General features: G+C 40.0%; 6 protein-coding genes across 26 annotated transcripts in view; 4 read left to right on the top strand and 2 right to left on the bottom strand.

Moving 5' to 3' along the window:
• Positions 1–9036, top strand: part of pde4ba (phosphodiesterase 4B, cAMP-specific a) — a 197060-nt gene extending 188024 nt beyond the window's left edge. For all 3 annotated transcript variants that reach the window (XM_061034965.1, XM_061034966.1, XM_061034967.1), the window contains 8 exons: positions 1–72; positions 2921–3195; positions 3304–3468; positions 3976–4075; positions 4229–4383; positions 4494–4616; positions 5163–5345; positions 5450–9036. The exon at positions 1–72 is cut by the window's left edge and continues 22 nt beyond it. In XM_061034965.1, the coding sequence (XP_060890948.1) occupies positions 1–72; positions 2921–3195; positions 3304–3468; positions 3976–4075; positions 4229–4383; positions 4494–4616; positions 5163–5345; positions 5450–5890 (1514 nt within the window). In that variant the 3' untranslated portion in view covers positions 5891–9036. The remainder of the gene's footprint in view (positions 73–2920; positions 3196–3303; positions 3469–3975; positions 4076–4228; positions 4384–4493; positions 4617–5162; positions 5346–5449) is intronic.
• Positions 9037–34943: 25907 nt separating this feature from the next.
• On the top strand, positions 34944–98558 carry sgip1a (SH3GL interacting endocytic adaptor 1a). 10 transcript variants are annotated; one of them, XM_061034580.1, is made up of 26 exons: positions 34944–35162; positions 35967–36011; positions 66734–66797; positions 67489–67513; positions 67645–67665; positions 68977–69039; positions 69479–69542; positions 70493–70671; positions 74799–74810; positions 76784–76805; positions 76916–77006; positions 77983–78071; positions 79811–79891; positions 80470–80544; positions 80750–81541; positions 82895–83016; positions 83210–83363; positions 84456–84515; positions 87497–87556; positions 88990–89101; positions 90253–90408; positions 91682–91817; positions 91962–92164; positions 93433–93497; positions 94508–94672; positions 94800–98558. In XM_061034580.1, exons 2-26 carry the CDS (start codon positions 36002–36004, stop codon positions 94820–94822), a joined length of 2844 nt encoding a protein of 947 aa, XP_060890563.1. In that variant the 5' UTR covers positions 34944–35162; positions 35967–36001; the 3' UTR covers positions 94823–98558. The 10 variants fall into 10 exon arrangements, with proteins under 10 accessions (XP_060890563.1, XP_060890564.1, XP_060890568.1 ...); XM_061034579.1 differs by lacking the exon at positions 34944–35162 and having other exon boundaries at positions 35539–36011; XM_061034581.1 differs by lacking the exons at positions 34944–35162; positions 74799–74810 and having other exon boundaries at positions 35536–36011.
• A 628-nt stretch (positions 98559–99186) lies between these two features.
• On the bottom strand, positions 99187–102152 carry insl5a (insulin-like 5a). Its single transcript, XM_061034590.1, has 2 exons — positions 101859–102152; positions 99187–100011 (listed from the first exon to the last, which is right to left on the bottom strand). The coding sequence occupies exons 1-2, from the start codon at positions 102031–102033 to the stop codon at positions 99869–99871; spliced, it is 318 nt and encodes a 105-aa protein (XP_060890573.1). The 5' UTR covers positions 102034–102152; the 3' UTR covers positions 99187–99868.
• Positions 102153–109352: 7200 nt separating this feature from the next.
• Positions 109353–113257, top strand: pars2 (prolyl-tRNA synthetase 2, mitochondrial). Of its 2 annotated transcripts, none has more exons than XM_061034578.1 (4): positions 109353–109508; positions 110484–110826; positions 111770–112015; positions 112100–113257. In XM_061034578.1, exons 2-4 carry the CDS (start codon positions 110497–110499, stop codon positions 112979–112981), a joined length of 1458 nt encoding a protein of 485 aa, XP_060890561.1. In that variant the 5' UTR covers positions 109353–109508; positions 110484–110496; the 3' UTR covers positions 112982–113257. The 2 variants fall into 2 exon arrangements, with proteins under 2 accessions (XP_060890561.1, XP_060890560.1); XM_061034577.1 differs by having other exon boundaries at positions 110481–110826.
• Positions 113258–114218: 961 nt separating this feature from the next.
• Positions 114219–138698, top strand: ttc4 (tetratricopeptide repeat domain 4). Of its 7 annotated transcripts, none has more exons than XR_009672689.1 (11): positions 114219–114462; positions 114626–114743; positions 117823–117984; positions 118111–118188; positions 118583–118707; positions 118803–118889; positions 119762–120003; positions 120183–120267; positions 120598–120680; positions 120974–121139; positions 131858–132073. XR_009672689.1 is itself a non-coding variant. In XM_061034572.1 (11 exons), the coding sequence occupies exons 1-10, from the start codon at positions 114389–114391 to the stop codon at positions 121071–121073; spliced, it is 1191 nt and encodes a 396-aa protein (XP_060890555.1). In that variant the 5' UTR covers positions 114219–114388; the 3' UTR covers positions 121074–121081; positions 138554–138698. The 7 variants fall into 7 exon arrangements, 4 of the variants coding, with proteins under 4 accessions (XP_060890555.1, XP_060890557.1, XP_060890554.1 ...); XR_009672649.1 differs by having other exon boundaries at positions 114219–114499; positions 131858–132072; XM_061034572.1 differs by lacking the exon at positions 131858–132073 and adding an exon at positions 138554–138698 and having other exon boundaries at positions 114219–114499; positions 120974–121081.
• Positions 123102–143778, bottom strand: LOC132971491 (placenta-specific gene 8 protein-like). 3 transcript variants are annotated; one of them, XR_009672720.1, is made up of 6 exons: positions 143725–143778; positions 139568–139669; positions 139273–139460; positions 138969–139158; positions 133197–133214; positions 123102–123179 (listed from the first exon to the last, which is right to left on the bottom strand). XR_009672720.1 is itself a non-coding variant. In XM_061034575.1 (4 exons), exons 1-4 carry the CDS (start codon positions 133857–133859, stop codon positions 123139–123141), a joined length of 483 nt encoding a protein of 160 aa, XP_060890558.1. In that variant the 5' UTR covers positions 133860–134000; the 3' UTR covers positions 123102–123138. The 3 variants fall into 3 exon arrangements, 2 of the variants coding, with proteins under 2 accessions (XP_060890558.1, XP_060890559.1); XM_061034575.1 differs by lacking the exons at positions 138969–139158; positions 139273–139460; positions 139568–139669; positions 143725–143778 and adding exons at positions 133498–133685; positions 133793–134000 and having other exon boundaries at positions 133197–133383; XM_061034576.1 differs by lacking the exons at positions 123102–123179; positions 138969–139158; positions 139273–139460; positions 139568–139669; positions 143725–143778 and adding exons at positions 133498–133685; positions 133793–133998 and having other exon boundaries at positions 133078–133383.
• Positions 143779–144179: the final 401 nt, after the last annotated feature.

Raw genomic sequence — 144179 nt, 5'->3', positions numbered from 1 at the left:
AGTTGACGCACCTATCGGAGATGAGTCGGTCTGGAAATCAAGTTTCAGAATTCATCTCCAACACCTTCCTAGGTAAATGAAAGTCTTGTGAACATGCACTCAAAAAAAAAAATCACAGCACATAATTCACCACTTTTTCAAAATAAAGCACCACAGGCTTTACACAAAACAAACAAACAAATATGCATTGGTCAACACATAAACCCTGCTATTCTGTCTTGCTGCAATGTTTTTTCTGAGGGTTCAGTGTGTTAGAAGATGTTTAGCCGTGCAAGTTGCTCTGGCAGGTTCTTCTGTGGGGGCGTACCATAAAGCACTGCGCCATTTAGCTTTTGTTTTTGGAGGGTCATAGCGCTTAAAAATGGCCGTCCAATGCAAGTAAACAATCATCCTTTAAAAAAGTTTATTACAGAAAGCGCATAAGGTGGCTGGTCACTTTAAAAGGAGACTTTTATTACTTTTATTATTATTTATATTTATTATTATTTTATTTTATTAACTAAATATATATGCAATTCTATTGTCTTCTCAAACATTTTCACAGATTCTTTTAGTTTCTGATACAAAAACACAATACAGTCACGGTCAGGTTTTAAAATGTGTGATTTAATAAGTTTGATATTTCTAGGAAAGGACCGACGTGAGAATGAGTTAAAATGTGATATAAATGGAGAAATAAAAATGAAAAAGGGTGAAAGACAGAACGGCCATTGATGCTGTTTAGAGTATTTATAGAATCTTCCGATCGATTGGTCATCCTGATCCGGTGTAGGGTTGTCAGTGGATCCTCACCGCCTGATCTTAATGAGCAGGAGGCTGGGGTGAGGAGAGATAGAGAAGAAGCAAAAAGGGCGAGGGAGGGAGTTTGACTGCAGTGGAGGAGAAAGCCGAGGTACGGAGGAACCCCCCTTTTGCTGAGCCGGGCAGATCGGGTGACTCATCACCGCCTTAATGCATCTTCGTCAGCAGGGACACCTTGTTGTTGTTGTCTCTCTACGTCTCCTTGCCACCTCCGTCTCTGACCTGAGAAGCCCGGCGGAGGTTTGATAAAGAAATGAGAATGACCCTGCTGAACGGAAAAACACAGAAAATCAATGAAGAAGAACTGGAAAAAAATAGCTGAAGCTTCAGATCTTGTTTGGCTCAGTTGACCAGTAGACTGTTGACATTTTTTCCTGTTGTATGCCAATTTAAAAAAAGATTAGTTTAAAGACCACAGCTTTATTTTACCTTATTTTATTGTAAACAAGCTATAATACAGACATCCCAAAGTGAAGCATCAAAGGCATTTCCAGACCAGATTTTCTGACCTACCAGTTTGGATTTTTTTAGACTGCAACATGCTGCCAGTCCACGTGTCTCCCCCCCCCCCCCCCCCCCCCCCCTCGCCACAGCTGTCCTGACTGCATAATTCTGTCATAATTCCCTTTGATCGGCCAGCAGCACAGAAACACCTAGCTTAGGGGATATACTACAGAGGAAAAAAGCCTCCACACCTTCCCTGATGCATCTGCGTCTCTGACTAGAGAGCATGTCGAGGAAGGATGAAAAGGATGAGAATGAAAAATCTAAATAAACGTGGGAGGTGAGAGAGGAGAGAGGAGGGAGGCGGGAGAGAGATTTCTAATTCTTCTGCGCAAATCAGGTTTCTAAAAACCTGCAAAGGAAAGAGGGAGGAAAACTACAAGAGGGGACTACCCACACACCAGCAACTATTCACCACTGCACTGTTTCATGTTTAGTCATGTAAATATTAGTCTTTTCTTATTAAGTTTATTGTTGATATTTAATGTTGTACCTGTACATAAGAGAGAGCACAGTTCACCAAAGTTAAACTCCTGGTGTGTGTAATAAATCTGATTCTGATTCTGCAGAGCAAACTGAAACAGAGAGACTTTGTGTAGTCCGGAGTAGACCTCTACCTTAGCAGGACGATAGGAATGAACTTGTCTGATTACAGCAGTGGTGATAATGATGGCTTGAAATAAATTAGAGGGCGATATATTGCCGTTTCCCCACGCAGCACATGTCTGAGAGCGCTTAATCGCCCATTCTCGTTTACCACTGGAGGAACGAGACGTCGAGGAAAAACAGAGGAAACAGTGCAAGAAGAGAGGGAGAGAGAGAGAGAGAGAGAGAGGGGGGAGTGCATGCAAGTGATTATTTGAATTAAAGCTGGTAATTGAATAACCCTCCACAGGGGAAGGCCTGATAGGCCGGCGATGAGCTGAGTGCGGGGACTCACATACATGCCGATAGCTGGTCCCTGCTGGGTTTCATACACTTCTTCTTTATTTGATTTTTTGGTTATTTCAAGAAACTCGGCCTAGTTTTCAGTTTTTATAGTGAGAAGAGAAATTCTAGTAGTTTTCCTTGCGTTCCTGTTTTTTTTTCCGACTTGTTTGCAGCCGGACCGACTGTGTTTGAACAGACCTACTGAACACATAAATCCCGATCTATACTGGGTGATTTGATAAAGCGGTGAAAGATGCAGCAGCTTATTGAATGACCGACTTTATAGAGCAGCCTTAACTGTGCTGGAGCCTCAGTCTCTCAGTCTGTCAATGGACTGACCTACAAGACTGAAAGGAACAGAAGATGAGACTCCCGCTGAGATGCAGCTGAGAAAGAAAGTGCTGCAGGAGGGGAGGGGGGGTGAACAGTGGGGCCTCAGAGAGAGCCTGCAGGTGGAGGACAGCGGTGTGAATGGAGGGAGAAATGATGAATGAGTACGTTTTTAAGTCACTCTCACATCATTTAAGCAGCTGCAGGTGTGCACCTTCTCAGGCAGCCTACCACGTACTCTGATCCCTGAATAATTTAGGAATTTTGAAACCACATCTCCTCACAACATCAAACCTTTTCCACAATTAAAAAAAAAGAAAAATCCTCAAAACATATCTCCCTTTCCCTCCCTCAGACAAGCAGAACGATGTGGAGATCCCGTCGCCGACGTCCAAGACGCGAGAGAAGAAGAAGCAGCAGCTGATGACACAGATCAGCGGGGTCAAGAAGATCTCCCACGGGCCCTCGCTCTCCAGCAGCAGCGTCTCGCGCTTCGGCGTCAAGACCGACAAGGAGGAGCTGCTGTCCAAGGAGTTGGAGGACCTCAACAAGTGGGGCCTGAACATCTTCACCGTCTCCGAGTACTCGCACAACCGGCCTCTCACCTGCATCATGTACGCCATCTTCCAGGTACGACAACGTCATCGAGGAAATCTTCTGCTGTCTTTCTATAACATTTCTGATTTCTACCAAACATATTCTCACCTGTTCCCATCCCTACCTTCTTTGTCTGTCCAGGAGCGAGACCTGTTGAAGACATTTAAGATCCCAATGGATACATTTGTGGCCTACATGATGACGTTGGAAGATCACTACCATTCAGATGTGGCCTACCACAACAGCCTGCACGCTGCTGATGTAGCCCAATCCACGCACATCCTCCTCTCCACTCCGGCCCTGGATGTAAGTCACACTCTGAAGTACTCGGTTGTATCTCACTTCTCAACGGTAATAGAGGAAAACTAAATTAGAGCAGTGAGTTCTTACATCATCCCGTGTGCCACTTTCTTGGCTCGCCAACATATCCTTCCATTCAGTCATCTTTTCCCTGCTCTCTCTGCTCACATCACTTTACTCCTTCATTTTCCTCCACGCCTGCTTTGTTAGAATTTTCCTGCATGCTCTTCTTAGGTAAGAGTTACAGCTGGAAAGAAACAGTCAGGTCAGAACGCCCCGCTCTTTCATCTGCTGAAGCTAGCAGACGGTGTTGCACTATTTTGGAGTTAGAGATGATTTGGAGAGGAATGGCTAGTTTATTAGTTTTGTTCAAGCAAGCGTGACAGACACAGAAACACGTTTGAAAACCATTTTCAAGTAAATCTTGTCCAGAAAACTGCCTCGTATCACCCTGTGTCTCTTTTATCTTCAGCGTTAGTTAAATGTTTCCCTTCCTTTCTTTCTCTCTTCCAGGCCGTCTTCACAGATCTCGAGATCCTCGCAGCCATCTTTGCTGCAGCTATCCATGATGTTGACCATCCTGGAGTATCAAACCAATTTCTTATTAATACCAGTAAGTCAAAAAAACAGGAGACATTTTTATTTAAATGCATTGTTTCCGTTTAAAAAAGAAAAGAATACACATTGGTGCTTTTGGAAACCTAAGCAGGAGCAGTCATGGTATTTGGCAAAAGTATTCAAATGTCTTTTTTTAACTTGTTTCCAGACTCGGAGCTGGCGTTGATGTACAACGATGAGTCCGTGCTGGAGAACCATCACCTGGCTGTAGGATTTAAACTGCTGCAGGAAGACAACTGTGATATCTTCCAGAACCTCACCAAAAAACAGAGACAGTCCCTGCGCAAGATGGTCATTGACATGGTAAGATAGACTAAGCCTTATTTATTTTTTATATATTATTCTGTCGTCTGGACTCAAATCCAAATCTTTCTGGAATCTGAGCATGGTGGGTTCTTTTGTGTGTTCATTAGGTTTTGGCCACTGACATGTCCAAACACATGAGTCTGCTGGCTGATCTGAAGACCATGGTGGAGACAAAGAAGGTGACGAGCTCTGGAGTGCTGCTGCTGGACAATTACACCGACAGGATACAGGTAGGGGTCTTTTGTTTTTTTTTTTACAAAAAGAAAGAAAAATGTCATCACTTGTAAAATGAGAAATACCACCAACACACAGACTGTGTGTTTTGTAATGTTCCAGTCTTTAAGCTCTCTTTGACTTGCTTTTAAATAGCTCAAATCAATAGTCAGCGCTGCTGGAGGTTACTCAGCCGATGGTCATTACTTGGCGTCTTACAAAGCTGACCTCTGCTCCTCCTGTCACTCCTCTTCTCACTCCATTCATCTTCCTTTAAAGGTTAACTGACTCTGAACACATTGAGTCTAATCATTTTCCAGGACTTATTCTTTATTAGACGACCTCTTTTTAATGAAAAACACAGAAGAATAAAGCTGAAATACAGATATGATTGTATTGTTAAAGGATGTTAAGAGGCTTGTTTTTGTTTTTTCTTCAAATGATGAAAGATTCTTTAAAACAAATGTTGAGTATAAGAAAAAATAAAGTATGGACATTTTTGGAGGTAAAAAGAGTCGAGGTAATAAAGACGTGTACTTATTGCCATTGTGTCTTTTTGATAGGTGCTGAGGAACATGGTGCACTGTGCTGACCTGAGTAACCCCACCAAGTCCCTGGAGCTGTATCGTCAGTGGACTGATCGGATAATGGAGGAGTTCTTCCACCAGGGAGACCGAGAGAGGGAGAGGGGGATGGAGATCAGCCCTATGTGTGATAAACACACAGCTTCAGTGGAGAAGAGCCAGGTAGGCAACCGGAAACACAGGAACTCAATTAAGGATATAAAGAGATTAAAACATGTTCAATGTGTAGTTCTGCTTCTGAGTTTTTCCTCTTATTCCTTCCCCAGGTGGGTTTCATAGATTACATCGTTCACCCTCTGTGGGAGACCTGGGCTGATCTGGTTCACCCCGATGCCCAGGACATCCTGGACACACTGGAGGACAACAGGAACTGGTACCAGAGCATGATCCCCCAGAGCCCCTCCCCGCCCTTCTACGACCAGGGAACGCACGGGGGGAACACGGGCGGTCAAGGAGGTGGAGAGAAATTCCAGTTTGAGCTGACCCTAGAGGAGGAGGACTTGGACGGAATAGAGAAAGATGGAGATGATGAGGAGGAGGAGGAGGAGGAAGAAGAAGAGGAGGAAGAAGAAGAGGAGGATAGTTTAGGAGATTCTCGTTCCCCTCCTCTGGACTATTTGGACGGTCAGGATCAGGAGGAAGACAGCAACATGATGGAGCCGGCAATAGAGATTGTGACGCACGAGGCATCGCCAACAGACACATAGGGGCTTCCATCATCGCGCTCACCAAATGGTGATTTGGAAGCTTTTTGAAGAGGGGGAGATCCTCTTGCAGCTGTGCTTTTTAGAAAAGCCCACAGGCAAGGGCTTTAGTTTTCGTCCCGCAAAGGGGGGCGTCTTGCACTTGGGTGTTTGAAGCCAGCGGACAGTTTGAGCGGAGCGGCTTCAGAGTTCTCAGGAAATAACGGCTGCGAACATTTTAGTCTTGATGATGGACGGGCAAGACTGAGGGTGGAACTTGAAGGATTTCGGCCAGTTGGGAGAAAAGGTTCCTTTTTCTTTTTCTGGACTGGCATTAAAAGGACAGAAATCGACACTACTGAGAGAAGTTTTGTACCTTAAGACTTTTTTTTTTTTTACATTCAAAGATCTAGAAGTAGCATAGAGTAAGATCTACTGATGGAGACACATTTGTATAGAAGAGAAAGTGTTTACTTTTTTCCTGTACCATTTGTCAAAGGACTTTTGTGTGCCTTTTTTTACTATTGTCTTTATAATAGTTTTTTATTTATTGAACACTCTAGTATGTCTGTGACTTTTTTTTTTTTTTTTTTCTATCTGAAAGAGCAAAATCTTTTTGTATGTTAAAAAGAGAACAGTCTTCCATGTATTGGGCAATAGAGAAATCCAAACAAACGTCAACAAACAAACTCATCAACATAGGGAAACAGGAACACCAACATCTGACCAACACTCATCTTTTTATCTCGTTTGATTTCCGATCTGAGCACAATGTTTTCTTTGGAATTCGGACGCTTATGTTGCATGTTGAGTTTGTTACTGTCACTGATGCATCGCCTATTTTCATACTCCCATCTTTTCTACTTTTCTTTCAAATGGTCTGCAGATTATTTGGGATTCCACACCAAACAAGACTTTGAATGCTAAAATACTCAAATTTTGAAATCCTACGCTTGCAACTATATGGTGTAAAAATACATGATTTATGAAAAACAGTCTTTCATTTTTGCATCAAATTGTTGTTTTCAAGGTGTGAAATAGACGCACAGGTCCTGTTAAAACCAAAACTCCCACTAAAGAGCCACCAAAGTTCTTCTGATTATCAGTCTCTGAGGGACAAAATGCACACCAGAGATGAATCTATTTTTAGCCCACATGTATGCTGCAGTCTTAATAATCATGTTAGTAAGAGCGGGCCTTAACCCTAGACTGGGTCTGATGTAACGCCCCCCCCCCCTCCGGCCCCTCTGCAATCAGGCCCATATGATTAAAGGTGCACATACAGCTGCCTGTCTGAAAGGCGCTCTCAGACCCTCATCAGCGCCACTATTCACGTGGTTTACAAACCCCTCTGGGCTCCACAGACACGACCCCAAAAACAATCAGGCCAGCTATTTCTTCCTCACCATTAAAAAAAATCCCTCAAGGGCAGCGGCTGCTCATTGACGTCAATTGATTTTTTTTTTTTTTAAATCCCTCCCCCTTCACTGTATCAGGTTTCCAGGACAGTGGGATTATTAGGATTTGGCAGAGATGGAATTGCTTGGATTCAGCGTGGCAGACTTTACCCTGATGGGAGAGAAAGGAATAATTAGGTGCTCTATTTTTAAAACATTCAAAGAAATCGCTCCTGAAGCGTTTGGGAATATGGTTTAAAAATGGTTTGCAGACTATACATTCCTGCTCCTGTTTATGGATGTTCTTAATACATCTATCAATCTGTTCATTTTCATAATGGTTTACTGATAAACTCAAAGGTACTTCATCTAATTTCACTCCAGCATGAGTAAGTGTGCAGTACGTGTGAATGGATGTGTGTGTGTGTGTGTGTGTGTGTGTGTGTGTGTGTGTGTGTGTGTGTGTGTGTGTGTGTGTGTGTGTGTGTGTTTGTAATCAGGCCTCACCCCCCCCCCCCCCCCCCCCCCCCCATCACTCCACACCTTTGTCTCTACTGTTTGTTGCTAGGAGCTCAAGTTGGTCCTTTTTGCTGTTTATAACAGTGTGTATTTATTCTCTACTTTAAGCTTTGTATATAAGAAATACTGGTTCAGTGTAAAATCTATTTTAATTTATATGCACTTGCATTACCTGGAAGTGGTGGTGTCTAATGTGTAGAAGGCTCCAGATTAGAGTCTTTTTTATACATGTATTATGTTTTTATATAAATATATATAAATATATCTAAGTATATATTCGCACAATGTTTTGAGTACCCAGCAGAGCAGAAGCTAAAGAGACATGTTGCTGCTGTCAAATGAAAATGTTGTAACTCCAAAGAAGAAAATTAAACATAGAATCCTCTTTTAACTCTTTATTCAGCGTATTGTGCAAAGATATGAAACTTTTGCATCACTTTGGATTCTTAAAAACCAGATCAAGCATCATTTTATATTTCTTAAAACCTCAATTAGACAAAGACTTTGAATTCCCTATTTTGATCATGAAGTATTTTGTGTTTGTGCTTGGACACAAATCAATTTGAGTTATTTTGAAGCTACGACGTTTTTACCTGACAGCAGCAAATTGGAAACCCAGAGGCGACATAGAGGACATGTTAAACTGTGTAGGATAAAGGATACATAAAAGCTAGCTATGACAGCTCGACGCTTGGTATCAAGAACACAATCAGCTCATTTTCTCTCTAAGCTTTTCCATCCAGCATTTGAATGCAGATTGCTGATATGAGAAACAGGTTCAACTGACAAACAGGAAGCGATTGACTCCTTTTACACTTGACGCACTTCATGTAAAAGTAGATAACACGGGGAGCGTATTGGTAGCATGCTTCAATACTCCCTGCACTGATGTGAATCGTTCTGAATTAACAACAAAACATGATCTTATGTAACCTGATTGTGCTCATGTGTGAACTCTCTCTGACCAAACTTGTTAGCAGTTTTGAGATTCAGATGTGTCAGTATTGACATTGTTTTTCTATGTTGGAGCTTTTTTTGGTCCTAGTTGTGTCCAAATGGTTAGCCAGGTTTAGCACTATCTGCATGAGAGATGGGTTTTTTTTATTGTCAATAATATGTTCCAAGTCCGCCAGTTGTTGGCAGGAGGGTTATTCAATGTTTCACACAATGTATGGTATTATATTGTATATTGTGTTCAAAAATAAATCTGAAATACTTTTTCTATTAAGTGATTAAAAGAAAAGCATGAATATATTCCGTCTGTTTTTGCTGTTTTTTTTCCCTTTAAAGGTTTTATGTGATTTTTTGATCCAGCAGATGTCGCCCTTGAGCACCAGCATGAAACCAAAACAACTCGCGGTGCATTGTTGTGTTAGCATGCTAATGCTAGTGATCTTTATTATGCTCGTATCTTCACACTGCATGTAAATTTACCTGAAATGAGCGTGATCTAGAAACACAGTTAAGCAGTGAGTACAGTATGTTATTCTTCTTTTCTCTAGTCCCTCAATTAAACAACTTTTATTCGCGAGGGGAGGAGTCAGCCGGCCGTCCAGGCGATGTAAACAAAGTGAAGATAGGACTCTGAAAACATCACAGACAGTGGGACTCGGGTGTTACACCCATTGTAGACAGTCATGACTCACAGAGTTATTTTCAGAGGAGATACTTGATTTATATATTTAAGTGTTAAAAATCACATAAAGACTTTAAGTTCCCTCAGTTGATCAACTTGATCTTAATAAAATGTGACAGCCACTAAAGGTCAGCTAACAGTTCAGCTCATTCTGTACCTCTAAGCTCAGGACCGTTCTGAAAATTGAAAAAAAAAAAATTTCATGTGGTCTATAAGTATATTTACACTATTACTGTTAATTCCCTTTAATGTCACTCTGTTGCAGCAGTAAATAGACTTCTCTCTTTAATGTGCTAAGATGCAAAAACAAACACACACATATATACAGTGCTCATCTTCCTACATGTTGATATACACACACACACACCGAGGCAACAGATGCCTATAGGCACACATAAGACTTTGGCACTTCAAGTTATTCATCAGTTAAAACACTTTTAGCAGCTGGATGCATTCATGGTAATAGAGATGCAAATCTCTGTTGCACTGGACCGATCAATGTAATCATTGATAACCGCTCTGACATGAGGAGGAGGCGGGGCCCTTTGGTCAGTGATCCTGGCTGCCTGGCTCGGGGGGGTCAGCCTCACAGTGGAACAAGTTGAAGTCCAGTATTCAATCTACATTGTTTCAGTCAAGAATTACCGTTACCCAACTTTTATCAAACCACCAACATGGCTGGTATGTTGAACACATTCCAGCATGTGGGTGGCTAATTACCAACTCTAATACATAATGATTTTGTACTCAGACCACTATTAGAGAACAAACCATATGATGTATATTTGTAGACCAACCCGGGAGTAGCATCTCCATGGCGTCTTACGAGAATCCTCCTCTGGGATGTTTTCATTGGATTTTGGATCATTACAGAAAATAATCTCTGTGTTAAACACACGTTTCTGAAGCGTAGGCGTTTTGTTCAGCAGGATAATCTTCACAGATGAACGCCATCTTTATGATGTTTGAAGCGTTAATGCGGCCGACAGAAGTAGAAAGCTAACGTCATGCTACAAGCTAACTACACCACGATCGGATGATTGTGACGTCACTAGCGTTCAGCTTCAGACGATCTCCGATAAACTAATCCACGTAGCTTAATAAATAGTTTACTAACATAATATTCACCTTAACCTAAAGATTAAACCTACAGGAGACATCTCCGACTAGTGAGAGAGTTCCCGCCCTCTGTGTCCGGCGTGATGACGTTTAATGTCCCAGACGACCACTGTAGTCACATTTAGCCGCTTGTTAGCAACCGCCTTTTTAAAGACGAGTAAAAACTTCAAACTTCACAAGTGGAGGTATTACCTAACGTAGTTTATGTGGTCTAACAAAACACCAACATCTCTTCAGCTTGTGTTAACCACAGACCTTATTTCAGGCTTCTAACCACAAACACATTCAAAATCCCCGTTGACTTTTAGACGTTAGACCCCATGGCGCTCAAATGCTAACTTACTTCAGGGTTTTAGGACTCATTCCTGTGGCGCTCTATTAGAGAATAGCATATTTATATGTTTTTTTCCATATTAAATTTCCAATCTGTGTCTACGGTAAGTATGAGTATTTGGTTTTCCAGGGATAAATTAAGAGAGTCGTTCAACCTCGGTAAATGTATCTGAATGCTCTGTAGTCATGACTATAAACCCCCCAGTCCTGTTCCTTTTCAGAGCCCCCTGTAGTGACTCCCCGCTGACATTAACTGGATTATTCCGGCAGTAAATTTGTTTTATTTGCTACATAATGAAGTCGGTTCATTTAAAACGTGGAAACGTACACACAGAAGCCTGATGAAGCAGTATTTCCAGGAATGTTCTGTAAGCCTGTCATTTTCCACACAGGACTGCTTGACTGGAGGGTTTTTAGGCTTTAGTGGAACACACCGTTAGGCAATTAGTAAATTGTTTTTTGTTTTGTTTATTGCAACAATGGGGCTTGTTTCGTTCAGTGCTCACAGCCTTACGTCACTGCCAGTGTTTAAACAGAGCATGGCCGGTTCTAGGCAGGGGCCAACAGGGGCCAGTGGTCCCCCCTGTGGCCACCCCTCCAAAAGGAAGAGCCCCCAACACATACACAGTATTTGACTCGACAACCGGACAATCTATATTAAATACTGTTACTGAAACAAATATAAATCATGGTATTTTATGTTGTGGTATTTAAAGTCTTTATATGTGATTTTTCACACTTAAATATAATATAAATCAAGTTTATCCTCTGAAAATAACTCTGTGAGTCATGACTGTCTACAATGGGTGTAACACCCGAGTCCCACTGTCTGTGATGTTTTCAGAGTTTTCAGAGTCCTATCTTCAGTTTGTTTACATCGCCCGGACGGCCGGCTGACTCCTCCCCCTCGTGTATAAAAGTTGTTTAATTGAGGGAGTAGAGAAAAGAAGAATAACATACTGTACTCACTGCTTAACTGTGTTTCTAGATCACGCTCATTTCAGGTAAATTTACATGCAGTGTGAAGATACGAGCAGAATAAAGATCGCTAGCATTAGCATGCTAACACAACAATGCACCGCGAGTTGTTTTGGTTTCATGCTGGTGCTCAAGGGCGACATCTGCTGGATCAAAAAATCACATGTAAAGTATTTAAAGATGTGCTGTATTATTTGGCATAATATATACTTTTTTTTTAAAGCGATCATCTTTGTCTGTTTTTTTTTGTCTATTTTTCCTGGGTTTAATGTTCCACTCTGACAAAACAACTGGCCCCAGTTTGGCCCCCTCAGTAAAAGTGGTCTGAAACAGAGTACGTGTCATTTGGTAAGAGCAAATGAGTATTTTAGAAATATATTTTGTTTTGGGTTCATTCTCCAATAATCCATTAGGAGGATATTTTCAAACTTGTGACAGTGAAAGAATTACTGAAACCTGATCTGAAAACGTCACAACATTGGTAAGAGGCTTGTGTAATCCCCGTCCATGACCCTTCATATTTCATTTCACTGTGACCTCCGATAAGAGCTCTAACACCGTCTGCCCTTCTGTCCACTCCACACTTGTTTTAAAAAAGAATCATGAATTCATGAAGTGCCATCTTCATCTTTGAGCTCCTGATGAATTTTCATAAGGTCTTCTCTCCTCTTATTTCCTTCCTCCTTATGACCCACTCTCCAATCTCCCGGTGTGGGAGTCTGGGCTCGCCTCTCCTCTGACATAACCTAGTGAAGCAGGAGATTTGATTTGATGGAACTGCGTGCGTACACATGACGAGCGATGGTGAAAGATGGTGGAAAGAGGGAAGGGAAAGACTGGTAGATGGGACAGGTGGCGTCCCCTGTTGTTCCTTTTACACGGGCATGTATAGGCCCACTGGGACGACTACGTAATCTAATAAAGCTAAAAACAGAGCAAAGCATTTCCCAACAGTCCAGGAAAATGACACCACTTAACTATCCCCCCACCCCCCACCCTGAGGGATATATTCAGACAAAATTAGGAAATTGTTCGCTTCTGTGATAATTGCAAATTGGCTCAAGGCTTTTACAATTCCCTGATGAATCCTCTGAATGAATGAGAGACTCATTCAGAGAAGAGAGAAAGAAGAAGAGGAGGAGGAGGATGGTGTCTGTGTTTCACACTTCCTTTTAGTCTCATTCAAGCAAAACAAAAATCTGCCAGCGTGGAGAGAGAAATATTTGACCTGTATCAAACACAAACTGGAGTACGTGCGATGATCAACCTCGGCTCAACTGGTTTGAAACCTGCAGTGCAGAACTTCTGGCAGAGACAGCCGTTACACAAACAACCGTCTACGCACTGATGACGTACACCTACAGCGTCAGAGATAGTTACAAAATGACTGAGAATGTGACCGTTTCAAGACCATTATTCATAATTTAGGGAACTACTCTAAATATTTGACAAATACCAAACTGTCCCAGAGAGATCATGGAACATCGGCATCAGGCTCCTAGTCTCTTCCCCTCTTCTAGCACTCTTGCATTTCTCCTCTCTGCTGATCTCCTTTTTTTTTTTTTGGCCGTAATCCCTTCTCCAAACACCCAGTTTTCTTTTTTTTAACTAGAGCATCAGAAAGTTTTCCTCTGATGCCAGGTTTCATAGTCGTAAGCTTTGCATTTCTATCAGATGCTGTGGCCTCTTCTGTTTGCTCCCCCCTCCTGCTCTAGCTTACCTGACAGCTCAAGAATGTTCCCATGACAACGGAATTAAAAACTTTGCTATAATACAAAATACAGAGATGCTTAGCGTTGAGTTCAAATTTGAATATTATGTGTTTTTCTAAATGTCAAAGTGAATTACTCATGCTTTAAGATGAATTATACATTTGCAGTAAATTCCTTGGTCATGCATTTGCATAAAAAGGGACAGTGCAAAAAATAAATAATACATTTCCACTTGTTTTTAGGTTTACAGTTTTGACTCCAGCAGTATCTACACTTAAACAAAAGTGACATTTTAGCTAATCCATTTCACAGACAAACTAGGTATTTTGCATTTGAACTGTTTTGTGGAACCTGAAAAGCCTCGGAGTGTCATGTATATGATAGGATCCATAAAGTTACCTCGTGTCATGTTTTCTTTTTTACTTATTTATTTAGTATTTTTGTCTCTTCCTGTTTTATTGCACACACACACCACACATTCCAATCTGCACATTGCACTTTGACACCCTGGACACTTTACACTGTTTACATTACTCTATATTTTATATTTTGTACATTGAAATATATTTTTTTTAATTTTTACATTATATTCTATTTTACTGGACCCTGGACACTTTACACACTGACACTTTACAGTGTTTACATTACTCTATATTTTATATTTTGTACATTCAAATAATTCTTTTTTTATTTTTTACATTATATTCTATTTTACTGTATTTATGTGTGTTAGTAATTTGAGTGTTTATTGCACGGCCTTGCGGAACAGTCCTTACATTTCACTGCACATCTGTATGAGCATGTGACAAATACAAATCTTGAATCTTGAATCTTTATTTTGTACTTCCCCTTGTCTCTGTCTTTCAGATCCTGCTCCTCAGGTTTTCCTGCCCTGATTGTGCTCACCTGTGTGTCGTTATCCCCTGATTGTCTGTGTGTATAGATCCCTGTGTTTCCTCCCTCATGTGTGTTCCTGTGTGTCACCTTGTTCCAGCATTTTTACCTCTAGTAGACTTATAGTGATTTTTTGACCGTGCCTGCCTTACCGTTTTGCCTTTTGCCTGCTCCCTTTGGATTTGTTTGCCTTCCTGTGTACCGACCTGGACTGTTATTAAACTCTGAACTCAGACATGTGTGAGTCTGCTTTTGAGTCCCTGTCTCTCTATCTGGTTCTGATAGATGATGATAGTGTTGTAGTCAAGACTAACCGAAACAAAGACATACCCGAGATCAGAGTGCTCGGAGACTGAGACAAGATCGAGACATTTAGGGATCAAGACCGAGTCCAGACCAACACAGAGGCAGGGAGAGACCTAGACAAGACCAAGACCATAAATGTCACAGAAAATCATCATCTTGTGTCCGCATTGGGCGTGTCACTCACTTAGACTGTAACAACAAGAAGGTTTCAGATGTAGGATAAATCAAACTACAAATGAATTGAAGTTTTTTGTTCTTGTAGAAATGGGTCGTTCTCCTTCTAATCACAGTAATGATGGTGAAAAATAACCTTTCAGTTGGGGTCTTCATTTAAAATCCAAAGTACGCCCAGTCTGAGACCGAGACAAGACTGAGTATAGAAACGCCTGGGGTCGCTGGTGGCGCAGTGGTTAGTGCGCCCGTCCCATGTGTGGAGGCTGTAGTCCTCCAGGTGGGCGGCCCGGCCTCGAATCCCACCTGTGGCTCCTTTCCCGCATGTCATTCCCTACTCTCTCTCTCTCCCTGATTGTATACTCTATCCACTGTCCTATCTCTCCATTAAAGGCCCAAAAAGCCCAAAAATAAATCTTTAAAAAAAAAGAAACGCTTTAAATTCCGAGACAAGACCTTCAAAAAAAAAGTGGTCCAATTTCGAGTACTACAACACTAGTATATGAAACGTGAAAAAACGTGTCCCTATCAACATTTGTAATCAGCACAGTCATCAATTACATCCCATAGAAGGGATTAAACTATCTGTGTTTCAGTGTAACACTGATTACTAAACACACAAATAGCCACAAATAAATCAACATGATTTACAAATTAACCAACAACAGTGAACCCCCCCCCCCCATCACCCCCACCAAACACGACACTGACGCACACACACACACACACACACACACAGGGTCGATCCCTCTCAACTCTGTCTAACTTTGTCGTTATAAAACATCTTATCACAGATCCAATCCCTGTAATGAGGTGCAATCATGGGTGTCAACATAAACGTCATTACATAAGACTCTGTGCGTCAATTGAACTGCATTTAATTTCCCCCAGATGGCAATGATGGTGATTATTAGAGCTGTGAGCAGAATGACAGCTCAGCATGGTCTCAGAGTCTGGAAGTGAACACAGCATGTAAGAGAATGCAAACTGTACACACTTCAATAAAAAAAGAAGAGTTTGTGTATTTAGGCTGCAAAAAGGGAACATTTGATCATCCAGTCTTTCAAGTGAGAAAAGCTAATTGGTAAATTCAATCAGGTGGACTAGAGGGACCTGTTCATGGAGACTTGACATGTCTAGTGCTGCTTGTATAGCTCGGTGCAGAGTGGACAGAAGCCAGATCAGACAGTACAATCAATCCCAGATCTGTCTCTAGGGTCAGCTAAACTCAACTGCTTACACATATTTAAACCACAAAGGGTTAAATACCTTCCCTTAAAGGCAAATGATGTGGCTCCTGCTTTTTGCGTCACTGTGGTTTTTATAGCTGGCTTTATGGCCGGTTGGGTCATACATTGCTGTTGTTGCTCTCAGAGGAATCTGCTGTTCAAAGTGTCTTAGGAGGAAATAGATTTTTTGATTTGCATGAGGGGTTTGTCAAGCTGACCGTCCAATCTGAAAACATTTGATTGAATGAATGTACATGTCCTTGAACAAGCAAAGCTGTTTGATGCAAAACGTAAAAAATCTAATAAATAAACTCATGAAATGAGACTGAACAAACATCTGAACGTATGACTGTATCTACAGTGATTTTCAGGGAAAAGGCCACACGATGCCCCTCGAGCCCCCTGAGGCTGAATAAATCCTGCAAAGCCATTAAATCTGTCTCGTGATGGATACACTCGAGCCAATTAGAGGAGAGATGATGAAGTGAGTGAGGGTGGCAGCCTGTTAGGAGATCGTCTGTGAGTTCTCACTGTGCCTGACAGAGCAGAGAGAGAACAGGTGGAAACTGCTCGTGATGTTTTTGGGGACATAAGGTTCCACTTTAAGGATCGCACAGAGCTGTGGCAACGTGTGCTAAGAAGACATTCAGAGGTGCTCAGAGACATGTGGACAAAAAGTCTCACACAAGCCGCAGTAAATCCAAGAATGCACGGGATCAAATGAAGGTAATGCTCTCCCTTTTTAGGAACTGTCTGACGTAAATAAAGTACAGTTACAGTTTGAACACAAAAAACATATTAAGAATGAGTATCCCAAAGTCTGATATATTAAAAATATCAAAAAACTATACCGTACAGAGCCAGACAAATTCTCAAATATTACTTATTCTGGTTCTTTTTCTCAAGCCAAAATGCCCCAAAAAAGTTTGTTTTTTGGTGATTTTTGTGAATAAAAAGTTAAATTAAACCAGATAAATGCAACATCTTCTAATTTTCATCGATCCAAATTTGAATCAAACAATTGTAAGAGAACAGGTGGAGCGACTTGTTTCTTCATGAACATGACAAATAGCCTTGTGACTTTAGGCATTAACAATTTCTAACGATGTTCATAGTTGTGTTTAGACAACATGACCAACCACGTGATTCTAACTTCTAATGAAACAACAGCTCACTGTCTTGAGATGCCTGTAATTCACTGTCCAGGGTGCACGGCAGGTGAAGCCCCTAAAAGTAAACAATCAGCCACACATCTGCTCTTTAAAGTCTTTAAATGTGACGTTTCACACTTAAATATAATATAAATCAAGTATCTCCTCTGAAAATAACTCTGTGAGTCATGACTGTCTACAATGGGTGTAACACCTGAGTCCCACTGTCTGTGATGCTTTCAGAGTTTTCAGAGTCCTATCTTCACTTTGTTTACATCGCCCGGACGGCCGGCTGACTCCTCCCCTCGTGTATAAAAGTTGTTTAATTGAGGGACTAGAGAAAAGAAGAATAACATACTGTACTCACTGCTTAACTGTGTTTCTAGATCACGCTCATTTCAGGTAAATTTACATGCAGTGTGAAGATACGAGCATAATAAAGATCGCTAGCATTAGCATGCTAACACAACAATGCACCGCAAGTTGTTTTGGTTTCATGCTGGTGCTCAAGGGCGACATCTGCTGGATCAAAAAATCACATATAAAGCCTTTAACGTCCATATATGTTGCTAGCAGCATTAACAAGCACCAGGGCGAGGTGTTGTTGATTTACTCTTTTCTAATCTGAGATAGAGTGTCTGCCTCGAGCGTCATGCCAGAGTATCTGTGACGACAGCAGCATCGCCTCTGGCCGATACTTTGTTTACATGCAGGGGACACACAAACTCTGCAAAGCCCAGTGGTCAGTTCTCTGAATACTGATGGTGATATCAGATGGACTTTTAAAGTAGATAAGTCATGCAAACCAGAAAACCTGTCTGTTTGCATCAAAGAACACAGAAGAGACAGCACGATGTGTTTCATCTGACATCACACATCGCAGATGGTAAAACGCTGTATAGAAATATGATATATTATTCCTAGTGGGCTTCTATGCAAGTTAACTTGAATATGTGTCCGAGTTGTTGCACGTCCAGTCAGAGCGATGCGGTCAACACAGCAGATGCCCGAGGTGACAGAGCTTCTGCTGTGGCTGCTCCCAATCTGTGGAACAGTCTGTTAATGTAAGAACTGCTCAGTCCATCAACAACTTCACCACTTCACTTCAAACTCACCTCTTTGCTCTTTGGCTTTTAATACAATTTGACATTTTGACATTTTTTATTCATGCTCCTATTTATTGTGTTTTTATTGTGTTTCATTCTATATGTTATTATATTTGTTGTTTTTTTACTTTGTGTTTTTGTAAAGCACTTTGGTCAATCAGGGTTGTTTTAAATGTGCTATAGAAATACAGATTGATTGATTATTGATTGATTGATTGAACTTGTTCAACATAATATTAATATAATATTAACTTGAAATCCCACTCTGATGATAGCAGAAGAAGAAGAAAAAGATATACTTTGTTGTTACACATGCTGCATGCACAAACAGGATCTTATGGACATGCAGTGATGGAGAGATGTCAGAGTGAGGGTTCAGACCACAGCGAGCGCTCCTGAGCTGGTGGGGTACAGTATGTCTGTACGGCATATTATGCTGCTTTGGACTGTGTTTTCAGTCATGGTCACAAACTTGTGTTCTACATGAGATAAGAGCAGTGAAGGTGTCATTAACGCTCCCCTGGATTGACGACTTCAATTAAAAGTACTTAAACCAGCTTTATCCGAAATGAGTTAGTTGAAGAGGCTGCAGTGCTCGACCTATAGGTTCAATAAATCAAAACTTCTCATGATGTAAAGAGACAAACCTGAAGACTCATTTCAAACCTGCTACACAGAAAGAGTCGGGGAAGACGACCTCCCATAACTCAATAAAGAAAGTGTGTTTTTCCCACAGTGTGAGACATTTCATATCAGTTTCTGTTTCCCTTTTTCTCTGCTTCTTCCTCAGCTGTGTCACTGAGCCCCCTTTTGGTAATCTTCTTTTAAACTTTAGAAATCTTGTATTGCTCTCACGCACTCTTAACAAATCCTGAATGTCTGCAGCACATGGGAACAGTTGTGCAGCTCGCGTGAGAGCTTGTGTAATGACACATGTGTGTCACTCGTTGTTCCCCCCCGCTTCACCATTCCTTCCCGTAATCTCATGCACTACAGAGCAGTTATAGTTAATGACACACAGGGCAGCTACGGGGCTTGAACCCGGGTCATCTCGTCGAAAACATACACTGAACATGGACGACCCCAGTGTCACAGATAATATGTAGAATGTTTTTTTTAAAGTTTTACATGAGAGAAAATAGGATGTTTTTACCAGCAGCATTACCCCGGAGACGGATGGGAACACAAGTTTGTCCAAGAGGAGGAAAAAAATCTATGTGACAAAGAAATGATCGTTGGATCTGTGAAGGAAAAAGGCACTAGTGACCCCCCTGTCTCTGTGTAAGGGGGTCAGTGTGGATGTTGTTGAGGACTACAAGTTCTTAGGAGTGTACTTGGATTAAAAAAAAGAACACTGAGACCATCTACGAGAGCCTTAGCTGCCTCTACTCCCCGAGGAGGCTGAGGCCCTTTAACACGTGCAGGACGATGTTTTATGAGTCAGACGGAGGGGGGCTGATACCACCAGACTAAACAAACTGATCTGTAAGGCCAGTCATGTTGTGGACCTGGACACTCTGACTGTGTTTATCAAAGAGCCTATAGAGCCTCCTCGAGGGAGAAAATCATGTCAATCCCAGCAATAAAATATAAAGACTTAAAGACTTTATATGTGATTTTGTTGATCCAGCAGATGTCGCCCCCTTGAGCACCAGCATGAAACCAAAACAACGCGCGCTGCATTGTTGTGTTAGCATGCTAATGCTAGCGCTCTTTATAATGCTCGTATCTTCACACTGCATGTAAATTTACCTGAAATGAGCGTGATCTAGAAACACAGTTAAGCAGTGAGTACAGTATGTTATTCTTCTTTTCTCTAGTCCCTCAATTAAACAACTTTTATACACGAGGGGAGGAGTCAGGAGTCAGGACTCAGTCAGTCTGAGTGGAAAGAAAAGATAAAACTTGAACTCAGAATTGAAGGTAGGAATATTGAGCGACCTTAACTGTCCCTGGTTTACAGCCGATGTTACCAAAACAAATTGATCAGGGTGTGCTCACACACACATGCATGTGTGTGTGTGTGTGTGTGTGTGTGAGTGAGTGAGTGAGTGAGTACACGTGCAGACAGAGGGAGAATACAGGCACAAGAGGGAGGGGCAGACAGAAGATAGACTGAATTGAGTTTTATTTTTCTTTCACATCTTATCACAGGCACCGGCAGGTCTTCCTGCTGTCATGTGGTTGCCATAGCAACTGTGCCAGACTTGAATACTGAGAGAAATTTTCTAGACTTTTTTGTCTGAGTGATTACTCCACTTTTACATGCACGACAAAGACTTGAGAGTAGGGCTGCTCGATTATGGCAACAAACACAATTATTATTTTTAAAAGATTACTCATCGATTTAACAACATCAACATCACATGAATTTATCATTATAAACACTTTTAACACTTTAACATTCATGGGAATACAAAATCATAACCATAGTTGAAATTTTAACTCGATTAATTGTCCATAGCATTAAGAATTGTAAGGCAGGTGTGTGTGTGTGTTTTGTTTATATTTACATATATCACATAATGTAAATAAAATGAGATAACAAAAAGTTGGAACCACTGCTTAATTAATTAGATCAGTTATTGATCTGTAAAGACTTGAGTTATCAATTATAAGACTCAATTTTGTTTGTGTAAAACTTCATATAATGTTGGTGAATGATATATCATCCCATATGTGAAGATGTGTTGAGAGTTTTAGGAAGCCTACGAGACCTTTAGCTAGACAAGACATGCAATTTCTAAACATTTTCATTTGTAATGAGATAATATTTAATACATAATGTCAAATAAAATACCCCTAATATGGATATTTTTCCAAATGAGTGAATTATGTCTGAACTACAGGCGGTAAAAGAGAGCAGATAGTTTGAGCAGGTCCTCTCCTCTCCCTCTGCGCACACACACAAAGATACAAACACAAACAGCCTGGATGCATGCCTGACTTCATTCACCTGCAGTCAGACCACACGCCCTTCACAAAAGAAAATAATCTAAATGCTGGCAGAGGAAGAAGAGGATCACCACTCGGATCAGGTACAGTCTTCATGCTGCACGAAAAGTTTGGTTTAACCTGTAACAAACATTTAGAAAATCAGATCCGGGGGGGGGACGCGGATTGTTTCTGTTATGCAACAACAGTATGCACGCCGAAATGTTGTGGTTTGCCGGAGGAAATTACTTTCCTGGACTTTTTTGATTGATTAGGATTATCAAGCAACAAACTGAATGAGCGACAGCTGAGGAATATTAATCCATATCACAAAGTCTAATCATGGGATTTTAACCCCAGGCCAGCCGTGGTTTATTGATTAATATCTGTAAATTTTGAATTATTGAATCACCAGCAAAACAGACATCTTTAACATTTACTATAAGGTGCAGCTGTTCATTTTGGGTATATTGTTTTAAGTGTGGCTACAGGTAGTTTGTGCCAGAGACTACGGTAGCAGGAAGTAACTCATCGTGCTAATTTTAGACTAAAATGTTTTAAACTATTTTAAAAAGTAAAAAAAAATATTCAATTATCATTCTGTGTTTAAATAAAAAATATTAAGTAGCATTTAAGTCGATACATTGATCCCAACAAAAAAAAAAGTTTTTTGTTGTTGTTGCGTCGTACAGGTTGAACAAGGAGACGTTTGCATTGTCACTTCCGGTCGACATCTTTCATTCTCCGTGTAAAACAATTGTGAGATTTTTAAAACAGATTTTTCTAACGAATTGCTTCTGGTCAAAATGTCATTTTAATCAGCAGATAAGTGGACAAACGAAAGAGTTTTCAAATTAGTGGTAAGTGCTGTATCTATCTTTGAGAAGTAAATCAGAAGTTAACAAAGTCTTGTTTGATCAATGCAACAGTTTTAACGGTTTGCTACAACTTTGCAAAATCTTAAATTTCCCTTCAGGCATTGAAGGAATGATGTTTTTTTATTCTGAGTAAGAATCCTAAGCTCTAAGGAAAAGTTACAAATTCATGGGTTCATAAAAGAAAGACCCAAAGCTATAGCCGACACATATATAGAATTATACCTGTATATGATAATTTCACAGCTTCTTATTAAATATTGAGCATATTTTGGCACTGGCAGTATTCTGTTCTATGTTTTGCTCCAGATATGAAATAACATTGATTTGAAAAGCAGGAAGACTAGAACTGTTGGCTAACAAAGCCTGAGTACAGTAAATGTTACTGGTGTGTTTTCATGATCCAGATACATTCAGTTTGCACATTAAACTGAGATCTGAGATTTAAAGACTAGACTTGTTGTGGATGAGGCTTTGCAGTGTGAACAGAAGAAACAGGAAGAAATGTGCAGCATTAGATCTGTTGTTCTGTCTGAAGTTTTGTTTAAATAAGAGCTAACATTGCTTTTGAGGATACAAAACATTATAGTGTTGACTCAGTGATGTCTAGTGTCCGAGGGCCTGGAAACTCATGGAACCTGGAACAATACTATAAAAGCTAAAGCAATGGATTAAATCTGCAGCTAGTTAAAGTTTATGACACCATGTTGTGAAAGCAGTGGCTGGAGTAACAAATAGAGAGAGGAGATGGAGACACATGACTGATCTGCTTTTGTCCCAAGTTCTTGTGTTTTGGCTTCAGTGTACCCTAGCCAATTAATTCAATTTGATAGACCATCTCTCTGCAACATGAGTTGTGGCACAAGTGAAGTATAATAACCATTTGAGTGAGAAAAGAAATCAGTTTCTGAGTTTGTTTTGTAAGAACTGAGGTGATGATGCCTTAGGGAGTAGGACTGTCGAGGTGAAGGGATTTCCACAGCAGTGGTCCAGGGTTGCTCAATAGACAGCAGACAGCGCTTGGTTCTCAAGGTAAGCACCGTCACAGCATCAAGTTATCACCAGAATCACATCCTATTAAGACTTTTGCCTCCACAAAGTCACAAGACAGTTCTTTAAAAAAAACAACCTGTCCTTATGTTCTGTAGCCAAATCGTACTGTACAGGTTTAAAAAAAACAAACAAAACAAAAAACGTCTTGGTTGTCACTCTTGCTGCCATGACGGTGCTTTATTTCATCACCAGGCCCTGTGCAGTGTCTGCTGCTCAGGAGAATTGGAAAAAGTATCAGAGGACCCACTTTGCAGGTGTTGCAGGTGCAGCCTGAGTGACGTCAGCCATCTGTTACTGCACGGGGCTCTGGAAGCTCATCAGCAGCTGTCGCCGTGATGGAAATCCTGTCTCAGTTTAACTTTCAGTCAACCTAACGACAGGCTGAGAGCTGGAGCTGAGGCGGGTTTTAAGCCTCTATACGAACCGTTACACCGCGCCCACCTGTCAATCCTGTCAGCTACACGCCTAACTATAGATAACACGTATTGTTTTCAAAATCCCCCAACATCCACTTTGTATCAGTGGTTACTATCTAGAATACTAGATATTCATTACTGCAGCCTATTCAGGACAATGTTTGTTCACTATGTAGTGGCAAATTAAAAGGTTGTTTGAAATTGTATTGATGTTAACTCTTAAATCATGCACTCTTTGAGAAAATACGAGACAGCTCATACTTTAATCAGAAATTAAAGGACAAGATCACAAATCATTAAGTGTTTCTATGAACAATAGTTTTTTGCACGTGATAAATTTTGGCGTGATTTGTATAGCTTTTTATGTATGTAAGGTTCAAAGTATCTTAAGTTAATTGGAAAATAAAGCTACAGCAGTCCTATAAGAACAATAGAACAAAGTTAGTGTTCCTGTGAATATGTACTCTTGACTGTTTTCTGACTTAAACATGTGAATCTATTCTTCTAGACAACAGCAGAGCATATTTAGCATGCTTAGATATTAAATGTAGTTCTGGACTTGTGAGTATCAGCAGCAGCTGTGATATCCCAGAGGTTCTACTGCACGTGTGAGAGTGAAAGCATGGGGAGTTCAAGTAGAGTTTCATGATTTGTGGGAAAAGCTGTAGGGGGGAGGGAGGATTGCCCAGATTGACAGTAATGTTTGGGAAATTAGGTTTCAGTTTTAGATGGACCTTGGCTGGGAAATTTACCCTGGGAAAATTTCTGATCTGTTTCCTGTGTTGAGCTGTGAAAACCCTGAAGTGAAGCAGGCAATGGATTCTGGGCTGTGGCCATGATGACAGCTCTGTATCGGTGTATTGCACTGGCCTAGTCCAGACACTTGGCTATGTGTTGAAACATGCAGTGTTGTGCAAGTTCAGATTTACCCCCATCCCTTCTCGTAATCATCATTCACACACAAGTTTTACCCAAATTAAGGCAATAAATTAACATGTATACTAGAAGAATCTGCGGAAGTCACATACACAGCCATTCTAAAATGCCAACTGTACAGCAGGAATGTCTTTATTGCCACATACTCTTTGGGCTATGAAGTATTTTTTTAACTCATCCTTTTTGACAATATTAAGGCTAATAGTTATTCATAAAATAGGGCGTGGCTGATCCGACCAGTGATTGTTTCAGATAAAATTTAAGGACTCTCAGGTCCCAAGAAATGTTAAACTTTGAGTTTCAAACATTTAACATTCATTTGTATTGATGTCAAACATTCAGGAGTTATTATGCCCCTGTGTGGTTGGTAGGAAACATGCAGGCAGTGATATTTAACATGCAAGATATACATCAAATATTTGACTTATTTTAAACCAACTTAACTTGATTTAAGTATTTAATATATAAGAAATATGACTAATGCATAAATGTGTCTATCATATTTAATGAGTAAAAGTCATAAACACATCAGCTTTTGTCAGGAACATTACACGGTGCATTGTGTTACCCTCCTCTGTATTATTTCTCAGAATCTCCCCTGAATGTTTGAGCACACAGAAAATAGATAAAGAAGCACAAACGTGTCCTCAGCCGACTTGCATGGTTAATACAACAAGTGTTGTTGCTGTTTCAGGGAGAGGGTGAGTCATTCATGCTGCTTTTCCAATTGATTGTTCATGGGGAAGCCTCACAGTATGTTCTAGTGAGGAGGAGCAAACAAAGTATTTCCCGCATTCTTGGGAAACACCAACCATTTGGCCAGCCTCATTCCATCAGTTGTAATGTTTATTTATTCATACAGAGCGTATCTGTTTTGATATAGCCACACACACTCTCAATATATATTTATTTTATATAAAACATGTTTAATACTTTGTGTGTGTTTTGCAGATCACGTGTAGCAGCAGCTTGCTAAAAGAACACCGAACATCGCTTAATCAGCTGATACCGGAATTGGATTTTTCATATCAAGGTAGGTGTGGTTTGACAAAGGATATCAATTGTGTGTGTTTAAAAATTACATTAGAGGTTTTATATTGTAGTTGTTGACACATCTTGTGTTTGTTTGGTCAGATTTTTTACTCATGGTGCCGCTGTAGATGGCATGAGTCCAAAAAAACAAATGTAAACTTAATGAAGGAAAATACTAAATGTTAGTTATTCCAATCCATTTAATGATAAACAACAAAATGTATCCAGCAACTCGTATCAAACCTTTTCAGTGTCTGCTCATATACCATGGTGTTTCCATGTTCTTAACCAAGGTCAACCAGGTCAAAAACCAACGACCTCCTTCCCTGTGCAAAATCCACACCAACAGCCCAAAACAATGATAAACAACAACAAAATATCAATGGATGGTTCAAACAGTCGTGGTGTGTCTTTAAGCATTACGGCTGCTCATTCTGAGGCAAAGAGTTCAGCAGACTGATGTGGGTTTTGGTGAGCTGTTTGTATGTGGATGACGAGCTCTCTGTTAGGAAAAGAAGAGGAGAACATAAACTTTATTATTGAACACTCGTAAAATGGTGTGAAATATTTTGGCAATAATTAAGAGAAAGCAAGGAATGGAGTATAAAAGTCATATAGTTCATGTAGTTAGAAGGCCTGATAACACTATGACAACTTTTCCCTCTTATATCATGACTTTGAGTCTGCCTCCTGACCTACTATATTATGTCACAGGCAGGTTTGGTGTTCTCGCTACCCTGAAGTGATGTCAGGAAGAGCAGATCTTAAACTCCTATTTTAAGAAGCCTCATGAATTATGGGTGAAGGATTAAATGCGTCATTGGGAGGCAGATCTGGGCTCCTACCAGCACGTCACAGCACACACACACACACACACACACACACACACACACACACACACACACACACACACACACACACACACACACACAGGGACAGTACTCACACTCATGCACACACATAACCTATATTAATAACATTCTCGTGGGTGTCCAGCCAACTTAAGAAATTATCCACAAGCAAGTGTAGGCACATTTTTCTCAATTTCTTTTTAAAATCTGAAATTAGTTCAATTATATTGTCTCTGAATATTCTGCCACAGATTTTCTGATTCTCACCTTAGCCACAGATCGAGCAGTAATTTAGTACAACGTCTTCTTTATCAGGGTCGTTCCTCAGTTAAAAAAGAGTCACGATTTCTGGGGCGCTGGTGGCACAGTGGTTAGTGCGCGCGCCGCATGTATGGAGGCTGTCGTCTCAAGCGGGCGGCCCGGGTTCACATCCCACCTGTGGCTTCTTTCCCGCATGTCATTCCCCACTCTCTCTCTCTCTGATTTCCGACTCTATCCACTGTCCTATCTCTCCATTAAAGGCACAAAAAGCCCAAAAATAAATCTTAAAAAAAATAAAAATAAAAAAAAGAGTCACGATTTCTAAAATAAATCTATATCAGGTTTAAACTTATAGATCTTGATATTAGCTTTCACTTTGAACTATTTGTAAAAACATAACTCATGCCTGTTCTATTTCTGTTGTATTTAAAATACCCCTTTAAATTCCCTGCAGTGAACTCATGTGGCTCCATTCTGTCATCTCTGCCTGGCGTTCCAAGCAAAGGCTGGTTCTCTTGGGAGCAGCCGAAAAACTTCTCCACTGTTTATAGATGTAAGCTGATTGTATAGCAAGTTTGGGCTCTGTTTATTTAGGCTGGGCCCTTGTGTGGAAATGGTAATTGGTTTGAGTAACAGGAACTTATTGGACCCACGTTGACATCCTGAAGACCATTAGGGAGACCACAAACCAAACCAGTCCACTATCAGAGGGATGAGCTCATCTTTTTCCATACCCAGCTATGAGGCTTTAGGGGAGAATTTGGGGGTTTTCAGAAGGGCTTGTAACAGGGTACCGTAGACGCTGGCTTTGGTTTTAGGTCAGTGAATCCAAGCTGATGGTATTTGTTATTAAATTGGTGCTTCAGGGCAGCAGGGACACAGTGGGATATGCAGTCGTACAAAACTGTAATTTAAAGTTGTGAGTCTCTGAAGTGGATTTTTGATCTTGGCCTTTGCTTGGCTGATGCAATGTTTGACCAAATATCCTACACTATTACCTCCTATGTTAGCCGTAGCACTTACTAACTAGCAGTTTGACCACTGACTGGTGGCGTCAATGGCACCTAAATAAAACATGTAAGTACTATTTTAGGGACCTATTATTATTTGATGATGTGAAAATCCGTAAATAAATTGTGGAATAATTAATAAATTAGAAAAAACTCTGGATCAGCTGTAGAATGTGAAAAACCAAGAGTTTTTACCAAAATATGGAAATCCATTCTATATTCTACAATTCATTAAGCAGACGCTTTTATCCAAAGTGATATACATTAGGGAGTAAGTACAACACAAGCAAGGATCTAGGAAGGAGGAAACAACATCAGTAAGTGCAAACTAACAGCTTTAAGTCTGATTGGACACACAGGTGCTGACAGGAAGTGCACGTAGGAAAAGCACAAAATCGACAGCTGTTCTTGAGAGCTCTAATCAGCATCAAAACCATCCTAAATATCATAGACCTCCGCAACATTTTAGAATTTATTTATTAGGTCTTGGCCCAGTAAGGAGATCTAGTAAATAATAATAGATGGTAAATATATAGTGTCAGAAGATGCACTGAGTTGTAGTCAGCTCGTGGTTCAGTATGTCATTTATGTGCAATGAAATAGACCCAAAAAATGCATTTCGTCCCGTGGGGGGGTTTTCTGTTCGTCCCAAACACATTTTCTATCGTCCCCGGGACGCCGTTAGTCTGGAGCCCTGAAGTGAGGTGGTGTATATGGAGTTTAGAGTGTCTTCCAAGACAATCTGAAACCAAAGAGCCATCTTGAGGTTTATGTATTTAAAGTAATGACTCAATATGAATACCTCCAAGCAGCATTAGACAAAACAAACAAAATTCACCTCTGAGCTGACAGTCAGCCTCCTCAGCATCATCACGTAATTAGGCAGTCGGTGCTAATTACACAGAAAACATTTCTTCTTAACGAAGTGTGTATGTGTTTCTTTGGACGTGTATGCCCACACCCCCGCCCCAGGCAGGGCAGCAAGTGGGGGGTAATGATGTAGAACAGTGCATCTCTCTGGCAGAGAGGCACGTAGGCACTAGACATGGCACCCTGCCATTACCACGCCTTATCACCCTGCATGTCTTCCCCCTGCCGCTGAGTGGAGGGTGAGTTGTTTTGGTTTGACTGCATTCACCGCTGCCTAATCGGATGGTGGATGTTTGTCTTCTGTTCACATTAAACGAGTGCAGCCTAATCATCGTCCCTCATCGGGGCACTTTGGGGGGTTGGCAGAAATCATGCAGGGCGGAGGCTTGCAGGGATGTTGCCCAAGCAGTGTGCAGGAAATGGCATGAGGCCTTGGTACGCTCGACGTGACAGTTGCAAGGAAGTCCATAATAGGAGATAAAGTTAACTATGAAGCATCATGTTGGCTCTGTGATCACAAAGGCCGAGCATAGTGCACTCATTTCTGCTCAATTAGACAGTTTAAAGTAAAAAGTGACACAACAAATGAAGAGCATGAATTAATAGATTGACTTTTCTAGCTGTGAAGCTGTTGGAATCATATGATTGGATAGCTCTTTCTGTTAGCTTGGTTCACATCAATGTGTTGTATGGTCACATGCCACTGGGCTTCCCCTGCTCTTCAGTGCCCTGCTACTGTAGCAATGAATTAGTGTCACCATCCTACTCACCTCAGTAAGCATGGCAAGAGAGAGGACCTCATTGAATTGGTTTAACTTTGATATTCTTCTTACATGTATCATTTGAATAAATGCTTTTATTGAACTCATCCTATGTATGGACCTTTGTCATCCTGTCTGTGTAATGCCCATGAGTCGATGGCACGTAAACGATTTAATGAGTAATTGTTGAAATCTTGAAAATATCAATCTGAAAAATGTACATTCTACATTCCAAAAGGTCACCATGGTGTTTACAGGTGTTGAAACATGTTGTTGCAGGTGCCAAAGAGGAGCACAGTATGTGCAAGTTTGCTATTTTGTTCCATGAGATAATCGAGGATGGAACTAGAACACATTTGATTAATGATCAGCCACTCAGGGACTCTGAGAGGCAACACTTTTCTTCATCCTCTACTCCCAGCGGTTCTTTTCTTGCCAGATGACAACAGCAGTCAGCTGCTTTTCCTTCTTCTCTGTATTCGTATAGTAACAGTGATGACCTTTTTAAGTTATAATTTTTATCTGGTTTGGATTTTAGTTTGACAGATTACCAACAGATGCTGAGAGGTCTTACTGAAAATATACTTGCAATACTGCCCCCTACAGGCAAAAAGCATTAAGCAAAGGTGGAGAAAAATGGGTCAGAGGGAAAGAGGTGGTAGGTAGGTGGGCATATTGGAAGATTATTTTTCTTATGAACCTACTGTATTTGAAACCTCTTCCCCTGTTTCTGCCATCTCATGTATATATGTGCCAAATAAAAAAGAGCATTTTTGTGAAATATATTTTTTCTGATAGTATTTGCTGTCTATTTTAATGCAATGGAGACTGCTTTAATCTTAGAGTGATGGGTGAGAGGGTGCAGAAAGCGCTTGTTACTGGTGTCACAGTAGTAGTCAAGCTTGCAGTTATGCTTATTTATTATATCCAACCTGAGCCACCAAAAATGGTCTGTTCGAGCACTCAGATTGGTTTTGCATTGAACCAGTTAAAATGAATAAAACGAATAATGAGGAACCTGGTAATTCAAAAATACATATTTTCCATATCTAATCATTTTCTCTGTGTGTAAATAACCCATATGCATGTTTTATATGATACTACCGATCCCCATTCCAACTGCCCCTGTAGCGTCTCAGGAGCAGCGTTGCAATTGAATCTAAAAATGGAAGTGTTAGTACAGTAAAGTGCACCACAGGGAAGTAAACAGCAGATGGCGCCAAGAGCAAGCGTTTTTGGGGCTTGTTAGGAAGTGCATTTTTAATCCAGATAACTAGCTTGCATTGCTGAATGTCATTTTTGTTTGTCCTCTGCCTTACTTCCTAATAACTGCATTTACTAAAGGTTAACTATGACTTTGGGTTTTTTTGTGCCATAAGTGCAAACTCTGTGAATAGGGTTCTTCCTAAATGGAGATTAGTAAACTTCAGTAGTAAAAATACAAAAGAAATCACCAGAGGTCCAATGAATAATTGATTAATCGATAACAAATGAATGACCATTTATTTGACTGATCAAAACTCAGTTTCAGTAAATTTAAAAAAGAACTAACAAGACATTCAATGTCACCATTTGGGTCTTTAGGGAAATCTAATCCACACGTCTCACCATTTCCAGATATTTTTTATTTAAGAACAAATTGACTTTGTGATTTTCTGTATTCAATTTATATAGCTGGTTTAAGAAAGGTAAATACCATATAAAAAAATATCTCAAATCATTAACCTGCATATGTAGTTTCTTAAATATTTCTGTTCTGTTCAGCTGCAGAACTTGTACATGAAAACAATTCAAATGTGACTTTACTGCAGTAAAGGATGTGTTGACCTTCACAGCCCGACTTGCCTGAACTCATAGACCACACTGCCACATTACTATTCTCAGCAGGTTGTGTTCCTGTGGGATGGTCTGCATGTCTTTGTCCGCTGGCAGTGGTCAAATATTTTTACGCGCACCAGCCCACAATACATTCACATTCTCTATAACAGTTCAGTGTGGAAGAAATTCCTGATTCCTCCTCGTTCTTGTCTCCTTTTCTCTTCCAGCAAATAATCTTTGTCTTCGGTTTGTCGTCTCCCTTCTCATCCCCTCTGTCTGGCTGGGGGAGCACAAGGAGGTCCATGGAAGGAGCTGTAAATGGCTGAGGAGCTGTGTACTGGCTGGTTTCGCATCATTGCAGGTACAGTTGGTAAAAACCCCTTTTCTTGACCTTTCAGTATAGAACATCACTCCCTCAGAGTCGGCAGTGAGAACCTGGATTTAATGCATTCCTAAAAAATCAGGGATATATAGGTTGTCTTTGTTTTTTTCAATGTTTTATATTTTCCGGGTATTGTTCTAAAGGATCGCATGCATGTGGTGAAAAATGTGGTGTGTGTCTTGTTTTGAGTGTGTGAGCTGTAGAAAAAGTGTGTGTGGGCTGAGTTCATCAATAACATCACATTTTCTTTACCGTGTTGGTATGTTATTGCCATATCGTGTAGGCATGACAGTTAGCACGCTTACATGCATTAACGAGTGCAGTATGTGCATATTCACTCTGCGTGTCTGCAGAGAAGGTGCATCAGGAACACTCAGGTTCTGTCCTTTTAAAGAGAAAATCAAAGGGAGGCAGACATGAGTTGTGAGGGAGAAAGAAGTAGATATTCCCGTGGCGTTCAAACACTAATCTTTCATTTTAAAGATGCATTCAGATCAGTCGCAAAGCCAAACTTAGGAAAACTGCTCATCCAGATAAAAATGTCACCACTTACTGATCTGTTACAATAAATGAGATGTGTTTGTCTTTATTCAGGCTGCTCCCGTCCACTGCAGCTCCAAAACAGATCTTATAGGGCATTAGGCTTTATTTAGCAAATCCCCGCCCCTTCCTCCTCCCTTATTTCTCACACACACACACACACACACACACACACACACACACACACACACACACACACACACACACACACACACACACACACACACACACACACACACACACACACACACTAGCTGGCATGGCAGCTCAATCACTACACATGTCACTTTATTTGTCAAAGTGAATAGCTTGATACCCGCTTGTTGCCACGGTAATTTGATGATATAACAGTAAATGAGACAAATGCCACAATATTTCTCGCCTCCTTAACACCGGTGAACTTCTACATGATTCTCATTGAACACTAGGTGGCAGTGCAGGAGAAGATGCTAGTTGTGTCGCATCCAACTAACACATAAGGAGTGAGGCAAGTCAAAAACAGGAGAGTTAATGATAAGATGATGAGACTATAGATGTAGAGAGAACATAATATGTTATATGTAAACACAAGTAAATGAAGGCAGAAAACAAATAAACACGGACAGAGGGCATGCAAGTCACTCAAAACAGCTTTGGAGGGATGGGGTGGTTGCAAGGGGGAAGGGGATTAAAGCATGACCGCTCTCTTTGGGAGCATCTGCAGGGTGTTAAAACAGAAGAGCTGGGTGAGAAAACACAGAGGCATGAAAGGAGGGAGGAGGCAAGTGACAGATTGAGCCACACAGAGGCAGCTTGACCAAAATAACAGGGTGAAAAAAAACAGGCGAAAAGGGAGAAATCTGTAAATTTAAAGAGGAGAGTTGACAAATGAGAGCGGAAGAAAATTAGATTTTGGAGGGAGGGGGCCATCATCACATGGGATTAAGAGTGAGTTGGGAGGATTCATTGGGCATGGAGAGGCACGCAGCTGGTTTCTTTTGAAGCGTGACTGAAGATAGAGAAATAGATTGAGAGAGTTAGAGATGCTTATTTGTCTCTCCAGTGGATTTGAGTTGCCACATTGTTTCTTATAAACACAGAGTATACAGAATTCAAATGTGAATATTTCATAATACAAATATTCTCTGTGACAACTAATGCACCTCACAGTCTAATGTTCAAAATGTTTGATCAGAGTACTACAGGTAAGTGCTCTTGGTATGTTTGAGTAAAGATTGATCTTTCTAGGCTAGCGTCATATTATTCTGAAATAATCCGGTATTGTTGAAGAGGAAAAGAGGCATTGATATATTTCCTTGGGAACATGTTACTTTAGGAAAACCCTGTAAACTATGAGGTCTGCAGTCTCTGACTTACCAATATGTAATACACTAAAGACTTCCTAGTTAAAAAAAACTGTTTCTTAAAACAACTAAGAAGTGTATGGACATTTGTGCAACATAGAACATTTTCTTTTTATAATAATAATAATAACTTTATTTCTATAGCACCTTTTAAAAACACAGGTTTACAAAGTGCTTTGACAAACAGCAAAAACAGAATTAATTCAAAAAAGGTCTTATCACTGTGTAATTGTTAACAGACTAACAGTATACTGTATTATTTGATGTGATTTCTTCTTCTAAAGATTGCAATTGTACTTTTGTACATTATTTCTCTCTGATGTTATTTTGTTTATTTGACCATACAAAATGGACTAAATACATAGAATGTAAACAAAAGTAAACTCAAAACAAAAAAGTATATGTTAAAGGCTTTATATGCGATTTGTTGATCCAGTAGATGTCGCCCTTGAGCACCAGCATGAAACCAAAACAACTGGTGCTGCATTGTTGTGTTAGCATGCTAATGCTAGCGATCTTTATTATGCTCGTATCTTCACACTGCATGTAAATTTACCTGAAATGAGCGTGATCTAGAAACACAGTTAAGCAGTGAGTACAGTATGTTATTCTTCTTTTCTCTAGTCCCTCAATTAAACAACTTTTATACGTGAGGGGAGGAGTCAGCCGGCCGTCCAGGCGATGTAAACAAAGTGAAGATAGGACTCTGAAAACTCTGAAAACATCACAGACAGTGGGACTCGAGTGTTACACCCATTGTAGACAGTCATGACTCACAGAGTTATTTTCAGAGGATATACTTGATTTATATTATATTTAAGTGTGAAAAATCACATATAAAGACTTTAAATAATATTATATTTAAAAAACTTGAAAATTAAACATCTTTGTTATCTCTTCTTCCTCTTGACTTACTTCATGAGAAACATCACTATTATCCATTTAAAAAAAACTATTTTGACTACAATGATCACCACACCTCCTACTAGTTAAACTGCACTCAAATGGCTTGCTGCATTAATTCCAGTTTTATATTCCGATATGATTTTTTTCCCCCAAATTTCACTTTTCGTTGTTCTTGTTTTCTCTGTTTTCCTAATTGTTAGTCTCCTCTGCTCCTGTGTTGTGCACATAAACATCCACCTCCTCTCTGCCTCTAGTTCTCTCCCCCCCTTTCTTAGAAAATTAATCAACACACACACCAAAACATAAGTGCACACCCCTCTCGGGGGCTGTTGTGTCATCATTGAGCCTTCGTTGGTTGTGGTTGTAGCTGATCGATCCTCGTCTCTGTACACTTAGAAAGCACCGACACAAAATAAGACAGAGGCTGAAAGAGAGAGAGAGAGAGAAGGAGAAAGGTGGGGGGGAAAGGAGGAGAGAAAGAGAGAGAGGGCCGAGTGAAACCACACCTTATTGCAAGAGGGGCGGGACACAAACAGGGGCACACAGGCAGCTACTACAGGATTAGTCACTGTGCAGGAGGCTGCAGGGAAAGCATTTTTATTTTTCTGTTATTATTGTGTGTGTGTGTGTGTGTGTTTGTGTGTTTGTCCTGAACATGGGTTGTCACTTGAATCACAACTGCATGCTACTTTGTCTGCGAGCAAATAATTGATGTCATTCACCGCTGGGCAGGTTCTGAACACTGCACTGACATAAGGTAGGATGAAGGAGAGGGGCTGCATGTGGTGTGTGTGTGTGTGTGTGTGTGTGTGTGTGTGTGTGTGTGTGTTTAGAATATTTGTATTTACTCTGTACATGTCTTTTGGCATCTATGTGCACCTATTTGGATATGTAAACACACCTCTGTGTATTTAGTGTAAGCGTAGGATTATTTGTCAAGCAAGAGAGGTTACTAATGTAGCCTTCTCTTGGGCCATGGTGTCAGGAGACTCGAGCTGTATAAGCCATGTGACTCCACAAAGAGCTGCTCGGATTGGCTGAGGCCATCTCTGACCTCAGCAAGCTGCCTCCGCCCCTACTCAACACTCCCACCCACCCCCTTACTAAGCACACATACACACACACACACAACCCTCCCTCTCTGTCATTCTCTCCGCCTCTCTGCCTCTCTCTACCCTGCTTCTGTTATTTATTTTTTTCCTCCTCCAGTTAGATTCTCCCCCCTCCTCTCAGCATCCTCGGCTGTAGGTTAGAGCCGCAGTAGCAGCAGCAGCAGCATCCATGGCTTAAGCCCTAGCTCTGATCGGCAGCTAGCCCGGCCAGGCCCCTACCCCTCCTCTCTCCTCTTTTCTGTCTCTCTATCTCTCTGTCTCTGTTTTTCTTCTCCCTTCTGGGATAGTTGACAAGCATCGTCTGGGATCGTTTGAGGCTCTCACAGTTAGCCAGGGCGTTAGCCACATGCACACGGCTGCTCTGCTGCCCATCAATTCTACTGTATCTCTCTGGTAACCAGGGGCTTCTTTTCCTCTCCCCCTCCCACCACCTCCTGCTTTCATTTCAGGCTCCTTGGAGATAGAGGAATGCAAATCTGCAACCATGATGGAAGGTAAGCTGTTTTTCTTTAATTATGATATTGTCCTGTGGCTGTATTTTTTAGGGGTAATCCCCCTTTATGTCCTTGTCCTACAACGCTTCATCTGCTAGGCAGCGTGTATGTCTATATGTGTTTGGGACATTCAAATGTCATAAGCTGCCCTGCTATTTTAAGAGCATACATTCCAGTGACTTGCATGTTATTCTTAGGAAAGGGGGCACAGCCACTGAATGTCTTCCTCTGAGGCACAATAGCAAGGCTAATTGAACTGTTTGTACCTTTTGTCACTAAAGTGTGTTTGTGCGTGTGTGCGCAAATGTCTGAGTACCCCCCCCCCCTCCCAACCCCCCCATTTCCCGCTTCCCCATCGTAAAGGATTATTTGGATTTATTGTGCAAGAAGGCTTATGTGCCCAGCTGGCTCACTAGTATGAATTCTCTTTGTATGGTGTTCTCTAAAAAACATGCACACTCACACACACACACACACACACACACACACACGGATAAATCCTCGCAGCGCTGTGTGACTCTGCTCACACTTCATGGCCATTTTACTCAGCGTGTGGATTGTGTGTCTGTAGTGGTAGCATGCGTACACACCCATGGTTGGACATATCTATCTATTTTGGGATGCGTGTTGAGAGGACAGAGGGAATTGATGACTGTTTATTTGTTTCATGTCCCTTTAACTGATGACATCATCAGAGGGGGAAGGCCAGTGATGGAGGGATGAATCCCTACAGCTCTGCAGCTGGCAACACGAAAGCCTCCATCCATCCGTCTGTTTCACATGACAACTCTTTATTTCTTACCTCTCATCATGTCTGTCATCGTATATTAAAAACTACTGTCCATTTGTTTATCCAGGACTGCCTAGATACGTTGACTTTAATGTCATTTTTATTAACCTTGAGTTATGTAAGCTCTCACAAGCAACAATAAATAGGCAATGTATTGTGGCAGTGAACATGTGGAAACAGGGATCCGCCATTTTTGCTCGCGCCCCTGCGGGTGATGTTCATGGTTATTTTTTCGTCACGGTTCCAAAAAAAATGTCAGTGATGTTTTCATTCAAGCCTGTTTGTTCCAGTTCATTTAGAAACTGAACAACATGTCAGTATGTCTGTTGACCAGGAAGAATCCCATTAGCTACCTGTCTACTGTCGTTGTGCTTGTGCATGTTTGTTTGTCTATCAGTGTTTTTTTAAAGGAATTGTATTCATGCTGCCCTGCGTGCTTGTTGGTTGGCTATCAGAGAGGTTGTTCATAGAAGGAGTAGAAAGGTCATTGAGTGGACTTGATGGGGTTTGCTGAAACCTCTCAAATTGGAGTGACAGATCTCAGATAGTTGGTACTTTCTTGCATTTTTGGACCTTTAAACCAGTGATAACACTTGCCATGTATTATTCTTTGTCCTAAACCACATTTGGTGTGTCGTCTGTTGCTGGCTCTACTTTGCTGGTTGCATTTGAAAATGTAGCAGTGAAAATACAATATCCACTATGTCTGTTTCTTTTTTAAATCAGACTTTTATTTTTGACTGTGCTCCATCTTTAGGTTTATTGCTACATGCCCATGCAAGTTTAATAAAAGTCTGTGTGATTACTCGCTAGCTGCGTGTCTTCAAGATGAGTTTTTAACAGTTGAATTGGTTCATGCATCAATAATGACTCCTCCCAAACGTTTGATAACTCTTTATCGAACTGCAGTGAGCGAGTATCATGGAAAAGGCAACAGTCTGTTTGTCAGTCTGGAGTAGTTTGTAACAATCAGTGTGTGTCAGATACACGATTACACAAATGACACACTGCTGCAGTATAGGTTATCATTTAGAAGAAAGCTAAACATGTTATGCACAATGTTATCTATTTAGCTTGTGCCAACTCTGCAAGCAAACATGCAAAACCGATCTTCTCTCCATGAAATAATAACGGACTAATCATAGCCGTAACAGTGTCCCTTCAGTATTTGGTGAATTAATTTGTGTTTTCCTGAACGTTAAGCGAATCTTCTGTACTTTTCTGATTATGAATAATCGTGGTGTTTCTTTTGTTTTGAATGGATATCAAAGGGTTGTGTATGTAATCTCTACCCTCTTTGTTTGGTTAGATACAGCAGAATAAACATTTTATCAAATGTTTTAACAGTTACAGAACTAATTGATACAAAAATAGATTTATAGTTAATAATTCTCAAAGTTAACTTCAAGGGTAAGATATTCAGGATCTATCTATTGCTCCCCCCCCCCTCATGTGTGCCGTCCTGTCATCGACTCCATTTGTCACGAGCCAAAGTGTTAGGTAACAGACGCGAAAGAGAAAAAAAGAACTGTCTGCAAACTGCTTCTCTCACATTAGCATGGCTAGCTCAGGCTTAGCATGGACTGTGTGGGGGCAGGATTACAGTCAGGTGTTAAAATTGGATGCTAATCCTTGTTAGCTCTGCTTTTTAAAGCCCCATGCCATGGCCAGCATGGTTGTCCCTGGATAACTCAGAGGGTAGAAAACATGGGGCAATAACTTCACTTCAGGTCGAACAGAGGGGAGCAGGCAGTTAATGGTTTGTGTTGGTAATCTTCATGACGACTATTTTATTTCAAGAAACAGCAAACTGGCTTAAAGCAGGTTGAGCTAAATATAACTATGTGACCTCCAAATGATGACTCCAAATTGTTAAATTTCCTTCAGTAAAGTCAAAAGATCTAACCTTGGATGTACTTTGGCTTAACAGAATTTATCATAAACATTTTCTAGGAATTTCCTGGACGTCCTGCAAGTGGGATTACTTCATTAGGGTGTTGGTGCATGCTTTCCTGTACTCACGAGAGCCTGAACATGTGTGTCGCTTACTCAACTCTTTTTCTACATAATCATCGGGTGGGTTTCCTGATCCAATTGGACTTAGAGGGGTGGAGTTGTTGTAGGATGCTTAGCAACCCTCAGGACAAAGATGAAGTTAAATTGATTCAAATTCAAATTCAAGACTCAAATCTGACAGAATCTGAGGTTGACATTTTTTGTTTGATGGGTTCGTTCTTTATCTATCCGACACTTACACAGACTTCCATTGATTGATTGATAGTGAGACAATTTGCTGTTCATATTTCTGGTCCCCAGAAGAAGAATCTTTAAGTATTAAATAACCCTCTTACACCTATGCTCTAATACAGCCATCCAATCTTTCATCTTAATCTAAAAAAGCTTAATACCCTGACATTGTCAAGTTTTCCCTGGAGCTTCAACAACTTCTTTTCTATATTCAGGCCAAATTGTAAACTTTGAAAACACAAAAATTCTCAAACTGTTCCACCCAATGGGAAAACCCTCTTGAATTTAATGAGCCTATGGCATTTCCTGTAGCTCCATGTTATGAAAGTGAACATCATTGTCCCAGCACTGATAAAGCTCTTAGAAAAGCAGATTCTGTTTGTTGTTCTCTGGTATGTTGACAGAGTGTTGTTGACTCAATCCAACACATTTGTGGGTTGTTATGAACACTGCAATGCTTCAGACTTGTAGTCTGGTTAATCCTAGTTAGGAATCAGACTGTCACAGGGAGGCCCAGTACTTAAAGCTTGCCAGGCTGGTAAACTTAAACCCCTTGACTGGAATGCTGCAGAGTAGAGGGCAGAGAGGACGCAAGGCCATATGGTGGACTTTACCTCATTCCTCTAATAAATGGTTAATTACCTGACTACACATGATCACTACATTTTATTATAATGATATAAAACCTGATTGTATACACAAATATATATAATCATATTGTTTCTTTTGTAAAGTAGTTCTATGTTCCCTGACTATTTCTGTCAAAGCATATGGGTTATGTCCACTTACCCAGCTTTTCAGAAGCACCCCAGCATTAAAAAGAATGGTCTCTTTTAGTTTGATTTTAAGGAAAGTAATATGATATTGTTCCTGAAACCCTTTTTTAATTAGTGTTTGTTCTATATTGGTCCTGTGTTAGCACTTGGACTTTACTGGACTTTACATTACTGTCTACTCGCCGTTATATTGTATAGTTTCTGCTTATAATATGTCTACACTCATGCACTTTAACTTATGCCAATACTGTCCATTTATGACTCTGTTTTTGCACATTTACATTCAATATTCCATATTTAATCTTCATATTCCCGACTAGTAATGCTAAGTTAAATCCTGGTTGTATATATTCACATTCTTAGTTTTGATATCTTTTAGTACTTATTTACTTTGTATTTAATATTAGATTGTGTTTTTTGCTCATATTGTGTGTTTGGGTAACCTGCTGCTGTAACGCCACAATTTCCCATTTTGGGATCAATAAAGTAATTCTATTCTATTCTATTCTATTCTATTATCATTTAAGTCACGACAGGATTACGTTCCTAGAGGAGATAGAAAGAATAAGATAGGTAGATATTCATTACGCTGACTGCTTGAAGCGTGGTGTTCAAGTACAAGTTGGTCAGGGCCCGACGGCATCAGCAAGATAACTGAGGTTTGAGGTCATAGCCATCTATTCCAATGTTTCTCTTTCAGAGTCTGAGCTGCTTCAGGGAGACTTGTAACACAAATGTGATAACAGTAGCTTGTTAGCGATGATGTAATGGCACTATAATCCTATATGGATTCATTATAGTGGAAGTTGTGTTCAGCTATATCATTGCATTTTACAAACATGGAATGACACACACACTCACTCACAATGACATTTTATTACCAAATGAAATCACTTTGAGAAGTATCAGTGACTTTGAATATAGTAGCACATTTCTGATTGCTCTCTCAGCAAGGCTCTGCAGCCATATGGTTTCCAGGGTAACTACCATGAGGCTGACTCATGACTGTTTCGCACTGAGTTTGGCAGAGGCTCCCAACTGCAAATATCTGATTACATTTCTAAATAACATGTTGTATCACTGTGAGCAGAGAAATGTAAAGGATGGTGTACCAATGTCTATCCATGACATTCAAAACATTTCACACTGAACAGGTTTCCTCTGAAGGTTTTTATTTGCAGAGATTGCTTCACTGCTCTTTGTTACTGACCCAAATGAGTAATTCAATGTCTCGCCATTGGCCTTAAGACATGAAGTATGTGGGCTGATGCATTGGAAACCGACATCAGTGGACTTGCAAAAAAAAAACGTTATGATGGTTTACGAAACAAAGCAAAACAGCTTCTGTGGATGTGAAATCCCGGATATTCTCTGGATTTGTGCATTATGCTCCATCCTGAGTCATAGACTGAGTCTCATGTTTCTCCCGTTATTCTAATGCCGTTCTACATAAAAAGATGTCTTCTTACTTGTAAACAAGTCTTAGGTTGTTGTCCCTTTAGTAGAGATTAATAAGAGATTTTAGTGTAGTCACAAGACAAACAGATCAAGTAATGAATGCTACATGGATGTTGCCAGCTTTTCAGGAAATGCCTGCAGTGAGGCACAGTGGGAGTGGCATGTCTGTGCCTTAATAACATGCAATTACATGACATGGTAACTGTGTTTATTGACATGTGGCCTAAAAGAAGGCCATTTCAGAGGCAATATTTTCTCAATTAGAAAGTGAGAAAATTAGTTGGTGTGTGAAGGGGGGGGGGGGGGGTACCTGCAGATTAATGGGTCTAATAGTTGTTGTTTTTTGCACGTCTCTTCAATCATCAAGTGCATGTTTCTTTATTGCGTTTTCTTCACAGCGGTGTCAGACAAAGAGGAAAGCTCATTGTTGAATGTGTCGCAGTAGAATGGAACTATTGTGAGTGTGCTTGACAATAAGGTTGAGAGAGAACCAAATGAACTTTCCCACAACAAAGACACGCAGGGACAGAGACTCAGGAGAGAAAGAGCAGGAAGGATAAGCAGTCAAAATGAATCTACTGTTTCTTGCTACACTCCTTCCTGACACCATATTCATTCATTCATTCATTCATTCTTCACACACAACATCCTCCTAACAGGCTTTCCAAACTTCATATTTGCACAGTCACACCCACTCAAACGCACACATACACATGGACAAGCTTATGTAATCATGCAAAGGATCCAGCACCAGATAAACAGAGATGCTGGTGTAATCCTGTGGCAGCTGGGTGGGTGGGGGGGGGGGGGGGGGGGGGGGTGGGGGGAGATGAGGTGATCTTACTGCATATTCAAACTGTTTCCCTGAATAACAGATCAGATCAGATTTAGCATGAAAAATGTTTGTGTTGAAAAAAATGTCATCAGATAAAAAAAACCAAAAAAAAAACTGGTTGAACTGCTTTGTGATGTTGTGTTGGACGGGTCCATGCTTGAACAACATGAAGCAGTCAAAAATGAGAAGCACCACATTGCAAAGCTGTACAGTGAGAGTTATTAAGCAGATCATTCCCTTTTTATGAATCAAGTTTTAACTTTAGCTCAGTGCTTCAAAAAAAAGTGTGGGCCGTGGACCGTGCTGCAGGTGTGCCATGAGAGGAAATCCACCAAGAAGAACCGCTAAAGATTTACACAAAGTGACATTTATCTACATAAAACAACATCCTCTGAAATACTGACATAAACAATAAGTAGCTTACTTAGCTTACTTGTGTAAACTACAAACAACAAAGTAAACAGATTTTGGCAATCAGTCCCGCACAAGGCATTACAGGAAACATGGCAGGATCGGCTGTCACCTTGGACTATCAAGAGTTTAACCTTGTCGGACATAACCAGTATTTTTGAGGCAGTGGAGTTCTATTCATTAACGTTAACACTAGCTGCTCACCTGCTGCGGTGAGAACGAGATCGCAGCTGAAAACATTTCTAAACACGTGTTGATCATGAGCGACTTTATAAAACATACAGCTGATAAAGTAAGCCACCAGCGCTGAGGCATAAAGAGCAGAGAACCACAAACTGCTGTGTCTGTTTACACAGCAGAGTTGTCTTGTGTGTTTGTGTGTGTGTGTGTGTGTTTGTGTTTGTGTTTTTGTGTGTGTGTGTGTTTGTGTGTGTGTGTGTGTGTGTGTGTGTGCGTGTGCGTGGGGAGTTGCAAACAAAACTGAAGGACAGTAGAACCATAAAGTTAGTGAACCATTAAGTGGTGTATAAATAAAAGTTTGAGTTGTGAAATCTTCTAACAATACTACTTACAATAAACGTCTAAATACTTAAAGTATTATGTTATATTATTTATTCTTATAATTAGGACCCCTGAGTAATTTTGTATTTCAAAGTTGGCTGCAGAAGTCTTGAGTTTGGGAAAGGCTGTGATTCTTGATTCTTGTCTTCCCAGTCCTGTACTGGTTTATCGAAACATAGCACTTTAGAGAACAAGAAACAGACTATGGATGCTGTTTGGAGCCATTCAGGGCCCACACAAAGATACGAGGAGCCTGCTGTCAAAACGATAGGTGATGTGCTGTCACAGACCTGCGGCCTTATTTAATCAGTGAAGTTGTTTTGGCTGCTGCTGCTGCATATCTGCTGTCAGTGCTCTGCACCCTGGATGTCTTTGTGTCATGCCATGACATAATAGGAGCACAGAAGTCTCTGTTGTTCCCATTATGAGCAGAATTCAGTCAAATAATTAATTAAATGTTGCCTTGTTAATTATCTGTATGCACACATTACAAGGATGTGTTCCAGGTAATAGCCTGGATCCTCTGTGTGCCTAATTTGTCGTAACTCTTTGTCGTTTCATTTATTGCCCCCCCAAAATGAAAAAGCTGCTTTCATAATAGCGTACTTCACCAAAACCCAAAGCAGTATAGCTATGAGTTCAAGCCACATAACCTAATTAGTGGAGGGACAGACGATGACAGAGACTCAGAATAAGGCTGACACAAGCATGCAGGATGGAGAAAAAACACTTGAGCTGAAGAGTGTGTGCTTTACCACCAGCTCCATAGACAAAAATCAGTGCTGGGGTCAGAAAAAGGAAATAATGTGAGTTTAAAATGTCCTAGTAGGATAGCGTGAGAGAGGATCCATGGAGAGCAGTAATGCGTGTAAGAGCGCTGGAGGGAGAGGGCAAGATTCAGAAGGAGGGGACACAATCATCATGAAAGGCCTGTTTTTTTTGTTGAGTCACTTCCTTGCGTGTGGCTGTTTTTGGAGTCTGATCGGCTTCTGGGGCAGCAAGACTCAGAGTCTCAGGTTTTTATTTAGTTTTGTTATTATGTCACCTTTTGTGTCTGAATTTGCATCTTGTTTCTAAAAGACAGCTTCAGGCACATCCCTGTTTTTGACACCACTCCTGTGTTCAAACTTAGACTTTGTCCTGCAGAGCGTATTAATGTGTTGTTTTGCTCTTGCCGTGTTGTGTCCTGTTGTCAGGACATGTAGAAGCCCATGTGAGTATAATAAGATTCACTGATTTCATCCCTCAAGCATCCCTTACAGCAGTGGTTCCCAAAGTGGGGGACGTCGTGACACACTGGGAGGGGGGTCGTGAGATGCCTTCCAAAAACAAATACAAACTGGAAATTACTTGAAATGACATATTTTAACCATTATTGTGAAATTACATACAAAAATGTTGTTCAGTTAGTTTAAGGCTGCTGTATTTTTTTATTGTTGTTCTAATGTCAGTGTTTGGATAGGCCCATTAGTGCGTGCTGCTGTGTGCACCGTTATGCTTTAACCACTTCCAGGGACAGAAGGGGTCCCCGGTCTCTCGCGTCGTTATTTTGGGGGTCGCGGGATGAAAAGTTTGGGAACCCCTGCCTTACAGTATGTACTGTAATCCTGCTGATATGGATAACACTCTTCCTGTACCGTTTTCTGAATTCTCCAGCATAGTTTTTTTTCATTTGATCAAAGAAGAGAGGGGGACAGACATGGTAGCAGGGGAACCCTCGGGGAAGTTGGATTTATTTGGTCATATAAAATGAATGTGCTCCTCTGCATAATGTATTCAGCTCCCAAGCTGACTGTTAGTGCTTGGCTCGATGTCCTTTAGAGTTTACTTATGAATTAACATGCAGTTATAAAACAATACAGAGTTGAATGGATTACATGATGTGTGTGGTTGTTTGTTTCTCTGTAAGATAAAAATCACTGCACCTCATCATTTTGAGTATTTATGCACTAATATGTTGAGTTTCTTACTTTGAACTTGCATCATCTGTATTCATTTGTAATTCCACTGGTTTCCCAGAATACCTTTCAACAATCCCTGAGGAAAACGGCACAACTTACTCTACGATGGGTTTCATTTGTTAGAGTACTTAAAGGGAGGAACTAGAGACAAAGAGCTATTGATGATGATAAATAACTGTGCCCATAACATTACTGTCTGAATTGCGTTTGTAAAGGATTTTAGAAAAAAGCAATTCATACCAGTCTCATCCTGTTGTCTGACCTGAGACAGAAATCTATATTCTGGAAGCTGACACCTAAACCTGCCTTGTTCATGTTTAGATTTCAGCTCATGAATAACAATATGAGCTCACATTCTGATACACTTTGTCCTTTTATTTGTTGGAGTAAGAGCACTAAAGTAGCAACGAACCAAAATTTGAAGAGAGGCTTCTACTGACATCAGTTAAAAATCATTTTCTGCATCCATGGGTGTGTGACAAATCCCCTCTTTGCCATATCTGTGGTTATGTCTGGGTTCATCACCGCGTGTGTACGTATATTTGTACTGTATGGCTGAAAGCTGGACCAGAGCAAACAGATGTCACATTCAATCAGCGGGGGATGCACTCGCACAGTGACGCAGTGACACAGCTACAGGAAGAGATTAACAGCGTTTGGATTGATACTGGTTGGGTTGAGAGATGCAGTGATGATGAAGGAGGGATTGAAAGGTTGAGCGAGCGAGAGAGAGAGAGAGAGATGTAGGGGTAAGAGGAATGTGATTCATGATGGAGGGTTTTAAGGGTGTGATTAAAGAGGGACACTCAGGGTGTGTACGAGTGTCTCACCAGCTGTGTGTGACATGTTTTCAGACTTGTACTGTTTGCATGGGGAGTTTCTGCTTGTGTGGGTGTTGTGCTTTACGCGCCTGTATGTGTGCATTAGGCAATGGGCCTGGTTACATTCAGGCTTTAAGTCCCTCCACATTGTTGCTTCATTTATTTGTTGCAAAAGCATTTAGACATTTTGTTACAGTGTGTGTACATGCACCTTAATGTGTGTGTTAAAGGCAAATATGTGTTTGAATACAAAATGTGGTCATTCTTTACTTGCCTTTAGGTAATCACTAGAAAATAGTTCTTTCATAAGCTCATAATTCAGCTGTTCTAAGATTGCATAATAAATGAAGACGCATTCTTGGTTTGCCTTCAGATGAACATTTTGTGATGAGAATATGTACTTAGAGGTAATACATATTTCATAAGTATCCATTATTGTAAATGTTGAGTTTTACTCTTTTTTTTTGCGCGATCGTTAAAGAGAATTTGTTGAAAACATGTCATATATTTTTAGTTAACACAGTCTCGTACTTATTTTACTTTTTTTTGGTGTTTACTTAAATGGCATTAGTTTACTGCCATTTTCTTTTGTGCTCACTTTTTCTCCTGTTTTTTTTGGTTTTGTTAAAACGTTAGGTTTAGAGATTGTCTTTTGTTTGATAGGTGTTTGAATTTGTGTGTTAAAATAAATCCTCGTTTAAATCACAAGATTAGTTCTGCTTTTGGTTTGGGGACCGGGGGAATAACTTGTTTCGGGTTTTTATGTTACAAACCTGCCCCCCTAGACGGGTGCGTAACAATCATCTAATACAAATGTTTTCTAGGGCAACTTGTACACAGTCCGTAGTTGTAAAATATTTGAAGATAGTCAAAGAGATGAAATCAAAAGTAGCAGAACACCAATGTGAGCACGCACAAACCTTTCCTGCAGCATTGTTCAAATGGGCAAAACTATGCAAGTATAGCTCGACTGGCCGTGAGAATACTTTGACCACAGCAGAGCAGACACAGCTCATATAAATGTGAGCAGTTTATTTTGATCAGACCTCAACTATCAGGGTTAACGTCTGCAGACAGCACATTTCTGTTTGCCCTTAAAGGTGTGCATGTTTGTGTGTGTGTGTTTGTTGTCAAAGATTTTGGTAGAGACGCTCCTTCTGCCAGTCGTTGTCCCAGCAGCTATCAGATGGATGACTCATGGCAGATAGGATTTCATTAGCAGACATCAGACCATCCACAGAATAGAGGAGCCATTGATTTTCATCATATCAGCAAGGGAGAGAGAGACGAGAGGGGGGGGGGGGGGAGGGAGGAGAGTTAGAGATTCACAGAGAAGTGCAACTGAGAGGAAAGTGCACGTCAGTGAAACTTAACCACACAACACAAAGCACCTGTCTTATGAAGACCCACACAAAGACAGTACCGGCTGTACACCGTTTGTTTGGTATCTACGTGTACAATGAAGGATGGCCACAAAGGATTACGGCTTTTAGTCGTTTTTGTGTCAGTATCATTCAGTAAATTGTTAGAATTCAGCAAAGGAGAAGAGACTGGAGCTGTTTTTTCTGGATTCTTTTTCTCCAAATGACTTTTTTCGTCAAAGGCGTAATTTAGCTCCGGTAATTTAGGTTTTGACGTGCAGTGTTACAGTAAGTCGTAGGGGTACCGGTAAGTGTTTTCACAGCTGATATCCTCATAGGAGTTCCTCAGCATTTGCCCCCCCACACTGTTCCGGTCATGATTCCAATTACCTTTTGCTTTTCTTTTGTCTGTGTGTCGTGTTGTTGTTAGACAAACAGAATCCATTGCTGTCATAAAACAAAGGAAATGGCTTCACAGATTAATTTCTACCAGTTGATTATTTGATGTTGTTACGCTGCTGTGAGTGCCACCTTTAAGTGACTCGGTAATGTTGATTTCAGTGTCAGCACAGTTGAGGGAAAGACTATTCCAGAGCCATGAAAAAAGGAGACTGGGCCCTGTGGTGTGATTTACTGATGGCACCTGGGAGTCTAAAAAGAATCTGATCAAATGTTGTTGACCAATCGGAGACAGACTGATACAGGCAGGAGAAGACATCAATAGATGAAAGAGCAGTAAAGACAGATTCAAATCAAACTTCATTCAGTAACATTGTTTATAGCTTCAGGGGTCTCATTGTCTAAGGACTGTATAGGGCCCTTAGTGTTAGCCTCTGCTCTTCTGTGTAATCACTTAACTTCACAAACCTTTAAAAGCGTCTCTTATCATTTCTTTGTTGTGGTAGAGAACACGAGCCTGTATGAGGTGATGCTGGAACTTTCAAACAACAGAACTGGGGCAGGATTCTTGTCTTTTTCTTTTCTCAGTGAGTTTCCTTAAAGACTAGCTAGCAGACAATCTACCCGTCTCACTTGTTTTTAAGTCAGACAGCACAGATTGATGATCTGTGGCTGTTAAGATATGAAGAACAAGCGGTCAACTGACTGGTTTCATAAGTACATTTCACTGATTTTTAACCCCCCAAAAAATGTTTTAATTTGATAAAATGATGCCATAACTTTAAGAAAAAATAAATTACAACAATCTTTGTGACCAGTTTTTGGAAGCTAACTGTAGCATTAAGCTATCTGGCTAGTGCTAGTTTAAGTTACTGTCCAGTGAGAGGGCTCATGCAGAAATCTTTCAGCACTTGCCGGAGTGTATGTCAAAGCATTTAGATCTGCTGATGGCTGTAGGTCATTCAGTCTAGTTTGAGTATTTCCAAGGTATGACTTTAATAAGTAGATGGATCTCTCTTGTGGTATTTGTTTTTTCTGAAATAGAGAAAAGGCTTCGTGTGTTTGTTGATTTTCAATGTAAAATTACGCTAAAGATTTGAATAGTGTTCAGTTCATTTTATTGCAATTTGCAGTATAAAACCACATTGGAAAACATGTGCAAGAGGTAAACAGTACAACTGGACTGTTTAACTAAGTGTTTAACTTATCAGTGGAAAACATTGTCTGATGTTGTTAAACTTCATTTGAAGTTAAGTATCATTCAAACTTCACAGACGGAGAATATATGTAAGAACTCTGTGCACGTTATTAAACTGCTGAATTATGTTCTCCTGCATGATGGTTTACAGTGTTTCTCACTTCTGTCAACATTTAACATATTTTAGAAGATTCTGAACCTCATTGACCTCATTGGTCAGGATCTGAGTGAGATCCATATTTTGGCATCAAGCATCCTTTTCCAGATTCAATGGGCAGGGCAGATCCATGTGACCGGAGCACGACTTGTCTAAATTAAAAGGGAGGTTGGAGGAAGAGGAAGTTACTCCCCTAACTCTGCCACAATTTTTAACCACTTTCTATAGTTGATGAGGGCGATGCAGAAATAAGATGGCCGCCCTCTCCCACTTTAAACGTCAGCACACTGTGTCATCTTAAACGGTTGTTTGTGGTTGATTTGCATTACAAACAGAACATTTGACAAGCTTTTCTCCACCCTACTTGCTGGCTTTCCCTACAGAATAACAAGATTTTAATGTTGTCCTTTCTTCACCCCTCAGGGGAGTCATGAGGCTCTGTGAAAACAGTCATCAGTGACGTTCAGCAGCATTTGCTTAAAACAAAATGAGCCAATCAAAAACATTCAACACAAAAAAATCCAGATGTCTTACATATCATTTTGTACCTGTTCCTGAAACACTGTTTGAGTGTCTGCTTTATGTAATGGTACAAGTTTCTAACAAATGAGCCCAAGGGCTAGTAATGTTTCATAATCTTCTCTAAAACCTCGTTCCTCTATTAAATACCAAGAATCCATGCCCTTAACTCAATATCAGCTATAAAAGAGGGTTGTTCTCTTTTTTTAATCACAGTGTGAGCTGTGGAGGGAATTTAATCCATGACTTATCCCAAGACAGTTTAACCATTGATACTGTATCGTGACAGCAAAACCGTTTTATTTATCAAAAGTCAGGGTATGATATTTTTACTGTCCCAAGTCTGGCTAAAATCTTCCAGCATGATACAAGCGTGTATGTAATCTGGTTCTGTGTGTTTTGTCATTTGTGACTGCACACACATACGACTGCTTCAGGGCTGCTTCTTGGTCTGGAGAAGGGGTCACACTGTCCTCCATTTTGCATTACTTTAGTGCAGCAGTTTTAGGAAGGAATCTCCTGCAGTGGCCCCTTTTGTTGTTTTTTACAAGCACCAGAGTGTTGCATAACATGCAGTCTGTAAGAACAGTGTCCCTTTTTTTCAGTACCTTTTAGTTTGCGCAGCTAAAACAAGGAAGCAACGTCTGCAGCACAAACTGACAAAAAGGTTAAAAACAATTCTGGTGTGATAGAACTGCACTTCATTAGTCCTAATTTAAAGTGATACCTCTGCAAAGGTTGCATGTGGTGTTTGTTTGTCCATAACCGGATTATAACGTGGCCTAAGTTAAACTCCAGGTTATATAAGGTTTTCCATAACACTTGATTGCTAAGCATTAAGAGTGACACTGAAATTGACGATGTGTTCCCTCAAAGTGGATCCAGATCTTGAGGTTCAGCTTGGTTCCACCGTATCCCCTCTCTTTTTTCTGCCTCTCATCCTCCTTATGTCACTCTCACTTCCGATCCACTCTCCTTCTCTTTTTTTTGGAGATGAGCAGCTCTCAACCTTTTTGAGGATGACGGTGTGTTTTGATTCCAGGATAAATACATATGAGAAGATGCATACAAGAGATTTTTCAAGAGAAACCCCTGTCTTAATAAAATACACAGAGTCAGGACATTCCTTTGCCGACCAAAAGCTGACCAAACCTGTAATCTGGGTGTGAACAGGGGAGGGGTGGAGACAGCGGTCGGCCTTAACCAGAATGAACTGAGATTAGAATGCAGGGAGGGAATACGGCAGATGTAATCCACAGGAATTCAAGGCCAGCTCTTTAAGGATGCTATCTCACTGAGAGATGGAGGAGAAGATGGAACCTTTGTTCCTTATCTCATCCACTTTCAGATGAGGCTTGTCTTTTCTCTGTCTCCTCAGAGTATGTTTCTGTTGTTTTCATTTTTTCCCCACATCCTCTCCCCCATTTTCTGTCCTCATTTTTATAATTGTTTTTTTTTTTTTCTTCTACCAAACAAAGTCATTTCCTGTGCTCCCTCTGGGCACATGGGAGGAGGACGTGACCAGGCTGCATCTGAGCGACTGATACATATCTACTTTCTGTCAGGCCTCATCTGGACAAGACCACACACACACACACACACACACACACACACACACACACAAACACACACACAGAGCATGGTAACACATTATGGGCGACGCTGCTTAAATGCTCATGTGGAAACTTTTCATTCTGGGCAGCCTCATAATCTCTCAGGCTGCGTCTCAATCCCTCTCACTCACACATCACATGAACACACACCCACATGTCTCTCTCACTGGCAAACAGACCATATGTGAAGCCTAGTCATATAGCTGGCATGGTAACTGCAAGATGTCTGACTGGCTGATGAGAAAGCAGTGCCCAGAAGGGAAATTAGGTAGTAGTCCACATCCCTCCTCCATGTTTCTCTTACTTATAGTTTTTGTCTTGTTTATCTTATTTTCTCTTTCTTTTTTAAAAAAAAAGGATGTTGTAATAAATTAAGTAAATCATCTAGATTAAGAAAATTATTAAATCTGCTGTTTGTTTGTTTTCAAAAGTTGCTACTTTGAAACTCAGGTATCTGATCCTAATTAGTGAAATCATTTGAGTTTCCCTTTAACAAAAAAAAACAGGGGGATTTGTATTTCAAACCACACAGGTCTACAATTAAGAAATGTATTTTTGTCCAACAACAATGTATTTTTATTTCTTAAGCATCTGTTTCCATGGCATATATTTATCATTTCATCAACATTTTAATCACTACAGCTAATTAGTGGTGGGCAAAGCCTCTCACTCGTACCTGTGTGTGTTTTGAGCAGCGTGTAAATAAATGACACTGTCCTTATTATGCTGTTAAAATTACTTTTCTTCAGTAAAAACAACACAAGCAGGGATTTAGAAAAGAGGAAACATTGTCAGTAAGTGCAAACGATCAGCTTTGAGCTTTGAGAATAACATCGGCAGCAACGACTAAATAAAGGGCATGAGATTTGCCTCTGCTGACTGCAGTGGGGCTGATCTCACTGTTTGTCAGCATCCTGTTTGGGATGTTGTCTCTTGAGGTCATTACAAAGATTTGTTGCTATCGTACCTGCTAACCTTGTCTGTGCAAACTTTGCATGTTTACACCTTGTTTCGGATAATCCAAATATAACTGATAGAATTGTTTTTCGGGACTACCTCTTCAGTTTCATTTTCAGTTTCATTATCAGCCATGAATCCCAATTTATTGTGAATCAAAAATCCAAGACATTAACTACAATTCACAATGATCTCTGTGTCTGTAGGGAAGGCATGAAGCCAACTAGTAAATACTGTGATTTGGATGAGAGAGAGAAAAAATGTGTCAGAATAGAAATGCAATAGATAGATTGTGCACTCTCTGTATTCTGCAAATCGCATACACTTTCTAATACTTCAAGACCTTATATCCTCCTTTTGCACGCCCGTACAACAAATCGATTTGTCCATTCAGAAATTGAAATAAAATAAACTGTAATTTCATGAGTGTGGTAGCCAACCCGTCAAAGAGTGTGTGTCTCCAGAGGCTCTGAAGTGCTCCGAGTTAAGTTCTCAGTCTGTGTGTGTGCTCTCTGCAGAGCATTGAAGCAGGACTGACCTATGAGGAGCTGACACCCTGATGAATGGGCTTATCTCACTAACAGGACGTGTGGGAGGAGAGGCAGTTTATTAATTGTGCTCAGTATTGGCACGACTTTTATGTGCACTAATGGAGTAAAAAAAAAAAAAAAATGTAGGGGACAGAGGAAGAAGGATTCTGGAAGCACAGAACAGGAGAACAGTTTACTTGACACATCTGTGGAACTACGATGCACAAAGTTGCATGATATTGTTTTTTTTTCTAGTATCCATGTATAATAGCTGTATCCCTAGATTTTTCACTTGATATATAGCGATATATAAGCATTCAGTAGATCGAATCAAAGCAAGCAAGCAATGAGATTTGAAATTAAGAAGACCCATACAGTACATTAGCAAGAAATATGGGGCACTTTCCAGGATAATATCTACAAACACACTCCTTGAAACACACCTACATTATGAAACCTTGAAATACATTTGTGCTGGGTATCCTAAAGAGAAGTTCAGTGGGTGTAACTGAGAGTGGAAGCAGAGTTTCTGAATCATAGAACGCTGTTATCACTGTTGTAAAAATATTTGCTGGACTTATTATAACAAGTCTGCCCATAAAGTCTCCAGATAATCAAGGTGGACAAATAACAGTCAAATTGCGGTTCCAAGATTCTATTTGAGGCTTGGATGCTAAAACCTGGCTGACTAATTTATGCCAAAAAAAACTTGCACTTTAGCACCTCTTGTTTATTTCTAACCTCTCCCCTCCAGTTTCCCAAAGAGCTGTTGCTTCTTCATATTGTGAGTCAGTGTGAATGCTTTTTATGCTTTCCAGCATAATGGCCCTGCGACAAATCCAACCTTTTGTAAACCAAGGATTTAACATTCTTAGCTGCAGAAAGGGAGTAATTGTTGAAGGGTTGTTGTGCCAGATTGCATTGCAGCACATTGTACTGAGCTGCATGATATTGTGTTAAGCCCTCATATTGTCACAGAGGCGTGTCATTTCATTAAGAGATGTCCTACAGTAAATTGGAATATATTGTAGATGAATAATCAAAAACTAAACGGAACATATGCTGGTTTGTGTAGGCCACTTCTTGGTATAGATTAGCCTGTTCCCAGTCTTAACACTCTCATTTCCAGATTTGATTTCGGGCATTGATCCCAATATCGATCCATCTGTCTGGAATCATCAGAGATGCTCTTGTTGGAGATCCAATGTCAACAATGCTGGTTAGAAATGTCATATTAATATTTCCAAATGGGAATAAATTCTACTACAATTCACTTAGCAGACGGTTTTATCCAAAGCGACGTACATCAGAGAGTAAGAACAACACAAGCAAGGATCTAGAAAAAAGGGAACAATGTCAGTAAGAGCAAACGATCAGCTTTGAGTCTGATTGGACACACAGGTGCTGACAGGAAGTGACCAGAGGCAAAGCACAACATTGAGGGCAGTTCTTGAGAGCTCTAATCAGTATAGAAACCATCTTATAAGTCGTCGTTATCAAACAAAAACCATCGTCATTACCATCATCATCATCAATAATATGGAGACCATCATCATTAAGTTAGTAGGTATTCATGAAAGAGCTGGGTCTTTAGCTTTTTCTTAAAGGTGCAGAGGGACTCTGCAGATCACATGGAGTTTGGAAGTTCATTCCACCACCGGGGGGCGACAGAGGAGAAGAGTCTAGTCAGAGACTTAGGACCCTGTTGTGAAGGTTGGATCAGACGCCTTTCATTGGCAGAGCGTAGTCCATTAATATGAATTTTGATTTTTGAAAGAAAAACTGCTGCTTAACTCTGACTTTTCTGCAACATTTAAGAAAACAGTTTCTAATCATGACGTTGGTTGGTGAACTTAGTATTTGATGATAAATAACCATCAGTATTTTTAGCCCTTTACCTCTAGTGCATTACTTTATATTTCTTGCTCTCCAAATGTTTGCGTATGTTTGCTGTCCTTTATGTGGGCAGTCAAACAATCCACTCGAGTGTCACTAAACTTAATGTATGATATTGATTTTCTCGAGACATGAGCTCAAGTTATTGTACTATACCACTGACTTTTCATGTAGCTGTGTTTTTAATCAAGGCCTAGATTTATGCGTTATAAGACCATTATATCAATCAAATGCACATATTGCCATTGATAATCCATGTTCATAAAAGTGATCATCATCATGCAGACATAAAAACCCATTTGTAGAGAATGCGTCAAGAAGATTAAGTATTAGTTTTAGCAACCTTAGGCCCCATCCTCTTTCATCCATAGACCACACAATCCCAGGAATACCTCAAAAACATTTCCCAACATTTTCGTACAGAAAGATGTAGTTAATATAATACATCATGAAAGTGTGTGAACAGCCACTAGGGGCACTGTTTGTGTCTGAGTTTTTACTCCTTTTATCATTATTGGTTGGTTTGTTCTGTAAAAAATGATTCATCAGTGACTCATCAAATGTGGGCCTGTGTTTGCTTCTTAAGAAATTGGAGGCGTGTGTGTGTGTGCGCGTGTGTGTGTGTGTGTGTGTGTGTGTGTGTGTGTGTGTGTGTGTGTGTGTGTGTGCGCGCGCAAGTTTTCTCACCACAGACCCTCTATCATTCCTCCGCCTCCTCATCCTCCATCTCCTTCTTAATACAATAGAGAGTTCACACTCAGTGCGAATACAGATCTCCCAGTTTTTTAAGCAAAAAAAAATTATATCTATCTCCTCAGCAGTGAATCACACTTCATTGTACTCCCACGCTCGCTTTTGCCTTAAGGCTCGACTACTTTGAATCATCAGCATTTGATATTAAATCTCATCCATGTTGAGTCATTAAGATTTTATGTGTATATTAGCATATTCCCCTCTCGACAATCTTAGAAAACACTTTCTGAATCAAGGCAGCTCTCCAGCACGAAATGATAGTTTTGAAGTGTCAACTAGGAAAAAAGGTTTTATATGATCCAGTGTTTTGGTGATATATGTTGATGGTTGTTACAACAGAATACCTAAAAGCAACATCTAGCTGTTTTCAGGGCTGTTGAGTCCCAGAGTCAAACCTGGCCATGTAGTCAATGAATTTTTAAAAGAATGAAATCAAGAAATGTTGGGTAACTGATTTCTACCTTGCTGGTTCTGCAATCAATCTACCAATCAGAGAACTCCCTCTCATAGCAACCGCTGAGCTACTTTGGGTACGACAGACTTTCGCCTATCGGCCAAGTCATTCAGTGTATTGAAGGGAAATCAGGATCATGTTTCTAAAAGGTGTACTTGGGCTGTCTGCAAACGTTACTCAAAATAGCCCACATCATAATCCTGCAGTATTTTTCATCCCTTTCCCTCCACTGAAGTAATGTTGTTATTGTCAATGATTATATGAAGAATATTTAGAAAAATATAGGTCTAGATACAATCTGTAATAATGAATAACTTGATTAATTAATTTACCTACGCAGCAGTTAATGAGCAGTTCTGTTTTATGACAGTTCCATTGGCAGTCCCTTAGTGTTTAACAATAATTGAAGATGCTGTGATTGTCAAATTTAACTGCGTATTGAAGGCCTTGTTGCCAACATGAAGAGGATATTTCAGACCCCTGGCTCCAGAACTGGTCATTGATGGAGTCCAGGTTGGGCCATGGGAGGACAGCAAATGTTATCTGAAATCACAAGCACCAGACAGTGATCATATTTTAAAGGATTTTTCAAGTTTTAAGATATTTTGAGTTATCCTCTTACGCCGTACTGTATATCTACTTATAATTCTTTCATTGATGTTAAGTTAATAAAAGAATCAAATCAATGAAATACAAATAAAAGTCTGACAAACCTTGAGGCATTTTAGATTGTTTCAAAAAGGGAGGAGTCCGGCGACGTGATTTTGTCTAACGTAGTAACAGTAACCAAGGGAGCCTGGGCTTGACAAAGGGTCAATTATGGGAAGCATTGATCCCTTCAGTAAACACGAGTCACATGTCAATAAACAAACAGGGATCATGTTGGTAAGTGGGCTCAGTTTATTTGTTGTTGTTGGATGGTAGTTGCACCATTTTTTCAATTGATTTGAATCGTCTTCCAATATCTAACACTGTACATACATCAGTGTAAATTATACTTTGCCCAACATCATAGATTACTACATCAAGTAGACTCTCGATAACTGATTGTGACTCAGCCAGACTGGAGAACTGGGAACTCATCATCGTGTCGATCTTCAGTCTCTCACGAGGACCAACATTAGAAATCCTTGCCATTCTAGTCCTAAGCCAAAAAGAAAAAGCAGGAAGAGAGAAAGGAAGAAAAATCAAGTAATTGAAGTTGATACGTCCATCGAGGTCGATTAAACAGACATTAAACAGAATATACATCTAATGAGGTATTTGTATAATATCTGCGTGTGTATATAAATACATAACATCACTATTTGATCACACTCCTGCTACTGGGCTGCTGTGTATTCATGTATCTACTGGGATGACTATAAAGCAGCCACAGAGTTGTGTCAATGCAATGGGGAAAAATGTATTTGTCATAATCCCTATAGGCCGACGAATCGACTTGACTATGGAGGTGTCTTATGGTTTTTTTGTAGTTAAACAAATAGTTTTTATACCAGAGCATCTTCAATATTACCATGCAGGTTTAATTTGCACATGATAACATGAACTATGGTCGTTGGAAAAGAGGAACAACAGGAACATTTAACAAGCACACAACATGCTGCTGCTTGAAGAGACAGATTTGCACGGTGACTGTAAAGCGAGGGGAAGGCTCCCAAATATGACCAATGGCTTTTACTTTTCCCCCAGCCACACTGTGAAATGACTGCTGCTCTAGCGGAACTGAATGTTGAACATCACTCCACAGCTAAGTCAATGTGCCATTTAACTGGGGCTATAAAATGCAGCGTGCATACAAAGGGAAGGAAGAGGATATTTTTTTTCTGGCCTTGCTACTTCATCTCTCTGTGGTAACTGGATTCAGCTGGGCGCCTGGAGATGGATTTATCTGTGCTGTTAGATTAATGCAGACAGACACGACAGCAGGATCTCAACTTTTTTGTCCTTTTCCCTTTGGTGGTGTATCTGGTTATCTTTTTTGAAAGGAGGACTAGACTGACATAGCTTGGGACTCATCTCTTCAGGGGAGTTTGAGGCCTAGCAGTGGGTTTTTTTTTTCCAACAAGCAACATCCATCCATCCATTTACTTTGCACGGGCAAGCATAACAACAATACATAAAAGGAAACACTAGACTTTGCAAATGCATATCATAATGCAGGAAAATCCATCTTACATTTACAATGCCCCTGTATGTCACACTGTTGAGTACAGGACAGACCAGTCTGGATCTTTTGCACACCTGGTTGCTTTCTCTCCCTCTCCTCAACACATATAAATACACACATGCATTCGGGCAGTTGTGCAGCCCCCCCCCCCCCATGTATTTCAGGCCCTGACTAGAAGTAACAGGCCTTGACATGAGCCGGAGCCCGTTGAGCACCAGCTAGAGGCAGAGAGGGTACTGTGTGTTTCCATATTTGCCCGTCTGATCTATGAATGTCTCGTGTCAATAAGCAGACAGGCTTGGTTGAAAATATATCTTCTCCCAGTGTCTTCGTGTTGAAAATCTATGCTAAAAGCCACTTTGTGGGCTCTGAGCAGGGTCATCCGCCACACAGTCCTTGGTGGGTGCTATTTGGAGCCTGGGGATGGGAACCATGAGTGCTGGCTGTTTTAAAGAGACAGGAGAGACGGAGGGTGAAGGAAGACAAGATTGGACAGACTTGTGCTAAGATTGATAATCTGTGAACGATGATACAAGTCATTTATTGGATACAATGATTAAATCAAAAGGTGATATTGGATCTTTATTACAGAAAACAATAAATGGAACTCATTTCCAAGTTCTTATCTCTGTTATATCATCGTCAAAGACAAACATTTAAGAATGTTAGCTTTGTTTTTGTGAATCTTTTTTATCTGTTTTTTAACTATTTTCATTTTGGGTTTTGATATTTGATCCATTAATACCTTAATAGTCCGTAGATTAAATAATATTAATTTTTAATTCATGCCCTTATCTGTTCTTTAAAAGCTTATTCTTATTTTTGTTTCTAAAATTGATGAGCAATTTCCCCAGTTAATAATATTGAGAGTATGCAGCAGTGCACAGATGGATGCATTATCACAGTCTTGGCATTCTGAAGCATCTTTTGTGTGCGACTCTGCACCAACTGCCGGCACGCTGCTGTATGCTTTCTGGCCCTGACCCACTTTTCTTGGAGGTGGGTGACGTCACTCGGTGAAACATCTCTTTTTATTTTCAAAGGGTGCACCCGTGCAGCAAACGCACATGATTCCATCCCAATCCCTAATGTGTGTGTGTGTGTGTGTTTGTGACCGCATTGGTACATTGTGACTGCAAGTGTTGGAAGTTGATATCTCACAGTGCAGCCACCTGGACTGTACAGTCGAGGGCTAATTTTAGCACAAACGCAAACTGACACCCTCTCTTGTTCTTCCCTCTGCCACACCGACACAGCGTTTTTTTTTTCTCTTAAACACACACTGAGGGTGAAGTTGATGGCTGTTGGTGGTCTTTTCTGGAGGTTGGTCTCATGCCCCCCCCTGTAGCTTTCTGTTTTTGCTGCTTGGTATTAAGACAAGGGGACAATTCAATAGACAAGTACTTTGCTGTTGGCCTATTTTGTTCAGACTCCTTCTCCACCTTTTTGAATTTTGGCAAGAATCCCATAGGTGGAGAAGTGGGGACTTAAGACTTAAATGTACTTCCTGTTCCAGTATACTAAGACCACATGGTAACATCAATAGACAGTGGATCATTAAGCCTGTAAGAGTTTAGGTCAGGCCCTTTTAGGCATGTTATCATAGACCAAGCTTTGTTCACAGGGGCACAGTCCCCCTCCCCGCTTAACATCACTCCAGCTGATGCTTGGTTTGACTCAAGGTGGTGTGAAGTTTGTCTACTGTTATGTCATTTTGCTTCCAGAGGCAGTTTGAAACTCTTTGAAACTCTTCCTAGATGAGTTGTTGATTCTACTTTCATAATAAAATACAAAGAATAACATCATCTGCTGTTGAGCGGGGCGGTTCTAGTAGGCTAGAAATTTCATAAACTGCAGTGTGGAAAAGGTGGCACCCTATGACAGGGCTTTGTCTAAAGTTGCTGTGCTATAGTTAAGATTCATTCTAACATCTTAATGTTTGTCCATGGAGGTTTCTTGCATTTGAGTTGGATTGTATGTAATATTTAAGATCTTTTCACACATGCACTTTATTTCAAAATTCCTGAAATTTTCCAAATTTCCCCTCGGAGGGTGGGGAGGGGTTCTTCAGGAGGGAGGACATGTCATAAAAAATGTTGCAAAATATCAGAGGTGCCAGATGAGGTAAAGTCTGACGCTATAATAACAGATTTTTATATTAATGCTTTGTGTTTATTGCCATGCCTATTATAGATACACTCCAGTGTAGAGACTCCTGGTCATATTTTTAGCTCCATGCACGTCTGCAATCACAGCGCATGACATAAAATGGAGGCTGCACTCGCATAGTTGCACATGTCTCTGCATGTTAATGGAGAGATGTTCCTCAGCATCATGTTAGCATTGCTAGGTCATTGTTAGTGTTTCTGCCCGTCTTTAGCAGCTCTTCTGTCCTCACCTGCGTCCTCCTCCTCATCCTTGCCTCTCAGGAGGAATGATGAGTCACTCTCATCGAAGAGAGCGATTTTAAATCTCACGAGTGCACCCGTCTGTCTCTCTGTCTACTACATGCCTGTCTCTCTCTGCTAGCTCATTCATTCTTACAGCCTTTCCGTCTGCTTGTTTTTCTTCTATCTTCATGTTTATGTTCCTGTCAGCCTTCGTTCTGTGCTCCTAATTACTTGTCTCCTTGACTGCTAACCTGTCTTCCTGCCTGTCAGTGGCTCTGCATGCTTCCCCGCTTGCTTAGTCACCAGCTTCTCCTAATACCAAAACAACTTGATGCACTCCTCACATTTAAATTCTCCTGTGTCATTCTCAAATCTAAGTATGCTTTGACCTGCACACTATGATACAAACACTAACTTGTTTTCTCCTCTGCTTTTAGACAGAATTATCATTCTTGCAGACACTGAATTAGATTAAGAAAATGGGATCAGCTTTTATAGAATTTAACTTTATGAACCATGCAGAAGGTAAAGGTACATGCAGGGTTGAGAAGGTAATAGATTGTTTTACTTTTAAACTTGATGTTTAAAAGCCAGAACCATCAGAATTTTTACCCAAATCAGACACTAATGTTCTGCTTCTAGGACTCAATGGTGTATTATTGTCCTTTCTGCTTACTATGCACAGCAGCACAGGTCTCTCATCCAGAGTCTGGAGTGGCCTGGCCTGGTGCGCTCTGCTGTGGCTGCCAGTACAAGCTGTTTGTGTGTGTGTGTGTGTGTGTGTGTGTGTGTGTTTTGTTGGTTGGCCTATAGGGCCTCTTCATCTCTTTCCCCCTGTTGGAGCAGCTTGTTAAAAAGCGTCTGTGCCGCCTTTTCAGAAGCAGCAGAGCTCTACTTTAAAGAAGGAGTGTGTTTCAGCAGCTGTGTGCAGCAGCATACTTCTACATGTGCAGCTGGGTGTCATTTACATTTTATGCGTTTTCAGAGCATGCTGTTCCTTTGAGTTTGTTTCTCTCACTATGGCTAATGTGTCAATAAGATGGAAGCTCGCAGAAAAAACAACAAATAATAGCAATAGGTGCAGTCCAAGAAGAACATGGATGGATAGATTGGAAAGATGCTGCAGAAAATAAAACAGGGGAGCTGAGCCTCTGCTTCAACTTGTGAATATTAATGAAGTGCAGCATCTGTCTAGTTTTACCTAAAAATGCTCGGGTGAAAATCTGCATTCTGACGGTAAAAGCTTAGAGTGAGCTCATGTCTTTGTGCACTCGATTTAGTGATGGGAGAAGGATATAATTGCAGCGTTTGACGTGAAGGCAGCGTGAGTGCTGACCTCGTCCTGTAGACCTCACAGAGCTATTATTATAATAACACTCTACATGCTGCTGAGGGTGGTGTTTCCTGTGTTCTGTGTTTGTTTGCACTTTCTAATGTTATACTTACACTTCTTCAGGATTGTCCCAAACCTACAACTTCATTTCAGAGACCAATAATCATTACTTTCAAAATAGTTCCTCTGCAGGAAGCTCCCTTTCTACAAACAGGGGTGTTCTTTTTCTGAAGTTAAAAATGTGTTACTCTGGTCAGTGTACTGCTGCTCTGTAAGTGACATGTAGTGGGTTTTTTTAGGCTTGGCAGCTTCTTGTCCTGTTTGGCTTCCTGTCCTTTGGCTTTTCCTGGAATGACATTACTGTGTCTTCAGAAGAGACCGCTAATTACGTTAACACTTGTGCTAGCATCCCTCTGAACGGAAGCCATTAAGTCATTTAACTGTGTGTGCCGCATGCTGTGTTATTTCCCTCTCTGTTAATTAAACCCTGCCATAATACGGATGCATGTATCCTTTAACATCACTGCATCGTCATATTTGGGGTCCTGCTGCACTTAAAACATGAAGTAGTTATTGTGTTATTATCAAACTATGCTGGTTGCTAAGTGTGAGTTTTCTTTTCTCTGAAATATGAATACAGTTGAGCTCTCTTTGTATGCAGAGATAAACTAATTAAACCTTAGCATTATATAAAGAAATGTTTTACATAATTTAGTTTTTTTTACTCTATAATTGGTAATCATTAGTGGCTTTTATTTCCACCTCTTGTAGCCAAAAAAACAAACAAACTTGACAATATGCAGGACTACATAAGTGCAGCTTAGGGACATATAATGCAAGGAGACATGTTTTTATAATACTGCAGATGATAGAGCAAATTAACAAAGAGAAATAAACAGTGAAGTAAATAATCATCTCAATGGAACTTCAAATGCAGATTCAAATCTGATGTGATGCAGACGTTCTGTAGTCAGGCCACAGCTGCTCTGTGCACGATGCTACATACAAACAGCACCAAATATTCTTTTACAAGCTCCCCTGTTAACCTGTCACCTCCTGCTTTAGGGGCCAGCTTGACTCACTTTGGAGAGGAAGCAGACCTTAGCAAAGACAAAAAGAGAGAGAGGCCAATAGAGGGGAAAGAAATGAAAATGATACATGTTGAAAACACAATTTTAGCTCAAAGCTAGAGTCACTTTGCTTCCCAAAAATCAAGCCATTGCAGTTAGAAATAAAAGGAGAAGACAGATTTTTTAAAAGTTATTTGAAGCTGGGATTTATCTGTGTCGTTACAAACAGATTCTGACATTAAATTAACTTGTAGCACTTAACCTGGCTACAGCTTGGATAAGATTGGATAAGATAGGAATGACATAAGGCGAGATATTTAAGCAACAGTTGGGAGAATGGACTCAATGGCGTGCCAACAAATAAGCTGTAGAAGCTGTAAATCAAGTGTTGAAGTTTGGTTATCTTGTAGAACAGCTGTTGTAGAGCTTTCCACAGACACATGGAGTAGTCAACCAGTGTGGAAACAGTAGCCAGCTGCTGATTTAAATCTCCCTCACTGTTTTACACTACAGGCTGATAGATCAGTAAGAGGGAAACTTGTCAACCCACAGATTGAAAGAAGCTTCACAGACATTATTTTATCAGTACTTTACAGGACAGTTACACGGAGCGAGGCGTCAAACAGAATGACAAAACAACACGTACTCACAAGCGCCCACGCTAACAGTATGATGGTTTCAGCTTGCTCCATACTAAAGCTTTGTTTCTTAATAACATACTTCAAGTGATTTAAGTTGAGACATGCACATTTACCTCATACAGCTCAGATTTTTTTCTGTCCTTCTGGAGATTTTCAAGATTGTAGCTTTTATGGAAACAAGTGCTGCTTTTTTCCATCTGATCTCAAAGTTTAAAAACAAAAAATATTCATCAAACTCTGTTTCCTGAGCTGTGTTCTTTTTTTTCTATATGCTTAAAAAAAGTCTGGCCACATATATTGTAGCTGTTTTCAGACCACAGGAAGGTTTTCATAGTTCTATGAACTGTTGGAGCCCTCCCCCTTTTTATTGATTCTGCACCGCAGGATCTAAGAACTATTTTAAAGGTCCCATATTCAGCTTTTTCTGGTTTTATATGCCCTTCAGTGTGTTTTCCAAGTGTCCTGTGCATGTTTAGGCACATCTATGTGCAAAAATTCAAAGTCCGTGGAAACGCGGCTTCTCCTACGTCCTCCTGTTAGCTGTAGCATTAGCTGCATGTAACGCTCGGTTCTAGCCCCCCTCGGAAAAAATGTTGTCAGTGCGACGTCATTGTCAGTGTGAGATCACTGATCTAAGCCCATTGGCTCGTTGTGGCAAGCCCAGCAGCTCATGCTGAGCAACTGACCAATAACGACAGAGCGGATCGGCAGACCAATCAGAGCAGACTTGGCCCACGTGGGGTCTAACAGTGTGGGCTCAACAGAGTGCAGCTGACGGACTCAGAGCGGAGAGGGAGCAAGGAGGAGCAGAACATGAAAACAGACACTTTTTTCTGACTTTAGCTATTGTGAACGTACAAAAGTAGGTACATAGATACTAACCCCAAAAAGGACAGAATATGGACTCTTTAGGACCTAGAACCCTGTTTAGAGGAACCTTTTTAGCTCCTGCTTCGGAGTAGGTGCTTCAGCGGTGCGAATGCAGACAGAAAGTCCCGATGGTGTGTAGGGCTGGGTGATATGGACCAAAACTCATATCTCGATATTGATTAGCTGAATGGAGATACTCGATATATATCGATATGTATTTTATTAACAGTGAAAACACATGGAAAAATAAACTACCTGTTTGTGAATTAAAAACGTAATATTATAAAATAAAAATGTTCCTTAAATACAATAAAAGAGAGAGAGAGGAGGAGCAGGGTGAAGAGGGACAGACAGTCAGTCATCATCAGTGAGATGAGAAAAAAGTGACCTGGCACCTCTGTAATGTTATTTTAATGCAACATAAACTATATCCATATTAACGATGTTGTCTTACCCTATATCTTGTTTGAAAATATATCGATATATCTTAAAAACTCGATATATTTCCGAGCCCTAATGGTGTGTAGGTCTCATGGAACTCCCTATTGGATAGTTCCTCTTCAAAAAAAAGTCCCCAGACCTGTTTGGTCCAAAAACACCTTATGACTATGTTTCTCAATAGAACGTCAAACCTTTGTATTTAAGCATGTGCCTTTGTTTTGTGTTACTTTGTGTTCTCCCTTACTTGTATTTGTCCTGTGATAGAGTCAATAGGATGCGAGGCCAAATTAATTAGCAGGATCAATGAAAGGGATTCTGGGGACACTTGTCTTGTAGCCAGACGCCTTCTGGATTAGTTTCTCATTTTTTCTGCAGGCGTATACGTAGATGATGATTGTCTTATTAACTTCTTTTTTTATTCATGAGGGAAGTCACAGTTGATGAATTTAAGTATCACAATGCACGTCCAGAACAGAGTCGTGTGTGTGTGTGTGTGTGTGTGTGTGTGTGTGTGTGTGTGTGTGTGTGTGTGTGTGTGTGTGTGTGTGTGTGTGTGTGTGTGTGTGTGTGTGTGTGTGTGTGTGTGTGTGTGTGTGTGTGTGTGTGTGTGTGTGTGTGTGTGTGTGTGTGTGTGTGTGTGTGTGTGTGTGTGTGTGTGTGTGTGTGTGTGTGTGTGTGTGTGTGTGTGTGTGTGTGTGTGTGTGTGTGTGTGTGTGTGTGTGTGTGTGTGTGTGTGTGTGTGTGTGTCTGTGTGTCTGTGTGTGTGTGTGTGTTAGAAGGAGGTAGCATCAGGTTCCTGCTCTGAGGCTCAGTGTGCGTCTGCATGTGGTATAAGGAAGACTATGAGGTGACGTGATGAGTTCACAAGTAGACAAAGACGAGGAATAATGAGAGTCGAGGACCTATCAAAAAACAGAAATGGAGGGGGACAACTGGGCTTTCCTCTGGGGTAAGAAGAAGCCAGGAGCGTTTGTGATCTGAGTGCTTGGCATAAAAGAGCAGAAATATTTTCAAAACTACTTCATTTGTATTAGCGATGGAAGAATCAGGAAAATCTTCTGCCAACCCAAACGCTGAACATATGATTCAGTGAACATTATGACAAAGACAGTAATATTGTGTTGTTCTCCAGTTTAATACCTAATGTATTGTGTTTAGACAGTTGTTTTAATTTGATGTGTAACAGTTCTCTTGATAGCACAGCAGTAACTTGAGCATGACTTGCTAACAGAAAATATCAAGGAAAAACAAAAAATACAATATCTGCAATTCTCTGCTGAGCTGAAGAATACTTTTTTAGTTTGTTTCTATTCAGATCTGAGTGCAAAATGTTGCATTATAACTCTTATCTCTTCCTTCTGTTCTCTTACTTTGCATGCTTCTTGCACCCAACTGGGGTTCAGTTTGCAAACTATTGATCTTCACAGGAGAGAGACATTCATCAAAAGTACAGTTTTATTCTCAAGGCTGAAAAAAAAAGACTCTTTCATTAGTTGCATTTTTTTAGACATTCACCTTTTGTGTGGTCGGTCTGTGAGCAGCTCTGTTACTTCAGCCATATATATCTGTTGTCCTCCTCACTAAAGCTATACAACCTGTCCATGCAAAGTTTATACTGGAAGTGAGGGGCAGTCGAGTTTCTCAGGCAGTCACGAGGTGAACCAGAACATTAGAACTCTCATATACTTTGTCAAGCTTAATAAATCGAACTCTCGTTATCAGCTGTCTGACCTACAGTAGGTTCCTCTGCGCTTTACGGCTGTCTCAGCTATTCTTGCTCAATTCTTAGCACATTGATTTGCACGGTCGGTACTAATGAATTTTCCATTCCTTTATATTGCCCTGAGGATTGCAAGGCTGTCCGTCCATGTGCAATGACCATGAGCACATTTTCAGCTCTGAGAAGAGAGAGGTGTTTGCCTTCACAGTGATGCAGCCACTCACTCAATAATACATAAAAACGCCGCCTTTAATCTCTTAGATGATGGATGTGGGACAGCTGACCACACATACCCTTTAACCCTCCCACAAACACTATGCCTTTTGGTGTTTCATCAAACAATATCTTACCTGTTTCCCCCCCCCCCCCCCCCCCACACTTTCTCCTCAGGATTGAAAAAACGTACCAGGAAGGCCTTTGGGATACGGAAGAAAGAGAAGGACAATGACTCCACGTAAGTTGAGACTCTCTTCCCTGATGTACATTAAATGATGTGTTCAACGGCTGAAACGATTTACAGTGATGCTGCCTCTGAATCGGAGGAATGAATTGTAAGAAGAATAATTGTTATACAGCATCAGAGTAAAAGGATTAGAATGAGTGAGAACAAGTGCAGGATTAGTGTTAAGCACAAGTCTTTTTTCAAATGGATACTAGACTCCACTAGATTTCCATTAACCAAGCACGGGTGAATAGATATAGTGTCAAGTGCATTTATAAGTCCTTTTCCATCCTGTTATTATGAATCTATAAAATCCTGAGCATATTTAAGATATCACATGTTTTGTTTTTATACAGCTGATTCTATTTTTGTCAAAAATGGCAAAATGATCTGAAATGTTGTAATAAGGAAATACCTCAGGATCAGAACGAGGCTGAATAGTGCAACTTGTGAATTTTTTTTGAAGCGTGCTACATTTTCACATTTGTTTATCCAATCTGTGACGCTGATGTCTGTGAGTGTGTGATTTCTGATTAAATAAGTGTGTGTGGGTTTGGTGGTGGTAGAGTGTTTTCCTTATATGCCTCCTTTTCAAATGTTTTTGCTCGACTAATTAGCAAAGCACTTGATTTTCAAAGTGAGGATCTTAGATGTGAAGTGACTTTCATGCTCTCATGTCTCTCTCTTCTTGAAATTCTCACAGGGGGTCCCCAGACAGAGACGGGGGTGTAAGTAAAATCATTATTTAAAATGCATCTTGCTCTTCAATCTACTTGTGTGTGACTGGAGGAGATCAGGTTCTGTGGATATATTATATACATTATGTATTTTATTTTTTGTTTTTTTTCCAACTTGCCAGGAACCCCAAGAGGTTGAATCGGTACTGAACTGTAGTCTGTCACCCTGTGCAGTAGATTTACCTCTAGAGTAGTTAGTCTTGATCTTTTAGACATCAGAGTACATCCATAGACTCATTAGTCAGCTGCCAGTGTTGCTGTTTCAGCTTTCTCTTTATTACTGTAGACTCAGTGAGGAGGCTTCTGTTCAAAGACAAGAAGTAGTACTGAAAGAGTACTGAAACACCAAACAAGAAATATTGATCACCACTGTTGGACTTTGTATTATGTTAGATTATAACAATAGTTTCAAAAAATCAAATCAAATAAAAAGAGAAAGAAAAGGGGGCGTCGGTGGTCTAGTGGTTAGTTTGCACATAGATTGTGCAGAGGCTGTAGTCCTCAAAGCAGGCGGACAGGTTCAAATCCGACCTGTGACTCCTTCCCGCAGCCGTTCCCCACTCTCTCTCTCTCTCTCTCGATCTCTCTCTCTCTCTCTCTCTCTCTCTCTCTCTCTCTCTCTCTCTCAGATTTCAAACTATATCCACTGTCCTGTCTCTCTAATGAAGGCATAAAAAGCCCACAAATAAATCTTAAACAAAAGTTATGTAGGGGTGCTGGTGGCGCAGTGGTTAGAGCATGCGCACCCCATGTATGGAGGCTGTCGTCCTCCAAGCGGGCGGCCCAGGTTCGAGCCCGACCTGACCTGTGGCTCCTTTCCCGCGTGTCATTTCCTTCTCTCTTTCTCCCTTATTTCTGACTGTCCACTGTCCTATCTCTTCATTAAAGACACAAAATGCCCAAAAATAAATCTTATATAAATATTATAATATTATGTGTATATATATTCTGAGCAAGTTGTAAAAGTGACAAAACAGAGCAAATAAATACTTTTTGATCAAATGACAAACTTACAAAGTTTGTGGGTTCATGTGAATATCCCTAACCCACAAACTCACTTTTACTTTACAAGCTCTAAAATGATCTAAATCTTACAGAAACACTTAACACCCAGAACTTATTCAGAGGTTATTTGAAATTAGAGAGTCAGTATGAACAGGTATTTATAAAAACACATGAACAGTTAGGACAAATTGAATGCAGACTTGTGTATCTGTCAAAGCAGTAAACCAGTGGAGCAGTTTAGATAAAGTGTTTTCAAAATGTGAAGTACATTTAAAAAAAAAAAGTTATATGTTTAAAACTATAAAAACCTATAAAAGATTTTCTATTGCAGCATCAGGTGTGCCATAGTAACAGTGTACAGTAGCAAACCTAGAAACACATCATTAGTGCAGAATAGATCCTACTGTCTCTGTCTTACGGGAGTCTAATCAAGCTGTGTCTCTCTGCAGGCTCAGAAGAAGACCAACGGGGCCCCTAATGGCTTCTATGAAGACATCGACTGGGAGAGATATGTACGTTCTAAAAGTGATACAGTAGGAGTATTACCTTGCACGGATTTGATCAGTGTCTCAGCTCGGTGTGCAATCAACTTTGTTTTCATTGAATTTTAATGAGGCCATAGTATTGATCCCTGTCGTTGTCAAATCAATTTGCTATCGACACATTTGTGGACAAAGTACCAGATAGTAAAACACGATGATGGGTTTCTCTTTCTCATTTGCAACATTATTTTCTTTGAATATTAGATCTGGATAGATGTCATTAAGCATTAGGTCATGATTCATTAGGCAGGGGACTCAGCGTTTGTTATGACTGGAAGTCTCAGAATAATAAATTATCTGATTATATCAGTGTAAACTTTAACTGTAGTTCATTTAACCTGCAGCACTAACTGCTGTGTCCTGCTGACAACACTCAAAGAGATTAATACTGAGTCATTCTGTGTTTCAGAATTCCCCTGAGGTGGATGATGAGGGCTACAGCATCCGACCAGAGGAGGAGTCAGAAGAGGGAGATATCCTCAGCACTGTTGTTTTTGTCGTTTGTCTAACCTCGCTATTTAAACTGCTGCATACTCATAGGAGAGAATTTTCTTGTAAATCGTATTCACATGGGAACATACTGGGGCTGCCAAATCAGTGGATATATAAATGTAAATAATCAAATAGAAATCCACTCAAACAGGCGTGACATGCAACGTGGATCAAGTGCGTCAAAGAAGTGTGAAAACATCCAATTAGCGAAGATCTAAATAAAGTTAATAAGGCGCTGCACATAACACAGCTACAGGAGAATGAGTCATCGACATCCCAGTCATGAGAAAGAAGTAGAAATGTTTGAGAAAAGTAGAAATGTTTGAGAAAAGCCACATTACTTCTGCGTTCAGCATGGATCCAGACTGTCCGCTCATTTTCAGCAGTGGGGATCCTAAGTTACTTTTCAATGGTAGTTTTTATTTTGATGATGAAACTCAAGTCATCACTTTTCAAAAAACCTCAATTGGTAGATTTTTGATCCAACATGCACTTTAAATCTACAGGAACGCATGCTCCAAATTTAATCCTAAATTAAAATAAATAATCTAAATATCTTTAGATTAATGAAACGGTAGTTTTTAGGTGTCACTCAGCGTCTCAGTCTCCTCTTTTTTCCCACTTTTTTAACAGTTATGGGGGGGAGGGTATTTTAAGGACAATGAGACCCTAAAACAATAAATAAAATCACAACTATGGCTCATTTTCAACAGGAAGAAGGCAAAATGATTTTGTGTTGAGGACAGAAGTTTTGGGAAAGTCGCAAAGAATCAGTTCAGATTTTAAGGCAGTCAAAGAAAAAGTGTTAAGGCGTGTTTAACCTAGGATGAAGTCCCTCCGTTTGGTGGTCCTAACACATCACCCAGATGAGGTAAGTGGTTAAGTCAAATGTTCAATTCTAGACTTTTTGTTTTCCTTGACACCCGACCACTGCCCATCACCAAAAAGGCCCACTTCTTTTCCTCCGACGAGTCGGAAGGAGAGGAGGACCACAGGAAAAAATTCAAAATCAAGATCAAGCCGCTGCCGGCCGATCAAGTCGTGTCGGTGCCCTCGGTTGACGAACTCAAAGCCTCGATAGGCAACATAGCCCTTTCCCCGTCTCCTCTGGTGAGTGAGCTTTCCATTAAAACACAGCTGGGTGTTTGTTGTTTACTTGTTAAAAATGTGTTTTCACTAATAACTTCATCTTCTTCATCCCTTCTAACATCTAAAGTTAGGTATTTTAAAATGTGCACGTGTGTGTTTTGTGTTCTGCTGTCACTCTCTTTAATATATTCTGCTGCTTTACGACGCTGTTTGTTTTCACTTTTAATGAGTCACTGCTGATGTTTCTATATGAGAACAACACAAGCTGCAGGATGTAACGTCTACGCTTTGACCCCTCGACTGTAGCCAGCGAGGGCAGCTGATTTTCATCGTAGTTTGAATTCCAAATAGTTAATTTGTGATACTTGTCCACAGCTGTTAGTGACCTCAGTGTCTCACCACGGTAGCAACTATGTGTCAAAGCGCCTCCCAAACAGCAGGATGTGAAGCTCTCGCCCAAGTCCCCTCCCGCCCCCATAGGTCAACCTGTAATAAGCAGTGAGTGACACTCCACAACAGGCTTTGGCCTCCCGAGCCTCTCTACCCACAATCCCTCTGCTCTTCTGGGAGGACAGTTAGCTTGGGTGTCCATCTTGAATAATTCAGATAGGAAAGTGGGCACATTGAACCTTTGAGTCGGTCTGCTGTACGGGGAGATTGCTTGTGGTCATTTGAGCTTGTGGACTCAATAATTGAACCCAGCCTGCTGGCTCTGTTAACTTGATCAGGTGGGGAAGGTCTTTCCATGCAGGTAATGTCTCTGTGCACACGCTCAGAAGGTTCTGTTTCTTATTTTATTTTTTTCATTTTGAGGATTTTTATTCAAACAACATGCTGAAGTGATTCGTCAATGAACACTTTAATTAATCAACAAGAATCAGATTTATTGTCCAGGTATGCTCACACACACACACACAAGGAATTTAACTTGGGTGAACTGTGCTCTCTTATGTACAGGTACAACATTAAATAGCAACAATAAACAGAATAAGAAAAGACTAATATTTACATGACTAAACATGAAACAACAGTGGAAAAGATGCTGAAGTATCATGATAAGTAAAATGCAGTTATGTGACAGATGGGTCAATTAAGATGTCAGTTACAGTATTTACATAAATAAGTGTGCGTGTATTGATCATGACAAGAGTTTGGATTATTGACATACTCATTTATTGACCAGAAAACAAAGGCATTTTTTTTTTAATCTTTGACTATTTGCTTCTTTTAAAACATTTCTGTCACTGCTATTGTAATCACTGTTCATGTTTTGACCTGTTGGTTGGACACAATAAATACTGTGTAACTATCAGCCTGGTAAAGTGATGGACATGGAGGTTAATCTTCAAATGAGAATATTAGTTCAAATGTTTATTTGACGACAGACCTGACTTTGAATCATCACAGTTATGACCCTGTTTTTTATTTTTCTAATGCATGTACAATTTGTGTGAAATACGTTTCCACAACCTGCACAGAAATTCATTCCAAAGCACTCGACTTAACTTAACTAACTTAAATGTTGACTTGTTTCGAGCGTTTGAAACGACGGGCCTCTAGCTGCGATGCTGCCACCGATCACCTCTACCAGTTCAAACTAGCAGCACCACGTTTTGCCCGGGTAAACTTTCCCTGACACATACACTTCATTAGTCACACAGTCACTCCCAGTCCATGGCAACTCAGGGTTACCGTGGCGATGGACTGACATTAAAATGGCTACATAAAAAGAGAAAGAGGCGCAAAAAAGGCAACTTCCCTTTTCTTTTATAGGTTTTCCTTTTTTTTTTTTTTTTAGCTAATCCAGTAAAACTCTCCAGAGACTTAAACATGAGAGGATTGCAGCAGCCTAAAGACATCTGAATATCAATGTGATCCCCCAGACTCATAAATAAGAGACGATATTTTCATATTGTTTACTTCAAATAGCTTTTCTTCATGTGAATGTGATGTTACATTAACAAAGATAGATACATAGATCGGTACTTTATTAATCCTTTGCATGAAATGACATCATCACAGCAGCAAGACACCACACAGATAGATGTGTGTTAACAAGCTCAAACTCTGGCTGTGAAAAAAACCTGAAAGAAATACCAAGTGTTGTGAATCCCTGCAGTAGATACTCAGAGTTGTGTTAAACAGACCGCCTGATCTTAATTTCTCCGCTTCTATTTTTCACACACTTCATGAATGATTCCTAAGAGCTCCTGCTCGTGAGAGTGACAACTTTCAGGTTTACGGCTTATATCACATGAAACCTTTTTCCATGAATTGACGCTTCACATCACGTCAGAGCGGGGAGTGGATAATGTGTAGGCGGATAGTGAAGAGCCATTTCACTACACCGGTGCTGACAGTTTTAATGATTGCTGTTGATGTAAATTACAGCCTGAACACAGGTGCTTGGCTTTGCATTACTAACTTTCCCTTCTGGTCTGTTCCTTCTCCTCTTCTCTCTCTCTCTCTCTTCTCTTGCTGTCTGTTATGCTGCTAACCTCTGTAGAGGAGTCCGGTAAGCCTTTGTTCTGCTTGCTGCCTTGTTTTTGTGTTCTTGAGTGTTAACACTTTCACCTCTCTTTAAACCTACTGCTTTGCTTTATATATGTGTGTGTTTTTTCTTTTCAAATGGGCTCTGTGTGTTGCTGGACATATGAAACTGATATAAAGCTGGTGTGTGATGACTGTAGGTTTTATTTTTCGGCAACATTTCTCGGGTAAATGTCCAGTGTTGTGTGACTTCACGGTGGTGCAGATTGTGTGCATGTGTGTCTGTTCAGCATTTTTTTATTGGCACATATTTTCCTCAATACTTGGAAGCACGAGAGCTGCGACTTTTTCCGTTGATTCCACTGACTAAGACATCTTAAATCTGATTTTAATTGGTTCTGGAGTCTTGAGATTCCGGCTCTCGGTCCAAATAACGAGACTATACAAGCAGCATCGTCAGTGAGAAAAAGGTCAGGGATGAAGTTAAAACGCTATTTATCCCCCCCACGTCTTTTTTCTCTCTCAGCGTGACAACAGAAGCAAGATATCCCTCTTCTGAGGATTTTGTTTGTATTCTATGATTTGTGATAAGAGCCCCCCTGTGGGAAAGTCAGTTTCTTTACAACCCGACTGATTCTCTGTTTAGATATGACCTGTCTCCATTACTATGACAAAAGACAAAAAGATACAGAGGAGTTACAGAAATGGAATATGAAACAAACTGTTGTGTTTTCCTTTTTACTGATTTAAATATTTCTTGATATCAGCTTGTCTTTACTCGACTGGTTTGTGTGTGAATGGTCGTCGGTAATCCCTCACCGAGGCTGAAAGGTCACAGTGTGCCACTCTGAACTCTTCCTGTTGTCTTTCCTGTTGACGGACCGCAGGAGGCAGGTGATTGGTTACGACCCAAGAGTGTCGTCCGTGCCCTGCCCCGATTTACCCAATGAGATGAATCCTTTCCGCCCAACATGTCCCGCCCCCTTTTGTTACATCACTTTAATCACCCATGGCTCACTGCACAACTGGAACAAGCACAAATGTGAGGGAGAGAGAGAGAGAGAGAGGGAGAGAGGGATGATGCGAGGTGGAAGTGACGCAGGCAGATGGAGACAGAAATTAAAGAGACCGTGTGGCCAGATGGGACGCAGGAAGGGGGAAGTGAAAGTGAAAAGTAAAAGGTTTAGACGGCAATAAATACTTTATAAATGATTAAAAACTCAGGGAAAGGGTTAGAGACATTCCAAGATAAGAGTCACAGGACAAAAACGGGGGCTCCATAAGACAATTGTTTCATTATTACATCAGGTTCACGCTGATATTCTCTTTTTTTTAAAACATTTAATTGTTGTTTAAATGTTCTTCATCATGAATGCAAGACACAGATTTATGATCATTCTGTGTATGTCCTCAGCTTTCTCCCTCTTGCATTATAAGCCATTTGCATTTTTGCTCAAGATCCCTTAAAACGTCACAGGGCTGCAGAAGCTTTCTTTTCACTTTTCGAGAAAGTCGGACATGTTTTCATCCCTCCTTTTCCAAATCTAACCAGCAAGGCCAAAACAACCTTCTCCCCCTTGATGCACATGATGTCTGCTTTACTGATTTGTCACTCTCTGACCAGGTATCTCTTCTCTCTTCCTTTTTGCTGGTCACAGAGACGTAGCCCGGTAAGTGTCCCTTTTTCTTCCGTCACCCTGGGGTCTGCCGTAAAAAAAATGTCACATGCCTCTTGTTACCCTTTTGCTCCTCAGAGTTGATCGAATTAGACAGGAAGTAGGTAGGTGGGTTCAGTGGCTGAGGTGATGGGTCAAAACTGTTGGCTGATTTGATTTGACATTCATTTAAAATATATAAATAAGTATACATCTGTATTTTTTTTTTTTACAGATTCTAAGGATCACAAGTGTGCGTCGTGTATACTTGTTTTCCATCTTGAATAGCTGCATGCTCGGTCTCTGTAGTGAGAGAAAATTTGCACTTTTGACAGCCGGACCCTTTGATGTCTTACTTCAGTCACTCCCCCCATCGTCTAGTCTTCTCCTCTCATCTGCTTTCTGTCTCCCCCTCTTCTTCTTCCTCCCTCCTCCTCTCTCCATATCTGCCCTCAGCCGTACTTGGCTCCTCGTGTTCCTCTCATGGTGAATTCACGCACACACACCACAATCAGGGCTTCACACAGGAAATATTCTTATGCCTCTGCTTCTCAAACATCAAAAACTCATCTCTCTTTTAACGTTCTTCTCGCACTCTAACTTCATCAGCCTCACACCGTCTCGGGTACCAGGGGGGTTGTCTCTTTAAGACTTCAAAAGCATGTTTTGAAAGCTTTCCAATTTGTCCTTCTGCTGGCAGCAGCAGCAGCAGCTCACCAGGTTGACATTTTCTTATGTGGTACTAACAACGTTCTTGTTATTGAGTGTGGGGCTTCTGTTTCCCCTTTTGCAGGTAGTTTCACTGCTCTAGTGATAAACAGTGTCTGCTGAGGGGCTACTGTTGTTACAGATGTCTGTGTCTCGTTTCAGTAAATGTGCAGGTTTTAATAAATCGGTTGAAGAGATAAGATGAGATAAGATCATCCTTTATTGATCCTGAAAGGGGGAATTCAGGTGTTGTTGTTGCAGTACTACAAATACAAAAAAAAAGCATAAACATAAACACAATACCATTTTAAAAAATTAGAATAAAGTGAACAATATAGGATGGTTTAAGTAAATGACAAGTTGAAGGGACGATGTATGATCCAAAGTGAAATCATATAATTAATAACATTGAGTTATGTAACCAGCAGTGTAACACTGTAACATGATAAATATTGAATAATGCAGTTTGATGTGAAGAACAAGATATTCTATAATATAAGAAGCAAAGTAAGGCATAAAATCTTCTACAGCAAAATCTTAGAGACCAGTGTTGTTTTAATTTATCATACCCTGTCCAACCTTTTATCCCCCGTGGACCCCGAGGAAGAACAGCTGAGCTCTCAGGTACAGCTAATGGGGATCCAGGCAAACAAACAAATCCCCAGGACCTTTAAATGCACAGTGTACAGTTATATGTTTATCTAATAAGAAATGTATCTTAAAGTGCAAAGTGAATTATTTCCCCTTTGGGATGGCCTAGTGGAAGATGACTGTGCACCAAGTGTTCCTGGATTATGTTCAGCCAGTGAGCCTTTTAAGTTTCCACAATATCTCCGCTCATTTCCACTCGTGCCTCTTCTGCTTGAAGTCGAAAGAAAGGCGAACATAAATAAAAGATTGATCACATCTTTAAACTTCATTACAATCATTCCATTACCGCATTGTGTACCAGTACGACCTAACCCTTTGTAACCAGTGGATGGTCGGTTAGTTCCTCAGGTCCCGTCAGACTGAGTCAACGTTAAACTGAAGCTCGATTGTACTGTCGTCTTAACCATTTCATTTATCTTCAAACAACAGAGCTTTTATTATTTAGACCTCTCTGTGCTGCATTGACACTTTAAATGTTGTGCCCATCTTCAACAACAGAACATGGAGCTGTCTGTGTTGGATGCTGATTTTGTAGAACAATAAACACTCTTAGAATTGTTGCAGCATTATTCATGTGACTCTTAAATATTTTATATTTCCTCTTTCTTTTCTTTTTCTCCATCTTACAGGGTTTAAAAAGGAACACATCCAGTAAGTATCTGTTTTGTTTCCGAGTAGGCCAGGTGCACTTTTAATGAGGGGAAATTACAGAATTGGATTCAGAGCCTCACGAGGTTAACGAGATTTAATTCTGGTTCCAGGTGAGGAAATCGCCAGACCGAGGCGTCTCGTTCCAACTTTACCCACTGTGGCCCCGTCCCCAGCACCAGCTCCAGCACCACAACCCCCCAGGTATGAATCAGAGTCGGCCATCCTCTGCCATATAAAATGTTGTACAGCGTGTGATACTGTATGTGTCACTGCTTAACCCTTATTCTATTAGGCGTATGTTGTTTATACTTGTGGGTGTCTGAAAGGAGCCTGTTCTCTATTTTCCAGTAGAGTTTGATGCAGTGTTCCAGCTAATAGAGGGGAATGCTTTTGTTATGTACTCTGCTGATGCATTCATTATAGTAATGCCTATAAATGTACTCGTGAAATGGTGTAAAAATGGTATTACTTTTAACCAGAGACTGTGGCAGATTTCATTTTAGTGCCCAAAATTTAAAATCAACAAGACCAAAACCTGATTCAAACAATAATTATACAAGTAAAATAAGACAAACAGACATTGACAAACATAACAGCTTAAAGCCTTTAAATAAATGTACTTAAAAAACTGTATTTGTTAGCCATATGCTAAATAATAAAACTGCCATAAGTTCATCTTGTAATTGTATAATTTATAATTTTTAATTGTTTATTTATTTATTTACTTTAACTTTAACTGTCTATTTATTTATTCATTCATTGCACTAAAACTGTTTATTTACTCATCCAGTCACTGCACAATAACAACTGTATATACTCTTTCACTACACAACTGTCTATTTATTTATTTATTATTATTATTATTATTATTATTATTCATTCACTGAACAGCAATTGCTCTTGCCACTTTCCACAAACATACTTGTCTTCATATAACCACAAATAGATTTTTATATAGGTGAACTGTTTTTGTAAACGCTGCAGTATAGGATTGCTGCTAACAAAGTTTCGTTGTGTCCTTGTATACAATGATAATAAAGATTCTATCTATCTATCTGCATAGATTGAATAAAGGGTTGGTATCTCGATCCGTCCATCAAGTGCGGTTTCCTTAAATGACGATCTGTAGCATTGTTACACAGCTTCTTCTTTCATATCATCATTTTGTCTGTTCCAGAAGTCAACCAACACCCCCGGTCTCTGAAGACACCACAGCCTTATTTGGGCCTCCTCTGGACACATCCTTTGGAGAACCAAAAACTGAAGGTAAGCCTCCCCTCTGTGTGTTTGTAACTCAAACCATCTTGGCTGTCAAAGCAGATACCCTCTCTCTCTTTTCTCTCCCCCTCCCTCTCACCTTTTTTCTCTGACATCATTTGCTCCTCCCTCAGGCTCACGGAGCAGTGATGGAGTCACTCTTTTTGTCTTTGCAAAAGGTCAAAGTTGAGATTGACACTGGGAGGTTGTGTTCATGTACACAGCGCAGCTTGTTAATACGCAGATTCTTCTGTCAGCCACTCTCGTTCAATCCAGCAGGATTTACCGCTACAGGCTGTGGAGGAGCTCATAGCGGTTATGCAGTTGCCATGTCGGGCATAACTAATGTCAACTTGACACAAATCCTCCTTTATAGATTCATTCATTCAGACAAACAAGTCAGAGCTGATTTTGACGCAGACACATTTTTACTTTCTTCCTCATTTTGGAGTCATCTCCACATGACAGGGACCAGTGGTGTGGATTAAGGTTGTCATCATGGTTCATGCAATTCTACTCTTAGCTGCAAATTCTTGAGGAGCAAGAGCAGCGTTTTCCAGATATTGGTTCATGTTAATTCAGGAGGACGTAGCTTTTGGTGCTTTTGAATTGAATCCTAATGAGTGGTGATATATTGAACTACTATCTGTCTTTTATAAAAGTGATTGACACATACAACCTTTTGATGTAATTTTGCAGGACGGTTGTATCATACTGTTGTTGCTAAATGTACCAAAAGATTAACAAATGGCTGTATACAATTGATCATATTCCTTTCAGATAAAAAAAAAATGAACTGGACAATGTTGTCTTTGATACATAAAATACATCACATTTCAAAAAGAGCAAAGCTAAAAGCATCAATGCAAACATTTATTTTTATTAATTATTTTCATACTGCTCTCTTGCAACATTTTTGCTTTCGTAGCCAGCAGAAATATAACAGACTGTTAGATGGCAAACTCAGAGTAAACAGTTTAAAGAAGTCTCTTTCACTAAACTTCTCATGTGTTGACATGTTGTCTTTTCCTTACAACATGGGTTTCAATGTCTGGTTGGTTTGTCGTGTGGTAAGATGTTTTGAACTAGCTTCTATGCAGCTACATTAACAGAGATGTTAATCAGGAATGTCTAGCTACTGTTTCAAATTAAGAAATTGCAATGCAACTTTATAAAACTTCAACTGATATTTTAAAGAAATGTTCACCGATGGATCCGAGCAGATTTCAGCTTTTGGACCTCAGTTTCTATTTAGTTTGTTCATTCTTTGTTTTACTCATACAAATCGTTTGACAGTCAAAATAGATGTGGATAAATAAAAGATTTGACAACATATTTATTAATAGATTCAGCTCTACCAGTTTGATTTTTAACTTCTTGTCATTTTTGATAATTATCTTCCTGTTTCTAGAGCTTTTGTGACAAAAAAATGTCCCCCATGGGGGATCAATAAAGTTTATCTTTACCACAAATCAGGGTTGTAGGCACTGCTTCAAATGTCTGCATTTTCTGCTGCACGTTGTCCTCTGTCATTAAAGCTAAACTCAGATTTTGTTGGCAGTTTAAAAACCCACCGCGGTCTGCCACAGTTTTCTCTAATGAATGATTTTATTGACATAAGGACCTGTGTTGTTTCTCCTCTTTCACCTGTTGCCTTTTTTTGAGCCCCCAAAGAATCGGTAATCCTTCCGTGTTTTTTTGGTTTTAATGCCCCTGACTAGGCTTGTTTTGTCCCCTCCTGAACGTAGTGGTTGTGTCTGAGTCCGATGCGTGGGGGGCTTCTCTGTCAGAGCCAGAATCCTCTTTGTCAAGATCCTTCCCCACAGGAAGTAAGTTTTCGGAATTCCCTGCCATTTGTGCTGCACTTCCTCTCCTCCTCCCTCGAATGACTGCACAGACCCATCAGCCCACCTCATGAACCCCCCTCATGAACCCCCCCCTCATCATCCAACTAACAAAACGACCTGCAAACTGACTCAATCAAAGTATGCTTAAAGCAGCAGACTGTAACCCGTTTCATGTCTCATCAGCCATCTCACATCCTAATGATTAAGTGTTGGTTGTGGTGAATCTTATGGGAGAGTTAAGTATGAGCCTTCCCATACTGCACCATCCCCTGCTCCCTTTGCTGCTTTCTCCCTACATTCGGCATGGTGGTGCATAAATGATGATTTGTGGGATGATCGCCTCTCCTCACATCGATGTGTTTGTGATTGCCAGGTTGGATAACTACCATCATCTTTTTGTCTTTTGTTGCAAATGATTGTTTCTTATAGGCTCATCATTCTTTCCCCCCTGTTGTTTGCAGCCCACCATACATTCTCAACATCATACATTAACAATAAATTTAAACTAACACTGCCTAATCAATTATTATTGCACCATTAATTTTATTATTTTATTGCAGCTCCTCCTCCTCTTCCACCTAAGAATGTCCCAACATCCCCACCGTCCACCAGCCCAACCTCTCCAGATGATGCTGGTAAGACGTATTCTAATCTTTTCTGCCCCCCCCCCCCCCCCGTTCTGTCACATTATCACTTTTATATTTGATCTTTGCAGCTTCATTATTTATCATCCAATTCTGGATCTAACTTTCTCTGTTATGTTTTTATCTCTCTTTGTAAATATTGTTCTGCTTCAATGCAAACACAGCCTCTGATTGGTCTGTTGTCTGTGTGTTACAGAAGTGTCAACAGAAGCAGAGAGTTCTGCCAGGAAGCCTTCGATAGCTGACCTAGACAACATCTTTGGGCCTGAGCAGGCGCCCTCTGCTGGTGAAGACACGGCCGAGTCATGGGTCTGCTTCAGTGAAGAATCTGCCGCTCAGCCACCTCTACCAGAGGAACCAGCGCCGCCGCTGCCAGCCTCCCCGCCTCCACCTGAATCTCCTGCCCCGCCTTTACCTGCGTCATCAACTCCTCCAGATGACCCCGCACCGCCTCTTCCTACCTCCCCTCCTCCAAAAGAAGAACCACTTCCCCCGCTACCAATCTCCCCACCTCCAAGAGAGGAGCCTGTTGCACCTCCCATCCGCTCAGGTCCTCCCACACCTGAGGACAAAAATCCACCCATATTTGCCACTTCTCCACCCCCTGCACCACCAAAGGATCTCGCCTCACCTCCGGCCTCCTCTCCCCCTTCTCTTGAGTCCCCTTCCAGCGTCCCACCAGCCCCAGCTCCCAAAGCAAGAACGCCTCCAGCAGTGACGCCTCCAGCAGTGACGCCTCCAGCAGTGACGCCTCCCGTCGAGGAACCTGCGACACGCCCCCTCCCGACACCGCTTGCCCAGCCTCAGGAGGAGCAGGCCAAGAACACAGACGCCACCAAATCCAAAGAGGACGGAGGTGAAAGTCTCACCTCACCTGTCGATGCTAACCAGGGTAGCCGGTGTACACCTCCACCACCTCCTCCCCCAACATACCGGGCGGTGGTGTCGTCACCCGGTCCCACAGCTGGAGCTGGGGGCACAAAAAGTGGTGAGTAGAGAGTTGTCACTGGAACTTGGTTTAAAAAAAGGCTGTGTTAGACCCTGCGTCCACCTAGAGTGCCAATGATGTCAAACAGCGCTTTTCTAAAAAGTTGAAAGATTTTCAGCTCGAGTGGCAAAACAAAAAAGGCGGAGCGCATGGAACAAAGACACTGGACGCTGTGCTTTTTCTCTGGGTGGCCACTTTCTGCTGCAAACTCTCTCTCCTCATGGCAAGCATTTGAATAAAAGACGCTGGCGTTCAGAAAAAAAACACTAGGTGGACACAGGCTCTTAAAAAAGTATGGACTGTTGGAAGTCACTTTCTGAATCAGGTCCAGAAAACAACAACCTCATTCAGTGGATGGTTATTGATTATCACACTTAAGAGAATTGAACTATACCTGTGGAGTAGTCACCAGTATTATCAACAACATCTATTAGAGCTGTCACATTTGCAGAAAACTCCTGACATTTGTATTAGGAGCTGTATGTGTGAATGCAAACAGACACATTTTTCACCTCGGAGTTTCTCCTGCCAGCCCCCTAGTATTTTTTTCCTCATAGGATATTATCCAATAAATGATGTCCAGGAAGTCTGATGGATATTTATATCATGTGATCAATGTACAGTGCATAGACTGTCTGCAAGAGATCGCTATGATCTCTGTGCGCGTAATGAATCACTAAATGATGAATATGAGTAATTCAGTGTCAAAACATGCATCATTAAACGCTTGCATGTTAGCTTCCTACTATCTTGAAACAGATTGGAACAAGTGTTGCTGCAGTAATTAGTACCTTGATATAATTTGATTTGAAATCAGAGAAAATTGCTCCTAAGGGTCGTTTTGATACAGCAAACATTTCATAAATATTGTCTGGTTCAGACAGGCACAGACAGAAACACTTTTGTTCTTATTTTGTTCCTTCGAACTACCCGTAGCATTGATATGAAGGCAAATATTGTCATTATAGCGTCCTATAGCGCCCTGTTGCTTAGTCCGCCACTTCCACATCGTCCTTTTTTCTACATCATGTCTTTCCTCAGAAGTCACTTAAGTGTTCTTCAGTAACAATTGCTGCCATGGTCTCTACAGTGGTCACCCTGCATCTACTTTTATGTGTTTTAAATTTCAAATGGTGTTCCACAAGGTTCTGTCCTAGGTCCTGTTCTGTTTAAAATTAAAATTAATCTTTATGCTGATGACACAATTTTGTATTGCACTGCTGATAATATACAGTCTGCTGTGTATTCTCTCCAGTGCTGTTTTTCTGATTTAGAAGTGCTGTAGCCTTTTCCACAATCTAGACCATCAAAGATCGAACAGAAGAAGTAACACTGCATGTTTCTTCCACACAGGTTCATCTTCTCCTATCAGACCTTCCACTCCCTCTTCTGTAAACCAAACCCCACCACCTCCTCCACCTCGCCCACCTTCACGGCCCAAACTGCCTCCAGGGAAACCCACTGTAGGAGATGCAGTAAGTCTTGTATCATAAGAAATGTTCACTTCTTTATTATGACGGTAGTGTTAACATCAAACTGTGTCACAGCTGCATCAAGCTCTGATTAAATAATAACTGGGGGGGTTCGGTCACTGCTCCCCTGCATTTCGCCTCGGCTTGTCGGATTGAATCAAGACGAGATATTTAATTTGTCTTTCTGTCTTTCAAGAATCGTCCATTCAGTCCTCCAGTTCACTCTGCCAGCCCCCCTCCCATCGCTCCGTTGGCGCGAGCCGAGAGCACCTCCTCCATCTCCTCCACCAATTCCATGAGTGCCGCGACCACCCCGACCGTGGGCAAAGAGCTCTCCGTGTCCGTGTCAGGTGTGTGCTCCCTCAACAGTCACTGAGCTGTGCAGCCACAAAGGGTTGGGACGATCGAGGAATTTAACTATTTATGTGTCAAATTAAAAGTTTATTGTTGATTTTATGCACCGGCCCTCTCCTTCTTTTTACTCACAGTCTGTGTCATTCAGTTTTGTATTTGTTTATTATTTATTTTTAATTGTCCTTTTTGTTTGTTTCCTCTGTAAAGGTATCCTGGCCATGATGGTTCACTAAAAGATGAATATCAGTAATTCAAGTGTCAAATCATGCATCAATAAACGCTTGCATGTTAGCTTCCTACTATCTCGAGACCGATTGGAACAAGTGTTGCTGCAGTAATTAGTACCTTGATATCATTTCATGAAATGGGAGAAAATTGCTCCTAAGGGTCGTTTTGATACAGCAAACATTTCATAAATATTGTCTGGTTCAGACAGGCGCAGACAGAAACACTCATAATTTACACCCTCAAACACATAACCGTGTAGTGAGTGGGAAGTGAGAATGTGAGGCAGGGTTGTTAATTTGAGTTTTGAAGAGCAAACGTTCTCTACAAGCCATCCTTTTAATACATTAATGGCACAACAGTTTACACTCCTGATTCTAACTTTAGAGTCAGTGCGGGAAAAAAAACAATTTGCAGTGCACAGTTGTGAGTGGATCACAACAAATCTCAGTAGACTGAAAACATGGCTGAGTCATAGGAGATTATCTTTTAAAGCGCACTCTGGAGGCAGAAATAGTTACATAAAAACAGAATATCAGAGTTTAAACATATGGCAAAGGAAAGATCCTCCCTAGATTCAGATTCTTCCATAGATAATATCATTATTTTACTGAGGTCTCTGTAGTATCGGTAGTTAGGAATCCATTAGCACATGGACCAGACAGTAATAGTGGGTTGGAAACTACCTTTTCTACTTCCTGTTAATTTACCACTTTGATTCTGTTGACGTTTTTTTAAGTTAAGCTTTTGAGTGCATGACTGTGTTTTTATCATTTCAATTCCCTTTGTTTGATTTGCTTTCTTGTTTTTTTATTTTACTGGTTTGTTTGTGTCTTCTTTTTTTTTTTCTTTGCCTTTGTCAGAAGACGATGCTTATGTAGACAAACTGCCCACCTTTGGGAGACACTTTGATTCATTTGCAGGTAGAGTAACGATCCCCTTAGAGAGAGAGAGAGGAAAAGAGTTTGTCGGGAATGTTCTTGTGATGGTTTCCCATCTGTTTGATGCTCTTTACCCAGAATGCACTTGACGTAGAAGGGTAAAGGCCATCGCTGAGTGTTTGTGTGCTTCCTCAAATGTTATCAGTCAAAACATGGAGGTATTGGGACAGTGAGACACTCGTTTCTTTTTTCTCTACATTTCAGTTTCAGAACGCCTGTTTTTTTAGGCTTCCATCTTTGATTTGAGATTTGTTTTTTGAGGAGACATTTTCCCAATACCTACTTATGATTAGGTAACTTCAGGTTTCGCTCACAGATGTAGGGAAAATACCACAGGATCATTTCTTTTTCTTTTGAAACGTGGCAGCATTTTTCAGTGAAATCGTCATTTTTTTCCGTCATCATTTCGCTCTTGCCAACTCATACCTGCCCACACATTTCCCAGCCATTTAATAGATATTATAGCCTCTCCCTCTCTCTTTATCTATCTCTCTCTGTCCCATCTGCACATGTCACTCTCTCGTTCCCTCGCCAAACACAGAAAAATCTGCCAAAAAAGGAAAGAAAGCTGTGGTCATTCAAAAAAAGCTGCATCGTTTTTCACATTAGATACAACAACAAACGTTTGACTGTCATTTGCCATTTCGCCCATTACCCCTGCTTGTGGGACCTTTTCTCTCTGTTTTATGACTGTGTACCAGTGGCTTTCCAGCCATGTCACCATGGCAACCTCCTTGTTTCTACTCTTGGTGACACACATAATACATGTGTGTGCGTGTGCAGAGTGCAGTGCAGCCTCTCCCAGATACCTTTACTCTCAGTCTGCACCACAAGAGTGTGTTCACGTGCAGTGTGTTCGCCTGAAGAGCTCCTCATCTGTTGGCCCTTGACATCCATATTGTCCGTCTTTTTCTCTCTCTCTCTCTCACTCACACACACACACACACACACACATACATATTGTCAGATTAGAGATGCTGCTTACAGAGTCGTTTGAAGTCTGGCATGAGAGTGAAGCTGAATTAGACAGGCAGCAGCTGTTTGGTATTCATGCTCTCTGCTCTGTGCCGCTCGAGTGTCCGCAAGACAACCTCAAGTTCAGCCCAGCCTCGGTCTACTCCCACACTCAACCCCCTTGACGCCCACCTTTCACACCTGTCAACTCACACACTCTCTCACACAAATACACCTCTAAACCCCGCCCCTCCCCCCCAAGTGAACACCTGCCCCCTTTTGTTCTCTTTATGAAGCCCTGAGCTGCTCTTATCATTCCATCACCCAATGCTCCATCAGGTCCACAGCAACGCACCAACACTTTGTCACTCCTGGGAGCTCCCATCAAAACAAACCTGATGAGTAGAACAAGTTAACCCTTGTTTCTGCCAGAAGACTTTCTGTGACAAAAACCTGAACCACAGATGCATAAATCTGCATTTTGTCACATGAAATACGCGCAATTTAGAAGACAGTGCCGTATGTAAACACAGTCACTGTTACTCTTTCTTTACTAAACTTCTGATGCACCTTAGTTCAGGGGGCTGGATCCTCTGAAGTCCAGGACGTTTGAGGGCGTACAGTAGTTAGAATAGCAGCCTGTAATGTCCTGAGACAAGCTGACCTTTTTCAGTTTTACAAGCAGACCTTTTCTGCCTGAAAACTCAGAGCAAGTTTTACCTTCCCAAATGTTTTTTTATTTTCAATGATGCTAAATCTATCATCTACTTTTTAGAAACAAAAAAAAATAGAATTCAAATCTTTGAAACCTATTAGGGCCATTAGAGGATTAGGGCCACGTTAATTTACGTTTTTTTTCTTAAATTTACAAGAATAAATAAAGAACCACACTGACTTGGAGGAAGTTGTCTGCAGAGGAAAATACTGAGACTAGAACTAGAGTTCTACTTTCATCATTTTGCGCATGCTGGCTGGTCTCGAACTCATAAATTTACGACTTTATTCTCTTAAATTTACGAGTTTAATCTCATAAAAATGTAACATGGCCCTCCGTCGTAGAAACCAGATTTGTGTTTAGATGAAAAAAGTCAAGTAAGAAACTCTTACCGTAACTCTCCCCCCTTTAGACCCTCTGATTTACCTAAAAGCATCGCTCACACCCAATGAGTACTTTAGAAATCTTTGACTGGTAAGGTCAGGGAGCACAAAGTAATTGTGTATTATTTTGTTAGCAAGGTGTTTATCCTATAAGAGAGTGAATTTTATCAACTTGTGTTTATAAAAAGTTCCAGTTTACTGGTGTCAGAACGCTCAATTTTCAGTGCGTGGTGTCTTCATGTTGTCCTTCAAGTCTGCGTTGTTTAGAGGATGAGACATAGAGCATCTTTCTGTGCACCACAGTCCCTCCATCTCCCTGCTCTCTGGTCTCAGTCCCATGGCTGCACCCTGCAGGGTGTTGTTGTTATGTATGACAGGCTGTGACCATCTGTTTCATTATAAGAAGAGAGGGGCCTTTAGGAGAATACAAGCACATAAAAAGATAAACCCAGTGACATGACTGCTCTCCTGGTAGTGCGTCCTCAGACCCTACAGCCTCAACTCGCTTTTTCAATTCTGTAAAACACATCTCGCATATCAAGTTGAATCACCGCCAAAGTCCAGAAGCAAACATCTGGCCCCTCGCTCCACCTCACCCCCCTGCCAATTCCTCACGCACGCAAGCACCCTCAAAAAAAAGAAACATCCTCTCCACACCCTCGTTGTTCTTTTCTCGGCTTGCCGTGGTTTTGTCCCCCATTCGTCCCCTCCGACCTCCACCTCCACCTCCACGTTTCACCTCACTGTGAAGTGATAGACCTGCCATGTGAGACTCACGCTACTGTCCTTCTCTCCCCCCTCCCCCCCCCTCTCTCACCCCTCCTCACCCACTGCCCTCTCCCTCTCTCAAACCTCCTCGTCCTCTCTCCTGACCCCTCCCCCTTCCTCCTCAATCCCTCGACCCCACACAGAGAATGACCAGCCATCCCTTGTATGGTTTGACAGAGGGAAGTTTTATTTAACCTTTGAAGGTAAGTTTGCTCTGCACCAGGGTAGCGTCACGCACACACACTCTTCTTGAGGCCTAAATGTGCAAGCTTTGCCCCCCACCCTTGCCCCTGCCCCTTCTTTCCTTCCTTCCTTCCTTTTTTCCTTCTCTTACTCCATAGCACCCCTTCATCATTCCTACCCCCTACGCCATGCTAACTCCTGGCTCCGCCCCCCTTTTCAGTGCTATCAGCTAAGCAGTTTTGTCATCCTCCTGACATTGTTCATTCTCATCTCTTAAGGCGCTGACTGACTGCCTCATTCATTCACTCCCTGAAGAATCATCATTCTTCGTGTACTTTGCTAATCTCTCTGCCGTCACTTTTGCCCGTTTGGGTCTTGGTTCTGATCTTTTGAGCTGTCCGATCTTTGATCTTGTCAGAATGATTCAGCTTCAGCAGCAACAAGCATGCACATCTCTCTCTCTCTCTCTCTCTCTTTGTCTGCCTCTTTCCTTTCTTTTCTAACTCAGTGCATACTCAATGAAACATAAATTGTCAGTGTGTAGCATGCTAAATAGAAATGTGTTCCTTTTGAAGAACTGATTTTGAGTTTTCACAGTCAAGAGCAGAGAGAAATGGGTTTCCTCTACACATGTAACATGCTGTGTTGTTCATGCCGCCTTACTAACACAAACATCTGTTCTCATTTCAAACTGTTGTAAAGTTTCTGTTCTTTACAATAGTTTGCTTGCGCACCATGTGTTTTTTTTCCTCATTCCATCCACACACTTTTGGTTAGGAAGAGTGTAGTGTCCTGGTTTGGGAGTTTGATGAAGTACTTATTCTTAATCTTTCGACTGTTGTGTGTTTTATTAAAGGCTTTATATGTGATTTTTTGATCCAGCAGATGTCGCCCTTGAGCACCAGCATGAAACCAAAACAACTTGCGCTGCATTGTTGTGTTAGCATGCTAATGCTAGCGATCTTTATTATGCTCGTATCTTCACACTGCATGTAAATTTACCTGAAATGAGCGTGATCTAGAAACACAGTTAAGCAGTGAGTACAGTATGTTATTCTTCTTTTCTCTAGTCCCTCAATTAAACAACTTTTATACATGAGGGGAGGAGTCACCCGGCCGTCCGGGCGATGTAAACAAAGTGAAGATAGGACTCTGAAAACTCTGAAAACATCACAGACAGTGGGACTCGGGTGTTACACCCATTGTAGACAGTCATGACTCACAGAGTTATTTTCAGAGGATATACTTGATTTCTATTATATTTAAGTGTGAAAAATCACATATAAAGCCTTTAATGGACTGAAGCTACTTTAACCTTGAACAAGCAGAGAGGAAAGTTAAAAAGTCAAAATTGATCTCAGTTAAGTCATGGACTTTGATGACTGTGTGTCATACAATATTCCGGCTCTTTTAATGTGTGTTTGTGTCTGTGTGTATGTCTGACCCCCTCCAGGCTGCTCCAGAGGGCCCAGTCCTCTCACCATGGGGGCTCAGGACACTCTCCCCGTAGCCGCTGCGTTCACAGAGACGGTCAACGCCTTCTTTAAAGGAGCGGACCCCAGCAAGTAAGCTTAAAAAAAACACAGAAACAGCACATTGATCAGTCTATTACTCTGTCAACACAAACATAACCTGCAGCTGTTTTATATCCTGTGCATCAGTTTTTGTAAAAATGCCTGACTTTTTATCAGGTTGACTGACATTAGAGGATAACCACATTTTTTCAGCGTAACTATATCGTTAACTGTTTGTCCTGGGTCCAAATTTCCATCACCAAAAGCTGCTGAAAGACGATTTTGTCAATGGGGAAATGATCGTATAACTTCAATTATTTGATAATGAAATGAAAATACTCCGAGGCTGCATCCCTCATAACAAAAAGCTTTACACACCTACACTTACTGTTGGTATTTAGTTTACTAATATTTGGGTGGTGTTGTTTGTTTAATTATTCTACATGTTTTCTTTATTTAGAATATATTTTGGGTAATATTTTCTTTTGCTAGTTGTTTGTTTAGTAAATTTAGTTTTGCATTAGTATTTTTTTTGTTAGGTATTTGCATAACACTGTGGGCACCTGAGGTTATTTAAGTAAGAGGCAGGTAGAGGACCAGCATGCACCTGGGTGGGCCTATGGTTTTTTACCAGCGCAAGAGAGGCAGCAGGAGACACGATTTTCTTTGTTCTTTTGTTTGCTTTCTTTAAATAAACCACCAAAAAACTGCAGATCTCCTGCATGGACACTGGACTTCTTTTGCCTGCGTACATCACATCCCCCATGGTGCATCAGTGGTCATTTGATTATGTTTGATATCAGTTTATTTAGATTTGTTTTGTTTTTGGACAAATAGCCACTACACTTATCCATACAGTAAGATTTTCAGACAATGTTTCAAAATTTTCATGTGTTCTTGTGTCTGGCTGAATTGAAACATAAATTCATTTAGTTTATTAATCAATACTTGTAACAGTAATCCACAGAGCAGCTTCATATCAACCTCATTAAGCAGGCTCAGCTGTTGAATGTTCTCAGATATGAGGCAGGTTGAGGAGAGAAACAGAGATGCTTTTATGCTTTTATTTAGAAAATTACTTTTTATGAATCTAGCTTAACAAATAATTGAATGCATAAAGGCTCATGGGCACACACTGTAATGAAGAATGTCTGTCTCTGTGTCCCTCTCTAACCCCCTCTGTGTCTTCCTCTTCCTCTCAGGTGTGTTGTGAAGATCATAGGTGAGATGGTTTTATCGTTTCCGGCGGGAATCACGCGGCACTTTGCCAATAACCCGTCCCCTGCCACGCTAACCTTCAGCATAACCAACTACAGCCGACTGGAGCATGTGCTGCCTAACCCCCAGCTCCTCTGCTGGTAATGACAACCTCTGTGAAGTCACCACCTCAAACTCACAAACATTTTAAATAATCAATCAATGCACAGTTTTCACTGGAGGAAGGGAAGATAAATAATCCCAAGATAACTACTTCCTCCTCCCATGTGTTAAACACGTCGTCTTTATTGTGCTGCTTGAAGAAAATCCTCCTGATTTAAAATAACTTCATTAAAACCAAATCAAATGTACTTACTTTCCCTCCATTAGTAATATTCATTTCTTTCACAAAGCACGTGATTTATTAGTCTTAAGAGTCTCTTGTAATCAAAATAGAGTGGAGTCATTAATACAGACTTAATTAAGTGTTTGTTTCCTATTCATTATGTTGATTCACATTAGAATCCATGTGTTTTTCCTCATCATGATCATATTTGTTTCCACACAACAAATCCTACTTCTTACATTTAAATTGCCTTTTTATAGCATCAGGACAAACTTGATTAATGCAGCCTGATGCTTACACGAGGAAAACTCTTTTTTTTTCTTTTATTGAAGTAAAATACTTCAGTCAGATATACAAAAGACAGAAAATGAGCATGAGGGGACATGTGTGTAACTTCTATAAAGATGGAACTATCTGAAAACTAACTCATCAAACTCTGATGATCCATACAGAGGGTTTTTTTTTTATGAGGGGTCGACCAGTGACGATGAGTTAACTTTAGTGACATCATCTCAGACATGCTTATTGAGTCATCACGAGGTCATCAGAGATTTTCATCAAACCCTCTTTTAACAGCAGTAAGCTTTCTACACGTGTCATCCATGGATCAAGTTTTAATTTGTTTAACAAAAATATATACTTGGGCCTCTTCTACTTAATCATTTGACCAAAAGTCTTAATCCTAATGGCACAAAAAATCAAAGCAGAATCATTATTCGTTTTGATTCAGTGAAATAAATTAAATAAACATTAAATATAATGGAGGACAATTACCTTAAGAAGTCATTGGTAGAATGTTTTTTTCCTCAACACAGACATTAGGATCTATGTTAGGGAGACCTCTAGTGGTAAATTGTTGTATTAAAAATGCTGATAAAAGTCTGTGAATCTAAGCTCATGCAATTAAATGTTGAGAAGTAATAACTGCAAAAATAAGTTTGTTTTCATGGTCAAACATAAATTTAAATCTGAGACAGGAGCTGCAGTCTCACACTCAAATACAGACAAAATAATTCCTTGTAGAATTCACCCAGTAATATTAAAGGCCGTTACTGATCGTACTTCTCTGCATGCTTTCCCTCCACCAGCGACACCACCACGACAGCCAAGGCTGACTCTAAAGACTTCTGGGTGAACATGCCAAACCTGATATCACATCTAAAGAAGGTGGCAGAGCAGAAGCCACAGGCGACATACTACAACGTGGACATGCTCAAATATCAGGTGAGCTTGATTTCTCAAACGTTACACTGCAACTTGCAACTTTAAGAACAAGGTGATATTGTTTTGTCATTCATAGACATGGTACAAAATTCAAAAGTATCATATTAAGCTAAGTGTGCATATATATTTTCCCTCTGTGTGCAGGTTTCAGCGGAGGGGCTCCAGTCGATTCCACTGAATCTCGCCGTGAGCTGGAGATGCGAGCCCACCAGCACCGACCTGAGGATAGACTACAAATACAACGGAGAGGCGATGACGACACCGATGGCGCTCAACAACGTCCAGTTCCTGGTCCCTGTCGATGGAGGGGTTTCAAAGCTACAGGCAGTCTTACCTCCAGCTGCATGGTACGGTCTGAACTATGTTGTTAGTGCCATTTGAAACACCAGGCAGTTTATACTGTTTATACAGCTGTGATACTTTATATATGTGTGTGTATTTAACATTCATTTTTACTTTAGAAAGAGACGAGTGTGCAGCGTGTAAACGGAAACCAAACACCAAAACATTTATAGTCAAAGCTAAATTTTAACGGCCATCCTTAGATTGTTTTTTACAAATACATCAAACTCAACAACAAATGCACGACAGAACGAGAAAACACAAACTCAACAATCAATCAGTAAATTAAGAAACACAAAAAAGACATTACAATACAAACTAAAGACTATAAAACAATTAAAACACATTAAAACGAGAAGCCTAAAATTGTTGATAACTTAATGACTGGGCTTCAAAAACTGCTCTTAAAGAGGTCATATTCTTAATCTATGTACCTACTAAAGTGTGTTCACAATAGCTAAAGTTATAAAAACGTGTCTGTTTTCATGAACTGCCGCTCCATGCACCGGCTCTCTTCTGACTCTCTCTAAGGCTCTGAAGTGCCCACGTTCAGAGTCCCCACGTGTGCCAAGTCTGATCTGATTGGTCAGTCGCTCAGCACAGTTCTCGCCACTTTGGCTCCGAGTGGAGCATAAACATTAGCACCTTAGCACTACTGTGCTACCGCATGCTACGGCATATCGGGCGTGCAACATGAGCTGCTGGGCTTGCCACAACGAGCCAATGGGCTTAGATCAGTGACATCACACTGACAAGACGTCACACTGACACATTTTTTTCGAGGGGGGCTAGAACCGAGCGTTACATGCAGCTAATGCTACAGCTAACAGGAGGACGTAGGAGAAGCCGCGTTTCCACAGACTTTGAATTTTTGCACATAGATGTGCCTAAACATGCACAGGACACTTAGAAAACACACTAAAGAGCATATAAAACCAGAAAAAGAAGAATATGGGACCTTTAAGAACCAGTTTGAGTTCTGCCGATATACAAAACATCATCTTAACATTCCTATTTCATGCCCCACTCAAACCCAAAAGTCTTGTTGTACCACAAGTTCATTGAGCGGATGTGCAGACTGTACATGAAGGCATTCACATTATTTATTGATGTAATATATGATTTATCAAGACTTTGTAGAAACTGAGAAACCTCAATCTTATGTACAGTACCCACATGTTTGTACTTTTCATGGTTTTTAAATTCATCCCGTCACCTTTTCTCTCCAGAAGCTTCATCAACATGTTTTCTCGTCCTCTTGTGATCCTGACAGGAATGCAGAGCATCAAAGAATCCTCTGGAAGATTCCAGATATCTCACAGAAGTCTGAAAATGGAGGTATGCACAGTGTGATGAATGTACAGTTATATACAGTGTTACTTGATTTTTCTTTAAAGAGTCCTCGTTCAAAGTGATGAGAGAATCCTGCTGATTCTTTTTGTCCCTTTAAATATCATGATGACCACCCTACGGCTCATTTTTGGATTCACAAGCGAGGTCATTCAGAGGTCACTCAGATTGTTTCAGTGTGGGAAAAACACAGAACTATCCAAAGCCATGAAAAAAAACACATTTTCATGTCACTGGCTTTCCAGTTGTAAAAAAAGACACAACTACAGATAACATTTAATCATCAGAAAAGAGATTTTAGTCAAATATAAACTTTTTTTTAATACCAAAACATTGTTCTGATCTTACTTGAGCTGCCGTTAAGTTTCTAATGGCACTCAGCTCAGGACAGCTGTGGATTCCTCCTGAGTGCAAGATGGGGGGGGTCCTCGGTGGTTGTCAGCTTTCCCTAAATAAGCAACGCCCCCTTGTGTTCACAAATGGTGTTACAATTACTTTAGAGAAACTTATTTATGTTTCCAGAGCGTTTTTTCTTCTCTACAAGCTCTTCTGAGGAATATATGTTCACATAGTTTTGTTGTTAAAGTCCAGTTTGCTGCATCTGATGTCATTTCAATTGTTGACCTGTTTCCTGTTTTGTTTTTTTTTACACTGCAGAAAGCCTTCAGGGCTCACGTGGTCTCCAGGAGATAAAGACTAAAACCACATTATGTATTTTCTTTCAGACAGGAACAAATGCCCAGGCTCCAACATGATCAGTTTAGTGCTGGTGTTTTTTTTTTTTTGTGTCTTGTGTCTGATTAATGTTCTCTGGAGAAAAATGAACATTTGGATCTCCAAATCAGCATCAAGCAAACAATTTGATGTTGAACAGACTTTAAGAGAGTAAATTATAACAACATCTGATTCAAAGCTGTCACTTCACTATTAAACTTTTGGGAATGAATCGTTCTTGATGCTGACAGAAGTCTCTCTGAATTTGCTCTCTCCTCTCTCAGGTGTGGGGTCGTTGTTAGCACGATTCCAGCTAACAGAAGGCCCCAGTAAACCGGCTCCACTAGCCGTACAGTTCACCAGCGAGGGCAGCACGTTGTCAGGCTGTGACATTGAACTGGCAGGACCAGGATACCGCTTCTCCCTCGTCAAGAAGAGGTTTGCCGCAGGTCAGTATACCCCCTTTTTTTTTTAAATGATGAATTATGACGAGTGTTGATTGAAACTCTGAAAAATGAAGTGCATCAAACCTTTTTTAAAAAAGATCCATAAATGTTTGATGGTTTCCTTTTTCAGGAAAATACCTAGCAGACAATTAACCGCTGCTGCTGAAAAGCTCACTGTTGAACAAATCAATGGCAGCGGACTGAGGATGACCCCCGAGGACAGAGACACAAACCAACACCAGACAGACTTTCCATTTGCCCCTCTCTGAACCCACACGGTCCACGACAGGATCCCCAAGCCTACCCAGCAGTATTGTATAACTTGCATATAGCATCGTGGAGCTGTCTTAGGTCACGTAATTATCGTATTTGTATTCATTTCATAACATCCGTATTGCTGCTGTCAGACACCTGGGTTCTTCCTCCCCTCTGAAGTCTGTGCCTCTGTCTCCATCCTCCTTCTGGTCAATGTGTGGTGGTGGTGTGTTTTAAAAAAAAAAAAGTTTCACTGCAGCTGCCTGACCAAAGACGTGGACTTAACGGTGTGTGGGACAGATTTGAACTGTGGCTGTGACAAAAAACAAACAACAACCATTGAATAAGATCTTAGTGGTCAGACACACAACCCAACGTGTCATACATCTAAAAGTTAGGCTAGTTAAAGGGCCGAGGACGAGACATAGTACGTTTTCAACCTTCATTAGCAGTTAATACGGCTGTATGAATCATCTTTCTGTCAGAGTCTGTCTCGCCCACGAGGCCGCCAGCGTGTGTACGCAGTAACTGATGCATTCTGACACATTGTCACAAACAGCTAAAGTGAAAGATGTTTTTAGTCTTTGCTCGTTAGCAATCAGGAAAGAAGAACAGAAACTAATATCTACATTACAGAACTAGATTCTCATGCATCACCTACTGGTACTACAGGGTCACATGACTTTGGATCTCATTGTTTTTTAATAGAAAATGCACTGATCAGTCAATCAAACTGTAATCTTTTTTTGTTATGTCAGGTTATGCAGACGTGGGGGGGCAGGGCGGGGGGGGGGGGGGGGGGCGGGTTCTTAGCTAGTTAGGCAGCTGCAATGATCAATCAATGTACTGGTTGCAAAAGTAAGAAAAAAAAAGAGTTTTCCCGTCAGAACAAAAACAAAGTGTACAAAGTGTCATTTAAAATCAATAATATATATCTTAAAGGGCGTTTGGTGTTTTTCCTCGTATTGTCAGATAGCCTTTCTGTTGTTCCCGGGACAGCAGCGATAGCCTCCAGAGTACATGACAGCATTCTATTTTTATTTATTGATGATGATGATTTGTTGTATAAAATATGTGATTCTGTATACGAATAGAATTTGAATGGTATCACACGACTCAGAACCCTTAAAGGTATAAATATTTGAATTCTCTCTCTCTCTTTTTTGTTATCTGTGTAGTTGGGTAACCTGTGTACAGTATGAGGTATAATTTTTTGAATTGATTTCAGATATAATTTTTTAACTCAAGTGCAACAGATAAGATTTGAGCTCTATATATGGGTGGGGGAGGGGTCATTTAAAGAAAAAGATGAATATCTTCCTGGATGCTGTGTTATGCTTTGTGAAAGCAGTGTTAATGTAGAGTTAGTTCAACCATGGGCAAGGTTCCACTTCAAAGTGTTAGATTGACATTTGGGGGAAATGGACTTTTTCTTCTTTCTTTGGATTCACAGATGATCAATGTCACTCTTAAATCCGTCTGCTAGGCATCAGGCTACAGTTAGCTTAGCATCAAGACTTAAAACAGCTAGTGTGGCTCTGTGGAAATGTAAAGATATAGTCAACAGAGGATAAACAAACTTCATAGTGATCTTTATCGATGCTGGCAGTGTGGATCGATTCGTCCTACTCTGGTCCAAACTTAGATTGACATTCAAATTGATCCGCATGTTTATGGATATCTTAACATTTAATATTGGGCCGCCGCCAGAGAAAGTTTGTGTCCAGTGTTTTGGCCATGTACCAAATATCTGCCAATCAAATATGAAATAATATAAGCCTGTGTGAGCTTTGTTCAGAGATGCTAGTTCACAAATGTCAGCATGCTAACATGCTAAGATGTTGAACATAGTCAACGCTATAGCTGCTGAACATTAGCTTGTTAGCATTGTCACAGTGCGATGGTTAGCACTAAGCTGCGCCCGGGTTCAGCCTCAAAGAGTCAGTATTGTTTACGTTGAACAGCGCCCCCCAGTGGTCAGTCTTTATGCTAAGCTAACGGACATGAAGGTGGCATCAATCTTCTGATTCTTAGAGAGAAAATGAGTCAGTCCATTTTTCCTGAATTGTTGATCTTTTCTTTTAATAAAGGTCAAAAACAAAGACGACGGGAGCAAACAGTTTTCTCTGAGCTTGGTACCACTGACTGCTGGAACCAGATGTTTGGTGTATTGTTTTTTTTTATATATTCAAACTTCATTGTGATAAAAACAGGAAGAAAAGACAGTTGTATTAATCCAGCACTCTCAGTTCCCACATCTACATATTAAGTCCTGACCTATTTTCTTACCTGTTCTCCTTCCTCACCTCAGTGGTACCTAAACCCCCCTGACTATATCACGATAACACCCCCCCCAATCATCCAACCAGTGCTTGAATCCATGGCTTTATTTTGCATAATCGTAATGGTCTCTGTGAGATGACATGAGTGTAATGAGGTTGTGGAGCAAAGTTAAGTTGACCAAAATGCTTCTTCTTCTTTTTGTATTTTGTGTGTGTGTGTGTGTGTGAGTGTGTGAGTGTGTGTGTGTGTGTGTGTGTGTGTGTGTGTGTATGTGTGTGTGTGTGTGTGTGTGTGTGTGTGTGTGTGTGTGTGTGTGTGTGTGTGTGTGTACCCCAGACAGTCAGTCCTCTGTTAAGGAGAATAAGCTGAATATTTTTAAAACAGATAAAAGTGAAAAAATATTATATTGTTTAATGTGTAAAAACACTGTGCTGATGATGTTGAACTTCCTGAACGCTCTGACACTCAACATGAAGAACAAGAAGTGTGTGTGTGTGATCTCCGTACTGTACTGTATGTCAAATATTCTGCTAAATGCAACCAATCATGGTCCTCCACAAGTAGGAAAAGAAACCCTTAGGCTGAATTTAGAACAACATGACAATACTTCTATTTAATGATAAAGTACTCTTGATCAGACTTAGTTTTAAACATGTGGCTCTTTGGCCAATCACAGATCAGATAGTGATGATGATTGGTGCCGTTTAGCTCGCACATTAGTTTGATAAAAAAAAAAAAAAAGATTCTCAGTCATGTTCGTCCTTCATTCTGTCGACCTGACGGATCGACATGTCTGAGAAGTAGCTGTTACCTTCCTCGTGAACCTTTGAGCTATCAGTGCAACAGTCACTACAGCATTATCTGCAGAGGCCCAACATTCCCATCATGCATCTGTTTTTAAATGACCACTACATCACGGATAACGTGTCTCTCTATTTGAAAGTCGTGTTATAGTTCAGAACTCACTCTCAGTTCATCAGTTCTCTGGTGATTCTTTGCAGCTAATCTAAAAACTGATCAAAACTTGTACTTTCCAGATCTTCATCTCTGTAGTGAACTGGTCCTGCAGTAATTCATTATTGCATGCAGAGCATGCAGTAAACAGTGGGGCATCTGATGATGATAGATAGTACTGAAATGACGTGTTGTGCTGAATGTCAGTTACCTGTATCGTTGTGGAGAAGAGAGCGGGGAGTGTGTCTATGTGTGCTATAAGCCAGAATGCTTTTTGGTTCTGTACCGTTAACCTCAAACACATGTGCAAGCAGTTTGTACAGAACATAACAAAGCTAAGATGAACTGAGAAACCTAGTTTGCTTCTTTCGAAAACCAATAAAAGTTATAACTGGAACCGTCTGCTGTAATGTTTGATTTATTTTTTTATAAATTCATGCTGCTAGTCCTATTCTATATTTTTAAAATACTTTTTTAAACAGTAGATGTAGACAATGTGATGTTTCTTCCTTAAAGGCTTTATATGTGATTTTTTCATCCAGCAGATGTCGCCCTTGAGCACCAGCATGAAACCAAAACAACTCGCGCTGCATTGTTGTGTTAGCATGCTAATGCTAGCGATCTTTATTATGCTCGTATCTTCACACTGCATGTAAATTTACCTGAAATGAGCGTGATCTAGAAACACAGTTAATCAGTGAGTACAGTATGTTATTCTTCTTTTCTCTAGTCCCTCAATTAAACAACTTTTATACACGAGGGGAGGAGTCAGCCGGCCGTCCGGGCGATGTAAACAAAGTGAAGATAGGACTCTGAAAACTCTGAAAACATCACAGACAGTGGGACTCGGGTGTTACACCCATTGTAGACAGTCATGACTCACAGAGTTATTTTCAGAGGAGATACTTGATTTATATATTTAAGTGTGAAAAATCACAGATAAAGACTTTAAGATAACATAAGTGTTGGGTTTACATTTCCAGGAGTGCAGCTATTTAAAATCTCACACCTCACAACATGTTAGTATTGTGCAAGAACATTTATTTGCGAAAAAAAACAAAAAACAGTGAAATGACAAAATTCAACAAAATTTCTTATAAATACATCAAAGCAGAGACTTAGACTGAGGCGCAGACATCTGTTTCCTGTTTGCCTGCTTGAATATCATCCCTGAGTTCGAAGCTTGATCCAAAAGGCGACTGGACTGGTTGAAGATGTTTCTCCTCTGAAAGGCTTTTTCAGTTTCTAAACTATCTGGTGGACAGAGCTAGAAATGTAAGCCTCTGTGGATCATTAGCATGCTAATGAGTCGTTAGCTGAGATCTTCAACCGGTCCAGTTACCTTTTGGATCAAGCTTTGACGACTGAGAACCTTCACAGACATCATCCCTGAGCGCACTTTAGCTTTACTTCCTAATTCCCATGGGTTGATTCATCATGATTTCATACATTCTTTTGGTTAAACGTGTAAAATCTTCCAACTAAGTCTCAGAAACATGTTCACAGATGCTCAATTGTCATATTTGCATCTACAAAAATTTAAAAGGAAATACAAAAATAGCAGCCAGGATTAATGTGCATCCACTACAATAATTACATTGATTATTTAACGTCAGCATTTGGATTCAGATTTCAGATTTCAGAGTCACTTTGGTCACTTGGACAGTGATGTAGAAGTGAGAGAGAGAGAGGGGGGGGGCGGGCACCTCAGCAGAGGAAGGTGAGGTCGCTCTTCCTGCAGCCCACCTGGCAGCACACGGTGGTCAGCATGTTATTTATGTCTCGTCTGGTCAGCTGGGAGCCTGAATTAATGCTGCTCAGATCCTCCAGACTGCTGCGATCACCTGGAACTACAAAACAAAAAAAGGTTTAAAAAAAAAAAAAAAAGGATTCTGTGCGATAATAAGTGATGATCATTTGTTTTCCAATCAGTCTGGTGTGATTGACATCTACACATGGTCCATTAAATAAGGAAACTCTAAATGACTTTACAGATCATCTCAGTGTCATTTGTCTTCTACAGTGTCACTTTACTCTTTGTAATCAGCACGACTTTATCAGCTAACTTAGTTTGTGTGTGTGACGGACAGAGGGAGGGAGGCGGGGCCGGGGAACAGACTGCTGCAGCTTTTAATCAGGATCTGTGGGATCCTCTCACATAATAAGGTAAAGTAAGAGACTATGATGGATCTGCTACAGGACAGCTGATAAACTGAAGCCACTGCATTCATAATATGTAGTACATGAAGGAAGAATAACAGCAGTTTGATTGAGCGCACAAGTCCCTAAATAAAAGAAAAAGAGGCATGAGTGTAAAACTGCAGATTGATTTCCTTTTGTTTGATATCTGTTAAATGTTTAACTTGGAAATGATCTCACAAAGCTCGGCACTAAGGAAGAGTAAACAATGAATTTAAATAAGGAACCCCTAAGTCAGTGAAAGTAACATCAGTAAAACATCAATATTAGAAGAAAATGTAAAAAACAACAGGTTTAGATTCTCTTTGAGAGAAAACTTTAGCAGAGAAAGTTACTAAATGACATTTCATCAAATGGTGGAGGCACAGTCTAGAAATATTCTTCAAAACATGAACATGTCCTCCACTATTAGTGTTTTTCAACCTCTACAACTTTATTCATTCTCAACTGTGATTACAAAAGAAATGACCGCTTGTGTCTGAAACGTTTCACAATAAGATGAAATGACGGTGATGAAAACAAGCTGATTAAGAAACTTCTGGAAAAAGATGAAACCACTACGGGTAAAACTTCATGTGTTAAGAGATTGTTAGAGGATTCTTTTTTTAAATTCATTAGTTTGCTTTTATTTCAAAACAAGTTTAGCCTTTTTCCTCGTTTCATCACTTTTATTTTCTTGAAGGCTTTTACTGTTTTTCTTTTTCTGTTTAACAGTTTTTATGGGTTTTCAATTAACAACATCGATGTACATTTGTTTGCAACATACACTGCAAATATACATGTGCATATATTTAGCACAATGAAATGGATAGTGTCTAAAGTATACTTTAACTCCCCTCCCTCATCATTCCCTCCCATCCCAGCCCCCTCATGTCCAGGTGTTACACGATAAATATTGCATTAGTATTTATAGTAAACTTGAATGTATCCGATAATATGTGCTAGGAGTTTCAGTAAAATTTTGATTGGATAATTAACATTAATAACATAGATGGTTTTTTTTTAATGTGTTTTATAAATGATTATGATTAAGATTTAAGGGTACATTTCTTCAGAAGTCTCACTGAGCTCGGGCTAGAGAAAAAAGGAAGAAACTAAACCCTGGACTTTCACTGAGAAGTTTGAAACTAGATAGTTTAACATTTTTGAAAGTGTGTTTAAATCAATATTCTGGAGCCAGCATGAAAATGAAAAACATTTTTGACTCTGCTCATATCTTGTCCATGCTCATATTTAGCAGACAAACACTTCTTAATGTGCTTCCATTGTAAGTGTTACAGGACAAAAGTCTTGGTTCTCGTGTGCAGAACTGTTGAAATGAAAATATAAGTCTTCAGCAGTTTATGGGTAGATTTGATTCAAGGCAGACACACAAAAATCAATTGACATGCTTGTTTGCGGTGAATGAGAAGATAATCTAACAAAACACGGTCCGCTCTGGGACTCCTCTTTAAAATAGAATAGAATGAGATTCTTAAAAAAGGGAAGTTGGTCTCACCGTCCATGTCAGTCTCAGTGAGGAATCTCCTCCAGCGCGAGCCCCCGCAGGTATAAACCACGGCCCTCAGGAACTCTCGCCCACACAGCTTCACCGCCTTCACCTCCGCCCTCACCTGCTGCACCTGCAACGCCGCAGACAACAGCAGAGGCAACACCACCACCAGAGCCCGCATGCTGGATCCCTGCTGGACTTTCTGTCTGCACCTGAGCTGAATGAGTTTCTGTTTGTCTGAGTCTGACACTCCCTCTGCTGATCAGCTCACTGTGGTCGTCTTCCTTTTACAACGCTTACATCTTCTTTTCTTATATACCATCCACCTTCAAGCTCCCCTCCTCTTCCTCCTCTTCCTCCTCCCTCTGACTGTCCATCCCCCTCACACACACACACACACACACACATACACACACATCCCTCTCTCTATCATGTCATTTTTATGTTTCCGGTCATCTCCACCATTTTTAGCCGTCTAAGAGAAAGTGACAGTCGTCATCCTTTACGACCCTCGACAGACAATCACATTAGCCTCCTCATCCTCTCTGTGATTATGTGATTTAAGACCCTGATTGCACCGACCTACGGCGTGCTGCATGGCTAATTAACCAATTTAAAGTGCCCCCGCCCCCCCTCCCCTCTCTGCAGACAGACAGGTGTTTCATGTGTTTACAACACTTCGATGGCCTTTACAGCGGTTTTTTGGGGGAGGAAAAAGTCAATGTTGACAGTCCATCATGTCATTATGATGCTGATGGGGGTGGTGATGGGATACTCAGAGAGACATTTCACCTCGGTCATTAAATGTGGAGGTCCCACTTTAGAAGTCAATGACATTATATCATGTTTAACTGGAAATGATTTGTGGTTAAGGGAGCCGGAAATGAATGTTATAGGCGTTTTAAAAAAAAGGAACATTGTCTGATTCAAAGGTTTTTAGAGGTATATGTTGCATGTTTTATCCTACATTTGTTTTGTTTTTTTCCCTTTTATTTATTTTATACAAGAATATTAAAGAATTTAAAATAGAAATTAAAAAAAAGCAGGTGTGATTTGGTGGTAGAAATCTGTAAATGACTCATTTGGAAACCGCTCTCAGAAGACATTAAAAAGGTGATACAAACTACAACAACCATCTAATATCAGAGTTCACAAATGAAATTGCAGGAAATGATTCAAACAACAGAATTAAAACACTTAAAAATTGAGAAAATAAGAGATAAGGAATAACTAACAATTTCTAACAGTGGTCACTTCTTATACTTAAAGGATTGATTTAAAGAACTTTCTTTCAATAACTTCCTGATAAGTAATAAAGATTTGACTAAGGGATTGTATCATACAGACTTTTCTTGCTTTAATTTGATTGACAGGTTTACCAGATAAATAAAAAACCTCACAAAACAAAATCAAGTTATTTTTTGTGCATTTTTGCGTGGAGCAGACTCAGATCAAATCCTCAGAGAAGGCAAAGGGATGCAATAAAAGAAAGGATACAACATGGAAAATTCATAATATTGAAAGGTAAATGTGAAAGAATTCACAACAATGAAAGGCGTCTGATCCAACCTTCACAACAGGGTCCTAAGACACTGACTAGACTCTTCTCCTCTGTCGCCCCCCGGTGGTGGAATGAACTTCCAAACTCCATGTGATCTGCAGAGTCCCTCTGCACCTTTAAGAAAAAGCTAAAGACCCAGCTCTTTCATGAATACCTACTAACTTAATGATGATGGTCTCCATATTATTGATGATGATGATGGTAATGACGATGGTTTTTGTTTGATAACAACGACTTATAAGATGGTTTCTATACTGATTAGAGCTCTCAAGAACTGCCCTCAATGTTGTGCTTTGCCTCTGGTCACTTCCTGTCAGCACCTGTGTGTCCAATCAGACTCAAAGCTGATCGTTTGCTCTTACTGACATTGTTCCCTTTTTTCTAGATCCTTGCTTGTGTTGTTCTTACTCTCTGATGTACGTCGCTTTGGATAAAAGCGTCTGCTAAGTGAATTGTAGACAACTAGATAAATCTATCTTTACATGTTTACAATGGGAAGAATTAAAAGATTAAAAAACAAAATAAAAAAGGTCAGCCATGAAACCTTGGAGTTGTCTCATTGGTGTTAATGTGGTCAGTTCAGTGTTGTTATGGAGACAGTTCCAAACATGTGTTGCACAGTTACCAAAAGCAGATTTATAATTCTGCAATGTGAGCCTGCAAAGTCAGTCGTGGCTGAGAGTGTGTACGATGGTTATCTGCATTGTTCACCCTCCCTCATCCTTAAACAATGAGATACTTTGAATACATAAAGTGAAATATCAGTTTGAAATTACTTACTCATGGAGAAAAGAAACAAAACATTAGTCTCATTTCAGACCCTAAACGACCTGCCGACTGCTCCCATTGGTTTAGGTCACTCATTGGTTTCTGTTGCTCTCATCAGCAGCTTCAGCAAAACTGAGAAACCTGCAACATCTGTGGTCAGAAATGTACAACTGAGCCTGTACATCATGTTGTGTTAATATTGCATGAACGGTAACAAAAGGAAATCAAAGATAAGAAACATGCATACAAAAAATATTCCTCACCCTCACAGATGTTTGTCTGTTGAAGTTCTTAAAGTGCTCGTCATGAAATCACTAATAAATGATGACGTTTGAAAGCCAACGAAATCAGAAGATCTTTAATTTAGTTTGCCCTTTAAATAAAAAATGTTTTGAATCCTCTGAGGTGAGGTTATCGTGCAGGATCAGCAGACTCCGGTTTATTCACTTAGCCTGACTGAGCTAGCTCGCTAATATGTTTGCTAACATTATGATCCTGCTCTCAGTCCCATTTTTTTATTTTGTTAACACTGAAGAGAAAACAACAATGTTTTTTTTTTAATGTTATTTGAACCTAAGTGTTTCTGTTTTTTTCTCCATTGCAGCAGAAACAGTTTGTTTGTTTGTTTGTTTTATTGTTTTATTGTTGCACTGTTCATTTCTGTTTATGTTCATACATGAAGGGTTAGACAGATTTGATTTAACCCTGATGAGCTGTGTGCATTGATGGCTGTTATGAAGACTACTTAAGATATAACAAGCTCAGTTTTCTTTGTTTTGATTGATGACGCACAGGTTTGAAGAAGGTGACCTTTAATGACCTAAATTCTCTGAAGTGGGTTATTGTTAGGTAAACAGGTTGAACAAAAGACTCCTGAAATCAAGAGCTGCTGTTTTTCCTTTTTCTTATTGTAATGCAACTCTGTTTTTGATTTCTAACCACCTGATTGGTTAGCCTGTTTAATCTGAATGAAATCAGTTACAGTAACAGAACTTCAGTTGCTGCGTCACCCTCCTGTCATGTTGTCGTCGCCAGGATTCAAACTCAACATTTACAGGATTTTCTCCATCAAACACAAACAGACCGGAGTTCAAGTTAACATTTTAAATGTTTGTTTGGAATTACAGATTTAGTGTGAGTCCTTTAAAATGAGACCCTGACGGGACGGCCAAAGCCTAGTGGTTACTGTTTACGCCCAATGTACAGAGAGGCTGTTTACTTTACTGCATGTCATCCCCCCTCTTTCTCCTCCCAACGTTTCCTGTCTCTCTTCAGCTGTCCTCTCCAATAAAGGCAAAAATGGCCCAATTAAAATATTAAAAAAGCAAAAATAAGAGAGACCCTGATAAGATGTCGGGGGGTTTGCTTTGATGTTTTCACATGAAAAGCTAAAAAAAAATCATATTTTGGTTGAGAGCTGCATGTGTGAACAATAAAGGACACGTTTTCCCCCCAACTTTACCCGGAAGGTTTTAACGCTATAGCTCCTCAAGCCGGGTGTACACTGTAAAATTTCAGGATGATTTAGACCCAATTTTTAGTCATACAACTAAACTGTAGTCACGCCGAGTTTCAGCCTGATCGCACGTCGTTAGTCAGAGCTCTTCTGCTTTTCCCAATTCTACAATTCACTTAGCAGACTCTTTTATCCAAAGCGACGTACATCAGAGAGTAAGAACAACACAAGCAAGGATCTAGAAAAAAGGGAACAATGTCAGTAAGAGCAAACGATCAGCTTTGAGTCTGATTGGACACACAGGTGCTGACAGGAAGTGACCAGAGGCAAAGCACAACATTGAGGGCAGTTCTTGAGAGCTCTAATCAGTATAGAAACCATCTTATAAGTCGTCGTTATCAAACAAAAACCATCGTCATTACCATCATCATCATCAATAATATGGAGACCATCATCATTAAGTTAGTAGGTATTCATGAAAGAGCTGGGTCTTTAGCTTTTTCTTAAAGGTGCAGAGGGACTCTCTGCAGATTGAATTTTCCCATCTCATTATATATCAGCATCCTTTTGATTATAATGTAATGGATTCTGAAGCTACAGAATCTAACAAATCAAAGTAGAGAAGGATTCAGCCTTGTTAGTTTCCACACACTGCATCAACAACTGCCCATTCAGGTGATTTACATCGTTTACAGTCTGACTAGCACCTTGAGAAGGGAGTGTTAGTTTAGAGAGGTTAGCTGTACTCTGACACAGTATTAGATCAATTAGTTTAATGAACATAATATAAAGTTAAATCACTGTTAAATGACGTCCAATGAGTTCCTGGATTTTATCAACGAAGGCTGTGTTCTGCCTCTTTTTGTTCCCCACATTACTCATAATAGAAACCAGAGCTTTTCCAATACCAAAACATGTTCCTGTGCCTACAGACGCTATAGACTTCAGAAACCAAACTTACACACTCAATGAATTCAGGATAGCGTAAAAAAAGGGAGATATTTTTATTTCTACTCCTGGAAACCTTTAGCTGACTCTTTGTGATGGCAAAAAAAAGATATCAACCCTTAAATCCAGTTTAAAGCCGACCAGGTAAATGTGATGTTTACAGATAACGTCTCTCCTAATGGGATTGTTTGTTTCTGTACGAGACATTCAGTCGCCCATTTCCCCGTGGACAGACTCTTAGAACAAGAGAGACAAGACAGATTTAAGAAACAGACACACACCTAATCGGCTCAAGAATACATCAATGTGGAGTGTGTGTGTGTGTGTGTGTGTGTGTGTGTGTGTGTGTGTGTCCTCCACAGCGTCCACCTGAAAGAGGAGACACAGAGACAGCTGTGTTTGCCATGTGAGCTTACTGTCAGGTGAGTGTGTGTGTGTGTGTGTGTGTGTGTGTGTGTGTGTGTGTGTGTGTCATTGACTGACTGAGGGAATAATGGATTCAAATTGCGGACATAAAAAACATAAAATCCTTTAAAGACAGTAAAAGTGCATTAACACAGACTGCAGCGGCGTCCTGTCAACAGAACACTTAGATTACAGCGTGTTCAATAAAAACTCATCAATAGACAGAAAACTGTCAAACATGTCATTACTGATTCAGACTTTTAAAGTAGAATTACAAAGTGATGTGTTTCCAGTTTTATACATAATATTTCTCCATCTCTGTGTCCTATAAAATGATTTGTGTCTGTGTCTTTTTTTCAAAGTTTCTTTTCACAAATATAAATGTCTGATACTTGATGGTTGCATCTACGATTTATTTCAACAGGGCACAGTTTTTAAAAGCTGAATTTCTTATCAGAGGGAGGTATGTATGCGGCTGTTATTTTAGGATTTTGGACATTTTAGAAAAAAAAAATGCTTTGTCCTAAAGCACAAACTGTGTTTTAAGTCGATGCATAGGAGTTTTGGTTGTCAGCTAGACTAGTAATGTGTGAAAGTCACAGGAACAATTAACCTGAAAAACATAAGCGTTAAAAATTGGATTAAGATAAAAAAACAGCCTTTGTGAATATATTCTGACACTGTACTTAAAGTCTTTATATGTGATTTTTCACACTTAAATATAATATAAATCAAGTATATCCTCTGAAAATAACTCTGTGAGTCATGACTGTCTACAATGGGTGTAACACCCGAGTCCCACTGTCTGTGATGTTTTCAGAGTTTTCAGAGTCCTATCTTCACTTTGTTTACATCGCCCGGACGGCCGGCTGACTCCTCCCCTCGCGTATAAAAGTTGTTTAATTGAGGGACTAGAGAAAAGAAGAATAACATACTGTACTCACTGCTTAACTGTGTTTCTAGATCACGCTCATTTCAGGTAAATTTACATGCAGTGTGAAGATACGAGCATAATAAAGATCGCTAGCATTAGCATGCTAACACAACAATGCACCGCAAGTTGTTTTGGTTTCATGCTGGTGCTCAAGGGCGACATCTGCTGGATCAAAAAATCACATATAAAGCCTTTAAGGTGAAAAGTCAACATTTTGTAAACTACTTCTGATTATTACTGAAAATATTGATCTGTTTTACTTCTTGAACGTGAACGGTCTGCTTGTAATTTGACACTCAACACAAAAGAGCACCTTGTAAGTATCAGTACACTGAACATTTTGAAAATACGATCGTAAACCTCCCAATCACTCCCGGAGTTTGTTTTTAACATAACTGTATACTATTTGAGATTTGAATGATCTCCATTTATTTATCAAATGATCTTCCATATGGCACTCGTTTCATATTTTTTACCTTCTCACTGCCGATAGTTTATTTGTTATTTGTTTGATCATCATTGGACACGTGTGCTTCTTTCCCGTGGGAAAAAAGGAAGAATAAGTCCACTGACACAAAGCAAATATGGTTATGTAATTTTATATCCCTAGTACATAAATATATATCATGACTCTTTGAGGAAGTGAAGCGTTGACGACATTGAATGACTCATTAAATGTGTTCGCAGGTCATTGAATTTCCATCTTTATGTCCTTCACCGCCTCTTTCTTTCCTTTTAAAAGTAAAAGTGCTTCCTGTTGTCAAAATCTAAATTGCATAGAACATGATGGCAGAATTACTTTATTTTACTTTGAACTTGATTCATTAAATGGGTATTCATAGTGTTAATATCACATCTTTAAAATATTGTTGTTAAATGTGTTATTTTAAACTAATTTAAAAGTCAAAAGTCTGTTTGATTACAGAGAGGAGACATTATAGTGAGATAAATATGTGTAAGAAAAAAAAGGGTATTAGTACGGTGGCCCTGAAGTGCAAAACACAGCAACAAATAAGAAAACACAACGACAAATCAAAAAACACAACTAAAGTTAATGTCATTGTGTTTTCTTATTTGTTGTTGTGTTTTTTGATTTGTTGTTGTGTTTTCTTATTTGTTGTTGTGTTTTGCACTTCAGGGCCACCGTATATAAGGGAAATATTCAGCCTTTTGTTTTCTTATGAGTGTCAAAGTCAGTGTTCCTGTTCCTTCTAAAGAAAAGTTAAAATAAGTAAAACTAATTAAGTGTTTTTTTATTCAGCATGCAGTGCTCGAGCTGAGAAAGTGTTGCTGTCAGAGATTTTTGTGAAGACTTACACACATTTTTATTTATATTTAGCAAAGGATCCAATTGTTTTTGTTGGTCACCCGGTACTGCCACTAAGGACTGCAGTACTCCTCCCAACCGGCAGGTGGCGGTGTCGCATTCCAACATCAGCCTCCAGGTTTGAGGCTAAGGAAGACAGAAGCATGGAGCTGAGACCTTCAGTGTTTTGTAGTTTGACAACTTCATAGAAATGCTTTCTTTTGCTAATTTTCTCTGTTAATAAGCTCGAAACATTCAGATATAAGTAACGTCTCATGGTGAGTTTTGCTTTTGCATTACGTACTGACGTCATTGTGTGCTAACTAACAGAGCTAACCAAAGCTAACAGCTGACCTGTCATCAGTCAGAAGGGTTTTCATGTGTTTCTGTGCTGTCACAGGTGTGTGGACACTTTATATTTATATTTAAAACAACAGAGAAAACTTAAATCTGTTAATGTTTATGTGGTGCGATACCGAGAGCTAAGAACTAATTAGGCTGTTAATTGTGTGACTTGTGACGACCTTGAATTCACCTGTTTATTACCTGCATGACGCGTCCCTCCATTTTTTATTTATTTATTTATTGAGTTTTTCAATTTTGAGAGGAAACAAACAATAAGAACAATACTGAAAAAAAACTAAAAAAAAAAACCCACCCCAAACTAACAGATGCTGCAAATAATGTAAACAAAGAAAACATCAGAAATATCACAGAGAAAAACTAAAATATTTGTATACTTAAATATAGACGAGTATTCGTATTTCACTGTAAATGAAGCAGAAAATAAAGGAGTAGCACAGACAGGTTTGCAGTTTAAGTTACACAGAGTGTTGCAAAGCGACTGCTTCAGAGTCTCTGAAGGAAAGAATCCAAAGACTTCCACAGCCTCAGTTTGTTCCTAAGTATTAATATCAAGTACTCAATATACATATTCAGTGTTAAAGGTGTATAAAGTGGGACATATTTAATCTAATATTTTAGTTTAATGTGCCCGAATATTCTCAGTTCTGCAAACCATTCGTTACAATGATCAACTAATGTGTTTTTGTTTATTTTACTTTTTATTTAGAATGTGTTATAATTAAGAAATCACATAATTTCTGCAAGCCAGATGAGGTTGGTTTTAATTGGATGTATGACTCTCAGACATATTCATTAAAAGTTTGAAAACGTTGTTTCAGCTCATTTTATTATTATTATTATTATTATTGTTATTATTATTATTAAAACTATTTTGTCTTGTTCAGCAGGTCTGAATCTACCATGGAGCCCATTCTGCATCAGATCTGGCCCAAAGTCGTCCAGCGCCTCCACAGAACTTCATTCCTTCACAGGAGGGGCCACTCGGGCTGCGCTGCCGAACACGTCACCGACCCGGCCTCCACCAGCTCCAGACACATCCAGAAGCCCAGACTCCTGGTGTCTCGCCTCTACCAGCCTGCAAACCTGCGTGATGTGGGGGCGGACACGCGTCTACAGGGAGAGATGACGTGTAAGAGCCAGAGGCTCATGCAGCAGGCCGGGCTCATCCATCCATCCAACCCCGGGTGTTATTACTACCTTCCTGCCACTGTGCGCTCCATGGAGAAGCTGGTAACTGCTTTGTTAAATAACTTTTATAATAAAAGGTACAATAAATGACAAAAACATGAATATAGCAGACATCCATACACATGGGCAAAGGAGATAACATCTGTATTCCATAAGAATAATATGTCCTTTATTTTTCTAAATAAGTTAACGTGTGATATTCAGGAGATAAAAAATAATATGTTTCTAATGTACAAAGAGAAATGGTCCGTAGATATATGGTGTAAACCAAAACTAAGAACGTATTGTCTCATAAAGGATTGCTACAGTGTAGAAGCCTATGCTAAGTTTAATTTAACCAAAAGACAAAGATCCCTCTGCGCTCGGCTACGTTCAGGAACATTGCCTTTAGCTTTAGAGACCGGCAGGTTTAATGCCATTCCAGAGGAAGACCCAGTTTGTTGTGTGAGTTAGGAGAAACTGAAAACGAGATTCACTTTTTGTTTTCTGCCCGATGTACGCTGACATCAGGGATGTTCTTTTTAAAAGAATGTCTTCAATTCATGTTGATTTCTTTTGGCTAGACGATGAAAAACTTGAGTTGTGTTTTAAAAAAGGAACTTTTGTTGTAGCAGATTTTGTTTGTGAAGCCTGCGGAAAGAAGACAGAACACATTGTTTAAGACTGAACTGTGACCGGCAACTTCGTAATGTTGTGATTTGTAAATGTGAAACACTGCAACTGAATTCTTTGGTGTCTTATAAGTCTTAATCAAATCAAATCATATACTGTACATCCTAACTAAATTTAGTATTTTTTGTTTTGTTTTGTCCTTTTTACTTTCTTAGTCAATTAAGATTTATTTTTGGAATAACTGTCTAGAAAATCACTGGCCCATAGAAGTAGATCACGAGAATAATGAGCCTGATTAAAAAAAAAAGTTTTAATGTAACTTTCCTTATTTTGATTATTAAAAAATGTCCCAACTGCTGTCTTAAACCAACAGGTAAGAATCATTGACCAGGAGATGCAGGGCATCGGTGGACAGAAGCTGGACATGCCCAGTCTGTGCTCAGCTGATCTCTGGAAAACCAGTGAGCGCTGGGATCTGATGGGAAAGGAGCTGCTCCGTCTGAAAGATCGCCATGGAGCCGACTACTGCCTGGCCCCGACACACGAGGAGGCAGTGACCACCCTGGTGGCCCACCAGACGACTCTCTCCTACCGACAGCTCCCTCTACTTCTCTACCAGGTAGCCTTTAGTCTAATGCGACTACTTGACTCGTCGTTGTAAGATGCAGTTATTATATTTTGATTTCTTGTTTAACAAAAACAGATCACTCGGAAGTTCAGGGACGAACCGAAGCCGAAGTTCGGTCTGCTCCGAGGGCGCGAGTTCTACATGAAGGACATGTACTCGTTCGACTCGAGCGAGGAAGCGGCTTTTGAGACTTATGAATCTGTGTGCGCGGCGTATGCCAGGCTCTTCACCCGGCTGGGTCTGCGGTGTGTTCAGGTGCAGGCGGACACGGGTAACATCGGTGGTAAGCTCTCCCACGAGTTCCAGCTGCCGGCGGACATCGGAGAGGACAGGCTGCTGGTCTGTGGGAGCTGCTCCTTCTCTGCTAATGTGGAGACCCTGGCTTCAGACAGAACTGAGTGCCCGCAGTGCAAAACTGGCACACTGGTGGAGTCAAAGGGGATCGAGGTCGGCCATACCTTTTACCTAGGTAAAAAGTACTCTGATGTTTTCAACGCCACCTTTAGCAATGCGCAGAACAAGCCTTGTGTCGCAGAGATGGGCTGCTATGGTCTTGGTGTGACCCGTATTCTAGCAGCCGCCATTGAGGTGATGTCAACAGAAGACGAGATCCGTTGGCCAGGCCTCATCGCCCCGTACCAGGTGTGTGTTTTACCCCCCAAAAAAGGCAGTAAGGTCAACGAGGCGTCGGTCTTAGCGGAGGAACTAGTCCACACTTTGGGAGAGACTCTGCCTCGTTTGAGAGGTGAAGTAGTCCTCGACGACCGCACACAGATGACCATCGGGAAGAGGCTGAAGGATGCCAGCAGACTAGGCTACCCGTATGTTGTTGTGGTGGGACAGGGAGCTGTGGAGGAAACCCCCAGGTATGAGGTGATCTGTCAGCAGACAGGTGAGACGGTGTTTCTCAGTAAAGATGGACTGTTAGATCTCCTGGGACGAGTGGAAACTGTGTGATTTAAAAACTGTGGATGGGGGTTTTATTTTATGTTTGTGCCTTCTTTGTAAGAGGAAAACGTAAAATATTCAATACGTGAGGGGGAGGGGCAAGAAGAATGAGGCCTTTTATTTTACATATTTTTTTACTTTTAAGTTTTGTCTTACGCCCCCCAAAGATAGAAACCATAATGTATTGATTAGATCACTTTTCTTTACCATGTTTTGATAAACAAGAAAGTCAAATTTTCCCTTTTTTTTATGTTCCTGTGATAATAAAGAAACATGATCTCACACTGGTGATCAGAAATGACTGCCTTCGTCCATATTTGTTTTGTTTGTTTGTATGTCTGTTCGTTTATTTGCGATTATTACACACTAGTTCCATCTCAGTAAAACATTAAATACTGTAGATACCTCCATGATGAAGTTTACATTTATACAATGACAGCAGTAATATGTTTCTCCATACAAATAAAAGTAATAATACCACAATATGTATTGTTATTTCCTTCATGTCAAGTAAAAAAATAAACACAGTTCAGCCTTTGACAAGAAAAGTGTATTTATTCAAATGAAAGCAAGTTAACCATGCTGCTTAAATTCCATTAAACTAAAATATGATCAGGTTCATTAAGTCAGGAATATGCATCATATGTCTTTAATAATTTATATAACTGTAAAAGATTAAGAAGTGCTTATAGAATACACCAATATAAAAATAATAATAATAATGATAATAATAATTTATACTTTATTGATCCCGCGAGGGGAAATTCGTTTTTACACTCTGTCTAGTAAACATGCGACACACACACGCACAAACAGGATCCTATGGACATGCACTAATGGAGAGGTATTATTATTATTATATAAATATATATTAATGTATTATATTATTAAATATATATAATATTATTATTATATAAATAATATATTACAAGTAAATGCCAATACAAGTAAATATCAATTCAGATGTACGTCTTATCATTTAGTTTTATTTTACCTTTATAATAAAGGAAATAAATTATCTCCTGTCTTAATTCATTCATTCATTTAGTGTTCTCTGGTAATAAAGATGGTGTACTAATAATAAACATTACATCTATTGCAATGTTATTGTAGCTAAGCAAAAAATATAATAAATCTTAATAAATGGGTTATTTTAGATGTCAATTATTTGATTATAAATGTTGTATCCTCTGTCTGTTCGTTACAGCCGGGGGCGGAACTATTGTATCAGCGCTGTGTTTCAGCACGGATCTTTTATGACGTAGGACCGCTCATGCACATGTGTAAACGTAAACAAGGAGCTGGGCAATTTCTAGGAAGTGTAAATCTATAACATCTTCAGTGTTACTGTCCAGTCATAGGTTAATAATATTTTGTATTTATTAAAAAAGGAGCTTGTGTGTAAATATTATAAAAATGGCGTCATCGGAGATTCAACATGACAGCGACGACGGCATGGAGGAGCTGATGGACAAATTTAAGAGTCAGAGGTATAAAAATGCTTTCAGCGAGAAGAACTGGGAAGACGTAAGACCCTTTTTGTTTATCTACCTGAGAGAAGAATCATGTGTGTCTCTGTGAAAGTCAGCTAACAGGTTGACCTGACTGAAACTTCAGGGGCTTTTTGTGACCTGTGTGTGTTTCTTCATCCAGGAGTTTAATAAAGTCCCCATGTTCATGAAAACTGCCCCTGAAGAGATTGACCCTCAACAATACCCTGAACTAGCCTGTCTTCAGGCCATCATCCACGATGAAGACAGACCCCCAGCTGGTAGGTGGACAACAGCTTTTATTCAATTATTATTATTATTATTATTATTATTTAACCCATTTGATCAACAACGTAACATTACATTAATTATTTTAAATCTCTTCTTAAAACTACTTCTTTACTATTTTTATCTTCTTTTACTTCTTACTGTTCTTTTATTTCTGCTCTTATCTTAACTCATCTTGTGTTTTAACTTGGTAATTTTTTATCTTACTTACTTTGTCTATTTATGTTTTATTGATTGATTAATTATCTATAATATATAAATATTATTATTTATTTCAGACATATCAAATAAAATCAAACATATCAAAAATACAAAACAAAATGAAAATACAATAAACCAAAAAACAATGTTCAAATTATTTCACAAAAAAAGAAAAAGAAAATTACATATATTCAAATGATATGCCTGAAAAGGAGTAGGAAGAAGTATGAAACTTATTTAATCCACAGCTCACTAATGAATATTTATTAAATTAAATTAACTTCCTGTGTTCCTTATAATCTCTCTATATACACAATCTGCTATACTATATTTATGATACTATATTTGATATTTACAATCCAATGATTTTCCAAACATATATACAACTTGATATACTATGATTTTTTATCATTTATATATTTTATACAATCCATATATCTATATATATATATATACATATCTATTTGTACAATTTGATGTTTGATATTTACATTTTATATATTTATACAATCCTTATATCTATACAGTTTGGTACAGTATGTTTATATACAAGTTGATATAGGCTACTATATGTACAATTTACATTTATATATAATACACATTAACATACATCTGTGTATACAAAACTTGTAAACCCAATTATTATTATTGTTGTTCTTATATTTATTTTATTATAATTTTTTTTTACCTTCTTAAAGCTCTCCCTCATCCCTGTACCTTTTATATATACTTTTTATTTTTATTAATATTGTTTTTTTTATATAATTTATTCACTTGTTTCTATTTCTTTTCCTGCTCTTACCTTCTTATTGCTGTTATCTTTTGATTTGCTTTTATCTCTTTTAGTTTCTTACATCTTTTTAAATCTTTGGTTCCTCTTGGTCTCAGCTCGTGTTGTTGGGTTCTTGTGTTGCCTGGGTTCTTATGATGGTTCTTATGATGGTTCTTATGATGGTTCTTGTGATGGTTCTTATGATGGTTCTTGTGATGGTTCTTATGATGGTTCTTATGATGTTTCTTATGATGGTTCTTGTGATGGTTCTTATGATGGTTCTTGTGATGGTTCTTGTGATGGTTCTTGTGATGGTTCTTATGATGGTTCTTGTGATGGTTCTTATGATGGTTCTTGTGATGGTTCTTGTGATGGTTCTTGTGATGGTTCTTGTGATGGTTCTTATGATGGTTCTTATGATGGTTCTTATAATGGTTCTTATGATGGTTCTTGTGATGGTTCTTATGATGGTTCTTATGATGGTTCTTATAATGGTTCTTATGATGGTTCTTGTGATGGTTCTTATGATGGTTCTTATGATGGTTCTTATAATGGTTCTTATGATGGTTCTTATGATGGTTCTTGTGATGGTTCTTGTGATGGTTCTTATGATGGTTCTTATGATGGTTCTTGTGTTTCCTGGGTTCTTATGATGGTTCTTGTGATGGTTCTTGTGATGGTTCTTATGATGGTTCTTGTGATGGTTCTTGTGATGGTTCTTATGATGGTTCTTGTGATGGTTCTTGTGATGGTTCTTATGATGGTTCTTGTGATGGTTCTTGTGATGGTTCTTATGATGGTTCTTATGATGGTTCTTGTGATGGTTCTTGTGATGGTTCTTATGATGGTTCTTGTGATGGTTCTTGTGATGGTTCTTATGATGGTTCTTGTGATGGTTCTTGTGATGGTTCTTATGATGGTTCTTGTGATGGTTCTTGTGATGGTTCTTGTGATGGTTCTTATGATGGTTCTTGTGATGGTTCTTGTGTTTCCTGGGTTCTTATGATGGTTCTTGTGATGGTTCTTGTGATGGTTCTTGTGATGGTTCTTGTGATGGTTCTTATGATGGTTCTTGTGATGGTTCTTGTGATGGTTCTTATGATGGTTCTTGTGATGGTTCTTGTGATGGTTCTTATGATGGTTCTTGTGATGGTTCTTGTGATGGTTCTTGTGATGGTTCTTGTGTTGCCTGGGTTCTTGTGATGGTTCTTGTGATGGTTCTTATGATGGTTCTTGTGATGGTTCTTGTGATGGTTCTTGTGATGGTTCTTATGATGGTTCTTGTGATGGTTCTTGTGTTGCCTGGGTTCTTATGATGGTTCTTGTGATGGTTCTTGTGATGGTTCTTATGATGGTTCTTGTGATGGTTCTTGTGATGGTTCTTGTGATGGTTCTTATGATGGTTCTTGTGATGGTTCTTATGATGGTTCTTGTGATGGTTCTTGTGATGGTTCTTGTGATGGTTCTTATGATGGTTCTTGTGATGGTTCTTGTGATGGTTCTTGTGATGGTTCTTATGATGGTTCTTGTGATGGTTCTTGTGATGGTTCTTATGATGGTTCTTGTGATGGTTCTTGTGATGGTTCTTGTGATGGTTCTTGTGATGGTTCTTGTAATGGTTCTTGTGATGGTTCTTGTGATGGTTCTTATGATGGTTCTTTTGATGGTTCTTGTGATGGTTCTTGTGATGGTTCTTATGATGGTTCTTGTGATGGTTCTTGTGATGGTTCTTGTGATGGTTCTTGTGATGGTTCTTATGATGGTTCTTGTGTTGCCTGGGTTCTGATGATGGTTCTTGTGATGGTCGGGTTATATATGTCTGTTGGGTATCGTGCACTTTGGGTTCTTTTCTGTTGAATTGTATTTAATTATTTTTAGTATTTTGCATTTGTTATGTTCTTGCTGTTGTTTCTGTTCTTCTGTGTTTGGTTTAGTTTGTTCTTGTTTTTGCTGTTTGTCAAAGCACTTTGTAAACCTGAGTTTTTAAAAGGTGCTATATAAATAAAGTTATTATTATTATTATTGTCGTATGCGGTAACGGCTCTGTATGTGAAACACATTGTGATTGATTAAATCTATTTTCTCTCATTCCTCTGCAGAGCAAGCAGAGAGCATGAAAGATGAGGGAAACGAGTTTTTCAAAGAGAAGAACTACGCAAAGGCGATCCTGTCCTACACGGCGGGTTTGAAGAAGAAAAGTGGAGATCAGGAGCTCGACACAGTTCTCCTCACCAACCGGGCAGCAGCACACTTCTACCTGGGTGAGGAGGGATTAATGTTTTTCACATCATTAAAATTAAATGTGTTTGAATGTTTTATTATTATTTATATCTCTCCATTTAAAAGCCTCCACATGTGTTGTTCAAGTTTCTCCCGTCATCTTACAGGTAACATGCGATCTGCATTCAATGATGCTGCAGCTGCCAAGAAGATCAAACCAGATCATCTTAAAGCCTTGATCAGAGGTATAAAAACAAACAGCCTATATTTCTATGTAGGCTTTCTCATACAGGGAATTTTAATTGATTTGGAGCATTAAGAAAAATGTGTTTTTCAAAAAACAAAACAAACCAAGACTAATGAGTATGAGAAAACATTTGGGTCATTTAAAATGTACACTTAAATCCAAAAACTTTAAATGTAAATAAGTAAGAAATCAGTATTTATATTGCACATTTAAAACATGCCATGACAAGACATTACATTAAACGTAATCAGAAAACAATGAGTGTTTGTAGCACCTTGAAGCCTGCAACAGAACTAGTCCTATAAATGACAAAGATAGTTTTCATGTGTACAATACCAAATTATCAGAAAAGCAAATGTCATGTTACACAAATCATGTGTTTATCTCTGCAGGTGTTCAGTGTTGTATCAAGCTGCGAAACTTTGCAGAGGCGCTCCAGTGGTGTGATGAAGGGCTTAAGGCCCATCCCACAGACAAGAAGCTTCTGGAGCTGAGAGCAGAAGCAGATAAACACAAGGTGCCATCACTCATTGGTTCAGCTGATGTTGGGACTGATGTTTTTTTTTTTTTATCCAGAAAGCATTAAAGCTTGTTTTGTTTTCTGTGTTTTAGAGAGCAGCAGAAAGAGATGCCAGGAAGGCCAAGGCCAAACAAAAGAAGTTGCACGGTGTGAAAGAAACTCTCCTGGCTGCTATAAAGGTAAGAATTATAAAAAGTGAGGAGCAGATTAAGTTGGACTTTTACACTTAGACTTCTCACACTGGCCATCCGTACCGTGCCCAAGCACGCTTCAACGCTAAAGTCCAGTTCGTTTGGCCAGTGTGACCGCTCCGTATCGTGCTCAGGCACGGTACACTTCATGCACGAGCACAAGCACGTGGGTAAACAACGCTGACTTCATTCTGGAGAAATCCAGAGTTTCATGTCTGTATCTGACTAACATGACTCAATATAAGACACAAAGTAGCTGTCATGCTCTGTGTTTTTCTCTGATGTGCGGGCGTGGACTCGCCTGTGGACTCGACCGAGCGTCTATTTTATTTTTAAATTTATTTATGGCTTTGTCTGATTAAAATGACTTAAAATAAGCTGCAAGTAATAAGTAGCTGTCATGCTCTCTGTGTTGTTCTCAGATGTGCAGACGCGGACTCGACTGCACGTCCCTTTCTCTCTCTCTCTCTCTCGTCCGCCTGTTTGTAAACTGAGCACGCTTCATAATAACATAAAGCGTGCATGTGTTGTATTATGACGTTATGTACAAGAGGTAATCGTGCTTTTAGGCACGGTTAGTCCTGGCCAGTGTGACCGCGGGCTTTGCCGGCCAGCGTGGGAATGGCGCAGCGGGGGTGCCAACCGTGCTTGAGTACAACACAGTACAGATGGCCAGTGTGACCACGCCCTTAATATGGCTGAAGCCTGACAGACAGGTGTCACTCTTCAACTCCGTCATAACTTCAGCAATCTGTCAAATCTGACTCTTAACTTAATCTTTCATCATTTCTGTCGTCTTCAGCGTGAATCCATATTATTCTTGGAGCACTTATCAGATATATTTTCTGTGCTTCCTGCAGGATCGTGGCATTAAGCTCCTGCAGCCTGTGAAGCCTCGTCAGCGTGCTTCAGACAGTGAGGATGAGGACGAAGGCTCCTCTGCAGCGATAGCACAGCTCAGTGTGGACGGCCTCAGCTCTCAGGAGGTGACGGGGGCTCAGGTGTTCCTGGATGAGAAGGGCTCCCTGCACTGGCCCGTTCTCTTCCTCTATCCAGAACACCAGCAGAGTGACTTCATCTCTGCCTTCTGTGAGAACAGCTGGTAAACTGCTCGTCTTCTTTTACCTCAATTCATCTTGTTTGTTGCAGTTTCTGTGCCTATTGTCACCAACATGTTGTCGGATCTTTTACAGCCAATCAGCCTATTCCAGAAGTTCTCATCTCTATCTTTCATCTGATAAAATCATCATGTATACGTTACTTTTTTCTCTCTTGCTCCAGTTTTATGGATCACATCGAGGTCATGTTTGGAGAGGAACTTCCACCATGGGATGCGGACAGAAAATACCACCCGCAAAACCTTCAGGTTTGTGTGTTCTGCCTTAATTTGATTGGTCCCGCAAGCATGAACTAAAGTGTTTTTTTTATTAAGACATTTACACAGCATCATCCTAGAGATGTCAACAGAATGTGTAAATTTTCACTCTTCAGTTCTGAACCATGAAATTTGTGGAATCATCTTTTCCTTACAAACGATAGCAGGGGAACATTGTTGCCAAATTCTGAGACGTACTGAATTCAAAAAACAATATCAGTAAGAAGAGAGTCAAATGTTTTATTTCACTACCAAACACGGGACAGTTTTCCTGATGATTAAAATAATAAGTCCTAATCGTCTATGTTTGACTCTTTCCAGCTGTACTTTGAAGATGGAAAGACGGAGACACTCTACCAAGTCAACCCACAGACGTCGCTTTTGAAAGTGCTGCAGCATAAAAGGTACAGTCATGGAGTTAAAGTCAGGGCTGCTAACGTTTAGCATTGTTGTTAGCATTGTTTACCTGCTGACAATTTTGAATGCATTGTGCTCTTTTGTCGCTGTGTCTGAGTGTTTTCCTACCTTTAGATTAGTCTGTTTAACAGAATTTCATTTTAACCAATAAGGAAATGGGTCACCTGGGAAGTTCCCTCGTTGGCGCCTTGCTGTCTAAGTTTCCTTTAACGTACTTCTTTGACACTCACTGACATCATCCTCTTTCACATCTTGCTAAAAGTTTTCGTTTGGTCAACAGGTTTTTTGTCAAAGGAGGAACTCCGAGCTTCATCGTTCTGGTGAACGGCTCGTCTTTCACCAAACAGTTTTTAACAGGAAAGAAAACACAAGAACTGTAAAGACACAGGTCTCCCAAAATCCTGAACTTTGGACACACCAGAGGACTAACTTTGTTCAAGGCAAGCGTGTATGTCTGTCTTTGCCGAGAGCAGTGCGTGCTGTTCTACATTAAATATAAATGTAAATGGTTACAACATGGACCATCGTGAATTTGTTGTTTTTTATTGACAAAAAAAGAAATTCCAGATTTAAAACAGAAGGATTTTTTTGATTGAAGTGCTTAATCAGAGAAACTGAAATGACCAGAAATCAATTAAAGAGAGAAAATCTACAAACTGAATGTTTACAAATTGATTGTAATTTCTGTCAGTGCTTTTAAAAATAACACAAATATATAACATGAAAAACGACAAGAAACACCCAGAGCGCTCTTACTTCACATCAAAGACCTCAATGTGGTCGTTGAAAGTCAATGATAAATGCAATATAACCAACATTTGATATTTTTTATCCATGAAGAAAATATTTAGAAGTCTTAAAACAAAACTACGACAGAGGATTAGGGCCACGTTAAATTATTTTTATTTTTTTAATTTGAGATTAAAGTCGTACATTTACGAGATTAAAGTCGTAAATTAACGAGGTCGAGACCAGCCTGAGCGAAAATGCTGAAAGTAGAAGTCTTAAAGTCTTTAAAGAATAAAAGAATAAAGTCGTTATTTTAGTCAATATCAGAAGAGCAACAGCATCCTGTTCTCAAATGACAAACATGGAGCATCTTGTCCTAAAGGTTTCACTCATAAGGAAATAGGTCACTTCCTTGTGTAGTCGGTAACAACAGTTAGTTCAAGAGAAGTTTTCACTTCAACTTGTAAGACCTTGTTTATCTGTAAAATGATGAAGAGGACACAAACTGTCTCTGCACATGAGACACTTTAACAAGGCAGACCGATAACAGATAAAAATAGTTGTGTTGGGGCTTTACTTATGCAGATATGAAACTACACATGCTTTTGGCACATCTTCACATTGTCTTAAAATATCAGGACCCTGAAAAGATACTGAAGAACCTGAAGAAAGAAGCACACTGACTTGGAGGAAGTTGTCTGCAGAGGAAAATACTTTAAGAGTTCTACTTTCATCATTTTGCGCAGGCTGGTCTCGAACTCGTTAATTTACGAGATTAATCTCTTTAAAAATATTTTTAGCGTGGCCCTAATCCTCCGTCATACAAAACCTTTAGTCTCCACAACATTCTTGACAAACCAGTTAGTCAGGAGGGAAAGCAAGTGAAGGTTTGGTGACATCCACATGAACTCAACTTTTACATTGAATGACTTAACGTTTGCCAGGTTGACTTGTTTGTTTCAGTCACCAGAGTGACAATTTGTCTTCTCTGTTTGGCACTCCTCTCTGAAATGCTGTTAAGAACAACGTCTTCCCAGCCTGGTATCAGTTCCCTTAAGCTATATGTTTCATGAATATAATGTGAGCACTTGATGAACGAGCTTCTGTTTCCTGTTAGTGGACGGGGGAATTATACTTAATCAAAATAAGAACTAAATTTAAAAAAATGCCAAGCCAGGTTACATATAAAACATTAAAAAGATAATGTGGTCCTTTTATTAGGTTGTTATTTTCTTATTTTTCTTATGAGATAACTGTATGGGCGAACACCTCCTTAAAAATGTTGGTTGTTTTTTAAAATGTCATTACTATTTTTTTTTGCCTTTTTTTTTTACAACCCAAGTTAAGCAGAGTTTTTTTTTATCCATTTATAAAACTGGATATTAAACTTATTTCATCTCATGAGATTTAATTGATGCCAATCTTTGTGTTGCTCTGAAAGTCTTATTGTCTTATAGATAGATAGATACTTTATTGATCCCGAGGGAAATTCAAAGCATTTAGAAATTTATTGAGAAACTTGAGAGCTGATAGCCTCAAAGAGTACTTTATTATTATTATTATTATTATTATTCAAATCATTGTCTCGTGATCAAAAGCATTTTTACTCAGTCTAGTTGGTCTAAATGAGTGACACGCCCACCGCACACAAGACGAGGATTTTTGATTTTGTCTTTGGTCTAAGAACACAAACTGACACATGGCACGCCCTAAAGATCATCTAGAAGTAATGAAAGCACCTTGCTGGGTCACAAAACCTTGGGGCTGCATCATCATCACTGGAGCAGGCTGTGTGGCAAAAACGGTTGTATTCTGCACATTGACAACAGTGGGATTTATTTTACGATGTTTTAGCTCTCGATGCATTTGACACCAGGAGCAACATCCACAGCAACAAGCAACTGCGATGTCCTCACAGAGAGAACCCTGCAGGGAAAAACAAGGTGACAAAATACGAACCAGTGAAAATACAATATTGCTTTACTGTTGCTCAAATTGTGCCATGAAATCCTGATCACATCAGCTCTGCATGCATCATACCTTGATACCATATCTGTTTCGCATTGCAACCCTCATTGACAGACCTGCAGGAGGCGCAAACACAGGAATCGCAAATGCTGCAAATATGGCGGGACTGCAGATGTCACATAATGGGAGACAAGTGTTCTCTCCAAATCTCCCTGAGACGGTGCAGGCAAGGCAAGGACAGCACCAGAAACCATAGCAACCTGAAACGGAGCAATACAAACTCAATAATGCCGTTTTATACCATCAGAAATTACCTTTAATTGAAGAAAATCCAAATTTGACTTAAGTTATGAAAATTGATTCTTACAGGTACTGGCTTCCTCAAAGCAGTCGCAGAGACCAGTTTCCCACTCCACCAGGGGTTGTGTTGCCATCTCTTGTTGGACAAACTAAACCACAGATAATAAACCTGTGAACACAAACATCTTGGATGTTCAAGTTAAACCTGGCAGGAATTGGACTACCAGTTAACTATAAGGTAATACGTTAAATATAAAATGAGAGGGACGCCTGCAGGCTAGTTCAGGAAGTCAACTCGAGCTGAATTGGTTTCACACTTGACATGCATCATTATCCACAATCACCTGACAACACATCCTTCCAATTAGCTGTCTATATAAGCTGCACGATTCGGTTTGACTCTGATTGTTTGGGTATTACATGCGGTGTCCCTCAGGGGTTAGTGTTGGGCCCAATATTATTCATAATGTACATCAATGATTTGTGTAAAATAACGATTTCCAGTCTCTCCCTCTGCTCTCTCATTACGGTCTCTGACCTGCACTAATACAGAAATCTTCCACCACCAGCCCAGCATCCACCTGTAGGCTGTGACTGGGGGTTTAAAATGTAAATTAATGAATGACCTTGAGGGTTCAGTCTACTGAAAAGTACACACTGCATACTGAACTGTGGCTTTTTGGATAGGGCCCATATCTCTCTCTCCTGTCAACACTAACTTTGGTTTGTGGTCTTTGTTTTGCCTCCACAACACCACACACATTCACCATTGCAATCACCACTGATTAACAGACGGCATATTCTTTTATTAGGATGTTTTGCTTTAGTTTTCAAAGAATTATTGCTTAAATAAGTTTAAGACTGTGTGTTCTCCCAGTTTGTCCAGCTCACTGAGCCTGGGTTGTGACTTTCAACTTACAGATGAAATTCAAGGGACCTGTTTTGTGAGAGAACAGCAGCACAACTTAAAAAGGAAGAAAGAAATTAACAATAAAGAAAAAAAGCAGCAACCGACAAAATACCGGCCATATAAGCAAGAACAGCTTGAAAATCTTTTATATAAACCTCTTGCATAAACTGTTCAAGTTCAGTTACATGAATCATGATGACCCGTTCTTCTGTCACAAAACTTTTTTTTATCCCCAAAAGACCTAATAGTTATCGGAGCTCAGTAAACCGGGTTTTCCTTCTACTAATAAATCGTGACATTTCCAGGGGGCTAAATACATTCTGAATAACTATTTTAGCACCATTGTTCAAGATAATTTGCACTTCATCCTCTTTGTTTAACAGAACTTTTGAAGCAGTGAGAGATACATTTACATAACAACAAATGTGTTAAATGAAGAGGTGACTGTTTGAAGAAAGGAGCATAATGGTATTCTGTTATTTATATAAACTCCACTTGCTGCTATCATTTTCTTATTTAAAAGTTCAGGTTTTTCTACTTTAGGGGACAAGGTACCACCTCAAATATTACAGCTGGTAAAAAAGAAAGAAAGAAAGCTCTTCCTCATTACTTGGAAATTCTCTGAATAGATGTGCAGGTGTAAGGTTTAATTCAGCCAAAAAGTGCAGCTGAAGCCAGGAGCACTGTACAAGTACAAGAGCACTACCTGTATGAGAACAATACAAAAGACCTGCTGCTGAGAAGTTGAAGTAAATGTTGTCTTATTCGACTATCGCCTGAGGCAAGTATCTTAGTATTAGCACAATAGTACAGTGAGCAGGGATAAATAACGTGTGTAAAAGTGTTTTAACTTCTAGTTCATTTGACATTCACATAGAAATGAAATCCTCACTGAGATCTCTGTCATGTTCACACACTTTGATACTTGTATATAAAATGTTAAAATAAATGAAGACACTTAAAGTAAACATTTTATCCCCATGAAGTATCATCTTTAGTTTTTTAATCCAACACTCTGTCCCATTCTCAATAACATTAGCTGTAAAGACAGTTTACCTGCAATACAAACCAAATTACATCATAGAGAGTTTACCCAGGATGCCCCTGTTTTTAACCAGAGGTAGCTTTTATCCTAAAAAAAAAGGCTTTGTTACGAAGAAAAATAAAATCTTTATTTCAGCCTGCACAAACTTAACCTTTCTTTATTCTACAAGTTTTACTTTAAAGGCCAAATCAGATCAACTTTTCATTGAACATTTGGGGTAAAAGTATTTTTTGAAGAACTCTGAGGTCTTACCTGAGTGAGTGGTACACCTGGTTGGCAGCTCTGAAGAGTAAATGAAACCTACAGGGATGTTACTGGATTAGGAGTGGCATCTTGTGCATGTCTGAAAAAATGCTGCTAAACCTGAACCAATCAGCATGAAGAGAAGAAATGACAGATAAATATAAAACACTTTTTAGATTATTTAAGATTTGTACTCAGTTTTTTTTTTTTTACTTACTGACGTTCTTAGTATCTTATTGTCATGTGATATGGCTCGAGGTCCTAATTTTAGAATTTGTCTTTTACATTTTTAGCTATTTATAAGTTTTGTGAAAGAAAAGTCTTTAACTTACAGTTCTCTTTTATTTTCTCAGGTTCTACAAATATCACATTTTAAATTACATTGGATTGGTGAATTTAATGCACGTCTCCCGCTCTCCTTTAACCTATAAATTAGTCAAGTCAAGTCACATTTATTTATTAAGCACATTTAAAAACAGCAACAGCTGACCAAAGTGCTGTACCATGCATTAAAGAGTCCACAACATCCACAAGAAAGAGAGAAATATATACAGTCTATATTTATATATACACATATATAAAGAAAGGATATATAAAGAAAAAAAGAAAGCAACAAAGGGAACCTGAAAGAAACGGTCTATTCAGGATCAGAGGACTCAAATGCTAACATGTAAAAATATGTTTTGAGTCAACAGAGGATGCAGACCTGATGGGATGAGGGAGGCTGTTCCACAGTTTAGGGGCTTTAACTGAAAAAGCACAATGTCCCTTTAGCTTGAGCCGTGAGCATGGGACAGCCAGGAGGCCCATGTCTGATGATCTCAGGGGCCTAGATAATGTGTACTGTACTGTATATGTGTATGTGTACTTTCATATTGTTTGGAAAACCAATTAAATATTTCACTCCAGAACTTACGTAGTACTGGACAATGCCAGAACAGGTGTGATAGTGAACCTTCTGCAGTACCACACCTATCACACAAGGGGGAGACTGAATCAAAAATTTGACTTAGTCTAGTTTTAGAATAATGCAGTCTATGGATGACGTTGAATTGAATTAACCTATACCTAGAGTTTATAGAACAGCTCTTTATACTAGACAAGCCCTCCTCCTCCTCCCACAGTTCATCTGACACTGGGAACCCTAGTTCTTCAGCCCAGGCCTCCTTGAGATGACTTGCACTCACTGGTGTCATAAAAACAGATACAAAGCGGGAGACCAGATGTTTAGAGTTTGGATTTGAAATAAGGATATCATAAAATATTTGTCTCTTTGGTTTGTTTATAAACTGTTGGATTGACTCCTGTATAAAGTGCCTGACTTGAAGGTAACGGTAGAAATGTGATTGAGGGAGATTAAATTTAGTTTGAAGCTGAAGAAATGAGGCAAATTTGTTGTCCATATAGAGATCTCCAATACAGCACAGTCCCCTCTCCCTCCAGTTCAGAAAAACACTGTCCATTAACCCTGGCTTGAACAAATGATGACATGCTATAGGAGTTTGTACTGAAACATTCGGCAGACCAAAACATTTCTTCATTTGATTCAAGATCTTCATGGAATTTCTGAGAATGAAATTATGACCAAGTAATTCGTGGGAGGGCTGTGCTCTAGAAAAGAGGAGCGCAGGAAGAGAGGTTCCTGTAACTGACATGGCTTCGATTTTTAACCAGAGTGGGGAAATGGCAGACCAGTGACAATCAGGGAAGCCCTGTTGCCAAAAAGTAAAAGCTCTTGCATTTGCAGCCCAGTAATAGTGCTTAAACACAGGAAGGCCTAAGCCGCCACTGCTGGCATCTTTTTGCAGGTGTGATTTAGAAATGCGAGGGGGTTTATTGTCCCACAGAAATGAAACAATGACTGAATCTAGTTAAAGAAAGACGATGGTAACAAAACAGGAAGGTTTTGGAAGAGGTACAAGAACCTTGGGAGTGCAACCATTTTTATTGCATTGATGCGGCCAATCATAGAGAGAGGAAGCAACTTACAATTCCTTATATTAACTTTAAGTCTTTCTATCATATCCAAGATATTTAGTTTTATTAAAAGTTTGGGGTTTCTGGAAACCTTAAGGCCAAGGTAGGTTATGTGTGTCGTAACTACTTTAAATGGGAGAGATTTTAAGAAAGCAGGACTCAGATTATCCTTCAAGGGCATAAATTCACTTTTGTCCCAGTTAAATGTATATCCTGACAGTTTACCAAATGATTTACTGTAATGTAGGAGGTTGGGAACTGAGGTTACTGGGTCAGATAAACAGCAATAAATCATCAGCATACAAATTTACAAGGCTTTCAACACTGACAAACTGTACACCGTGAATACCTGGGTGACTCCTGATTCCTATTGCAAGAGGTTCTAAAGCTATATCAAAAAGGAGAGGAGAGAAAGAGGATCACCCTGCCTCACACCACGTTGCAGTTCAAAAGATTGAGATTTATCCATATTAGTGAGGACTGAGGAAACAGGATAAGAATACATTATTTTAACCCACTCTATAAAGTTCCCTCCGAACCCGAATCGTTTTAATGTCTCAAACATATAAGGCCATTCAATCTGATCAAATGCCTTTTGGGCGTCAAGGGATATGATAGCGGCTTGTGTATCCTCTTTGTGGTGTGAGTACAGAGTGTTTAAAAGCAGACGGACATTACTAAATGAGAATCTACCAGGGATGAAACCAGTTTGGTCAGAATGTATAATTTTTGATATGTGTTTAGCTAACTTTGTGACGAGGACCTTGGTTATAACCTTTTGATCACAGTTCAAAAGAGCGATGGGCCTGTAGCTAGCAGGGTCGGTCTCTTCTTTTCCTTTTTTTAAAAGCAAACAAATGTTAGCTTCATAAAGGGAGCTGGGAAGTCTCTTATTTTTAAATGAGTCGGTTACCATCCTTAACATGAGAGGGACCATTTTTTTATGAAACGCCTCATAAAATTCACAGCCAAACCCATCTGGGCCAGCTGCTTTTCCAGAGGGGAAGGCCCGAACAGCATCTAGAAGGTCAGCCTCGGAGATTGGGGTGTCAATATCATCCCTCGAAGCGATGTCCAGTTGGGACATATTTAGGTTGTCAAAAAAGTTACAAAAACCTGTTTCGGTGGCCTTTACTTTACTGGAATAAAGTTCCTTATAGAAGTCTTTGAAGCAAGTGTTTATCTCCTTTGGTTGCGTTAATAATTTACCTGATTTAGCTTTAATCTTATGGATGGCTTGCTTAGCCTGCTCACCTCTGAGTTGGCTTGCTAAACATTTTTCAGGTTTATCCCCTAGTTCAAAAGATTTCTGTTTGAGTTTTAATACAAGGCTGTTTATGTGTTTACTAAGTATACTATTATGCTCATATTTCAGTTTTAAAATCTTATTATAATCTGACTGCAACAGGGACGCTCTGTAGGTCTCTTCAAGTGTTGGAAGCATTCTTTCAATGTCCTCAAGTTGACGGTTAAGTTCACGTTTTTTAGATGATTCAAATGAGATAATATGGCCCCTTAGGGTTAGGCTACAACTTTAAAGACCTCCCACAGTGTAGAGTCAGAGACCTCCCCATTGTCATTGGTAGCAAGAAACTCATCAATACGAGCAGTTATATGCCTAACAAACGAGCTGTCCTGGAGTAGGAGAGGATTGAACCGCCAGTTGAACTTTGGCTTAGACAGGATATTTTTTAATTGAAGTGAGACCGGGCTATGATCAGATATCAAAATATTGTGATATGTTGAGTTCCCAAGGCTGGGTAATAATTCAGAAGAAATTAAAAAATAGTCAATCCTAGTGTAGGACTTATGGACGTGAGAATAAAACGAGAAATCTTTACTAGTAGGATGTTGTAATCGCCAGACATCAGTCATATTCCTTGCTTTAATTAAATCGTTAAGCGTTTGCACGAAGGTTATGGTAGAAGGAGGTTTTGTTGACAGCCCTTCCAAGATGGGGTCCAAGTAACAATTAAAATCACCTCCAACGATGACATTGGGACAGGACGTTGGTATCATATCGAAAGCCTTGACAAAAAAAAATCAGGATTGTCTATATTTGGGGCATAAATATTGAGCATTATTATTGGAAGAGAATTTATATGACCTGAAATCATAAGGTACCTACCATATGGGTCCGCTATAGCCACCCCTCTGGCTCTGCGAGTAAAAGGAGCTTGGAAAACCTGAGAAATCCAATTTGCTCTTAATCTCCATTGTTCGTTTTGTCCAATGTGAGTTTCCTGAAGAAAAATTATATCTGGCTTCAAGGATTTCAGATGTGAGAAAACACGACCCCTTTTAATTACATGACCCAGACCTTTCACATTCCATTAATTCTGCTACGCGCAATGTTATCAGATATTGGCGTAACTCCTGAGGTAAAGATAGTTTGGTATCCACTCAAAACAACAAACAACACAGTTAAACACAACACATAACCACAGACAGTGGTGCAAAACGGCACCTTTAAACACCTCAATGAACATATTCCCTACCCTCCCGCACAAGTGCTTCCCCAAATGAAGCACTGAAGACCCTCTACGTTCGGGACCGCTAAACGCACGTCTAGTGACTAGCTCCCAGAAGAGCAGTGGTTAGGGGAAGAAAAACTAACACTATAAGCGTAAACTCAATTTCCAGAGATTAAACTAAATAAACAAATTGACAGTCTCTCATGTATCAACTAAATAACCTTAATGCAAAACATCTACATATAGATACGGTTAACCCACGATACACACAGAGTGGTATCAAACATCTTAGGATGCGGTTTTTAAGTTAGTGTTCAGAAATGTCGTTGCCTCACCCGGCGTAGTGAAAACTTTTAACTGGCCGTTGTGTTTAACGCGAAGCTTCGCTGGGAAGAGGACGCTGTGTTCCGCCTTGAGCTCCCGAAGTCCGGCCAGGACCTCGTTGAATTCGCAACGTTGCCGCATCACCTCTGGGGTATAGTCGGGGAAAATAAGCACCTTGTTGCCTTTAAACTCCAGCTCCCTCGTCCTCCGTAGACGCAGTATGAGCTCCTTCTCCCGATAAAAATGGACCCGGGCTATGATGGCGCGGGGCTTGGAAGTTATCTTCTCCGAGAAGTTTCGGGATAAGGGCCTCGAGGAACTCAGTTGGTTTACCTCCTTCTTCTTGTTCAGGTATGCCAATTATCTTAATGTTGTTGCGACGCGACCTGCCCTCGAGGTCGTCCACCTTGAGTGTGTTGTTTTCGTCCTTGAGGCTGGAAAATGCCTTTTCTAAACTGCTTATGCGGCTATCCTGCTCCGACATCCGCTCCTCAATAGATTCCACCTTCTCTAGCATTTCGGCTTGACAGCTTCGTACTGCCTGAAGAGTCTGTTCCAGCTTATCGAACCTGTCGTTAATATGTTTCAGGATCTTATCCGTGACTTTCTCCCACATCAGCGGCAAATCATCGCGGCCCTCGCTGGTAGCTTTGCTAGGAGAGACACCGCTAGCTTTAGCTGTAGCAGGTCGGCGTGAATCAACGTTTTCCGGCTTCTTAGTCCCCGAGGCTTTTAAAAGTTAAATAGACTGTCAAAATATAGATTTTGCAACTTGGCACGGAGGAGCTTCTGGAAACACGTCTACTCCATGTGCTGCTCGTTAGCGCCCCCAAAGAAAATTAGTTTTAACGAAACACGAAACATCTTTCTGGTGTCTTTCACGAAACAGTTTTTTTTTTTTAAAAGCTTTATTTTTGGGCTTTTTATGCCTTTAATGGAGAGATAGGAAATCAGGGAGAGAGAGAGTGGGGAATCAAATGCGGGAAGGAGGCCACGGGTGGGATGTGAACCCGGTCCGCCCGCTTGAGACGACAGCCTCCATACATCGAGCGCACGCACTAACCGTTGCCCCACCAGCGCCCCACACAAAATAGTTTTTAACAGGACAGAAAACACAAGAACTGTAAAGACACAGGTCTCCAAAATGAACTGAACTTTGGAAACACCAGAGGACTAACTTTGTTCTTGAAAAAGAGACACCGGCAAGGCAAGCGTGTATGTCTGTCTTTGCCGAGAGCAGTGCGTGCTGTTCTACATTAAATATAAATGTAAATGGTTACAACGTGGACCATCGTGGATTTGTTGTTTTTTATTGACAAAAAAGTAATTCCAGATTTAAAACAGAAGGATTTTTTTTATTGAAGTGCTTAATCAGAGAAACTGAAATGACCAGAAATCAATTAAAGAGAGAAAATCTACAAACTGAATGTTTACAAATTGATTGTAATTTCTGTCAGTGCTTTTAAAAATAACACAAATATATAACATGAAACACCCAGAGCGCTCTTACTTCACATCAAAGACCTCAATGTGGTCGTTGAAAGTCAATGATAAATGCAATATAACCAACATTTGACATTTTTTTATGAATGAAGAAGAAAATATTTAGAAGTCTCCACAACATTCTTGAAAAACCGGTTAGTCAGGAGGGAAAGCAAGTGAAGGTTTGGTGACATCCACATGAACTCAACTTTTACATTGAATGACTTAACGTTTGCCAGGTTGACTTGTTTGTTTCAGTCACCAGAGTGACAATTTGTCTTCTCTGTTTGGCACTCCTCTCTGAAATGCTGTTAAGAACAACGTCTTCCCAGCCTGGTATCAGTTCCCTTAAGCTATATGTTTCATGAATATAATGTGAGCACTTGATGAACGAGCTTCTCTTGCAAAGTCATGTTAAACAACCGTTTCCTGTTAGTAGACGGGGGAATTAAACTTAATCAAAATAAGAACTAAATAAAAAAAAATGCCAAGCCAGGTTACCTATAAAACATTAAAAAGATAATGTGGTCCTTTTATTAGGTTGTTATTTTCTTATTTTTCTTATGAGATAACTGTATGGGCGAACACCTCCTTAAAAATGTTGGTTGTTTTTTAAAATGTCATTACTATTTTTTTTTTAGCCTTTTTTTTTAACAACCCAAGTTAAGCAGAGTTTTTTTTTATCCATTTATAAAACTGGATATTAAACTTATTTCATCTCATGAGATTTAATTGATGCCAATCTTTGTGTTGCTCTGAAAGTCTTATTGTCTTATAGATAGATAGATACTTTATTGATCCCGAGGGAAATTCAAAGCATTTAGAAATTTATTGAGAAACTTGAGAGTTGATAGCCTCAAAGAGTACTTTATTATTATTATTATTCAAATCATTGTCTCGTGATCAAAAGCATTTTTACTCAGTCTAGTTGGTCTAAATGAGTGACACGCCCACCGCACACAAGACGAGGATTTTTGATTTTGTCTTTGGTCTAAGAACACAAACTGACACATGGCACGCCCTAAAGATCATCTAGAAGTAATGAAAGCACCTTGCTGGGTCACAAAACCTTGGGGCTGCATCATCATCACTGGAGCAGGCTGTGTGGCAAAAACGGTTGTATTCTGCACATTGACAACAGTGGGATTTATTTTACGATGTTTTAGCTCTCGATGCATTTGACACCAGGAGCAACATCCACAGCAACAAGCAACTGCGATGTCCTTACAGAGAGAACCCTGCAGGGAAAAACAAGGTGACAAAATACGAACCAGTGAAAATGCAATATTGCTTTACTGTTGCTCAAATTGTGCCATGAAATCCTGATCACATCAGCTCTGCATGCATCATACCTTGATACCATATCTGTTTCGCATTGCAACCCTCATTGACAGACCTGCAGGAGGCGCAAACACAGGAATCGCAAATGCTGCAAATATGGCGGGACTGCAGATGTCACATAATGGGAGACAAGTGTTCTCTCCAAATCTCCCTGAGACGGTGCAGGCAAGGCAAGGACAGCACCAGAAACCATAGCAACCTGAAACGGAGCAATACAAACTCAATAATGCCGTTTTATACCATCAGAAATTACCTTTAATTGAAGAAAATCCAAATTTGACTTAAGTTATGAAAATTGATTCTTACAGGTACTGGCTTCCTCAAAGCAGTCCAAGAGACCAGTTTCCCACTCCACCAGGGGTTGTGTTGCCATCTCTTGTTGGACAAACTAAACCACAGATAATAAACCTGTGAACACAAACATCTTGGATGTTCAAGTTAAACCTGGCAGGAATTGGACTACCAGTTAACTATAAGGTAATACGTTAAATATAAAATGAGAGGGACGCCTGCAGGCTAGTTCAGGAAGTCAACTCGAGCTGAATTGGTTTCACACTTGACATGCATCATTATCCACAATCACCTGACAACACATCCTTCCAATTAGCTGTCTATATAAGCTGCACGATTCGGTTTGACTGATTGTTTGGGTATTACATGCGGTGTCCCTCAGGGGTTAGTGTTGGGCCCAATATTATTCATAATGTACATCAATGATTTGTGTAAAATAACGATTTCCAGTCTCTCCCTCTGCTCTCTCATTACGGTCTCTGACCTGCACTAATACAGAAATCTTCCACCACCAGCCCAGCATCCACCTGTAGGCTGTGACTGGGGGTTTAAAATGTAAATTAAAAATGAGGAGTGATTTGGTCGGGGCCTAGACGCTAAACACAAATTACTGCAAAAATGACTTGATCGATACAAACGTGAGTTGTCTGACTGAATTGTTAATACAATTTGATAGAACATATTTGATATATTATATTGCTATTTTCATTAGTGACGACCCCTGACTGTGTCATTGCTCCTCCTGTTGCATTGTGTCCTTTCCCACTCAGGTTGCCTTCAGGTAGTGAAAGGCAGAGCCACTTAATTGTATTCCTGGGCAGACTGGGCCTTTAGTATTTATTTAAGCTGGCTTCTCTGTCTCTGGATGCATCCAAACCATACTGCACAAAACCTGGAAGTTAGTATCCAGGCTGAAATTTTCAGTATACTGAGGTGTACCCAAAAATGCATACTGAATGACCTTGAGGGTTCAGTCTACTGAAAAGTACACACTGCATACTGAACTGTGGCTTTTTGGATAGGGCCCATATCTCTCTCTCCTGTCAACACTAACTTTGGTTTGTGGTCTTTGTTTTGCCTCCACAACACCACACACATTCACCATTGCAATCACCACTGATTTACAGACGGCATATTCTTTTATTAGGATGTTTTGCTTTAGTTTTCAAAGAATTATTGCTTAAATAAGTTTAAGACTGTGTGTTCTCCCAGTTTGTCCAGCTCACTGAGCCTGGGTTGTGACTTTCAACTTACAGATGAAATTCAAGGGACCTGTTTTGTGAGAGAACAGCAGCACAACTTAAAAAGGAAGAAAGAAATTAACAATAAAGAAAAAAAGCAGCAACCGACAAAATACCGGCCATATAAGCAAGAACAGCTTGAAAATCTTTTATATAAACCTCTTGCATAAACTGTTCAAGTTCAGTTACATGAATCATGATGACCCGTTCTTCTGTCACAAAACTTTTTTTTATCCCCAAAAGACCTAATAGTTATCGGAGCTCAGTAAACCGGGTTTTCCTTCTACTAATAAATCGTGACATTTCCAGGGGGCTAAATACATTCTGAATAACTATTTTAGCACCATTGTTCAAAATAATTTGCACTTCATCCTCTTTGTTTAACAGAACTTTTGAAGCAGTGAGAGATACATTTACATAACAACAAATGTGTTAAATGAAGAGGTGACTGTTTGAAGAAAGGAGCATAATGGTATTCTGTTATTTATATAAACTCCACTTGCTGCTATCATTTTCTTATTTAAAAGTTCAGGTTTTTCTACTTTAGGGGACAAGGTACCACCTCGAAATTCTCTGAATAGATGTGCAGGTGTAAGGTTTAATTCAGCCAAAAAGTGCAGCTGAAGCCAGGAGCACTGTACAAGTACAAGAGCACTACCTGTATGAGAACAATACAAAAGACCTGCTGCTGAGAAGTTGAAGTAAATGTTGTCTTATTCGACTATCGCCTGAGGCAAGTATCTTAGTATTAGCACAATAGTACAGTGAGCAGGGATAAATAACGTGTGTAAAAGTGTTTTAACTTCTAGTTCATTTGACATTCACATAGAAATGAAATCCTCACTGAGATCTCTGTCATGTTCACACACTTTGATACTTGTATATAAAATGTTAAAATAAATGAAGACACTTAAAGTAAACATTTTATCCCCATGAAGTATCATCTTTAGTTTTTTAATCCAACACTCTGTCCCATTCTCAATAACATTAGCTGTAAAGACAGTTTACCTGCAATACAAACCAAATTACATCATAGAGAGTTTACCCAGGATGCCCCTGTTTTTAACCAGAGGTAGCTTTTATCCTAAAAAAAAGGCTTTGTTACGAAGAAAAATAAAATCTTTATTTCAGCCTGCACAAACTTAACCTTTCTTTATTCTACAAGTTTTACTTTAAAGGCAAAATCAGATCAACTTTTCATTGAACATTTGGGGTAAAAGTATTTTTTGAAGAACTCTGAGGTCTTACCTGAGTGAGTGGTACACCTGGTTGGCAGCTCTGAAGAGTAAATGAAACCTACAGGGATGTTACTGGATTAGGAGTGGCATCTTGTGCATGTCTGAAAAAATGCTGCTAAACCTGAACCAATCAGCATGAAGAGAAGATTTGACAGATAAATATAAAACGCTTTATAGATTATTTAAGATTTGTACTCAGTTTTTTTTTTTTTTACTTACTGACGTTCTTAGTATCTTATTGTCATGTGATATGGCTCGAGGTCCTAATTTTAGAATTTGTCTTTTACATTTTTAGCTATTTATAAGTTTTGTGAAAGAAAAGTCTTTAACTTACAGTTCTCTTTTATTTTCTCAGGTTCTACAAATATCACATTTTAAATTACATTGGATTGGTGAATTTAATGCACGTCTCCCGCTCTCCTTTAACCTATAAATTAGTCAAGTCAAGTCACATTTATTTATTAAGCACATTTAAAAACAGCAACAGCTGACCAAAGTGCTGTACCATGCATTAAAGAGTCCACAACATCCACAAGAAAGAGAGAAATATATACAGTCTATATTTATATATACACATATATAAAGAAAGGATATATAAAGAAAAAAAGAAAGCAACAAAGGGAACCTGAAAGAAACGGTCTATTCAGGATCAGAGGACTCAAATGCTAACATGTAAAAATATGTTTTGAGTCAACAGAGGATGCAGACCTGATGGGATGAGGGAGGCTGTTCCACAGTTTAGGGGCTTTAACTGAAAAAGCACAATTTCCCTTTAGCTTGAGCCGTGAGCATGGGACAGCCAGGAGGCCCATGTCTGATGATCTCAGGCGCCTAGATAATGTGTACTGTACTGTATATGTGTATGTGTACTTTCATATTGTTTGGAAAATCAATTAAATATTTCACTCCAGAACTTACGTAGTACTGGACAATGCCAGAACAGGTGTGATAGTGAACCTTCTGCAGTACCACACCTATCACACAAGGGGGAGACTGAATCAAAAAATTGACTTAGTCTAGTTTTAGAATAATGCAGTCTATGGATGATGTTGAATTGAATTAACCTATACCTAGAGTTTATAGAACAGCTCTTTATACTAGACAAGCCCTGCTCCTCCTCCCACAGTTCATCTGACACTGGGAACCCTAGTTCTTCAGCCCAGGCCTCCTTGAGATGACTTGCACTCACTGGTGTCATAAAAACAGATACAAAGCGGGAGACCAGATGTTTAGAGTTTGGATTTGAAATAAGGATATCATAAAATATTTGTCTCTTTGGTTTGTTTATAAACTGTTGGATTGACTCCTGTATAAAGTGCCTGACTTGAAGGTAACGGTAGAAATGTGATTGAGGGAGATTAAATTTAGTTTGAAGCTGAAGAAATGAGGCAAATTTGTTGTCCATATAGAGATCTCCAATACAGCACAGTCCCCTCTCCCTCCAGTTCAGAAAAACACTGTCCATTAACCCTGGCTTGAACAAATAATTACATGCTATAGGAGTTTGTACTGAAACATTCGGCAGACCAAAACATTTCTTCATTTGATTCAAGATCTTCATGGAATTTCTGAGAATGAAATTATGACCAAGTAATTCGTGGGAGGGCTGTGCTCTAGAAAAGAGGAGCGCAGGAAGAGAGGTTCCTGTAACTGACATGGCTTCGATTTTTAACCAGAGTGGGGAAATGGCAGACCAGTGACAATCAGGGAAGCCCTGTTGCCAAAAAGTAAAAGCTCTTGCATTTGCAGCCCAGTAATAGTGCTTAAACACAGGAAGGCCTAAGCCGCCACTGCTTGCATCTTTTTGCAGGTGTGATTTAGAAATGCGAGGGGGTTTATTGTCCCACAGAAATGAAACAATGACTGAATCTAGTTGTTTAAAGAAAATGTTCTATAGAAAATATAGATTTTACAACTTGGCACGGAGGAGCTTCTGGAAACACGTCTACTCCATGTGCTGCTCGTTAGCGCCCCCAAAGAAAATTAGTTTTAACGAAACACGAAACATCTTTCTGGTGTCTTTCACGAAACAGTTTTTTTTTTTTTAAAAGCTTTATTTTTGGGCTTTTTATGCCTTTAATGGAGAGATACGACAGTGGATAGAGTTGGAAATCAGGGAGAGAGAGAATGGGGAATCAAATGTGGGAAGGAGGCCACGGGTGGGATGTGAACCCCGTCCGCCCGCTTGAGACGACAGCCTCCATACATCGAGCGCACGCACTAACCGTTGCCCCACCAGCGCCCCACACAAAATAGTTTTTAACAGGACAGAAAACACAAGAACTGTAAAGACACAGGTCTCCAAAATCCTGAACTTTGGAAACACCAGAGGACTAACTTTGTTCTTGAAAAAGAGACACCGGCAAGGCAAGCGTGTATGTCTGTCTTTGCCGAGAGCAGTGCGTGCTGTTCTACATTAAATATAAATGTAAATGGTTACAACGTGGACCATCGTGGATTTGTTGTTTTTTATTGACAAAAAAGTAATTCCAGATTTAAAACAGAAGGATTTTTTTTATTGAAGTGCTTAATCAGAGAAACTGAAATGACCAGAAATCAATTAAAGAGAGAAAATCTACAAACTGAATGTTTACAAATTGATTGTAATTTCTGTCAGTGCTTTTAAAAATAACACAAATATATAACATGAAAAACGACAAGAAACACCCAGAGCGCTCTTACTTCATCATCATCTAGAAGTAATGAAAGCACCTTGCTGGGTCACAAAACCTTGGGGCTGCATCATCATCATCACTGGAGCAGGCTGTGTGGCAAAAACGGTTGTATTCTGCACATTGACAACAGTGGGAGTTTTTTTACGATGTCTTAGCTCTCGATGCATTTGGCACCAGGAGCAACATCCGCAGCAACAAGCAACTGCGATGTCCTTACAGAGAGAACCCTGCAGGGAAAAACAAGGTGACAAAATATGAACCAGTGAAAATGCAATATTGCTTTACTGTTGCTCAAATTGTGCCATGAAATCCTGATCACATCAGCTCTGCGTGCATCATACCTTGATACCATATCTGTTTCGCATTGCAACCCTCATTGACAGACCTGCAGGAGGCGCAAACACAGGAATCGCAAATGCTGCAAATATGGCGGGACTGCAGATGTCACATAATGGGAGACAAGTGTTCTCTCCAAATCTCCCTGAGACGGTGCAGGCAAGGCAAGGACAGCACCAGAAACCATAGCAACCTGAAACGGAGCAATACAAACTCAATAATGCCGTTTTATACCATCAGAAATTACCTTTAATTGAAGAAAATCCAAATTTGACTTAAGTTATGAAAATTGATTCTTACAGGTAGTGACTTCCTCAAAGCAGTCCAAGAGACCAGTTTCCCACTCCACCAGGGGTTGTGTTGCCATCTCTTGTTGGACAAACTAAACCACAGATAATAAACCTGTGAACACAAACATCTTGGATGTTCAAGTTAAACCTGGCAGGAATTGGACTACCAGTTAACTATAAGGTAATACATTTAGTATAAAATGAGAGGGACGCCTGCAGGCTAGTTCAGGAAGTCAACTCGAGCTGAATTGGTTTCACACTTGACATGCATCATTATCCACAATCACCTGACAACACATCCTTCCAATTAGCTGTCTATATAAGCTGCACGATTCGGTTTGACTCTGATTGTTTGGGTATTACATGTGGTGTCCCTCAGGGGTTAGTGTTGGGCCCAATATTATTCATAATGTACATTAATGATTTGTGTAAAATAACAGATGCATTTAAGTGCGTCTTATTCACTGATGATACAAACATTTTAACTTCAGGGGAGAATTTTCAGCAAATTTTGGAAGTTATCAATACAATACAAATAAATAAATAATACAAAAAACTAAAATTAGGATAAAGAAAGATGTCAATAAAGTACAAGAGTGAGTGCGGGTGTTGTAGGTGTCCGGGAGGGAGGGAAGTGAGACGCTGATGATCTTTCCTGCTGTCTACACTATGCCTTCTTCAGTTTGCGGAGAAAGTAGAGTCTCTGCTGTCCTTTCTTGGCCAGTGATGCAGTGTTTCTTTTTCTAGGAGAGGTCCTCACTGATGTGCACCCCCAGAAAAGTAGAGCTGCTCACTCTCTCCACAGCAGAGCCGTTGATGGTGAGCGGTGGGTGGTGGGTGTAGCCTCTCCGGAAGTCGACAACAATCTCTTTGGTTTTGCCGACATTTAGCAGGAGACTGTTGTCACTGCACCACGTGGTCCTTCCTCTAGTTTGTCTCATCATTGTTGAAAAAGAGACCCTCTACAGTTGTGTCATCCTGCAAACTTTACAATGTGATTGGCGCTGAAGGTTGGTGTGCAGTCATGGGTCAGCTGGGTGAAGAGCAGGGGACCGAGCACACATCCCTGGGGGACCCCTGTGCTTAGTGTGATGGGATGTTGTTGCCGACCCGTACAAAGAAGCTGTTGAGGTTATTCAGCAGAGGGACGTCGGTGTTGCAGGTTTGTAGTCCGTAATGGTCTGTACGCCCTGCCACAGCCTCTGTGTGTCTCTGGTGTCTTAACCCTAAGACTCACCACCAAACCCCTCCTGTATTTCCGGTACCTGGACGACATCTTCGGCCTATGGGACGGTACACGACAGGACTTTTTGACTTTTCTGGACACCCTCAACTCACACCACCCTAAAATAAAACTCAAACACAACATTCAAACATCTTCTGTAGAGTTGTTGGACACCTGTGTCTTCTTCCGTACCTCCAGCGACCAGTCCAAAACACTGGCCACCTAAGTATATTTCAAAGACACAGACCGCCATGCACCCCTCCATAAAACCAGCTACCACCCGAGGCACACGTACAGAGGCCTGATAAAATCCCAGCTGATACACTTCCACAGAATCTGCACCTTCCCGGAGCATGTGGAGGAGGCCACCAGCACCCTCGTTAGTGCGCTGAGGCCTAGGGGTTACTCGAGGCGCTTCCTCAGAACTATCAAGGCGGAGGTCGGCCGGACCTTCAACGAACGTTATAACAACCCAAGCGACGGCCGTCCGGTCCTACTGTCGTCCCCATGGTTACAACTTATTCAGAAAGTGTAAAAGAGCTTTTAACAAGTCTAAAAGACAACTTTGAGGAGGCGAGGGAGGGCTGTGACGTGCTGGGCGACTGTCGGCTGATCTCCGCCTACCGCAGGAATAAAAATCTTAAAGATATGCTGGTCCACACAAACTTGAATAGAGTGGACCAGAATGGGGAAGCGTCTCGGGGCTCGGACATTGGTTTTATCCGTCTCCCCCACATTTTTAACCCCTACTCCAGAGTCGGTACAAACCCGTGGCAGGCCTTAAATCCCAGTACCATTAATGCGGTTTATGCCATCCGATGCAAGGCCTGCCACAGACTCTATGTGGGGGAGACAAAGAACGACATCACAGCAAGGATCAAACAACACTTTTATAAAATGAACAGCGGGAATGGCACCAGTGTCTTGTATGAACATTTTAAACTCCACGGCCAACACAATGTTCAGAGCATGGGCCTGGAGAGCAACAGGGACTGGACCACTGTCCAGAGACGAGCAGCGGAGAGGAAGTGGATCCACCTTCTTAAAACTATAGATCCAACAGGTCTAAATGAAAAATACTAGGGTGGATTTAGCTGTTTTAAGTGAGGGCATATATATTTTACCTTGATATTTTTTACGTGTGGTTTATTAGCACTTATTTTATTGTTTAATGCACTTTTTATGTATGCAGACCTGCAGGGCACTTTTAAGATCTTTCCTTTATTTATTTATTTATTTATCTATTTATATATTTTAATTATAATTTTTTTTATTTCTTTAAGTGTTTTAATATAATATATTAATTAGCAGTGGCCGTCGTCTGGACGCTCCTCAGATGGTTTTATCAGAGGCCTCTGGACACCGGAGGCTTTTAATTGACAAGAGAGCTCCGCTGCAGTGGTCCAGTCACCCTTTTATCCAAATTTTAAACTGTCTTAGAGGGCTTTTATCAAAACACAGTGGTGTGTTTTTTAAGGAGATTTTAAACATATTTAATAACCATTGTCCCCCGAGTGCCCGTGCCCCTCGGAGCATCCCTAGAGGACGCTGCGCACCCTACCTCACCTAACCCTGAAGTGGCCGGTTATATTTTTGGTGTATCTTTGTTTAGCTTTAGTTGATGCCACGGGGCAGGTTGGCCCTTGCTGTTCTCAGACCAGTTTCATCTCCAGCCCTGAAGGCAACATGTCTTTCCCTCAGTGGCCTGTTGACCTCTCCTGTCAGCTATGGCTTCTGGTTAGCCCTGGTGGTGATGGTTCTGGTGTGGGTTACATCCTCAAGTGCATTTTCTGATGTAGGCAGTAACAGGGTCTGTGTACTCCTCAAATGTCTGGCTGGTTGTTGTATGTGGCTGCCTGCTTCAACATATCCCAGTCTGTGGTGCAGAGGAGGCACCCTCTGGCCATGCTGATATCTGTTTCTGAACCGGTTTGGTGACTTTCTCCTCAAATGTCTGGCTGGTTGTTGTATGTGGCTGCCTGCTTCAACATATCCCAGTCTGTGGTGCACCCTCTGGCCATGCTGATATCTGTTTCTGAACCGGTTTGGTGACTTTCTCCTCAAATTTCTGCATGTAAATTTAAACTGAGGAGTGATTAGATCAGAGCCTAGATGTTAAACAGAAACTATGTTCTCATGAAATACATACTATAACGATACAAACGTGAGTTGTGAGTAATTTTCTAATTTAAAAGTTGTGTTTTTTCTACTTTAGAGAACAAGGTACCACATTTAATAAATACAGCATATGGTGAATAAATGAAAGCTCTTCCTCATAACTTGGAAATTCTCTGAATTGATGCGCAGGTTTAAGGTTTAATTTGGCCAACAAAAAAAAAAGTGTCCAAGTACAACAGCACTGATACTTGATATGAGAACTTACATAAGACGTCCTGTTTGTTTTGTCCAAGCTTAAGCAAATGTTGTTTCAGTCAACTATCGCCTGAGGCAAGTCTCATGAGCAGGGATACATAATGTGTGTAAATGTGTTTTAACTTCTAATTCATTTGACATTCACATAGAAATGAAATCCTCACTGAGATCTCTGTCATGTTCACACACTTTGATACTTGTATATAAAATGTTAAAATAAATGAAGACACTTAAAGTAAACATTTTATCCCCATGAAGTATCATCTTTAGTTTTTTAATCCAACACTCTGTCCCATTCTCAATAACATTAGCTGTAAAGACAGTTTACCTGCAATACAAACCAAATTACATCATAGAGAGTTTACCCAGGATGCCCCTGTTTTTAACCAGAGGTAGCTTTTATCCTAAAAAAAAAGGCTGTGTTACGAAGAAAAATAAAATCTTTATTTCAGCCTGCACAAACTTAACCTTTCTTTATTCTAAAAGTTTTACTTTAAAGGCAAAATCAGATCAACTTTTCATTGAACATTTGGGGTTAAAGTATTTTTAGAAGAACTCTGAGGTCTTACCTGAGTGAGTGGCACACCTGGTTGGCAGCTCTGAAGAGTAAATGAAACCTACAGGGATGTTACTGGATTAGGAGTGGCATCTTGTGCATTTCTGAAAAAAAAAACCCTGAACCAATCAGCATGAAGAGAAGAAATGACAGATAAATATAAAACGCTTTATAGATTATTTAAGATTTGTACTCAGTTTTTTTTATTTTTTTACTTACTGACGTTCTTAGTATCTTATTGTCATGTGATATGGCTCGAGGTCCTAATTTTAGAATTTGTCTTTTACATTTTTAGCTATTTATAAGTTTTGTGAAAGAAAAGTCTTTAACTTACAGTTCTCTTTTATTTTCTCAGGTTCTACAAATATCACATTTTAAATTACATTGGATTGGTGAATTTAATGCACGTCTCCCGCTCTCCTTTAACCTATAAATTAGTCAAGTCAAGTCACATTTATTTATTAAGCA

The sequence above is a fragment of the Labrus mixtus genome, chromosome 3 (assembly GCF_963584025.1).
Source record: "Labrus mixtus chromosome 3, fLabMix1.1, whole genome shotgun sequence".
NCBI classification, from domain to species: Eukaryota; Metazoa; Chordata; class Actinopteri; order Labriformes; family Labridae; genus Labrus; species Labrus mixtus.
This window is presented reverse-complemented; position numbering and strand designations above follow the sequence as displayed.

What these genes read in the sequence shown, in the direction of transcription:
- sgip1a (XM_061034580.1), top strand. An exon ending in GGAGGAGTCAGAAGAGGGAG is followed by an intron (nt 69,543 to 70,492) that starts ATATCCTCAGCA and finishes ACACCCGACCAC; the next exon opens with TGCCCATCACCAAAAAGGCC. An exon ending in AAAGGAGCGGACCCCAGCAA is followed by an intron (nt 89,102 to 90,252) that starts GTAAGCTTAAAA and finishes TCTTCCTCTCAG; the next exon opens with GTGTGTTGTGAAGATCATAG.
- insl5a (XM_061034590.1), bottom strand. Translation starts at nt 102,033, where the DNA reads ATGCGGGCTCTGGTGGTGGTGTTGCCTCTGCTGTTGTCTGCGGCGTTG. An exon ending in CACTGAGACTGACATGGACG is followed by an intron (nt 100,012 to 101,858) that starts GTGAGACCAACT and finishes TTTGTTTTGTAG; the next exon opens with TTCCAGGTGATCGCAGCAGT.
- pars2 (XM_061034578.1), top strand. Translation starts at nt 110,497, where the DNA reads ATGGAGCCCATTCTGCATCAGATCTGGCCCAAAGTCGTCCAGCGCCTC. An exon ending in TGCGCTCCATGGAGAAGCTG is followed by an intron (nt 110,827 to 111,769) that starts GTAACTGCTTTG and finishes TTAAACCAACAG; the next exon opens with GTAAGAATCATTGACCAGGA. An exon ending in TCCCTCTACTTCTCTACCAG is followed by an intron (nt 112,016 to 112,099) that starts GTAGCCTTTAGT and finishes TAACAAAAACAG; the next exon opens with ATCACTCGGAAGTTCAGGGA.
- ttc4 (XM_061034572.1), top strand. Translation starts at nt 114,389, where the DNA reads ATGGCGTCATCGGAGATTCAACATGACAGCGACGACGGCATGGAGGAG. An exon ending in GCGAGAAGAACTGGGAAGAC is followed by an intron (nt 114,500 to 114,625) that starts GTAAGACCCTTT and finishes TTCTTCATCCAG; the next exon opens with GAGTTTAATAAAGTCCCCAT. An exon ending in ACCACCCGCAAAACCTTCAG is followed by an intron (nt 120,268 to 120,597) that starts GTTTGTGTGTTC and finishes GACTCTTTCCAG; the next exon opens with CTGTACTTTGAAGATGGAAA.
- LOC132971491 (XM_061034575.1), bottom strand. Translation starts at nt 133,859, where the DNA reads ATGGCAACACAACCCCTGGTGGAGTGGGAAACTGGTCTCTTGGACTGC. An exon ending in CTTTGAGGAAGCCAGTACCT is followed by an intron (nt 133,686 to 133,792) that starts GTAAGAATCAAT and finishes GCTCCGTTTCAG; the next exon opens with GTTGCTATGGTTTCTGGTGC. An exon ending in GAAACAGATATGGTATCAAG is followed by an intron (nt 133,384 to 133,497) that starts GTATGATGCATG and finishes TTTTCCCTGCAG; the next exon opens with GGTTCTCTCTGTAAGGACAT.